The 141,621-nt window shown below is 32.0% G+C and overlaps 14 protein-coding genes across 25 annotated transcripts in view; 7 read left to right on the plus strand and 7 right to left on the minus strand.

Annotated features, from left to right (window-relative positions):
• Window positions 1-3,505, minus strand: part of LOC130947973 (serine/threonine-protein kinase STY46-like) — a 7,324-nt gene extending 3,819 nt beyond the window's left edge. For 2 of the 3 annotated variants that reach the window (XM_057876687.1, XM_057876686.1), the window contains exons 1-9: window positions 3,173-3,505; window positions 2,728-2,842; window positions 1,679-1,779; window positions 1,413-1,532; window positions 1,017-1,071; window positions 777-887; window positions 407-457; window positions 143-318; window positions 1-32 (exon numbers count right to left, since the gene is read on the minus strand). The exon at window positions 1-32 is cut by the window's left edge and continues 76 nt beyond it. In XM_057876687.1, coding sequence (XP_057732670.1) covers window positions 1-32; window positions 143-318; window positions 407-457; window positions 777-887; window positions 1,017-1,071; window positions 1,413-1,532; window positions 1,679-1,779; window positions 2,728-2,842; window positions 3,173-3,429 — 1,018 coding nt within the window. In that variant the 5' untranslated portion in view covers window positions 3,430-3,505. Of the gene's footprint in view, window positions 33-142; window positions 319-406; window positions 458-776; window positions 888-1,016; window positions 1,072-1,412; window positions 1,533-1,678; window positions 1,780-2,727; window positions 2,883-3,172 lie in introns of all 3 variants that reach the window. The other variant, XM_057876688.1, reaches the window with a different exon arrangement.
• An 11,200-nt stretch (window positions 3,506-14,705) lies between these two features.
• Window positions 14,706-17,980, minus strand: LOC130950421 (F-box/LRR-repeat protein 10). The gene is made up of 4 exons (XM_057878906.1): window positions 17,603-17,980; window positions 17,209-17,414; window positions 16,908-17,001; window positions 14,706-16,360 (listed from the first exon to the last, which is right to left on the minus strand). The coding sequence occupies exons 1-4, from the start codon at window positions 17,762-17,764 to the stop codon at window positions 14,912-14,914; spliced, it is 1,911 nt and encodes a 636-aa protein (XP_057734889.1). The 5' UTR covers window positions 17,765-17,980; the 3' UTR covers window positions 14,706-14,911.
• Window positions 17,981-28,982: 11,002 nt separating this feature from the next.
• LOC130948309 (uncharacterized) lies at window positions 28,983-30,965 on the plus strand. The gene is made up of 2 exons (XM_057877027.1): window positions 28,983-29,856; window positions 29,994-30,965. Exons 1-2 carry the CDS (start codon window positions 28,983-28,985, stop codon window positions 30,836-30,838), a joined length of 1,719 nt encoding a protein of 572 aa, XP_057733010.1. The 3' UTR covers window positions 30,839-30,965.
• Window positions 30,966-56,624: 25,659 nt separating this feature from the next.
• On the plus strand, window positions 56,625-63,335 carry LOC130950770 (lysine-specific demethylase JMJ29-like). Its single transcript, XM_057879351.1, has 13 exons — window positions 56,625-57,595; window positions 57,706-57,821; window positions 58,030-58,126; window positions 58,212-58,350; window positions 58,608-58,671; window positions 58,751-59,507; window positions 60,151-60,480; window positions 60,822-61,295; window positions 61,641-61,713; window positions 61,799-61,884; window positions 62,286-62,405; window positions 62,869-62,927; window positions 63,100-63,335. Exons 1-13 carry the CDS (start codon window positions 56,822-56,824, stop codon window positions 63,173-63,175), a joined length of 3,165 nt encoding a protein of 1,054 aa, XP_057735334.1. The 5' UTR covers window positions 56,625-56,821; the 3' UTR covers window positions 63,176-63,335.
• Window positions 63,336-65,215: 1,880 nt separating this feature from the next.
• Window positions 65,216-67,098, plus strand: LOC130947470 (WAT1-related protein At3g30340-like). The gene is made up of 6 exons (XM_057876175.1): window positions 65,216-65,432; window positions 65,633-65,689; window positions 65,993-66,109; window positions 66,233-66,635; window positions 66,745-66,896; window positions 66,978-67,098. The coding sequence occupies exons 1-6, from the start codon at window positions 65,245-65,247 to the stop codon at window positions 67,096-67,098; spliced, it is 1,038 nt and encodes a 345-aa protein (XP_057732158.1). The 5' UTR covers window positions 65,216-65,244.
• Window positions 66,319-69,619, minus strand: LOC130947469 (pentatricopeptide repeat-containing protein At5g08305). Of its 3 annotated transcripts, XM_057876173.1 has the most exons (5): window positions 69,389-69,619; window positions 67,550-69,282; window positions 67,163-67,182; window positions 66,889-67,020; window positions 66,319-66,537 (listed from the first exon to the last, which is right to left on the minus strand). In XM_057876173.1, the coding sequence occupies exons 1-2, from the start codon at window positions 69,469-69,471 to the stop codon at window positions 67,638-67,640; spliced, it is 1,728 nt and encodes a 575-aa protein (XP_057732156.1). In that variant the 5' UTR covers window positions 69,472-69,619; the 3' UTR covers window positions 66,319-66,537; window positions 66,889-67,020; window positions 67,163-67,182; window positions 67,550-67,637. The 3 variants fall into 3 exon arrangements, with proteins under 3 accessions (XP_057732156.1, XP_057732155.1, XP_057732157.1); XM_057876172.1 differs by lacking the exons at window positions 66,319-66,537; window positions 66,889-67,020 and having other exon boundaries at window positions 67,063-67,182; XM_057876174.1 differs by lacking the exons at window positions 66,319-66,537; window positions 66,889-67,020 and having other exon boundaries at window positions 67,063-67,182; window positions 67,550-69,296.
• An 8,148-nt stretch (window positions 69,620-77,767) lies between these two features.
• Window positions 77,768-81,210, plus strand: LOC130950701 (E3 ubiquitin ligase BIG BROTHER-related-like). The gene is made up of 7 exons (XM_057879261.1): window positions 77,768-78,175; window positions 78,850-79,213; window positions 79,309-79,349; window positions 79,959-80,000; window positions 80,092-80,213; window positions 80,296-80,404; window positions 80,816-81,210. The coding sequence occupies exons 1-7, from the start codon at window positions 77,855-77,857 to the stop codon at window positions 80,861-80,863; spliced, it is 1,047 nt and encodes a 348-aa protein (XP_057735244.1). The 5' UTR covers window positions 77,768-77,854; the 3' UTR covers window positions 80,864-81,210.
• Window positions 81,211-82,514: 1,304 nt separating this feature from the next.
• On the minus strand, window positions 82,515-85,448 carry LOC130950851 (putative pentatricopeptide repeat-containing protein At5g08310, mitochondrial). Its single transcript, XM_057879450.1, has one exon. The coding sequence runs from the start codon at window positions 85,251-85,253 to the stop codon at window positions 82,779-82,781; it is 2,475 nt and encodes an 824-aa protein (XP_057735433.1). The 5' UTR covers window positions 85,254-85,448; the 3' UTR covers window positions 82,515-82,778.
• A 333-nt stretch (window positions 85,449-85,781) lies between these two features.
• Window positions 85,782-87,077, minus strand: LOC130950852 (thioredoxin X, chloroplastic-like). The gene is made up of 2 exons (XM_057879451.1): window positions 86,664-87,077; window positions 85,782-86,228 (listed from the first exon to the last, which is right to left on the minus strand). The coding sequence occupies exons 1-2, from the start codon at window positions 86,985-86,987 to the stop codon at window positions 86,022-86,024; spliced, it is 531 nt and encodes a 176-aa protein (XP_057735434.1). The 5' UTR covers window positions 86,988-87,077; the 3' UTR covers window positions 85,782-86,021.
• A 194-nt stretch (window positions 87,078-87,271) lies between these two features.
• On the minus strand, window positions 87,272-90,587 carry LOC130948421 (pentatricopeptide repeat-containing protein At3g59040). Its single transcript, XM_057877140.1, has 7 exons — window positions 90,395-90,587; window positions 90,008-90,308; window positions 89,592-89,882; window positions 89,236-89,484; window positions 88,589-88,713; window positions 88,267-88,365; window positions 87,272-88,014 (listed from the first exon to the last, which is right to left on the minus strand). Exons 1-7 carry the CDS (start codon window positions 90,460-90,462, stop codon window positions 87,459-87,461), a joined length of 1,689 nt encoding a protein of 562 aa, XP_057733123.1. The 5' UTR covers window positions 90,463-90,587; the 3' UTR covers window positions 87,272-87,458.
• A 141-nt stretch (window positions 90,588-90,728) lies between these two features.
• Window positions 90,729-93,102, plus strand: LOC130948422 (E3 ubiquitin-protein ligase RING1). 2 transcript variants are annotated; one of them, XR_009073047.1, is made up of 2 exons: window positions 90,729-91,899; window positions 92,876-93,102. XR_009073047.1 is itself a non-coding variant. In XM_057877141.1 (2 exons), the coding sequence occupies exon 1, from the start codon at window positions 90,802-90,804 to the stop codon at window positions 91,798-91,800; it is 999 nt and encodes a 332-aa protein (XP_057733124.1). In that variant the 5' UTR covers window positions 90,729-90,801; the 3' UTR covers window positions 91,801-91,812; window positions 92,876-93,102. The 2 variants fall into 2 exon arrangements, 1 of the variants encoding a protein (XP_057733124.1); XM_057877141.1 differs by having other exon boundaries at window positions 90,729-91,812.
• Window positions 93,103-97,383: 4,281 nt separating this feature from the next.
• Window positions 97,384-102,157, plus strand: LOC130951953 (uncharacterized). 6 transcript variants are annotated; one of them, XM_057880710.1, is made up of 5 exons: window positions 97,384-97,681; window positions 97,807-97,870; window positions 99,735-99,938; window positions 100,930-101,100; window positions 101,616-102,157. In XM_057880710.1, the coding sequence occupies exons 1-5, from the start codon at window positions 97,555-97,557 to the stop codon at window positions 101,875-101,877; spliced, it is 828 nt and encodes a 275-aa protein (XP_057736693.1). In that variant the 5' UTR covers window positions 97,384-97,554; the 3' UTR covers window positions 101,878-102,157. The 6 variants fall into 6 exon arrangements, with proteins under 6 accessions (XP_057736693.1, XP_057736695.1, XP_057736696.1 ...); XM_057880712.1 differs by having other exon boundaries at window positions 97,390-97,681; window positions 97,807-97,925; window positions 99,884-99,938; window positions 100,935-101,100; XM_057880715.1 differs by having other exon boundaries at window positions 97,518-97,681; window positions 99,884-99,938; window positions 100,935-101,100.
• An 18,583-nt stretch (window positions 102,158-120,740) lies between these two features.
• Window positions 120,741-123,126, plus strand: LOC130950575 (transcription factor TCP7-like). Its single transcript, XM_057879107.1, has one exon. It carries the CDS (start codon window positions 121,194-121,196, stop codon window positions 121,995-121,997), a length of 804 nt encoding a protein of 267 aa, XP_057735090.1. The 5' UTR covers window positions 120,741-121,193; the 3' UTR covers window positions 121,998-123,126.
• A 3,863-nt stretch (window positions 123,127-126,989) lies between these two features.
• Window positions 126,990-128,925, minus strand: LOC130950631 (F-box/kelch-repeat protein At3g23880-like). Of its 2 annotated transcripts, none has more exons than XM_057879184.1 (2): window positions 128,707-128,925; window positions 126,990-128,538 (listed from the first exon to the last, which is right to left on the minus strand). In XM_057879184.1, exon 2 carries the CDS (start codon window positions 128,523-128,525, stop codon window positions 127,218-127,220), a length of 1,308 nt encoding a protein of 435 aa, XP_057735167.1. In that variant the 5' UTR covers window positions 128,526-128,538; window positions 128,707-128,925; the 3' UTR covers window positions 126,990-127,217. The 2 variants fall into 2 exon arrangements, with proteins under 2 accessions (XP_057735167.1, XP_057735166.1); XM_057879183.1 differs by having other exon boundaries at window positions 128,703-128,925.
• Window positions 128,926-141,621: the final 12,696 nt, after the last annotated feature.

Here is a 141,621-nt window from a genome sequence, read left to right on the forward strand (position 1 = left end):
CTACTTCCTGGCTACAATATATACCTTTAAATCTGGTTTAATAGTAGAGCTGATTAGATGAAATTGAAACCATAGCAACACCTAGTGAGAATATCTACATCTGAACTATTAAAAAAAGAAAATCCATAATTTATGTACTCACAGTTCACCATATGACCCAGACGCAATTTGAGTTCCAATTTTCAAATGCTTGGGATCTATCTCCCAAACATCTGTCCCATCGTTAGGTATATTCAACTGATCAGATTCACTTTTCATCCTTGCTTGTTCATCTTCGCCAACAGAAGATACTGATTGCCTACTCGACATTGACCTCCTCTGAAAGCAGTGATCAAAACTTCAATTAATAAAATTAGTGAAATTGACTGTAGCAGTATTTATATACATAATTACGTGCCACATTTACCTCAATCTTTATGACCTCCTTTTCCAACGCTGTTTTAAGCTTCTCTGTTTCCTATTAAAATACAAATTCATCAAGCAAAGTTGTATGAATATAAGTATATAATCTCTAGTAATCTAAACCAGTAACAACATGAATGAGTGATAGCATATAGAATCACACAATAAAGTATTAAGAGATTACAGAATATGAAAGATGCTGCTTTGAGCTACTATGGTTGCTGGAACAACGTTTAGATGAAATTGGATTGGAATATTATGCCTTTCAAAATAAATATATTGATCAACAACAATAAAGTTCAGAAAATTTTGCTCATTTTTTAATGCACAAGTTCACCCAAGAAATTGATGTAAATTATTATCTAGATACATACATCATAGGGCCATCCATCAACAACAAACACATCTAACGAGTAGCCATCAGTTGTGGAAAAGGCATGGGCCTCTTGGATGTTCAGTCCAATCTCAGCAAGCAAAGCAGTTAACTGCAGAGGGAACCAGACTTGTGAGGTACTCTCATTGTCATGCAGGTTCTAACTTTATCTTAATTAACGGAGTAGGAATTTATATGCATATATGAACGGGGATGTTTGAATAGAAAAGTTCTTATTTACCTGACTGAGAAGCTTTGGTTTGTCATCAGTTGAGAAGGTGATTTCATGCATGGGCCTACATCATTTTGGATGACACAGATGTTCAATATATCAAATAAATAAACTAATTCAAAATTCAATCTAAGGACTAGAAACTTCATAAATCATCTCAATTTTATTGATGCTCTTTTACACATCATACAATTTACCCAGGCATCTTTGGTTGATAATTCTTAAAATTGTATTGTATATGATTTCCAACGGGAAAAAAAATGCAAGCGTCATTACCAGACTAAGACACAAATTAAAATTTACCTTGAATTGTAAAGAAAAACATATTTGACCTATATTCTAAGTCATGGTTCAAATAAAATTTCCAAGCTTAGGCCTAGAAAAAAATTGCAATAGAAAGTTTACCGTGAATATTGTGCACTGGCATGTACAGAATGTTCCTCATCAATTTCTTCAGGATTACTTGCTTCAAGAGCCAGTGCTTCAAGATTAGGAGAAGAACCAAAAGCAGGAGGTGGATGTATACTAAAAACAAAATAATTAAAAAAAAATAAGGCTGCTGATCACAGGCATCAACCAAAATAAATAGAATAATCAAGAGTACTGAAGAGGATAGCAAAAAGTATAGCAAAATTTTATGAAATCCCAAAAACGAAAGGATGAAATAATACCTCTGTCCGCTAGAGTACTTTGGGGAGCTTTGATATGATTCATTTTCAATTGCATCCGACTGGACAGTATAAGCTGAGTTTGCATCAGTTACAGGAGGAACCTGCACCAAGATTCCAGTCCCCAAATGATAATACCTTATGGAATGAGATGATTGGAACAAATAATACCACTCAAAATATAAAAAAATGAGACTCGAGGCATGAACACAATTGAATAAAACGAAAAAGGTACAATATTTACAAATTCAGAGTTATGAACATTACATCTTCATAGCTTGGCAAGAAATAATCCTTAGGCAAGTCAACCTGAGAAGTAGACTAGCTTGCAGGGAAAAAAAAAACAAGAAAAAAAAACATTCAAAGGAAGAGGCTGACACATTTATGGCTTGAAACAACGGTCAATAATGCTACATGGATACATGTTGAAATTCAAAGTGAGCCAACATATAAGTGGCAATAAGCTAATGGCAACTAAAACCGTTAACCATGTATGGCCCATAAGTTAAAATTGGAAGCATTTGCAGTTTGAAGCACAAACTTATTCATGATGATGAATGGAATATTCTACATATGAAATCATCATTTCTTTTACTTTTTCTCTTCTGCTTTCAGCATTACACCCTCTGACCAGTAGGCCTAATACCGAAAGTAATCAAGTCAACTTCAAATCACATATAGATCAGAAACGCATCTGGATGTGACTATCCAAACAGTCCTTTCCTAATTTTACACAGGTTACAAGCAAGAGCTCACAGGATCAAACTCTAACAAAGCATTATAATGGGAACCTGAATATGATTTCTAAACATACATGCTTCACCCAAACTATACCAGCATCAAATCTTATAAAAGAATATAGCATGATCAAACCATGACTATATACCAAACTGTTTCGGTGCTGCATGTGAGCCAAGAAATTCATCAGACAGACAAAGGCTAAAAACTGATTCACATGCAATGCCTGACTCTAAACTAAATAACACCACTAAAGCGTGAATTCATGAGAAAAAATGAAGAACAAAGCTGAGAGTAACAGAGTTGAGCTAAACCTGTACTAAGCGAACTTCAATTGCAGGCCTATTAACAGGATCGTGAGCCAAATGCAGCAATCTCTTGTGCATAAGAACATCCGCGGCTCTCTCAACATTCACATCCAGCGCGTACCTGCATTTAACACCACGCATCTCCTCGTCAAATCGCAGACCTAATCAACAATATCACATTAACAAAACGACAAAAACACCAGAATTTAAGTAAGCCACGGGTTTATCCTCCGTACACAAGGATTTATTCAAACATAACAACAAATAAAAATCGAAATGAAATCATCAACAGTTAATTCCGCTGAAATCAATCTACTGCCAAAACCTCAGATACACAGTAAGAGCGAAATAAGATTCAGATTAAACGACGAAGAATTATGCGTATATATGAACATGAATAAACGTGACGACGTTGAGAGAGAGAGAGAGAGAGAGAGAGAGGATGGAGAACCGTGCAGGGAGGCGGTTGAAGTGGTTCCAGAGCTGATCGTCGAAGCCAGGCTGCATAGCTTCGGAGACGCCGGAATCCTTGAGGCGACGAAGGACCTCATTGTAGACTTCGAGCCTCTGGCGCTGCTGGCGGGTGTGCGCCGGCGAGGAGGAGGTGGAGGCAGTGGACGGAGCGGGAGGAACGTGGTGGTTCAATCCCGTGTCGGTGGCGGTGGCTGTGGCGCAGGTATCGTTGTCGTGCATCGCCACCATCAGCATCGAAGGCAACACAAAATGTCGATGATGCGCTTATTGGCCGTTTCACGTGAACGAGTGAATGAACGACACTCTTTCTCTCCCGACCTCGCTTTATCATTTACATTTACATTTACATTTATTTATATTTCTCTATAAATACAATTAATTCATTAATAATTGAGTGAATATTTCATCGATCTCTAATAATTGAATTTGGATCCCTTAAAATTTGAATTTTATTTTAGAGAATAAAGTGTGACTTCTACTTTAAATATTTTCTCTTTTATATTTATTTTTAGTCCCACATGTGAAATCAATAGTGAGAGATCACACTTTACTTTTTAAAGTAAAATTTAAACTTTAGAAGATTTAAATCTATGACAATTACCTCAAAAGAACATCAAGATCCAAAAAAAATATCCAACTCGTTCTTTAATATATATAATTTTTAAAATGATTAACCCTGTAAAAAAGATAACATTAAAAATCAGATTAAATTTTTTTATTAAAAATCTCATTATTTTTTAAGATAATTGTCAGAACTGTTTAGGATTTTTTTTTCTTAATAATAATAAGATTTTTATACTAATATCCTCAATAAAATTCATTAGTATTATTACATTATTACAGTTTTATAAATAGCAGTTGGCAGCACATTATGCTTATGTGATTATACGCAGATCTCAAAAGTATAACAGATTCAACTTAATAAAATAGAAAATAACATTGAAACCATTTTCTTTTTTTAAAATATCTCTTGTATTTTTGGTGTTCTTTTTTATGCATTTTATTTTTGAAAAACTTGGTAATTAAGAAAATAGTTGTGGACGGTGGCGGGACTAATCATATATCTCTTTTGAGTGAATTTTTATTCTAAAACTAAATATAACATATTTAACATAATTTAATACAATATCATATAAAAAATAAAATATTATTTGTGTTTACAATAATTTAAAAGATATTTATGGTTTTAAAATAATAGGAAATCAAAAAATAATTTTTGTCAATAATAATATATAATTGATATTGATATGTATATTTTTTATACAAGTAGTATATACGATTTTTTCACTTGAAAAAATATATACAATCTAATCCAATTGGTTTTAATTAGCACTCATTTAATCTCTATGTGCGAAATTCAAATTAGAACTGCACTATCGTTTTCTTGACCAAATAATTTATAATTTTACTTAGTGTGTAACGTTTGTTTCTCAGGTAAATTATCATGTGTGTAACTATGGATTAGTCTTTGGGAAAACTATGGATTGGATGAACTTCGTTCTTTGTGTTATTGGTAATAAACTATAATAATGAACTTTAGATCAAATTTGTCATACACATTATTGAAACTCCTTACTATATATATATATATATATATATATATATATATATATATCTCACCTATTTTCCTTCTCTATTTTGAATTTTTGATCACTATCCATAAAAATATATATACCTAACTTCCTTTTTTATTTATATATATTGTATAACATGTGCTTGAAGAATTGTACCTTGTATTTACAATATGACTAATAACTTTATTTGTTATCTATAATATTTTTTAAATTTAATAGACTAAAAATTAATATGTCGTAAATTTAAATTTTATTTAAAAATTTATTGTTAACTAATAAATTATTGGATATATAATGAGATTTAAATTCGACATTATATAACTAATGAGGTGGCAGAATGGGTAACATGAAAGGAGCTTTAATTGATAGCAGAAATCACGTATGGGGCCAGATATGGTTCATTATTCATCCCTTGACCATCTATATAGGGATATATAGCAGGTCTCCCAAAGATGTAACATAATTATTGATCCTTGTCTTCTTTCCTTTTATTACCATTGCATCACCGTAACTTGCTTATTAGGATCATTCTCGTATTCTTAATTTGGGTAAATATTGTTGATTTTTTTTATGCAATATATACAGGGACATAAAAGGATACTGCAAGTCCATGTGATGCGATGGGGTTGCACTTTTGTGGTACCTTTTTATTATTGATTGTTTAAAACTTTATGATATAGGAGATACTCTCGATATTTTTATATGAAAATGAGATTGTTATAAATTTATGTAAAATTTACATTATACAAAAAATTTATTAAAAGTTTAAAATATGTTTGAAAAATATAAATTAAATATATAGTTAAAATAATAGTGATTTTTGTTACTTATTTAAATGACCTAAAATGATTGAATATATAAGTTTGCGAATGAGAATATCAAAAGGTGAAAAAACAGTTGTATGATTGTATCAATGTAAAGTAAAAGATACCTATGTTAATTAATTAATAAATGTAACATTATTTTCCTTATACATGTTGAGTACTCCATCTGGAATAATCGGGATGCGACCCAACGAGCAAGACCACCACCCACCTGCCCAATAAAAAATTCTGGGATCCCACAATACTCAGTGCTATAAGCCTATAAACATTATTTATTTTTAACTGTGACAAACCAAGAAGGGAGGGAAGATTATAAAATTATGAGGTCTTTTGTAGTCTAATTTTAATATTATTTTTAAATTTAAAATTGTTTTAAATTTGTTTTGAATTTAATAATAGTCATTTTTTAGATTTTTTTTGTGATGGAATAATGATGTGATTGGACAAAAAGTTACGCTATACTGATAAAATATTGCCGTTTTATTTTTGACACCCAAACTGAATAGAAATTATATTTTTTAGGGTATTTTGAGGATTTTAATTCCTGCCTATTTACACTCCTCAAAATACCCTAAATAATGTCGTTTATGTTTTATTTAGGTGCAAAAAATAAAACGATGACATTTTACTAATTTAGCGTGACTTTCAGCGTGATTTCTATCAAATTACATCATCATTTCTTCGTGAGAAAGTATTTTATAGACAACTGTTATTAAGTTTAAAGACAAATTTAAAATGATTTTAAATTCAAAGACAATACTAAAATTTGAATATAAATTTATGGACGACTATTATTAAATTTAGAGACAAATTTAAAATGAATTTAAATTAAAAAATAACACTAAAATTCGACTATAAACTTAAGAACTATTTTAATTTTTAAATATTAACTCTCCAATTATTTTATCATTATTAGACACAACCATAACATATAGTTGAAAATGAAAAGGGGTGAAGTGGCATATTCTGGTGTCCATTCATTTGGATAAGTTCGCCATACGCCCATGCATGTCAACTGTATGTGTCTTGTCAATAATAACGTTTTTTTCTTTTAAGATTTTAAAATTAGTATTTTTATCTTTATAGATATTGCACATGTTACTTTATTTTCATCAATATTTATTCCCAAAAAAATGTGAGTTTGGTTCAAACATTTATTTGTTTGGATTACTGTATATAAGAATTTTATTTTATGCAGATCAAAACATTTAACAAATAGTTTATTTCAGTGTCTGGAAAAATCTATTACCCTAAAATTTCATTTTTAAATAATTAACTAATATTTGTTATAATAAACTTAATTAAGAGAAAGATTCATGAGTTATTTAATTTATTTTTGTTTTTTGTTTTTGTTTATATATTGTAAAATAAATAGTAAAAATAAGAAAGTAAACAAAGATACTCCCTCCCTTAGTCAGCACCTCTTTCACTTTCAAAATAAGAAACTAATTGATAATTATATTAGCGTTGGAGAATTAATGTGGTCAATAAAAATGTGCTTATTCTGGGAAGCTGTTTACGGAGTTTCCTAAAACGGAGTTTCCTAAAACAGATAATAGTGTGTTAATCAATGACCAACAAGGATTACGAGTTTCCACCTATAAACAATATTATCAGATATTCAGATCAGATTGACAACTAATGAGATAAGATTTTATATGGTTAAGTAGATTATTATTAAATTAGTTAGGGGATTAAGTAGAATTATTTTAGAGTAATCACATGGGATGAGGAAATTCGGCATCGCAAATGCACCGGCTAAACACGTGGATTTTTTTAATATATACTATTTTTGGTAGAAAAGATTAATGTTGCCTAATTAAAAAAATAAATAAATAGCTATTTTGGATTAGAATTTTAAAATAAATAATTAAATTCTATTAGACCGATTAAAATAGATAACCATCGTTAATTCTTTTCAAGACAGGACAAGAAGATAAAGTTCTAAAAGAAATAGAAATGGTGGTGGCCTGGTGAATGAAATAGTAAACACTCTCTTAATTTTTTCGAACGACAAAGTAATTTTTGTCTAAAAAAAATTTGATCCTTAATAAAATTATTTTGAAATAATATAACGTTTTGTTAAAAAATTATTAAATAATAATAAAAAATATAAAATTTTTATTTATAATTTATGAGAATTTTAAATTTTATAAAATTCTTTTGTACAACAGGATCAACTACTGTTATTATTATCAATGTCTTTTTTATCATCGTTAGCATTATAATTTTGAGAAAAAGATAGACTGATTTTTTAAATTTTTGACAAATACATTTTTGATAAAATTTAAATACAAACAAGTCTCTAACTTTAACAAATGGAGGACAATTTAATCCTTCCATCTATTTGCCACTCATACACCAAACGGAACTGGCTGACGTGCCTGAAACGGTGTCCAGGTGTCCCTTACGGTGCCACGCTGAAAAGGGAATAAAGTTCGAAGGACAAATAAGTCCTTGACGTTATTTTGCAAATAAAGTTCGAAGAACAAATAGGTCATTGAGAATTTAGTTCACTATGCTTCTATATGTATCATATATTACTATCTAATTTAATAATCAAATGTGTCACATGACACTCTTATTAAAATTGAGAAAAAATATTTTTTTTCAAAATTAATTAACTCATTTCCTAAATTCTCTCATATACCTCTCTCCATTTTTTATTTCTCTCTACTATTTTTACTCTCTATATAATTATATTTTATATTAGTAATTTGACAAATCAAAATATGTCATCCGATATTTTTTTACAATTAAAATATTTTAAATATAAAAGTATACACATTAAATTATTTTAAATTTTAGATAACGAATGTTAAAATTAATTATTAATAAAAAATTAGACTTTTTCATATAAAAATAATAACTAAAAATCTTATTATTTAATTTTTTATCTGCAGATATCTTGGTCTTCTTAGCCATAGACTTTTGTGAACTTACAACTTTTTTGTAAAAGTAGTTTGATTTTATAAATCTTTTGTGTCATGCATAATTTATACTGTTAGAACAAAGTGAACTATAATTTAAAAAAAAATATTCTCGTAATGTTATTATGGATAAAAATACTAGTTCTAATATAATACACAAATGCACTAATGCTAACTTAATACATGAATGATGCACAAATGAACTAAAGCTAACTTGATGCACAAATGAACTGATACTAACTAATGCCGCTGGTATGATGAAAAATAAACCAATGCAATTTAACAAATTCTAATATAATACACAAATGCACTAAAACTGAACTAATGCAATTTAAGAAAAAAAAAAGTAGAAACAGAACAAACTCAATTTCTGCAATTTTAATACAAATAATTTAAATTGTAGAATACAACAAGTTAACTAGATTTCAAAATACAAGTATAATTTTATAAACTAAATTCTCATAATAGAAGCATAATAGAAGTATAATGAACTAAATTCTCAAGGACCTATTTGTCCTTCTAACTTTATTTGCAAAATGACGTCAAGAACTTATTTGTCCCTCGAACTTTATTCTCCTTCCAGCGTGACACCGTAACGGATACCTGGACATCGTTTCAGTCACGTCAACCAATTCCGTTTGGTGTATGAGAAGCAAATAGACGAAAGGATTAAATTATTCTCCGTTTGTTAAAGTCAAAGACCTTTTTGCATTTAAATTTTGTCAAGAATGTATTTATCAAAAATTTAAAAAATCAAAGACCTATCTATCTTTTTCCCTATAATTTTTACTTTTATTATACTATTTTAATTATGTAATCATATTTCATCCTCACCATTACTTCTTCTACCACCATTAACATTGATAACAATATACCAAAACATCACCTTCTTTTTCTAATGTTTTGTGCAATGTTATTTTTTCTTTTTGAAAAATTTAGTATTGTTATTATTTTTTCTTTTTATGATATTATTTTTAATAATGATTCTTCTCCACTTAATTATCACTAATAAAAAAAATTTTTAAAAAAAATTATTAATAATTTATAAAATTTAAAACTTTTACAAAACTAATTTTTATTATTATTTAACAAATTTAAAAAAAAAATCGTATTGTCCTAAGATAAATTTATTAGGGAATGAAATGTTCCTTTTTTGGATAGAGATTGTCGTGCCCTTCAAACAATAAACGGAGACTGGACTGCATGTTTACTCTGAATAAAAAAAAATAGAGGAAAATGCCAGAGATTTATATGTTTTATTATCTTTTGAGATTTATTTGTCCTCAAATTTTTAGCTACGATCCAATTCAGTGACATTACGGACACATAAAAAATTTGGCTTCTACACGTTTTCAACTAGCAATTAGACCCCCCCAAAAAAAAATCTCTTTATACATTAAAAAAACTGAGAGATGAATTTATGTTTTTTAATTGTGAGAAACAAATTTATTTCAATAAAAAAGATCACATACATATTTTTCTTTAAATAATATTATCAGATTGACAACTAATGAGATAAGATTATATGGTCAAGTAGCTTATTATTAAGAGTTTGTTTAGGTATGATTTGATGAAAAAATATTTTTTTAAGTGATATTTTTTATTTAAAAAATAAAAATAATTTTATTTTAAATATTTTATATAATCTTTTTATTTAATAATTATATTTAAATATAACAATATAATTTATTTATTTATTTATTATATTAAAAATATATTTTTTAATTATTTTTTTAATATGTAAATTATAAATTTTTTAAATAATTTTTTTATTTTTTTAATTCTTTTATTTTTATTTTTAAAATTTTATTAAATATACTAAAAAATAAAAGATATTAAAAAAATTAATAATTTAATAACATCCAAATAAACTCTACTTTAGTTTAGGGATTAATTAGAACCGCTGTAGAGTAATCGCATGCGATGAGGAAATTCGGCATCGCAAAGACACCGGTCAAACACGTGGATTATTTTAATTTTTTATTTTGAAAAAGATTAATGTTACGTAATTTTTTTGTGACTAATGTTATCTAATTTTTTTAAAAAATAGCTATTTCTTATTTTGGATTTGATAAAATTTCATAAATAAAAAATTAAATTATATTAGACCGGTTAAAATATATCACCATAAACTCTTTTCAAGACAGTAAAAATAGATAAATTTAGAGAATTTAATCGTTAAACTTGTCATTTTTAATAACTAATAAAATTTACGATAATCATATATGCTTCATAGAATGATAAAAATTATGGACTGATTTTATTTATCAAATAAAAAAAAAGAAAATAAAAAAAAATAGACAAATGATGTTGAAAAGACCTCTGTAGAATAGTTACGAATTTCGCATAAAACTTTTATTTGAATTTTGACCCACGAATAAAAGTGGTTAATGATTTGTGCGATCTACCAACTAATCTTAGAAAGGTTAATTTGATTACTCTTTTATTTGACATTGATTAGTTTGAAGTGGGCCCCATGATAAAAAAAGATGACAAGGAAGCTATGAGGTGGCAACGTGACCCTTGGAGGTCACGAAAGGACGTATAGTTGTATAAATATACGTATAGATATATATAGTAGTATTATACACCGTATCCGGCACCTCTCCATGTGTTAGTGTTAAAGAAGAGAAAAGGATGAACTGATGAACATTGACTCATTGACAGCGAAGCGGCGAGTGGCAGCCGCTGAAGCTTACTCAGCTCCACGCACACACCACGCGCTCACGCGCGCACCCATTTTCGTGGAACTTTGAATTCGAACTTTCAAGTAGAGAGTAGAAACCTGAAATTAGGTGAATGTTACAATACTCTCTTTATGTTTGGAATTTTAAAATTGCTTTAAATTATTAATATTATAATATATGTTGGTACAATTTTTAAATAGGTATTTTATTAATAGAACTTTTATTATATATTAATAACATCATCAAACAATTAATGTCAATAAATTATATTTTTAAAAAAAATTATATTTAAGAAATTAACACTAACATAAAATTATATTTTTAAATAAAAACCATAAAATAATCATAAAATATATCTTTACCTATTAAACAACATTTTTTTTAATTAGTGTTTTATTAGTATTAATTTTTTATTGAAATAAAATAAAAAAATTATTGTTTTCCATAACAATTTTTTTATTTTTATCTTTAAGATTTATTTTATTTTAGAATTTCATAAACTCATTACAATACAATCTAAATCATATTGATGTATTTTTATCTTTTAAGATTTATTTTTATGTTTTAATTAATTAATAATTTTAAATTTTATTTATTTTAATTATTTATTTAATATTATAATTCATTTCATAAAACTTATCACGTATACTACTTTTTGTTATCTATAACAAACTATATTATAATATACCATTTAATTAGGATATATATAAATATATATTAGGAACAAAATTAATACAGTGTTATTTTAAATCAATTTTAGGTTATTATTTAAATTTAATTTTAGATTTTATAGTTAAAATTAAATTTAAAAATAATTTTAAATAAGTAGTCACAATTCAAAGAGTAGAATAATGTTAAATTATCGTCAAATTTATAACTAGAATTGTTGTTTATTATATTTAACTCATGAAGTTAGGGTGTAAATATGTTTTTGTAATTAAACCTGGACCGATCAAATCAGTTTGCATTGATTTGAATATCGAATTAGAATTAGATTTCTTTAAAAAAAAAGAAAAAAAATTGCAAAGAAAAAAATAAGAATAAAAAAATATGAATGATGGTTAAAGTTTAATCAAGGTTAGGTAAAAATTATATAAATTTATATTTTTATTTTTAATATATCGGATAATTAGTTTAGGTCGAATCCCAAACTCTAAAAAAAATATTTTGTGAAATTTAAAGTTTTTTATTTTTTCAATAAAATTAATAATAATTCCTAGATTTTTTAAAAAAGGATATTTTTGTCTCAATCTTGTATCTTGTCCTCTTTAAAAAAATTAGAGAGTTAAGTCTATTTAATTAAATTATGCATATAAATTATTTAAATTATATTAATTTTTTTTAAATTTCAATAATAAGTTTAAGAATATTTTTTGAGTGTAATGGAATGAACTAAATATAAAAAATTAAAATTAAAATACAAAATGCTTAAGATAATTAATTTTTAAAATTAAAAAGAAGAACAATAATTAAATTCATTCTCGTATACGAAGTATTTATTTTATGTTATATAGTATACATATAAATTTAAATTTTTAAAATTAAAGTTAAATTCATAAATATTTTTAAGTAACTAATGGCATAGAATTTGTTTCCCTTTTAATATGCTTACACAAAATAAATATTATTTTGGTTTTTTTTAAATATATTTAAATAATATTAATACTAAAAGAATATTTTGTCTTTTTAATTAAATAAATTTTAAATTGAAATTAAATCATTTTAATTTTAAAGGATTTCTTTTAGTCTTTTAAAATTAATATTAAAAATATGTTTTGATTTTTAAATTTTTTTATTTTTTTCAATTATAATATTATAATAATTTTTTTAAATGTTATAATAATTTAATATGAGTAATATTAATAAAAAAAAGTATAATAGTCACCAAAAAAAATAATAAAAAAGTATAATAAGCCCAACCAGACCATAAGTCCAAACGAATCCAATATAAAATTTAATGCTAGCCCAAACAAATTTTAAATAAAAAACACAAAATAATCATAAATGCTAATGTTCTTTCTAACTTCTTAAAAGAAGTTTTAGTACTCCAAAGCTTCAAGGAGTATGGAATCGTGTCCCTTGTTTCATCTATGATTTTTCAAAATCATGCAATTAGATGCTGATATGTTTCTCTATTTTTTCTTTCTCATAAAAGGACTAATTTGACTTATTTTTTATCTTTTAGGGACTAATTTGATTAAAAAAATTATTCGGTGATGAAAATGAAGATCGCGTAATCTTTCCGGAATGAATTTGAGTATTAACCCTTAACTTACCACATTGTAACCATGTGATCTTCCTTTTTTGTTTGTACTTTAGAGCATTTCAATAACAGAATATTGAGAATATTCTTTTATCCATGTACCAATTAAGCTCCATCTAACCCTGATTATTTTTTAATTTTATTGTCTGGGGGTACATATTCCTGGATATTCTATCATAAATCCATAAACTGGAATAGGTCAAAGTTAAATAACAATGTTTAATATATTGTAAAAAAAAAAGTTTGTATTTTTTTATAAGCTTTTAAATGTCAACTGGATATTTGCATGCACAACGATACTATGGTAGCAATGGTTTTATTATATAATTCTTGGGATGCAAAGTATTTAGTGATACCAATGAAAACTGTGTTCATTCCATTACATTTTCAATTACAAACGCATATATACAATTCACGTTTCAAATAATACAGCATTTATTTATTTATTTATTTTTGGGGGTGGGGGGAATACTATTTATCACTTTCTTGTGTGCCAAGTATAAAAGCCTTTCACTTCCCCTCTAATTTGAAATGGACATTATATAATCATATACAATCATGTTAGCTACTCTGGTCATTATATAATCATATTAGCACCAGAGAAATAGAATGCAGCATGCAGATATTAAATACTGTTTATGATATTTTCTTTTTCTTTTCCTTTTTTGGTCATGTTTAATTGTTTATGATATTTTCCTTTTCTATATACTAATCATTTGGGCCTAGAGACTATGTTTGGTGAAAAAAACATTGCCTGAAAACTGAAAAGTATTAGACCCAAAAAACCATTGCCAAAAAAACGAGCACTCAAAAACCATGAAACGGAGAAACAATAAGAGAGCTTTGTTAACTTTTGAAGACCAAAAGCCAAGCTGTGTATTTTTTTTTTTCAGTAGATGTGTTTCTGAAGAAATTGTTTGGATGATTATGGCATGCCTCAAAATACTGCCTAGTCTAGCAATCTGAAAAAAAGCATATTTCTCTTGGCCAAAATTATAATAGTGATGGTGTTCCTACATTTGCAGACTCATATTTCCTTATTGAAGAATTATTGAATAAAGATTAGACCATAATAAGACCTTTTTTTTTCAAAGAAAGATACAGATTGGTGAGACTCAATGATCCATACAAGTAAAAATCATTCATGATTTGAGTTTGATCACACAACAACTAAGAGTCAGAGGACCAGAAATAAAACTAAATATCCAAATAAACATCAGATCACGATTAGATTCAGACAAACCATGTAACTTTTAATCTACTTAAGATACATTAATATCATACAATAAGTATTAAGAGGCTAAAACCCTTATGGGCTAAGGCAAATAACAACTAACCAGAGAATAAGATACACACATACAAAATATAAATACAAATACAAATACAAATATAAATACAAACACACAATCATGGACACATACAACAGTTAATGAACAAATTACACAGCCAGTACTTCATTATTTTCAGCATCACCCATTTCTTCATCCTCGCTATTGACATCAGCTTCAAGAAGCCACTGCTCAAATTCGTCCACCTCATCGTAATCATGGGTGTATAAACCATCTGAGATATCATAAGGATCAGCCCCAAGCTCCTCACCATGGCATGCTACATGCAAGAAAGGTCTACTTGTAGCTAAAGCATCTACCATGTCCCTATTAACGCTTCCAGTCACTCCCAACCATTTAAGCCTTGGGAAATACGGTTTCTTTAACCACCGAAATGCTAGTGGTGTAATGCCACCACAGTTGTAAAGATCCAATAAACGCAGACTGCTTCCATGCCATCCAGCCTCATCACCCTTCATTGAAGCTAATGCCATGATTGAAGTATCGCCAATCAGAGGGCATTGTCGCATCCGGAGTTCGGAAAAGTGAATCCGACTCTTTGCCAGCAGCAAAACTCCATTATCTGATAGGCTAGGAAGATTGGATAGGTCCAGTTCTCGCAATTCCAGCATACCACAGCCATCAAATAGGACCGTGATGCATTTGTCTGTGAGTCTCTTGCACCCTCGGAGAGACAACACTAACAGCGAATTGATAACAGATGGTCTTAAGTAAGAAAGTCCAGCATCAGTTATATCAGACCCATCTAATAGTAACATTTTCAGTTTTGGAAGAGAGCCAATGGCCCGTAGAGCTTCATCCCCAAGGCTTCTACAATCTCTCAAGTCAAGAGCTTTAAGCTCCTTGTTTGATGCCAAACTATATACTGCATGGTTTGTTAACAGATTGCACCACCTTAAGCTCACGTGTGTCAAGGTAAGGGACGTTGCAGAAATATCATGAAAAACTAGATCAGTTAAATGAGTCCCATAAGTGACCTTAAACTTGCATAAGCGTGAGCATGAATGTAGGATAGTTTTGAAACCGGTATCTGTGACACGACAGAAGCCACCAAGACATATGCTCTCCATGTTTGCACACTTGTCAGCCATTAGAAGTAATCCTAGATCATTTACTCTTCGAAAGTAAGTAATCAGGAATTCTTGGCTTCGAACCAATGAAAGATGTTTCAATCTCCCAAGCTGATTAATTTGTTGAAGGCCAGCATTGGTTAGATCAAAAGTAACTCTTGGTTCAATAAGTGGTGCATCTCGAAGATCCAAATGAGTCAACAAGGGGAGACCTTTGGATATAGTACCAACCATGGCATCGGTTATATAGTCTACTGAAAGGCATAGTTTCTGAATTCTTGGCAATACTGATGATTGAACATGATTTAAGGACTGATGGGACCCCAAATTTGGGCTAAGCAGTTCAGTCACTGTAACTGCAGAAATGTAACCAATTTCAAGAGAAGTAAGTTTCTCAGAGGCAGAAGCCCAAACTCGAGCAAAGTTGTGTCGAAGAAAGAGAGAGACATCAAACATCAGGATAAGTGCCTAGCAAAACAATCAGAAATCTTATTAAATCTAATTGCATGAGAACCACAGTTCCAGCAAACATGTTAGTATATTTACAGTTGGGAAAAAGGAAGGCATAAAATATATAAAAACTTCAGGGGAGGCCAGGCCATAAGGAAAATTTTTTACCATGTTATTATGAATGAGCCATTATGATGGAGTTAGTCATTTCAATTATTCATCTGGATTCCTATTGTGAAGGAGATGATACCATTTACAAGAAACTCCAAAAGTAACAAATGTGGGAATAGGAATGGTCTTGAACAAAAAGAATATAGTGATCAGTCATGCCAGGTAAAGCTCAACATCATTGAAATGATCAGTGAAGATTAATCAAAATGCAACCACAAGATCTTATTGTTTCGATATTTTCCCATCCAAACATGATGAAAATTAAAACGAAAGTAGGCAAATCAACTAAGGCAACTTAGAAATTTCTACTTAAGAATCTGAAAAGCTTTTACTTAGGTTACATTCTTTTACTTTAGTTATATCTTGTTAGCTTGTTTTTATAGTTATTCCTTACTTCCAACTGGGAGCAGCTGCTGAGTAACTCCTCCAGATCATTAATATGAATGGCCCTCCCTCTATTTTCTGCTACCGAACCCAAGTAGAGAGACCTGATGGAAAGTAAATAACAAGATCCAATAACACCGGCACTACAAACTTGCACCGAAATATGAAACTCACGAAATTAAGCTACACACCAATCCCCAAATGAAGCTTTTCAGTATATGAAGCATGCAACATATGCAACTTGCATGTTATTCAGCATCACCACCCAGAAGAAGTAACGCATGAAAAGGACACTGCAGAACATAATCTACCTTAGATCCTTGCAACGGGTCCCAATCTCAGAAAGAAGCTTGCCACTAAAATCAGCACAGTTATGCAGGCAAAGTTCATGCAACGAGGGTTTCAGCAGAACAGGTATAGCAGAATCGTCAAGGCGACCACAATCAACCTTGAGGCTCTTCAGGCTCCGATTCGGTGGTAGCAATGGCCTCAGTAACTCCCCAGAAGGCGCAATATCCTGAAACCGAACCAAAACAAGAACCTTTCAGAGAAGGGGGTAAAAATGAATTTTTTGAAACTCCCAAATGAAAATCCACCACTTTGGCAGTTACAAACGAAGAACCCATATGAAGAAAAGAAACGAACTTGGTCGAATCGGGAACGCAATTATGAAAAGAATAGTGATAGGGTTTGTTTGATGCATACCAAGAGATGGAAAGTGGGAAGGAAAGAGAGGATGTGTTTGGCGCAGGAGCGGAAGGTGGAGGAAGTTGAAGCCAAGGAGCAGATTGAAGCGATGTCGAGCTTGGTCATTATGGTGGCCAGAAGAGCCGAAGGAAGCTCATCCAGGCTCACCTCCATTTCCATCTTCTATTGATTTTGGATCTGATCAGATCCAAAAAAGACCCACCACCTGCTTGATGTTATTCCCCACTTAGATGCGTTTAGTTAGAAGACGATTGTGATGATGATGATGATGATGACGATGGCGACGACGACGATGACAAAAATGACTACTAGAAGGAATCATCATAAATAAAAACCAACGCTTGATGATGATGATGATGATGATGTAGAGAGGAAGAAACGAAAACTGTGATAATGTTGCAATGGCATGAAGTCTTGGAGTGCGTGTGGGCTTCCAGGGGTTATTGGGCTAAACCAAGAAACTTGTAATAGCTGACGAGGCCCGTCAAGATTTATACTTTTGGGCTTTAGAAACACTTACCATTCACTTAAGCAAGTATAAATAGTTCAAATTTTACCTTATCCATTCAGTAAAACCGATTGATCAACAAAAGAATCTTAAATAAAATTCGAATCCGGCCAACTCGAATTAGTCTAGAGTTTAGATTTGTGACGAATTTGTCATTGATCTGTCATAAATATTGTGGAGAAATTTTGTTTGCCCTTCTAGAGTAATGGCGAAAATTCATGTGTAGTTGACTTTAGGCGAAGTTGATTCTTGAGAACCGTTAGATGATTTGACTAAATTTTTATTTAACTGACTCTCAAATATCAACTTCACGTGAAGTCAACTTCACCTGAGTATTCACTTTATTTCTAGGGTAATTCACATTAATAAACCAACACCCATCCAATTTTACGTAAATCACCCAAAACAAAAATCATAACGTGAATCACCCTATACATGTAACTATATAAATCAAATTAGTCTAATTCGATTTATAAGCTATAATAGTAAATCGAATTAGACTATGTCAATTTTCTAGAAAAATGGGTCTTAGGCGTAAATCGAATTGAACCATTTTGATTTAACATTGTTCTAACTAAATTGAATGAAGGCTGTTCGATTTAGATGTTATAATAATTTTCGTTTTAAATTTCCATAGTAAATCGAATAAGGGTAATTCAATTTATACAAAACGGTAGCTATTGTAAATTGAACTAGACTTTGTCGATTTACAATATATTGACCTATATAAATATTAATTTTTATTATAAGAGTACTTAAAAGTTATCAATTTTTATATGTTATTTTTAAGTTAATAAATAAATAAATATTAATTTTTATTATAATAGTAAAAAATTATATCATACAAAAATAGAGTATTAAAAACTGGTTCCAAACCCATATTACTATATTACAATTTTTAATACGCAACTGCAACTTTTACATATCTATGTAAATTTGTTACTGGTAGCAGCAAATTCTAAATTAACATAAACAGATACTGATAGTCGCAATTTACATAAATAACGCAACATAGGAAAAAATCCTATAGGCAGCAGAGGAAGAAAATGCATAAATCGCTATAGGCAATAGCGATAGACAACAATGCGGTTATAGTAGTGATTTACGTTTAAAATCCGATAAAAGTTTATATAAATAGATAAAAATTACAATCGCGTCTTTAATTTGAAAAAGTTGTAATATGATAATATATGTTTGTAATAATTCTATCTAAATAACTTATCCTTTTAAATGAAGATTGATAAGTTTAACAATGTAAAAAGTTAAAGACTAAGGGTGTGTTTGGATTTGTGTTGGAAAATAGAGAAGCGCGTTTGAGCTTCTTGAACGCTTCATCTTTGAGTTTGGCAATATTTTTATCCTCTAAACGGAGAAGTGATTTCTATGTTAAAACCACGTTTACCAGAAGCTATAAATTCTAGCTTTTCCGTTTAGCTTTTCACGTTGGATTAAAAATTATGTTGCATGTACCAATTATGTCCTTCATTATTCATATGTTTGTTTTTTTTTTATAATATTTTTTCTAATACTCTCTTATGCATATTATTGTTTTTTATAAAATTTCTGTTTTTTTTATTTATATGAGTTTTTTATTGTTATTGTTATTTCTTTTTTACATGGAATATTTTTTTACTTTGTATTATGATTCTATTAATCCTATTAGAGTATTAAAAAATATTGAAAATACTAAAAAAATATGAAAATTTATTTAAATATTTAAAATAAAATTATAAAATAACATAAAATAATTATTTAATTTCATGTCTTTTTCTGTAATTTTTCATCTAAAAATGATTTTGAATAATGTAATCCAAACAATATTTAGTTTACTATAATCCATTTTGAATAAAAATTGCCAAACATAAATCACGTTAACACTAACTCACTTTTGAACAAAATCAATTTTACAAAATCAATTTTACAAAATCAATTTTATACAAACCTCAGTTTGCAAACTGTAATCCAAACACACACTAATTTGATAATTAATGTTGAGAGTTAAATAGTTCAACTAAAATTTTTTTAAGAATGGATTTAAAACATTACTAAAAAATTAGTCTCTTTTTGTATTTTTTGTGTATGAAAATTTCGGTATAAATTTTATTAAAAATTTACATTAAAAAGAAGGAGAAGTATATTTTTTACTGTGTTTTTAAGTTGTAGGTTTGTCAATGAATGGTAAAGAAATTAATTTGTTTTTTTAACAAATATTGATATTTTTATTATAAAATTATGTTTTTAACTTTATCAAAGATTTAGGATTAAAATTTAGAATTTATGTTTTAAAATTTAAAATTTAAAATTTAATATTTAAAATAAAAAAGTAAATTAAAATTTGGTTGATATTAGAAAAAAAATTAATTCTCTACTTAAATTATCTATTAGTTACGAATGCTTAATCAAATTGCAAAAAATCAAGAGTAAATGTCCAAATTGAATTGTCTATCTACACAAAGAATAATGTAATTTTTTACAAAAAAAATAAAAAATAAAAATTAGACAATACAATCTTTTAAGAGTAAAGATTTAATTTGGTCTTTGTACATTTTTACGAAGGATAAAATAATTTCTATTCAAATAAAAGAGACATTTTGACTCTTAACTTTTTTATTTTGGGACAATACAATCCTTCTGTTAACAAATTTATTAAATAATAACAAAAATTAGTTTTGTGGGAGTTTTATTTGTATTTTGTGAGGGGTTTTAAACCTCCACAAACCATTAATAAGTTTATTTTTGAAAAAATCTTTCACCAATGGTAGTTATATAAGGAAAAACCATTGATGAAAATGATGTCGCAAAAAAAGTAATTGTAATACCTTTAAAGGAAAAAAATAACATCAAATAAAAAATAAAAGAAGAGAACTTTAATGTTGATAATATTGGTATTAATGATGATGACAGTAGAGGAGATAATGATGATGATAAAGTATGGTTATACAATAAAAATAATAGAGGTAGGAGTGATAATAACGAGGATGAAAAAGATAGTGGTAGTAGCAGTAGTAATTGGTTATATTGTTGAAAAGATTTTTGTGAGGATTTTAAACCCCCACAAAATACAAATAAAACCCTCACAAAATTAATTTTTGTTATTATTTAACAATTTTTTTAACAGAAAGATCGTATTATTCAAAAATAAAAAGGTTGAAGACTGAAATATCCCTTTTTATAGACACATTGCTTTATCCTTCGTAAAAATGGACAAGAACCAAATTGAGTCTTTACTCATTCCTTAATAATATTTTGAGACAATGTGAATCTTTCATTAAAAATTCGATCAAATACTAATGGATTAATTTTGTGACGATTTTAAATATAATACAAGGAATTTTAAACTTACCCAAAATTCTATGGAGTGTAGGGGTGACAACACTACCCGAACCTGCGGGTTGGGGCAGTTAATACCCGCTTCCATTCTTGGGCGGGACGGGACGGAGTGGAATTAGGTTTAGATTAAACCCGCCTTTACCCGCCTCCAGTGACGGATCCAGAAAATTTTAGGAGTGGGGGCAAAAAAAAAAAATATATATATATATATATATATATTAAATAGATTTTGTTAAATATTATTAATTATATGGAGATATAAAAATTAAAAAGAGTTAGCGAACACTTTTATTCTTAAAATACTATTTGTTATATATAATTTATAAAAAATATTTTTTTATTTCTAAAATTTAAAACTAAAATTTTTTAATTAAATTATAGATAACTTATTATCCTAACTAATCTTTTTATATACATTTAATAATAAAAGACTGAATTAACTGGCATATTAGCGCATAATAATACATTAGTATTTATAATTTGAAATTAGAATTATATATAAATACTAGAAAAATTAAATCTTTATATGAAAATTATGTTTATATAAAATAATAAAACATAATTTTTATAATTTTTTATTTTTTAAATAATTAAATTTGTTATATTTTTTAATTTAATTTTGATATAATATTAGATAAATATTTTATGTATCTGTTTAATTATATTATAATTAAAATATTTTTTATCATTATTTTTAAAAATAAAATATATTCTAAATTAGTAAATTAATCAGTTCATTTAAAATTTTATATGCAACATAGGTACATATTAGAACAAAAGATAAAAATAAGTAATAAGGATGAATAAATCGAGAATAAATAAATATATAAAGTCACGAAAAAAATAAAATATATTGATACACTATAATTGTTTGAATTAAAAAATGCAATTGAAAATATCAAAAAGAAAAATAATGAAATTGAAAGATACATAGAGTCATGGAGAGCTATATAAAAAAAATTGGAGAATTTAAAATTTACTTTTTGATAAAGAGAAGATGACCATTAGATAAGGAATAGAAAAAGATGGTTGAAAATATAAAAATAAGAAGAGGGTTTAAGAAAATAAAGAACTGACGGTACAATAATTAAATTTGATTAGGTTAAATAATAGTCAAAATGATAAAAAAATAAAAAAATAAATTTAAAACTTTAGCTAATTGAATTTATTTTATTTGTAGTGGGTCATTTAAAATTTGAAGTGAGGACATATTATATATAACTATATCTTTTAAAACAAAAATTAAAAAATCATGGGGGCAAGTGCCCCCTCATTTGTATGCTTGGGTCCGTCCCTGCCCGCTCCGATGTATATAATATATGTAACATATATAAAATAATTAATAATATGATATTATATTTAAATTTTTACTTTAATTTATGTTATGTATGTAGATAATGGTTATATAATTTTTAAAATTTAATTTTATTTATTGAATTTAATAATTATAGGAGCGGACGAATATCCGCAAAAATGGGTTAGAATTTAATATTTTACTAATCACGAATAAGAGTGGGACGAATTTGATGCAAATTTTTATAAGGCGGAACGGAATTGAGTAGAACAAAAACTCATTTCTATCCGCCCCTAATGGAGTGAAAAGACCAACTATCATACTTTTTTTTGTCACTATCTCTTACATCTAATATTTTTACTGTATTACCATATTTCATCAGTGTTATTATCTCACGTACCACCACTAACAATATCAACATTACCATTATCTTGTTCTATTTTTCGTCTAATGCTACCTTTTGTTGTTTGTTTTTTTTAAGTTTTCATATTGCACTTTTACTTCTTGCAACGCCATTTTTTGGCAATGTCACTCGCTACTAAATAAAATTACCATTAGCGAATAAATTTTTTAAAAGATAATCTAATTAATAATTTGTGAGATTTAAAACTTTTACACATTATAAATAAAAATTATCACAGAATTTATTTATATTAATATTTAACAGATTCAATAAAAAATTTACACCGTCTCAAATAATAAGATTAGAAATTATGTTATTCTTTTTTTTAGAGATCGTCGCATTATCTTTTATATAAATGGATAAAAATTATATTAAGTTGTGTTTGGTTGATATCTTAAAATAATAAAAATATAAATATAAATACATAAAAATATATAAACACAAAAAACACTCAAATTTTCATCTTATTTAATAAATTAGACACAAGACAATAGAATACAAAAACTCGAATTTTCACTAAAATGTCAATTTCACACTTACCAATTTCCCACCACCATCACTTTTGTCCTTCTCCCTCTAATTGACTAATGTGCCCTTTATTATCATGTATCTAATTTTGGTTTTGATTTGTCCAAATCTCAATTTACCAAAAACATTAATTTAAAAATTATAAGAATCGGTTAATTTTTTTACAATATGGGTTTATATAATATAATAACAATTAGAATAATAATAACTATCTACAACAGATTTGTAAGAAAATACTGAAGTAGTAGTAGATACATATAAATTTAAAATTTAAAATATATAGATGTAGAAACTAATCTCTATGAAAAAGATTAGATATCGAGTGAAAAACATGTACGTTCAAATTTTCTTAATTCCTTGGTCCAATTACTTTTGTATGTCCTTTGCATTATTTTCATCATAATATAATATATGTGCTACTATATAATTATAATTATAATTATTATATTATTTTTATTTATACCCATGATATAAATACACATACACGTACACATATCACATTGTGAACTCTCTAATCTCAACCTTCACCCTCTCTAGTTTTTGTACATTTTTTTCCTCTCTGTTCTTTCTTCCTGTTCTTTTTTTTTTCTGCCAGAGAGAAAAATAATTAGACAAGAGAAGAAAGAAAATTTAATTTTTTGGTTTTTGTAACTTCGAGAGTGATAAAATAATCACAGATGAAAAAACTGTTACATAAAACTTTAATTTTTTTCTTTTTTTGTTTTATTTTTTTTTAGATATCTATCTATTTTTCTTCTTTGTGTAGAGAAAAGACTTTGTTGTGGAAAGATATTTTGCAATTCGTGCACTTCACAATCACTCTGCAGTTTTTTTCGTTTGCATTTTTCTTTTTATTTTATTTTATTTTATTATGTGCTGCAAATTCTGACCACCTTACTTTATATTGAAGTAATGCAAATTATACTTTTTGATTGTGTTTTTGTTAGGATTTGTTTGGCTCTTTGTTGTGGGTGGTGATCTGTTTGAAATTCGGGTTTGGAATTGTTGCTCGTGGTTTGATGACTCTTTGAGGTTAGATCTGCTTCCTGATTGTTACTTTTGTGTTCAAATGTGCAAACACAAAACAATAATATCTGAATTCAAATTAAATTTAATATGAATAAAATCATCAAATTTTTTTTTAATCTCATGCATCACAAATAAAATAATATTCACATATTTAATTATTTAATAAAAATTTAAACAAATGTATATTGAATTTAGGATGTAGATATTTGTAAAAGAGATGACATCAAAAAATAAAGATGAGAAAAAAACTGCCTACAATAGGTTGAGGGAAATGAGACGCTCATGACGCGACACATAAGGTTGCATTTGTTTACTAAGACAAGACACTGAGACAGGAACACAAAAACACAAGATCGTGTTTAATAGATGAGATATGGACAGAGATAATGTGTCTAAAAATACTTAATTAGTATATTTTGTATATTCTAATAGGAATGACATGAAAACACTAATAAAGGACACAATTTATTTTTTATTTTTTCTTTTATTATTCTTATTAATTTTTCATAGTTATATTTTTATTATTATATTTTTCGTCTCAAATTTTTTGAATGAAAAAAAAAGAATAAATTAGATTTTTATAATTTGTTCTAATTTATCACTAAATAGAATACAAAAATACAAAATTTTGTGTTTCTGTCTTTTATGTCTTATTCTCAGTTTCTTGTCTTGTCCCATTCTTAAAAACAAACGCAGCCTAAAAATTTGCTTCTTCTTCGTCACAGATAATCATTGTAGAGGCCCTCAAAAGAAAAAAAACAACAAATATACAAAAGAAAATGTAAGACATGTTAGATGGGACGCATTTTTTGGAGAAGATGAACGACACCCCCAAAGAGAGGATGAAGGGTAATGGTGTCAAAATCTAAAGCTGACCACGGCCGATATAAGACATAAAAAGCTATACCTTATTAGAGATAAAAAAAAAACAGATATAATAAATATAGATGGAAAAGCAAAGACAACACTGCGAGTATATTTAGACAATGATGGAGCAGAGGTAAAAAATTTGGACGAATAATGGAGATTGAGAAAGGGAGGACGAAGAGAAGATGGCGCAGCAGTAGTAGTGGTGGTAGTAGCAATAGAGGAGAAAAAACAGTGGTGGGAGAAGAGAAGAATAGATCTTTTTAATTTTTTTTTTCAACTATTTAGTAAGAGTGTGATCTTTTTATTTGAACAATTTACCTAAATAAAATGGTTGAGAGAAATCTTTACTCAAATGCAACAATTGCAATTCCTTTACTTGCGTGTCTTGATTCATTATTATGTAAATCGTGGTAGGTTACCACGTTTGACTTTTTACACATAAACCGTTGTAGGTAAGCACGGTTTATGAAGTTACCAAGATGAGCATAAACCGTGGTAACTAAGCACGGTTTATGAAGAGAGAACTTTGATCATAAATACTTCCCACGGTTTATAAAGGGATATGTAAATGCAAAAACTTTTGTTACTTGCTACGGTTTATGAAGAGAAAAATTCTATATATATGAGTGAAATTCAAACTGTTGAAGAGAAGTATTTTACAATGGCAAGTGAGGAAGAGAGTTTTCTAAATAATAAGTAATAAGGGCAAATCACACTATTAAACCAGAATGGAAAAGAAATTACATGATTCAACCAAAGCAAAAAATATAACATGGATCAACTAAAAGCGTGTTTTTATGTAATTTGAATCAAACTAATTCGAATTACAAATCAATAGTTTCGAAGTTGATCAATTCGAACTATGCATCCAAAATTCGTACGTAATTCGAATTATGCATGCAGGTTGACCTAGGGTAGTTTGAATTACACTCATTCGAATTATAAGAGATGCAATTCGAATTACACTAAAAAACAAAATTATCTTGAATATTGGACCAATTCAATGTTAATAAGATTTTTTATTTCTCTTATAAAATATAAAAAAAATTAATTCTAAAAAAAATCATGTTATTATTTAGGATTTAATTTTTTTTACGACGTTTTCATAAAGTTTGCACAAAAATCACCTATCACATTAACTAAACTTATTTATTTACGTAAAGTTTGTTTATGGACTCAGCAGACTTGTTTACGGTTTAATACGATTTAAATTATATTAGTATATTTTTATTTTAAATCAATTTAATTTTATTTAAATAATTAGATTTTTAAATTATAAAATTTATATTAGTTTGTAATTTAAAATTTAAATAGATATAATTTAAATTAATAATTTATAAAATTGTATGTATTCGTATTATTGTAATTTTGTTTTTTTTTTTTGTGTAATTCGAATTGCATCCCTTATAATTTGAATGAGTGTAATTCGAACTATCCTGGGTCAACCTGCATGCATAATTCCAATCAGGTAGGTTACATACGAATTTTGGCTGCATATTTCGAGTTGATCAACTTTGAATTATTGTTGGTTTGTAATTCGAATTAGTTTGATTCGAATTACATAAAAACACGCTTCTGGTTGATCCATGTTATATTTTTTTCGATTCAAATAGAACACTTTAAATTTTAAGGATCAAAACAAAATTATGTCCAAACGTAAAGACTAATTTAATATTTTACCCAATTAAAAAATTATCTTACCAAAAAAAATTTAATATATTATAGACGTTTAAATTAATTACCATTCATAAAGTAATATAAAATAAATATCTATAATAAAATGTAGTTGGTATTTAAAAAAAAACAACGATTATTACTCATTATATGTTTTTGAATTAGTTACCATTTATTTATAAATTTATTTTTTTATTTATCTTTGAGTAATAATTTATTATTTTTAAAAAATTAATATTCAAATAAATAAATAAATAAATAATTTTTTATTATTTTAAATTTACTCGAGTAATAATTTATTGCTCTTGAAAGATTATTACTCAAATAAATTAAAAAATAAAAAAACTTTTTTATTGTAATAGATTTATTTGAGTCATAACTCAGCAAAAATAATAAATTATTGTTCAAATAAATTTATTGTAATAAATATTTTATTTATTATTTATTTGAATAATCATTTTTTAACTAAACAAATAAATTATTACTCAAATAATAAATTATTACTAAAAAATAAATAAATAAATTATGAGATTAACAAATAAATAAATAAACAGTAATTACTTAAAAATATATAATGACTAAAGTGAGTTATTTTTTGAAAAAATAATAAGTATATATTATAATAAATATTTAATGAGGTGCTAGAAAGGGTTAATATAATGGAATTTAATGTGGACAGTAGCTAAATACATGTTAAAATAAATTGAGAAGCTAAGGTTTTACTACTCAATTATAATATGATTATAAGGTTAGTAAAATGTTTAGTAATAAATTATTATTTATATTTCTGGTGTATTTGTGGTCCATACGAATAATTGTAATATGATTGTAATAATTTTTTTGGCATAACATATTACTTTTGGCCTATCCCATCAACATATCAAAAGTTCAGCCCATCAACATTCTAAACTTAATTACTTAATCATACTTAATTAACCTCCTTTTTTCAATAGAAAATGAGATATATCGCTGCGTCATAGTTGTTTCATCAATCTCATCGCTCTGGTTAAAAATTACTTATACGCGTTCAAATCACAGTTCATCATATAATATCAATTTTATACGATGATTTCTGCGATCAGCATCATAGACTTTTCCTTAAATATTTGTATTTACTTTTTATGTAAAAAAGATAGACTCATCTATAAACAAAGTCTATAGACGTAAAAAAAAAAAAAAAAAAACAGTATATAAATCTGTCTAAGAGTCTATAAAATTAATGAAGAAAAAATGTTCATTGTATTGGTAGTTTAATATCTATCTCTAACAAAAAACTTAAGTTCTCAATAAAAAATGACATATTTTGGGTAGTACAATAAATATTATATTTAATTTTTCTTTTAAATTTAAAATGATATGCTATTTTATTATTATTTTTTATTTATTGTTTTTTATTCTGCATTACATTTAAATATTTTAAATTTTTTTATTATTGTCTATCATAAATAATTTTAGTCTAAATATATTAGATTTATTATGGACAAAAACACTAGTTGAAATTACTATTTCACAAATTGACAAAAAAAACCAAACCAAACCCACAGAGAAGAGAGCGAATCGGAACTAGGGCTCTCCCACGGTTTCATCGTACTGTTTCTCTCTCTCTCTCTCTCTCTCTCTCTCTCTCTCTCTCTCTCTCACATTTATTCATCTTCATTTACACTCTACTCTCTTCTCTTCTTGTTCAATTTCTTGTTCGGTTTTTCTTCCACACAATCAAGCTTTCACATTTGAACCTTCCATGGAGCCTCCACTCCTACCGAAGAAGCCCCTTTCCGATAAAGTTCCGAACTTTGATGCCCACAAACAAGAAGGTGACTCTGCTCACCACCTCCCGGCAAGCGCGGTTGCCGAGGACCAGGTCGATGAAGGCGTGGAAGGTGTGGATGTGGACGAAAAGGAGCAGCTTTTGAAGAGTGGTGATAATGGGGCTGAAGGTTCCTGTTCCGTTCAAGAAGTTAGTGTTGTTAGAAAGAAACGCGGAAGAAAGTTTAAAAAGGACATGCTGGAGGACTTGGAGATCGAGAGGAAGAAGAAAGGTGATGATGATTCTGCTGCTATGACTGTGAAAACGCGCGTAAGAACAAGCGTTCCAAGTTGTGCTGAGAATCTCAAGGATGAGGGTCTTGGTGAGAAGAAGAGACGTGGCAGAAAACCGAAGAACCAGAAGACGGAACAACACCCTAGTAATGACAAAGATGTTCCAAATGTTGAAAATGAGTCAAAACCTGATATAGATAATGAAGGGGAAGATGCAAATGGTGATGTTCAGAAGAGGAAGCAAGTTAGAGTTTGGAGTAGAAAACGTGGTGGGAAAAGGAAGTTAGAAGATCGAAACCCCGGTGACATTCCTGGAAGGAAAAGAAAGAACATGCATGGTGAGCAAAATTGTGAAAATGGAAAGATGGAAAATGAGGAGTTGGGGTCTCAAATTGATGCTGAGACGACCTTAGATTCCTTGGAAAAAAGTGACAATCAGCGTAGTTACAGTTTAAGGAAGAGGGAAAATACCAGCATCCATAAACGAGTTGATTTGCTAAAAGGCATTGTTCCATATATAAATCAGTTGGATCAAAAACAAACAGCTCAGAAAGAGTTCCAAGCTAAAAGACAAGGTAAGATATCTTTTGTTTGACAGTGCCCTAAAATTAATGAATTTGGATCTTAGTTTTGTGTATTAACATGATTTTACATATTATTTTTCCTGCATGCACCAAAGTTTAGTATCAGTTCTATATTGGTTTCAATGCAGGGCTTTCACCCTTGGAGCTAACAATTGAAAAGAGTATCGATGATACCCCTCCCATTCATCCTGATACACATCAAGATTTCCATCAACCTGTATCGGATCAAGCATTTAGCCCACAAGAAATGGAGTTAAAAGAGCTCATCTCAGCTGTTTCCAATCTGTCTCATAAGATTGACATCACATCTCAATCTTCAACCATCGAGAAATCACCAGAATCTCATCTTCCTAAAGAGTTATCTCCTCGTGCTCTTGAAAGTTTAAAGAGACTTGTCGATTTCTCCAAGCACACCGTTGACGAGTGGCTAAATCAAGATGACCTCAACAACCTTCTTTCCGAAATCTTGAGCTCCACTCTTGAATATCATGTGCCCATCAACTTCTCCAAGCAAGTGCAGAAATTTAAAAACTTTATCAACAACTCGCTCGTCTCTCACAACAAGCTTACTGACTTGAAAAAGGGATTGTCTCAAATTGAAACAGAATCTGTACAACTTGATGTATCGTATGCATCTTCACAAAAGAATTATAAAAAATATGAAACTAATGTTGCTCATGCTGCTAAAGCCCTTGATCAACTGGTCTGTCGGGAAGAAGAACTCGAAAAAGAACTTGCTGGAGTCCGTGCGGACATAGCTTCACTGCGGGATCCTTTCCTCAAAGCTGACAAGAGAAAGAAAGACCTTAATCGAGAATTGTGCGAAATGGAAAGTACTCAAGCTGAACTTAAAAGAAAATACCAGAAATTACAGATGGAAGAACGTGAGGAAATTCTGGTATTCAATTCAATCAATGAAGAAAGAGTCCGTCTCAGGTTCGAGTTGGAAGAACTTCTAAAACCTTATCTTTGAAAGCTTGGTTTGTATTTCATTTCGATTACTTTATATAACTCTGATTTTCTGAAACTTTGTTTATATTTTGTCTTTTATGTCAAAAACTATTGGAAAGTTTTGACGTGTACCAGCCACTTTAGTGGTACTTGGGTGTATGTGAAAACTTTGCTTTGTTGGATCTCGACTTGATGGACTTCTACACAAGTGTTTTAAAACGTTCAAATAAAACATGAATGAATAACCTTCGTAACTTAATTATACAAGGCTAGCGAATAAGGAATGACCAAACAAAATGCAATGAACAATTCAAAAGTTAGGAAAATTTGGAAGTTATGTGCTTGATGCTCCAGTAGACTAATATAATCAGTCATATTAGAATTTGTTTTATTTAGTCTTGTATGCACAATGGTGAAGTAAGGTAAACTAGGATTTAAATTTTACTATAATTTTATTTGTGAGTTGAAACTTTTTTTAAAATTTAACTTTATTTTATTTGTGAGTTGAAAATAGGAGTGGCAAAATGTATCTTATCCGCGGGTATCCAACTCGACCCCATCCAGTCGGGTAGGATTTTCGTGCGGATTAAACCTCAACCTTACCTGACCAACTCGCATTCTATATATGTATATGTTATATCTATCTATCTACTTAATATACTAAAACTGGGTTTTCCCCCAACTACTAAAGGTGACGTGTCAATCTCTCGTGTCTCCGTTTTCCTTCCAAAACGAATAATTTTTTTTTTCTATTCTAAATTATTTTATTGTAATTATATTATAATTAATACTAAATGAATAATATATAACTATACTAATTTAGCAATATATCTTCATTATAATTATATCAAATCAATATTTAATGCACTATTAAACTATTTATCAAATATCAATTAAAAAATACTTTTAATAATTTTAATGATAATAATAATATCAATAATAGAATAATAATAATAAAAAATCTTTGTTACCCGATTTACGTATATCAAATAATTTTTCTAAATTATTTTATAAAAAATATTTTTAATATAATTATTTTGTATTTAATATTTATGAATAATATATAATTATATTAATTTAAAAATATATCTTCATTATAATTGTACCAAATCAAAATTTAATGCACTATTAAACTACTTATCAATTATTAATTAAAAATATTTGTATTCATTTTAATGATAATAATAATATCAATAATAATAATATCAATAATAGTAATACTAATAATAAAAAATCATTGTTACCCGTGATATGATGAAATTAATATATAATTATACTAATTTAGGAACATATATTCATTATAATTGTATCAAATTAATATTTAATACATTATTAAAAAATTATCTTAATAATAGGTAATTTACATATTTATTTTTGTTTTACTAAAGTCTATATATAGTGTTTTTCTGTAGTACATGAATCTAGATTTGAGAGTCAATTCATAATTTTATATTTAGTGTTTTTTTACTACTTCATAGAATAAGAATGTATTCTTCGTTTTTTTATTGAAGTTGATGCTTTTAAGGTAAAATTTATAATTTTTTATAATATTTTTCATATACTCATTCTATTATATTATTCTTTTGATAATTTTTTATTTGTTATTACTCTAAGTTATTCTTATCGTCTAATGTTCCAGTTCGATTGTCTTTTGTCACAATCATTTACAATGCATCACATCCATGAAATACCTCATCGAGTTGTCTTCACTGATTCGGGTTCCAACTACATGGATGTAAGCGTTCAAAGAAGAGACAATAGTCTCTACTTTACCGAATGATGGTTGGATCTACTCACCTATTATGACCAACCCAATGGAATGTGGTTAAAGTTAGATTTCTTAGGAAGAGCTCGATTTTTTATTGAGAAATTGCTTCCATGGAATTTTATAGGGCAAGTTCAAGTTCCATCTCCTCCATGCTTTTTACGTCTGCCTGAAAATCTTCGAAGTGGAGCATATAATGAAATTGAATTCCCTCAGTTTCAGTTCAGTTTTGCTAAATTCGTGACAAATTCAGATATGCAATTTCAATGATTGGTAATATATTTAAATTTTCTTAGTTTAAGCCGTTCATTATTAGACTAATTTTTTAACATATTTTGATTTTTTTTTTCAGAAATTACCAGCTTTCTTTTGCATGCATGCAATGTCATTGAGAGAAATAAGAGTTAGTTTGGTTTCTCGATGTGACAATTCTATACCTTGCTGCATTGCATGGATAGCGGATGATGAAGCTTATCTAACAAGAGGATGGTCTGATTTTGCACGAATTCTAAATATTGAAACTTACGATGTTATTTCAGTTGGTTGTCGTTACAAGAATGATTCTATACTATACGTGACTAATGACTAGAATAGGTTCAATATTATTTAGGTAATTTGTTTTTACTATTAGTATTTGATTAAATTATAATTATAGAATTTTAAATTATTGCCTCAATTTATATATTACGATTATTTTTGTGGATGTGCTATTTTTAAATAATTTAATAAAATGAAGTGTCAGATTTATTAAGTTTTTTTTTATCCTTTATTTCTTTATTTGCATTTCATTATATTGACAAAAAATGAACCACACATATATTAAATCGTGACCTAAGACAATTTATTTACCAATAAAAACAGATTTTTTTTAATTGGAATAAATTTATTTGCCAATAATCGGTGGATAAAATTAAAATTACACCCGTGTCATATAATTATAATTTATTAATTGGTATAAAATGAAATTATATCAGTGCCATGAGTAATAATATAAATAATTATATCTTAATAAAATATAATTTGAAATAATTTATAAACAATTATCTTAACAAAAATAATTATTTAATAATTGATTTAAAAATTAATGCAAAAAATAATTATTAGTAATAGTATTATTAACTGGGTAAATAATATAATTTCAATTTATTACTTGATATATAAATAATATATGAAAATTTATTGAGTAAATCAATGATTTTGCACCTTAATAATTTGACAATTTTTACTCAATTAACCAGTTAATTGAATTAGTAATAACAATTTCCAATTTGAAATTTTGTATATTAAGTAGTTATTAAAAATTGGGTAATAACGATTTATACGGGAAAATCATTGATAAATTCAATTAACCATATAGAAGATAATATACTAACAATTTTAGTATGTTATTCCTGGCAAGCAAAATTATTTCCTCAGATTTTCTATTAAAATTGAAATTAGTAATAGTTTAAAAAAAGGTTTATTAATAAAATTACTAATAGTCACATTTTTATACACATGATATATGTTTTCTATATATTATTTAAAAAATATAATGAAACATGAATAATGAATGAGTATGTTATTTCTTCGACTAGCTAATTAATACAAAATCGAGTACCATTTTTTATTCGATTGAGGTCATATTCTATTTGGTGAAAGTTTCAATCACCTTAATTAAATTCTGTCTTTGTACCTTAACTTATACAGGTAGTAATATGTTACATATTATTTGGTATATCTAAATAGTTATTTCTCATAGCGGAGATGTAAAAAATCATATTAAGGTTTATTGCCAAAAATTAGTGGATGAATAATAGTAGATTCATTTTTGGGAAAGTATTTTAATTATAATATATCAAATTAATATTAATAAAATATCTTAATTATAAATATATCATAAAATTATAATAATTACGATATTTATGTTATATATTTTAATCATTTATGTACATAAATAAAATAGAAATCAATCCAATCAAATTATCACGGTAAATAATATATTGTATATTATTACGGAAAATAAACTATAGATAAAATTGAAATTACACCCGTGGCATATAATTATAATTGATTAATTGGTATAAAACGAAATTATACCCGTGTCATGAGTAATAATCTAAATAATTATATCTTAACAAAATATAGTTTGAAATAATTTATAAATAATTACCTTAACAAAAATAATTAATTAATAATTAATTTAAAAATCAATGCAAAAAAATAATTTTTAATAATAGTATTATTACCTGGATAAATAATATAATTTTAAATTATTACTTGAAATATAAATAATATATGGAAATTTATTGAGTAAATCAATGATTTTGCACCTTAATAATTTGACAATTATTACTCAATTAACCAGTTAATTAAATTAGTAATAAAAATTTTCAATTTCAAATTTTGTATATTAAGTCATTGTTAAAAATTGGGTAATAACGATTTACACGGGAAAATCATTGATAAATTCAATTAGCCATAAAGAAGATAATATACTAACAGTTTTAGTATATTATTTATGGCAATGAAAATTATTTCCTCAAATTAAATTTTATATAATTATAGTAAGTCTTTATAATTAAAGCAATATAAAATTGTTTCATATATAGCAATAATATCATACATATTTAGGGTAAAAAACCCAAATAAGCCAAGGAGAGTTGGAAATTACCCAAATCAGCCAAATCAAAAATCCACACCTGAATCCACCAGGACGAATTATTATATAATTCGAATCAATTAGATTCGAATTATGCTAACAAGTAATTCGAATTGATATGATTCGTATTACTAGGAAGACAACAAACTAATGAAGTTCGAAACAACTCGTTTCGAATTATATCAACCTAATTCGAATTTAATTAATTCGAATTACTAGGAGAAGTGCACAATAGAGAGGTTCGAATCTAGTTGATTCGAATTAGGTGAAAATTGAGTTGCATAGTAATTCGAATCAACTTGATTCGAATTACAAGGGATTCGGCTATAAAAGGAGTTCGAGCCAAGTTCATTCGAATCACTTTCTCATCCTCCTGCATGATGGTCCAGATATCATCAAGGAAATGCGGCCCACCGAACTCGGCCACAACGCCATCACTAGCAAGGAAGTCTCCAAACATCGAGCCAGGACTCACCCATGGAGTGCTCTCTTGAAGGGTATGATCATCACCGGGAACACCTACGAAATAATCTCCAAGACCTCCATCACCAAGCCCAGCATCAGCGTGACTCGTGGGATCTCCCATACCAGATCCACGCGGCCCACCATCATGCCCGCCATGATGGGCCCTATCAACCCCGCAACATCACCTACCCCAGGCATCTGGCCACCCTCTCTAGCAGCACCCACCCTCCTCCTGCATCCACGACCACGAACTCTCCCCCCACCCCTAACTGGGTCGTCGACGTCATCCATAGCCCGATCCACCCAGTTCCACTCACGCTGGCTACGACGTGTCCCAACTCGTGCTCTCCGCTCAACACGATGTCTGTCAGGAACATCCTCGACCCGGTCCATATCTGGAAGTCGGCCTGCACCCCTCTGCGTCGCCTCATCTGGAATAGGAACACCTCTCGGATCCCCCAATAACATCTCCGGCGACAAAAACCTCTTTCCGTGCTGATACCACCATGTCAAGAACTCATGTGACGGTCCGGGGTCGGGCACGATGTCAAACTGTAGAATGTGATCAGCACGCTCCTGCCAGTGAAGATGCCACTCAGGGTACTGTGCCGGGAACCAACGGTCACCTCCTCTCCCGTCCTTCGACATCAGGAAGTCGATGTTCAGGGCGGGAGACGGTATGGGCTGAACGCCGCCAAACTGAGGTAAAACTCTATCAACCTGATGCCACTCGACAACCGCAAAATAAATCAGGGACGTCCTGCATCGCCATAACATCGTATGCCGAGGCTCCAAGACCTCAGATGGACAACCTGGATGACGTCGAGTGCGCTATAGGGCATCCATATGAATTGAAAAAATCAAAATAAAATCGTTTGTACACTTAGTTAAGAGCTATAAACTGAAACAATGACTTCAGATACACAAATGTTCTACGTAGTTACCTGCCGAGGCTGTAACAAGTCGATCTTCATGCGAGCCATCTGTCCCCGAGGTCCCTTGTTGCTAATCCCAGGATTGTAACCAGACCTCTGCGTACGAAACAGAAGAATTGGTTGCATAATTGAAAATAAAAAAAAAGAAGAATATAGTACAAAACAATAATGGTACCTCGAGGCAAGGGGCCAGCTGATCTCATCATACCCAGATGGTCTAAGAGTGGAAAACCTCCAGAAGATCCAAGACTGTAATAACTGTAACGGGCCAGCTAACTTCACCACATGTCTGTTGGCGACTCGGCACATGCACCTGTACAGCCATGCTAGTGCCGCCGACGCCCAACTGTAGCGACCCATCTCCTCAAGCCGAGCAACAAGGTAGCCATCTGATGTGTATACGATTGCCGGACTTGTCGGCAAACAGCTGCGTACCCAATAACATCATGATATAGGCCCGGGCAAAGCGCCTAACTGTCTCCTCATCTGCCCCGTCTGGACACTCTGCAAATGTCTCCTGAAACCAGGTGCAGTTGACTGCGAATTTCTCACCTGGTTTCTCGGGAGGTAAAACACCGAGCAACTCATGGAACCACTGCCAAGCAGGTCTCCCACCCTCAATGTAAAGGTGGAAGTCGGTAAGGCAACCACTAACGTAATCTCCGTCGACTGGCAACCCCAACTGGTATGCGACGTCCTGAAGCGTGATAGTGCACTCTCCGAACGGCATGTGGAAGGTGTGCGTCTCAGGCCGCCACCTCTCGACGAATGCGCTGACTAGGGGCTCGTCTAGTCGGAACCATCTGTCGTTCAGTCTCGCAAGATGGTAAAGTCCGGCCATCTGCAAGTACGGAACATACCTCTCATCAAGACGCATCCCCTGCTGCCTCCTAACGCTGAATATGCAACGACGAGGCTGGCCAGTACATAAACCGCATAATTAGAACAGATGCACAAACCACTAACATAAGCGATATATTTTATAAGGAACCAGAAAATAAATCATGATGGGTAAAAGATATATGAGACAAACGACCGACATTTCATACACAAACCGCTCACTCAAACTACGTGCCAATACCATTAACAAAAACATATGCATTTTCACATTTATCATAAACCACTACCGTTAACCGCTAAACCATCACTGAATCCACTATCCAAAACCGTTAACAAAAACCGAGTACAAAAATCGCTAACAAAAATCACTGGCCTAAACCGCTTGCTTAAATCGCTAACAATAAAATAAACCGCTAAAAAAAACCATTAACAAAAACCACTGTCCTACACCACCAACCTAAACCACGATCCCAAACCGCTAACCATCACTAAAACCACTATCCAAAACCATTAACACAAACCGCTTACAAAAAATAATTTCAAATACCACTAAAAAAAACTACTGGCCTAAACCACTTGCTTACACCGCTAACACTTAAATAAACCGCTATAAAAAATCATTAACAAAAACCACTAGCCTACACTACTTTCCTAAACCACTATCCTAAACCACTAACAGTAACATAAACCACTATAAAAAACCATTAACAAATACCGTTATCATAAACCGCCTTCATAAACCACTAACCTCGTCGTTGATCACACTGGCGATATGAGCTACTCCATCCAAACGATAAAGCCTTCCCGGATCGTCCCCCATCGACAGAAACAGCCGCTCTGGTCGCACTCGTACTGAACGTTGGTCTTCTTCTCTGGGATTTGGTGGGGTTGGAGAATGAGAAAGTGATTCGAATGAACTTGGCTCGAACTCCTTTTATAGCCGAATCCCTTGTAATTCGAATCAAGTTGATTCGAATTACTATGCAACTCAATTTTCACCTAATTCGAATCAACTAGATTCGAACCTCTCTATTGTACACTTCTCCTAGTAATTCGAATTAATTAAATTCGAATTAGGTTGATATAATTCGAAACGAGTTGTTTCGAACTTCATTAGTTTGTTGCCTTCCTAGTAATTCGAATCATATCAATTCGAATTACTTGTTAGCATAATTCGAATCTAATTGATTCGAATTATATAATAATTCGTCCTGGTGGATTCAGGTGTGAATTTTTGATTTGGCTGATTTGGGTAATTTCCAACTCTCCTTGGCTTATTTGGGTTTTTTACCCACATATTTATATATCTCTTCTTTTATCTCTTTTTTCAAAATATTGGCATATAATTAATGTAAAAAATATATAATATTAAACTGTTTTGTTATGTATATATATGAATTTATATAATAACCTGTATAATTTATACGTATGGCATAATACATATGTCAAAAAAAGATTCCATAATTTTTGAAAACCACTGTTTTGTTATATGAAATTAAAATTGAAATTAAATAATTTCTATTTATATAATTTTTTCTATTAGTATCCAGTATCTCCATTAAAAATTCATATAGTTTGTAATAAGTATATATATATATATATATATATATATATATATATATATATATAATAAGTCGTATAATTTTATTCTCTTGACAAACAATTTTATAATTACGATAATCATATAATTTTATATACAAACATTGATACAGTGTTGTTTCATGTATATATTTTGCAGGTATCAAAAGTTAGCATTGAATTATTATTCAGTAGGTTTAAATTATTTATTGTTTATTACAAAATTTTCTGCATTAGAATTCTCTTTTAATTTGTTCTTCATTTTGAGCTGATTTTGATATTTTCTTACTTCACAGTAAACCAACATATAAAACTTTGTTGGTAGATTTAAGTATTACTAGATTATTTATGGTCATATTGAGTATATATGCCTGATTTATTGAAAAAAAGTAGATTAAATAACTATTTTATAGTTAATACAATTAACACTATATTAAGAAAAGAAAAATAACGCATACAAGTAATTTTTTTATTAATTAAATTATTATAATTAAAATGAAATTTAACATAACATAAAATTATAATTTCAATCTTATCACGTGCATGGCACGGGTGATTAAATTTGTTTAATATACTAAAATTGGGTTTTACCCCAGTTAATAAAGGTGAGTGTCGATCTCTCGTGAGTCCGTTTTTCCTTCAAAATGAATGAAATTTTTTATCTATTTTAAATAATTTTATAAAAATATCTTTATTATAATTATATTATAATTAATATTTAATGAATAATATATAATTATACTAATTTAAGAACATATCTTCATTATAATTATATCAAATCAATATTTAATGCACTATTAAACTACTTTTTAATTATCAATTAAAAATACTTTTATAATAATAATAATAATAATAATAATAATAATAATAATAATAATAATAATAATAATAATAATAATGATATGATAATGACACCGATCATGGTAATCATGATAAGAATATTTGATTCTAATCATAAAATGATCAAATCTTATAATATTAATAACGCAAATTAATTTTAAATATTTTTAGTTATTTTAATTATATTAATTATAAAAATATTAATATAATTTTAATTCTTATTCATTATTCAATAATAATAATAATAATAATAATAATAATAATAATAATAATGAATTGTAATTGATAAAATTGAAATTATCACGTGGGTAAAGTAACAACTTAAAATTATAATAATTTATTACGGGTAATCGTAAAAATTATAATAGAGGTTACGTAAAATTATTTTTAGCATTAGCATATAATAATTGTACAAGTTATTTTTTTATTACTTTAACCCGTTATAATTCTATTTCTTATGATACTTATTTCAAATATTTTAAGTTATTAAACCTGTCCATGATAATATATCTCTACCTCCTTTCTATTTCAATCTGTGTATATTAGGTATAATATTCTTATTTATTGTCTGAAATTTCTTTGATCATGATAGAAGATAATAATTCTAATTATGATATGATAAAATTATATAATTTTAACAAAATTAATATATGATGCATTATATAATTTTAACAAAATTAATATATGATGCATAATTACTATATTTAATAAAAAATTACCTTAATAATAAATAATTTACATATTTATTTTTATTTTATTAAAGTCTATATATAGTATTTTTCTGTGGTACATGAATCTAAATTTGAGAGTCAACTTATAATTTTATATTTTTTTTACTACTTCATAGAATAAGAATGTATTCTTCGTTTTTCATTGAAATTGATCATTTTAAGGTACAATTTATAAATTTTTATAATGTTTTTCATATATTCATTCTATTATATTATTCTTTTGATTATTTATTAATTGTTGTTACTCTAACTTATTCTTATCGTCTAATGTTCCAGTTCGATTGTCTTTTGCCACAATCATTTACAATGTATCACATCCATAAAATACCTCATCGAGTTGTCTTCACTGATTCCGGTTCCAACTACATGGATGTAAGCGTTCAAAGAAGGGGCAATAATATCTACTTTACCGAAGGATGGTTGGATCTACTCACCTATTATGACCAACCTAATGGAATGTGGTTAAAGTTAGCTTTCTTGGGAGGAGCTCGATTTTTTATTGAAGAATTGTTTCCATGGAACTTTATAGGGCAAGTTTAAGTTCCATCCCCTCAATGCTTTTTACGTCTGCCCAAAGATCTTCGAAGTGGAGCACATAATGAGATTGAATTCCCTCAGTTTAAGTTTAATTTTACTAAATTCGTGACAAACTCGGATATGCAATTTCAGCGATCGGTAATATGTTTAAATTTTCTTATTTTAAACTTTTTGTTATTAGAATAATTTTATTAATCAGATTTTTGCACTTAATAACAAAATTGATGCATCATGCTCTTAAGGTATTTCCTGATTTATTCCATTTAATTCGTTAAAGTAAATTAGTTATAATTATTTTATTATATCAATTAATTAATTTGACTAGACATTCAAATCTCACCATTTATTATACTTTATATGAATTGATTAATTATAATTAATTATATTAATTATTTTTTTATTGGAGTAAATATCGAATTATTTAATAAATAATAAATATGATAACAAAATATATAAATTAATTTAATTAGTTTATTTTTATCAATACTATTTATTTATACCAGTTCAAATATTTTTTACTCATTCGCTTTCTTTTCTTTCTCTCCCATCCTTCCCTCTCTCCCCCTCTCTCGTGATTGGGTACAATTTTTATAATTTATTGAATTTTTGTTTCTTTTATCTTTATTTATACATTTTATTTTTTTATTTTTTTAAATTTTTTGTTTATTTTAATTGCTTATTATTAGACGCATACTTTTTTTTTATAAATTTCAACTTCTGATTAAAATTAACAAAAAAAATGTGTCATTTTTATGTTGTTTTGAAATAATTTTACTATAATTTTGTTCTGTAATATTCTATTTTATCATGTGTATTTCAATTCATATATATATATATATAGAGTCTTTTTATATGATTCACAATTAATATATACATTGTTCGTATATGTTTTTTATATGTTAATGTTTATTGATTCTCTTTATTATTTTTTTTGTGTATCTCTTTATTGCTCTTTATTTTAGTTATATATTCATTGATTTCTCTATATTGATGCTCTTTTTTATTTGAAATATCGTGACAATTTAGAGTGTATGTTGTGACCCATGTGATATTCATTAATTTGGTGTATCTTTTTAGATGGTTTATGTTATAATGTGTTTAAGGAGTTGACTTAAAATTATAATATGATATATTAATTTATAATATTATTTATAGTATACTAAAATATTAGGACATTATCATAATAAATATTTTTTTATCTGTCCGTTAGATTCAACTACATAGGATCTTGAAAATTATGCAATCATGTAATCAATTGTTTTTTCATATAATTATTGTATTGATCATTTACATTAGTGAGACTATTTTCAATATTAATATTTATAAATATACTATTATTTATATAATTGATTGAATCATTTTATTTGTTTAAATTTAATTCTATTAAATTAATTATTTAAGGTGTCATCGCTATTTCTATTTTTAAAGATTTTTTTAATATTATTTAATAAATCTAATAACATAATAACAATTAAAAAAAGTAAGACGGTACAAAATTGCAATGACGATAATAAAGTTATGTTGATAATATACACTTGGTATTACTAACAACTATGTTAGTAATTACTTAAAATAAATAACAAAATAAGTTATAGGATATTATTTTATTTAAATTATTAATAATTAAAAGAATAAAAAGTCAGTAATTATTTTTAAAAAAGACATTAAATTTAATTTTATGGTACTAATTTATTTGAGTTGTTAATAAAATTTATAATTTTCGGATTTATATCTACTCAATTTATATATTTTATTTTATTTTACTTTAACGAAAAATTGAGACTTGCATTTTTTATTTTTTATTTAAAAAGCATAGTAAAATGAGTTATATCAATTATAATTAATTATCGATAATTGATATCAATAAATTGATTGTATTAATTTATAAGATGAATAATGTGTAATAAATATTGTGAAATTAATTATAATAAAATAATAATTAATAAATAAAAAACTAAAAGGGACTTTTTTTATTGTTTTTTAATGGATATATATTTTTATAATTTTACTTTTTTTATCTCTTCCTTTCACATTTGTTTCTTTTAATTTATTGAACTAAATCAATTATATTAATTATTTATATTAACTAATTAAGTACTTTTCAATGAGTTATTATAATTGTGCCTTTAGACTATAGGGTTAAAAATATTATAAAAAATCTTTTATAAAAGTTGTTGAAAAATAAATATTTTTGAAATGTGTCCTTAAGACACAAATTAACTAAATTATTTTTCAATTTAATGTGTTTGATTCATTCAATTGTATTAATTATAACTAATCAATTATGTAATTTTATATGTTTAGGATAAATATTTCATTATTTAATATTTTATTTGATTCATTAAATTATATTAATCATAAATTCAAATATTTAATTTAATTAGAGTAAATATCAAATTATTTTAAATTTTGTTTGATTCATTAAACTAAATTAATTATAACTAATTTATTATTTAATATGATTGAGATAAATATAAAATTATTTAATAAATAATATATAAAGCAATGAAATAAATGAACTCAATTAATTCAAATTATTATCTTATTATTTTATATGTCCCTTTCCTCCTTGTCTATTTTATACTTCAGGTAAAATATTTGTAATTTTTTATTTTTATTTTTTTATCTTAATTTTGCTAATATTTTTCTATGATTTTATTTTATATTAATTCTTTTTTTTATTTATTTTTATTAATAATTTTTAAGGGTATTATTATTTTATTTAAAGATAATTTATATTTTTTGTAATATTTTTATAAAAGTTGATTAATAGGTTTTTTTAATATTTTTTTTGAAATTTTTTTAATAAGATTGTTTTTTAATTTTTCTCTTTCATCCTTTGTATTAATTAATTATATTAATCTTCTATTACAATATATTTTTTATCTACTCCACACATTATCTTTTCTATCTTCTTTAAATTTTTTAATTGCTCTTTTTAGTTTATTTTTAATTGTTTATTTTACTTTTACTTCTCATATATAGGTTTATTATAATTCATCATATGTTCTTTTTTAATTTAAGTAATTTTTTAGGTTATATATTACCATTGATACTTTTATTTTGTTTAGTGTATTTTTTTAGTCTGTGTTTAATATAATAATTTGTAAATATCTATTCTATTATGTAAAAATTAAATTTCTGCATTTAATGATAAAACTGTCGTAACATATTCTTGATGGTGTTTTTCAATTTATTTCTTTTAACTCATTAAATTTATTTTATTATAATAAATTAATTATATCAACTAATTGATTTGGTTAATTATTTAAATATCATACAATTTATTATAATTTCTATCAATCAATTAATCGTAATTCAAATTGAAAGATGATTTTGTTACAAAATTGTTATTTTCTAATCTATTTATGGACAATACATATATTAATTATAATCATAAATTAAGCTATTTTACATTAAATGACTTATATAATGGTCATCTCATTTATTATCATAAATGTTGAATTAAATAAGTCATTATTACTTTTGATTTAGAATTAAATGAAAATAAAACCAGATATACTATTTTATTTGGTCTCTCGGGTTTAATGGGTGTCACACTCAAATATAAATAGTGACTTCCGGATTTTAGTCTCTAACACATCAAAGTCATCTCCGTAACTCTTTTTTCATAAAAGGAATTTCAATTCAACTCTATCAGGGATACAGAAAGTTTTCAAAAAACAAAGGAATGGTGTGAATTTGTATGAATTCTAAATGTTCGAACTTCTGATGTTGTTTTAGTTTGTTGTCGTTACGAGAATGACTCTAATCTATACGTGTCTAAAGACTAGAATATATTAAATATTATTTAAGTAATTTATTTATAATATTGGTATTTGATTAAATTAGTTTTAGAAAAATTTAAATTATTGATTGAATTTATATATTACGACTATTCTTTTTGAATATATTATTTTTATATTTGTTAATATAATTTTTTTTTCTGATTTTTAAGTTTATTTTCTTTCTTGGATATATGTATCACCTTTTTTTCTCATTTTATATATCAGATTAGTAACGTAATTATTAAGAAAAATATATTTAAAAAAATATTAAAACATCACTATTTAAAAAAAAAAGATACGTGAAAAAAAAGAAAAATAAAAAATTAAAACATCACTATTAGAAAAAACTGTTAATATGCGTATGAATGGAGCTGGAATTGAGGAATATATATACATATAAAAAAAATTATTGCATGATTGTAGAATAAAAAAAATCATATATATATAAAACGGAATAATTATAACAAAAAATAATTAATATATGTGATTTAAATATTTTTAATAACCAGTAACATAAAGTTTAATAAAATATAATTCACATATTTTTTTATTTATGTATATGTATAGAATAATTTATGTATATGTATATATTAAGAAAAACTACCGTAAATTTATTTTAACTTTTACATTTTATTTTACCTTGTATTTACTCTTTTTAATCTTCAAGTTTTAGTTCTTAAATTTATTTGTTTATCCGTTTCAATTATGCATTTTGTTCATTTAAAAAAAAAGAAATGTTTTTTATAAAAAAATAAAATTCTCCTCCAAATTTAAATCTAAAACTTATATAAACATCAAAACATTGAAATAATTATAAAAAAAATTATTTTCACTTCCTAAATAAAATTATAAAACAAAATTGAAATTATAAATTTATTTGTTATTGATAATTTAAAAAAAAGGAGTAAAATAATTGTATAAAATGATAGTAAATTTTGTCTGTTAAAAAACTTAATAAGATTCAAACATGAATAATCTAAACCTTAGACTTTGTCGAAATTTTAAGTCTTTTATGATAAATGATTTTTTTTAGGCATGAGTAGAATAAATTAATTTTGATTAGTCTAATAATTAGTTTATTAATTTGATTAAATAAATATTAAAATTTAAATTTTGTCTTATATATATAATTATATATTAATTTATTAACCAATAATAAATTTTTAAATAAAATTTTGATTTATGATGGATTATTTCTTAACTTATGCGACGACTAGAGAATACCATTAAAAAGAAAGTAAGAGTAGAATAGGGCAATATGCTATTATTTAGGAATATGAAACTACAAAAGAATTTCTCATAACTTATAACGACGACTATTTAAAGACTTACACGCACAGGGCACAGGACACAACCATTCGTGTAGGAAAAAGTGGAATAGTAATAACTAATAACTAAATTAGTTTTTTTTTTTTAAGAGAAATGTTAAAGAATTATGATATATAGATACTAATATGAATACGAGATACGACATAATATGTATGAGATATATCGATATACGAATTTTAAAATTTTATAAGACATTAAGACATGTATATATATAAAATATAAAATATTTTTAGATAAATTATAATAATATTTTAATTTTTTATTGATATTAAAATATAAATTAATTTTTTAATTATTTTTAATATTTTATTTTAATTATATAAAATATTTAAAATATTTTATTTTAATGAACAATAATATATATTATTTTTAAATTTATTTCAAAAATACATGTTAACAATAATAAAGGATACGTTAACATGTGATGATATTTAGGTGTGTTTAAATGTGTTCAATTGTGTCTGGCGAAAATTTTTTTATTTTTTATTATGATAAAGTTAGACACAACAAACATGCGTGTTTGATAAATATTAATGAGTGTCATATCCAAAATATGTCTTTAAAATTTGATTAAGTTAGTCTTTAAATTTTTATTTTGTTAAATAAATTAGACTTCACGTAAAAATATTCATTTATACAAAATGATTGATTTCAAAATTTTAAATTTTTTTAAGAATTATTATGTCTTTATTAAATAATTACAAAAATAAATGTCTAATTTTTAACAAAATTGATACTTCTAACAACATAAAAAGTTAAAGGCTACTTTGATAATTAAAATTTTCAGACTTAAATAGATCAATTAAAATTTTTTTAAGAACGAATTTAAAATATTATTAAAAATTAGTCTTTTTTGTATTTTTTGTATACGAGAACTAAGATAGATTTTAGTATAGATTTTTATTAAAAAGTCAACTTTTATATTTTAATTTAGGATTAACTACTAAAAATATTTTCGAATTATTCAAATGCTGACAAAAATACTCCTAAATTTTATTATAAAAAAAATTTCCTTAAATCATTTAAAAATGCAACAAAAATACCTAACAACAAATATATATTTTCAAAAAATACCTTAAAAATTGAATTTTGATGTATTTTTTTGTAATAATTATTAAAAATATGCGATATTATTATTCTTAAAATTTGATAATTTTTTACAAAGTATATATTTTTTGTGATTTTTTAAAGGTATTATAAGTTGTTAACAAATAAATTATAAAAAATTATATACTTAACGAAAAATTACCAAAATTTAAGAATAATAATATCTCATTTTTTTAATCATTATTATAAAAAATTGTATAAAAATTCAATCTCTAATGTATTTTTTGAGAAATACATATTTAATGTTAGATAATCTTACAAAAAAACTAACATTAAATATGTATTTCTCAAAAAATATATTAGAGATTAAATTTTGATGCGATTTTTTGCAAAAACGATTAGAAAAATAAGATATTATTATTTTTAAAATTTAGTGATTTTTTGTTAAGTATATATTTTTTTGTGATTTTTTAAATGTATTATTGGTTGTTAACAAAAAAAATTCAAAAATATATATTTAACAAAAAATTACCAAATTTTAAAAATAAAAATATCTCATTTTTATAATCATTATTGCAAAAAATTACATGAAAATTAAATCTCTAAAAAATTTTTTTAAAAAATGTATTTACTGTTGAGTATTTTTATTATGTTTTTAAATTATTTGAATCTATTTTTGTTGATAATAAAATTTGAGGGTATTTTTGTCAGCGTTTGAATAATTTGAGAATATTTTTAGTGGTTAACTATTTAATTTGTTTTTAATATAATAAATACATTAAAAATATAAATTAATTTTTTAATGTCTTATTTTTAATCGTTTTTATTAAAAAGTCAACTTTTTATATAGCTTTCTGTTCTATTTTTGTCAAGTTCTATTCTTGATGGTGAGGGCCATTGGAGCTGCCATTGCTCCATTTTTTTTTGTTTCTCTTAGATTACAGTAAGTATTATTGGTTTGGTATTTTCGCTGTTAGTATTCTATTATTAGTTGTTAAAGATTTTGAGGTATTGATATCTTAAGGTTAGCGACGGAACTTGAAACAAAATTTTGGGGGGTTAGATAGAAGATAATTATCAAGATGCTTTTGATATGAACCCTATTTAAGATAAGTTTGTCTAACCTCATCTCTCTAATTTGGGTGATATTATCAAATTTAAAGTCTTTTTCAGGGTCTCGTTCCAAAGAATTAAGGTCAAACTCATCAGATGTAACTCTTTAAACTTTTGAAGGTTGTATCTCACTTTCTTCGTGATTCATTAAAGTAGAAGAACTATTTACAGGTGTTAATATTATAAAAGTTATATGTTCTCCTTCTTGAATATTAGCCTTCCTCTTAAAAAATGCATCAATTCTTTGATTTTTTATGATTATTTTATATAAAAATTTGAATATATATCCTGTAAAATATGTAAAAAAGAAGTTAGAAGGACAAATATTAAAATTTATAATATTTATTGAAATTTTTTTCAATTTATACAAATACAATAATATCAATACTTATTAAATATTCTAATATTTTTTATCATATAAAAAATTAAATTAAATAAACAGTAAAATATAAAATAATATTAAATTACATAAATAAAAAATACTTATTTTTTATATTTGAACTCAAATGTAAAATGAGTGTTGCTTATTGAATAGAGAGCTATGAAATGTGAATACACTGAGTTCAATCCAAATCCAACATGTTTTGAATGTTTAAAACTAAAAACTATTGTGTAATAAAAGTAAGAGATGAAGATTGAACTTTGGTATTTTAAGTCATAATAAAGTATTTGAGCCAACTAAACTATTTTTTATTTTTTAAAAAAATAATACTAATTTTTTTAATAAAAGTTTGGGGGCATGGCCCCCTTGTCTGAAGTAAGTTCTGCCCCTGCTTAGGGTTGAGTTATAGTAATCGCATGTTGCATTGTGGTTACTACTGTTACGGAGAGTCATCGGAATTGCTAATACTACTGTTGTTGTCACGTTTATGTTGTTGCCGTTAGTTCAGTGAAATTAAGTCACGATTGAGGTAAGGGATTTTCTTAAAATTTACTTTTATTTCAAAGAATTTATATAAATCAATATCGATGTGAAAAAATATATTTTTGGTGATTGTTTGAGTCTTATGAATTAATTGGACTGTTTTTTTTATGATAAATATAAGGGATAAGTACTTTTTTCGTCCCCAAGGTCTGGGGTCGAAATCAAAATCGTCCCCGATCTTTTTTTTTATTAAAATCATCCTCAACGTTTAAAAACGCTTTAAAATCATCATTTCCTGAATTTTTGGACCAAAATACCCTCATCATCATCATTCTCCTACCACCACCACCACCATTACCACCACCCTCCCTCACCGTAACCCCCTCCCACCCCTCACCCCACTCCCTCTCCACTGTAACCCCTCCTCCCACTCCTCACCGGTCTACCCTTCCCCCCTCCTCCTCCACTTCCCGCCCTCCCCTCCCCTCGCCCACCCCACCCCCTCCCCCAACCCCGGTCTCCCCTCCCCTCCTCCTCCCCCTCCCCCTCCCTTCCCTCCTCCCCTTCCCGCCTCCCCCCCCCTGCCCCCACCCCCACCCCACCCCCGGTCTCCCCTTCTCCCCTCCCCTCCCCCCACCCCCACCCCCACCCCCCCCCTGGTCTCCCCTCCCCGTCTCCCCTTCCCTCCTCCCCTTCTCCGTCTCCCTTTCCCTCCTACCGTAACCCCCCTCCCACCCCTTCATCCCTCACCCACTCCCTCTCACTGTAACCCCCTCCCACCCTTCACCCCCTTACCCCTCACCCCACTCCCTTACCGTAACCCCCAACCCCCTTCCTCATGCCCTCTCTTCATGGTCATCATCATCATCATCATCAGATTTCATCAGCAACAACAACAAATTTTATCAAAAATTCAGAAATTTAAATTTCAGCAACAACAACAAATTTAATCAAAAATTCAGTTCATAGAAGAAGAAGAAAAAGAATAAGAAGAAGCAGAAGGCAGAAAGCAAAAGCAGGGGTGGCGGCGGGCTGAACGCGGGGCAGCGCGGGCTGGACGCTGGGTGGCGGTGGCCTGGACGCGGGGCGGCTGCGGGCTGGACGCGGGGCGGCGGCGGGCTGGACCCGGGGCGGCGGCGGGTTGGGGGTGATGGAGAGAGAGACGAAGAAATTGGGGGGGGGGGGGAGGAGAGAGACGAAGAAATTGGGTGGGGTGGTTTTTTTTTAATATTATTTTTAGTTTTTATTAATAGTTAAGGGTATTTTGGTCTAAAAATTCGAGAAAGGATGATTTTAAATCGTTTTTAAACGTTGAGGATGATTTTAATAACAAAAAAAGGTCGGGGACGATTTTGATTTTGACCCTAGACCTTGGGGACGAAAAAAGTACTTATCCCTAAATATAATTATAAAGGATTATGATCTTGATTATGTTTGATTGGTATATGTTGAGAAACTATTTAATATTGAAAATGGTTTGATAAGAGTTTGAGAGATGTTTGGTTTAGATGAAACCTTTGAAGGGGATAAATATCCGAATTTTAGAGAAGGTTCTGCCAAAATTTAATATGATTCGAATGCAATTGAATAATAAAGATAATGAGGATTGATGTGTTTTTATAAAGACTAGAGACGTTGTCTTGGAGATTTATTTAATTTTCTAATTAAAAAAATTATGTCTTGAAAGAATTCTAAATTTAAAATAGAGTTAAAGTTTGTTTGAGAGTTTAGTTGGCCAAAGAATTATATGGTTATGTTAATTTATTAAGTTGATGGATAAATTAACTTGTTGAACTTAATTAACAGTGAAAAGAGTAAATAAGGTAATTAAAGTTATGAGAAAAGATTTAATGAATTAAAGATTTAACAGGCTAATTAATTATCAACTCAAAAACTGAAAAATTTGCATAAAATAAAGAAGAAAAGATTGGAATTGATAGTAGTTTGTCTCTCCCACAATGAAGATGGTGGCATAGTTTCACTTACGGATTGGAATAATTAAATTGAGATATGTGTAAAAGGTTATGATATGATTAGTGATAATTATGATTATGTTAATGATAAATTTGATGATAATTATTGTTAAATACAACATACACATTAAAAATAAGTTAAATACAAATTATGCTTAAAATACAAATTTTTAAAATACAACACACATATTAAAAATAAGTTAAATAATATATGTATTTATACATAAATTTACAATAGATAATTTGATAACTAATTTTTATGTAAATGTAATATTTTTATTATAAAAATTAATAGTATGTTATATATATTTCGCCCCCAATATCAAATTTTTTTGGATCTGTCACTGTAGACAAGTGAGGTTGGTAATTCCCTCTCTTGTGTTACTGTGGACAAGTGTGGTTGAGAATTTCCTCTCTTGTTACATCAAAAAATTGGATAAAGGGTTGAGGATTCCTTTCAATTCAATTTTTGATTGTAGTGTGAACGAGTTAGATTGAGGTTTTCTTATTGTTACATCACAGTCTTTATTTGATTGTGAAGTATGGCGGACACTATATCCCAGATAGCGCGACCTCCAAGGAGAATGTGGAGGTTGAGAATTCAGTACAGTTATACATATATATGTATGACATGTTTCTCCCGGAGATGCATGACAGAGAGTGTATCTAGGTTTGCTACCAGATGTGTCGTGTCTGGAAGTATAACCGACACATGAACTCATGGTCAGTAAGACAGACATGCATCATATGTATTTGTTTGCGATTGCTTAGGTGTGCATAATTACTTGGTTTGTCTAATTGATATTATGGTAATTACTAATTGTGCTACTTGTCGTAATTGTTCTCTATGTGTGATTATTTGCTTAACTGCTTTGTTACTTGTGATTGTGATTTATTGGTTCAGATTTACTGTGAATTATTATGGCTTGTAAGAGATTGACTAAATGGTAAATCTTGAAGAAAGTAGGAAATGAGTAATGTGCCCTGTGGTAGAAGTTAAGAAAAATAAACGACAGTAAATTTAACTTGGTTATTTATGAAAAAAGAAATGTTTAGAGAGTAAGATTCATAAGGTAAACAATGATCATTATGGTAAAATAAACTTTTTTATAAAATCTCTCTACTGAAACTTTCGAGTTAGATTCTCACCTCTTACGGCCCTATATTTTTCAGGAGACGGACAAGGAAGCCTATGAGAGTTTACTGAGCTTTTGGTCGTGCTTTCTTTGTTGTATTATCTTAGATGTTTTCTCTCGCCTTTGTTATCGTTATTTATATATTTTTAAAGAGGGATAGGAGTTGTGATTTTATATTTTGTATATTACTTGTATTTATCATTCTTATAAATGTAAAAGTGTTGTGATAATTTGTATGTATGTATATACGTATAAAAGAAAAAAATGTTTCAGATTTTTCAAAAAAAGGTAAAAAATGATTGCAGGTAAAGGCTTTTATTTATTATAGTTATATATAGAAGTTATTGTAATATCCTCGCTATCAAAGTGGCTTAGCCAAAAGCGACAAAGCGTGACGTTTAATAATGAAAGTGTTACAGCAATCGTTAACAACATCAACATTACCATTATCGTATTCTATTTTTCGTCTTATGTTACTCTTTTTTTTCTTTTTTAAAGGTTTTTATAATGCGCTTTTACTTCTTTGAACGCTATTTTTAATAATGATAATTCTCTGCCAAATAAAACTACCATTGATGAATAAATTTTTTAAAAAGTATTAAGATTAATAGTTTGTAAAAATTTAAACTTTCAGACATACAAATAAAAGTTGCCACAAAATCAATTTAAATCAATATTTAATGGACTTTTCAATAGAAAGTTTGCATTGTCTTAAAATAACAAGAGCAAAGATAATGTTGTTCTTCTCTTTTAGGAATTACTTTATATTTCATATAAATGGATAAAAAACTAGATTAAGTTATGTTTAGTTGATATCTGAAAATAATAAAGATATATGCATAAATACACAAAAGTACTTAAATACAAAATACTTAATTTTTTATCTTGTTTGATAATTCATACACAACAGACATAAAATTCAAAATTTCACAAAAATATCAATTATACACTTACCAATCTCCCACCACCATCACTTTTGTCCTTCTTTCTCTTTCAGAATTACATATTATCAGCCATCAATAGCACTACAATCTTTAACCAAACACAAATACAATAATATCCGAATTCAAATTAAATTTCATACGTATAAAATATTAAATTTTTTCAATTTCATGCATCACAAATAAAATAATATCCACATATTCAATTATTTAATAAAAATTTAAACATATACAAATTGATTATAGAATTAGAGATTTTTAAAAGTGAGGACATTAAATAACAAGGATGAGAAGAAACTCCCTATAATAGATTGAGAAATGGGAGGAGATGCTGATGACGCAATGCGTAGAGATTTATTTTCTAGTTGTCATAGAGAATTGTCATAGAGACCCTGAAAAAGAAAGAGAACAACAGATGCACAAGAGGAAGGGTAAGACCGATCAAATGAGACGTTCTCTTTGGAGACGTCGAACGATGCCACTAGAGAGAGGATGAAGGGCAATGCCGTCAAAGTCTAAAGTCGACAGTGGTATAAGATAGAAAAAGCTATACCTTATGAGAGATAAAAAAAAAAACCAGACATGATGAATTTAGATGGAAGAGCAGAGGCAACCTTGTGGCATATTAGACGACAATGGAGTAGAAGTGACAAATCTGGACGAATGGCTAAGAACAGAAGTAAGATGGCATAATGGCGGTAGTAGTAATGGCGATGAAAGAGGGAGCAATGATGGAGAGAAGAGGAGAATGAGTTCTATAATTTTTTTTCTCAGTTATTTTGGTAAAGTGTGATATTTTATTTTATATTTTTTGAGTGAGACTAAAAAAAATATGTGAGAGAAGCTATTGAATAATAAAAAATTATATTTTATTAAATAATTGAAAAAAAATTGAGATGATTCATTTTTAAAAGAAGAATAATAGTAAAAAGAAAAAAGAAGAGAGAAGAGAATAAGAGAAAAGAAAGTGATAGAAGAAGAAATTAAATGAGATTAACATTGATGAAGTTTAAAAACATTTAAACATAAAAAAAAACAAATAAAAGTTTGTGTACGGATGAGTTCCTGAGCATTTGAAAATACATTTAAATCCCCGACCTTCACAAATTTTGGACGGATGAGTCCCTCCGTCCAATTGCCTCCGTCAGACCCAACAGAAAAGTCTGACGTGGCTCCGTTCTGATGACGTGGCATGACGGATTAACATGTGGACTGCTGACTGGAAGATGTACTTTTAAAAATTGGACAAATAAGTCCCTGTACCTAAAAAAAATTCAAAGACTGGAAACGAAGCGTTTAGATTTAGAACATTGAAGAACACAGTGTGCAGATTCGTCGATCTTCCTTCGTCAATACTTCTCAACCATGAAACATATTAATCATCAAAGCCTGACATCACTCATAAGTCATAATGAAACAAATTAGGGACGAAAGTAAACAAGCAACCTGGCTGTTGAGTTGTAGTTGCATTTGACAGAGATGAAGAAACAACAGGATCCCCCTTTTGGATTGAAACAGCATTCTCTGGGTTAAGGTTAGTATCCAAAATAACCGAAATTTGTGCCTCAGCCTACATTTTTTTTCACCCTGGTATATGCTCATTCTATGGTATTCAATTGCACCAAAGATACAAGATTTAGTTCCCTGTGATCAACAACAAAAACCAATTTTTTTACTGAGAATAAAAATTATGCCTCAGCTGCAACTCACTTGAATAACTTGTGGATCATATTTTTTTTTTAATTTAGGTACACAGCCAAAATTCACAATGTAGCTTACAGGCACAAAAAAAAAATCACTAGCATCAGTCTTATTTCCATTGGCCTACTTCACCTTCTTGTAACCTAATTTCCCAATCAATGGCACATACAGTTTTTCAAGGTCCACCCCTTTGCTGAAGAATCTGTCAATCCACAAGTACCCTCCGCCTCTCAAAACCCTATCCACATCAAACAGCAAGAACTCCATCATCGTCACTGGAATCCACTGGTTCACGGCACACCCGCACCGCACAAGGTCGACCACTCCGTCGAACACCGGTAGCCGCTGCTGCAGCGGCACGTGAAGTGGCACAAGCCCCCTTAGCGCCACCGCTTCGCTGTATGGCACACCCATGCGCATAGTCGTCGTCACAACTGTCACGTTGCGGAGCTTCATCGTGGCGGCGAATGACCCAGTGCCGCCACCGACATCGAAGCCCAGCCGGATGACTGACTTTGTGGACTTGGCGATCTGGAAGAGCTGCGAGATCGGGAGATCGAGGTCGGTTTTGTAGGTTGTGAACTTAGACGAATCGAAGGAAGGGTTGAAGCCTAGGTTAGGGTTTTGGCGGTGAAAACAATTGACGGATTTGCAAGGGTAATGGTCCCAAATTACAGAGAAATCAGGGAGTGAAGAAGGGAAAGGGCTTGAGGGAGAGGGGATGAGGGTTTGTGCGGCACGATTCGGGAGAAGTAGCTAGCGGTGGCGGGAGAGGGGGTGATTTTGGCGATTGGAGAGTTGAAGAGAGGTGATAGAGTGAGAGGATGTTGGTGGCCACCATTGCCATCAGAAGAACAAGGTTTAGTGTCATTGAAGAAGGTGAGGATTAGTTAAAACGACGTCGTTTTGAACAACAGGGACTTATGTGTCCATTTTTCAAAAGCTCCATCCCACTAATGTGCCACGTGGGAAGCTGTGATGCCAGGTAACAGAGGGGAGAGCCACGTCAGCCTTTTCCGTTGGGTCTGACGGTGGCTTATGAACGGAGGGACTGATCCGTCCAACTTTTAAGAATGTCAGGGACTTAAAAGTATTTTCCAATGGTCAGGGACTAAAATGTCCGCGGGATAAAAAGTCAGGGACTAATTTGTCCTTTTCTCTTGATTTTAAAAGCATGTATTTTGTATGATATTGTGTTCATAAACATTATGTGTCTAATCGAAGTAAGCAGTAGACGTATATCACTATATCCTCGTAACTAAACACGGTTTTAGGATTCACTCCAAAAATTAATTTAGTTTTGACACACAATTGGTGTGAAAATGATGTTGGCGCCACATTTCAAAATGCTACCTCCGTTTCCCCCCAATCTCACTTGACTAGTCAGAATTATCTTTTTTATTTATTTATTATTATTATAATTATAATAATTATCTTCTCTCAATGATGAAAGAATTAGAAACGCCCATCCAATCTAAATAATCCAATGATAAAATTTACTGAATTAAATTGAAATTACTATTTAATTAATCAAAGCAGCAAAAACAACATAACAAAACCAAACCAAACCCAACCCACAGGGATGAGAGCGATTCGGAACTAGGGCTCTCCCACGCGCCCACGGTTTCATCGTACTGTTTCTTCTGTACTTTCTTGTTCTCTTCTCTCTCTCTCTCTTTCATTCATTCCTTCTCATTCACACTTCACTCTCTTCTCTTCTTGTTCAATTTCTTGTTCGGTTTTTCTTCCACACAATCAAGCTTTCACATTTGAACCTTCCATGGAGCCTCCACTCCTACCGAAGAAGCCCCTTTCCGATAAAGTTCCGAACTTTGATGCCCACAAACAAGAAGGTGACTCTGCTCACCACCTCCCGGCAAGCGCGGTTACCGAGGACCAGGTCGATGAAGGCGTGGAAGGTGTGGATGTGGACGAAAAGGAGCAGCTTTTGAAGAGTGGTGATAATGGGGCTGAAGGTTTCTCTTCCGTTCAAGAAGTTAGTGTTGTTAGAAAGAAGCGCGGAAGAAAGTTTAAAAAGGACATGCTGGAGGACTTGGAGATCGAGAGGAAGAAGAAAGGTGATGATGATTCTGCTGCTATGACTGTGAAAACGCGCGTAAGAACAAGTGTTCCAAGTTATGCTGAGGATGTCAAAGAAGAATATGATGATGATGATGAGGGTCTTGGTGAGAAGAAGAGACGTGGCAGAAAACCGAAGAACCAGAAGAAGGAAGAACGCCCTAGTAATGAAAATGACGTTCCAAATGTTGAAAATGAGTCAAAACCTGATATGGATAATGAAGGGGAAGATGCAAATGGCGATGTTCCGGAGAAGAAAACTGGAAGGAAAAGAAAGAACATGGATGGTGAGCAAAAGTGTGAAAATACAAAGATGGAAAATGAGGAGTTGGGGTCTCATTCCAATGCTCAAATTGATGCTGAGACGACTTCAGATTCCTTGGAAAAAAGTGAGAATCAGCGTAGTTACAGTTTAAGGCAGAATCGTGCGGTCAAAATGCAACAAGAGGAGCCAAAAGTCAGGAGAGACCAAAAAGTAAAAACACCTTCTCTTTACTCATTTGTTCCTTATGTGTGTATGTATAAATAAATGTTTTGTTTAGATTAAAATTTTGGTGTATGTTTCTGATGATTGTGAGTCAACAGTTCGTTGAAGAGGAGAGCTTAATGTGCCATCAATGTCAGAGGAATGATAAAGGTGATGTAGTGAGGTGCACTAATTGCAAGACGAAAAGATATTGCATGCCCTGTATAGGCAATTGGTATTGCTTTCTCTATTTTTTTTATTTCCCGTTTTGTTGGTTATTTTTGCTAAAGTTACAATTGATTACTATATCCTATTAAGGGAAAAAGGTAATTTATAGTCCATAGAAGTGCTGTGTCTAAGGAGAGCTTCACCGATTTATTGATGATAGCTGATTTTTTTTAAAAATTTGTTTATTTGTTTATTTTGTTTGGTGTCTTGTGAAGGTATCCCAATATGAAGCCAGATGAATTTACTCTCTGTCCTGTATGCCGAGGCAATTGTAATTGTAAAGCATGTTTGCGATCTACTGATCTTATTAAGGTTTGTTCTTTTTTCCATTGTATACTGATTTTCCTTTGATTTTCAGTATTTTGCTTTTTAACTGTGGCCGTTTGGTTTTATGTAGGAAATGAAGAAGAGGAAAAATACCAACAACCATAAACAAGTTGATTTCTCTTTGTATTTGCTAAAAGGCGTTCTTCCATATATAAAACAGTTGGATAAAGAACAAACAGCTGAGAAAGAGTTCGAAGCTAAAAGACAAGGTATCGTTTGTTTGATCATTCTCAACTGAGGTCATTGATGTATAGGTTGACAGTGCCCTAAAATTAATGAATTTGGATCTTAGTTTTGTGTATTAACATGATTTGGTAATTGTACTAAATTATTCTTCCTGCATGCAGCAAATCAGCATATCTAGTGTTTAGGGTTATAATCTGATTCTTAAGCCAAAGTATAGTACCGTTTCTATATCGGTTTCATTGTCTAATTTGGTTGTGGGACACTGGGATGTGGAATACAGGGCTTTCACCCTTGGAGCTAAAAATTGAAAAGGCAGATTTTCAACCAAAAGAACGTGTCTACTGGTTAGTATTTCTCTGATTCCTTCTTGTTTTTCAGTTGCCTTTCTTTCCATTTAGTTGTTGACTCAATACTTTCTTGTAGTGACAACTGCAAAACGTCAATATTTGATTACCACAGAAGCTGTGAAACGTGCTCTTTTGACCTGTGTCTCAGCTGTTGCCATGAACTTCGTAATGGGCAGCTTTTAGGTGGTCCAGATCCAATTGGGTTCGGGTTTGTCAACCGGGGAATCGGATATCTGCATGGTGAACCAAAACCAGAAGTAAAGGGAAAATCCAATGGATCACAGGTTCAGACTCAGGAATCACAGGCTATTCCTGAACCACGTGGGTGGTCAAGGGATGGGTGGCATGCAGAGAGTGATGGCAGCATACCCTGCCCAAAAGTCACTGAGGAGTGCTGTGGCAGATTTCTGGAGCTGAGAAGTGTATTTGGTCCAAATTTTATCTCTGAGTTAGTACACAAAGCAGATGAGCTAGCAGAAGCATATAAGCTTGACAATTCAGTTGAGATTCCTGATAGCTGGTGCTCATGTTCGACATTGAGAAACACTGTTGATAAAAATAAAAATACAAGGAAGGCAGCTTCCCGTGAAGATTCCAGTGACAACTTTTTATACTGCCCGTCAGCTTTAGATCTACAACAGCATGATGATGTAAAACATTTTCAATGGCACTGGAGCAAAGGAGAGCCTGTGATTGTCAGCAATGTGCTCGATTGTTCATCGGGTTTGAGCTGGGAACCACTTGTCATGTGGCGTGCATGTCGTCAGATAACTAACACCAAGCATGGTATACATTTGGATGTTAAGGCACTTGATTGCTTAGATTGGTGCGAGGTTTGTTCAATTTCTGAAACCTTTAATGCGCAGGGTTTTTCCTTTGTTTCTTTGTCTTGATTTTCATGAGGCTTATTTCTGATTTACTTGAAAGGCTAATAGTCTATACTATTGTTTTTGTTGAATCTTTTTCTAAATAGGCATGTAGAAAAAGTTGTATTGTTGCATTATTGTAGCAAGTTGGAAGGGTTTCTTTGTTATTGTAGTCAGGGTTAGTCTTAGGAATAAACTTTCAGCACATGTTTGCTTGTGGTAAATTGTTTCTTCAAACCTTCACAGCACATATCTCCTCTTCTGAATGTCTCATGTCATATCTTACCATTGCGCAAATCTGTCAGTTTGTTGCTGTCTGTTTTCCTATTTTTTCTTTCTTTTCTTGTTACCTTTGCATCTGTGGTTCATGCTTCTGGACTTGTATTTTTGCCTTATTCTTTTTTTACCTTTAGTTTTCAAATCACACTTGTGACTTCCTAGCAAATGTTAAGATGATTTTATGATTTATGGTTGAATATATTATTGTTTTCCATTTGTACTCATTCTATTCATTGTTTCAGCAATTATTTAAACTCTACTAATTTTACTTAACATTTCTATTCTCTTGCTGGTGATTTATACATGTTTGACTCGAGTTGATTAAATGCAGGGAGATATTAATATCCACCAATTCTTTACTGGGTATTCAAAAGGACGTAAAGATTGGCTTAACTGGCCTCAGATACTGAAATTAAAAGATTGGCCACCTTCTAATCTATTTGAGGAACGTTTACCACGTCACTGTGCTGAGTTTATATCATCCTTGCCCTACAAGGATTATACAGATCCTCTTATTGGTGCTCTTAATCTTGCTGTGAAGTTGCCGAAGGAAAGTATAAAGCCAGACATGGGGCCGAAGACATATATCGCTTATGGATTTCCGGAAGAGCTTGGGCGTGGGGATTCGGTGACTAAGCTCCACTGCGATATGTCTGATGCAGTATGTTTTCTCCACTTGTCGTATTAGGCATATTTTTTATTATGATTGCATTTCACAGATGTTTCATATGCATTGGTTGTAGTTTTTGTAGTCCAGGTCATATATTTTTTGGCTCACTATGTCATCTCTCCATAAACTCTCATTTGATCCTATGTTTCATGAGTGATTGATAATCTGCCAGAAGAATGTATCTATGATATGCTGATAATGTTGCAAACAAATTTCCATACCAAGGATTTATTGCTATTTTTGGCTCATTGAGTGCATACTGAATTACTTATTCATGAAGAATTATTATATATCTTTTCTTTTCTTTTTTTTCATTAAACTGGATGCTTTAGGTAAATGTGCTAACTCACATTGCTAAAGTGGAATTGGATTCTGACACACGTGAAGCGATTGAGACATACAAAGCAAAGCACCTAAAGCAGGACCAGAGGGAATTGTATGGAGTTCATGAGGGAGAAACTACTGATGACATGCATAATGATTCATGGTCAGCCATAAATGCTTCTGACAAGCAAAATGGCTCTAAAGTTGTGGAAAATGAAAGTGGACTATGTGACATGAAAGTGGATGAACAGTTTCATCAAGCTTCTGGTAATGAGAGTGCAGCTGTAAATATGGATGGTCTTTGTCGTGGGTCAGAGTTGAAAGAGGCTGAAAAAGCGCAAGAACAAGAAAAAAGTACGTCAGATGCCTCTGATGGTGCTCTCTGGGATATTTTTCGAAGAGAGGATATTCCTAAATTGCAGGAATATCTGAAAAATCATTTTAGAGAGTTTAGACATGTGTATTGCAGTCCTTTGACACAGGTAAAATAGTAAAAATAATTCTCTTTTATTTGACACTATCTTTTCTACTTGTAGTTAATCTTGCTATGAACATATTCTTATAGCTACCTTTACATTTGTAATATATGGACTGTTAACCCTGATAGCATTGATCTGATAATATCTTTCTTTTAAAATTTGTGGATGGGTGAATTATGTTCATGCGTAATGGACGCTGGACATGGGTGATTGATGTGATATGCGATACTGAGACATGCCATAAACATTCTGAACAAAGTTTGTTAATTTATTGATAATAACAATAAATTTTCCCTCAGTCCCTTTGCTTATATGTTTTTTGTTTGAATTGTATTTCTGTTGACATAGATCATTCACCCCATCCATGATCAGACCATGTATTTGACTGAGTATCATAAGAGGAAGCTTAAGGAGGAGTATGGTTAGTTATTTCCATAAACTTTCCTATTTTGTTTGATTGATAATTAAATTGTACCGGCATGTTAACAGCTCTTTATTTCTTGTAGGAATTGAGCCCTGGACTTTCGTTCAGAGGTTAGGAGAAGCTGTTTTCATTCCAGCAGGTTGTCCTCACCAAGTCAGAAATCTGAAGGTAAGAACATACATCATACATGATGCATTAGTCACATCTTTAGTGTACTGGGTTGTTTCTTTATAAAAATGTAAAGAATTTTCTTTTGTGAAGTGAGCCAGATGAAATCGCTAATCATATTCAAAATAGTTATCCCACAACCATTCTAGCCATCACACCAAATCCGGAGGATAATATTACAACTTTAAATCTAGGAGTAGAACCAGATATCGGCTTCTTGAAAGGCCTATTTCTTTGGCATTGTAATCTCTTTTGATATACAGAAAAATTTCCTTTTTGGCTTTTTCTAACAACCCTTGCAACTAGCCACTTTTTCTGACTTGATTAATTTTTTTTATTTTAAGTAGTTCCTGAAATCTATTCAATCAAAACATAATCAAGTGAATTCCTTCCTTTTGCAGTCATGCATCAAGGTTGCCCTTGATTTTGTATCTCCTGAAAATCTTGGTGAGTGCTTCCGATTGACAGAGGAATTCCGCACACTCCCAATAAATCACAGGTCTTCTGAGGACAAGTTGGAGGTATAGCAAACAATATTTTAGTTCAACGTTACTAATTACTTGTTTCTTTGTTTTTAGTTGGTAACACTATATCTTATTTCTTTATTGAATGTAGCAGATCTATTCAAATTGATTCTTGAATTGAATATAACATGATATAGCAGTTCTAATCAGATTGATCCTTGAATATTATCTTTGACATCAAAATGGGTCTTTAAAGACCATTTTGAAGTATATTTGCTATCCGATAACATTACTGACTACTGAGTATCACATTGTATGTCTAATCTTGGCATGTGTAGTTTCTGCTTATTAAGAATTTGTTTTTGTATATCAGAAGTTTATTCTCACTAACTAATTTGTTTAAATTTGATAGTTCCAGCATGAACTTTACGTGTCCTTCATATTGCGAGCTTAATAGTTTCTTGTTGGTGTATAATGTAAATGCTTTACACTTTCTGAATTGCTGTGTTATTTGCACCAGGTGAAGAAAATAACAGTATACACAATGAAAAATGTGGTTAAAAATTTGGAGGAAGCACGGTTAGTGTTTGCGATCCTTACGCCTATCTGGTTTGCATTGTGATGCATGCATTATTTGATTACAATGGTTACTTTGATAAGGCATTGTTAGACTATTGTTTCCCGGTTCATGAATCATGACTATGAATTTGAGTTTATTATTTGATTTACTAAATTGGTGATTTTTATACAGGTCTGGGAAAAGAGAGGTTCAGGATGTAAGTAAATACAACCGCAAGAGAATGAAGTCAAAAAAGATGATTTGGTAGAGTCAATGGCCTACTTGGCTGTGATGAATCTTGTGTTCCATAATTAGTATATAGTATCACTGCTCATGAATGTTTGGACTGTGTTTAGTGTTTAGGGGCATATGCTGATATGAGCATTGTACTTTTAAAACTTGATTAGTGCATTATATTTCTCTCCCCATTACTATATGGTTACTACTTTTGTGAAAATTCTCATCCAACGTCTGCAAAGCTAACAAGTGAAAAATCTGTGGACACAAGCTCAAAAATTAGGGGGACATGTGGTTAGAAAAATGTTTTTTATATTTCTAGAGTTTTATACTAAACTTCATATTGAAAATGATTTTACAATGTAAGATTTTGAATCTAAAAATGTTACATGAATCCCACATCTGATATCCTTTAAATCTGACGAAATGCACATAACGTAATTGTAAAATGAAAAGTCCAATAAGATTAATTATATTGGGTAAGTTTGTACTTCTAGGTTTTCTATGCAATTTGATTTTGATTCAATATATTAACCTAACAGTTTATCATTGATTCAGCTCATTGTTATCTTTTTTACTAAAGGGAGTAATAATGGCATAGGAACAATTGACAACAGTTAAAAGTTAATATATTACATCATGAGTTTGAATGGAATGAGAATGAGGACAAGAGTGCAACAGAATAAAATAAAATGTAGCATAATCCCTTACCTTTCTTTGTTGGATCCATTATTATATATATTTTTACAGAAAACGGAATAAAACAAATTTTCCATTTTGATTCCAGTAAAATTAAATTAATTACTTGAAAGGAAATGGGTATTCAATTTCTATAATGAAATGACCATTCCCTGTAATTATTGCTTATTCCAATTCTCATTCTGTTCCTATGGTATTCCTTTTCCTCTTACCAAATGGGGAATTAATTAAGATATCTAATATTAGTGCTCAAAACTGTGTCAAAATCGTATTCCCAGAATATCATGTACAAGGAGATTTTACTTCATAGTAAGGCAGGAAGGCTAACGTCATGAAACTATATATTATATACATTTCACAATTAACCATTTTTACACGTCAAGTTTTTCTTCACAAACTGGCCATAATGCGTTCCAGTTACAGAGCATCATTCAACAATCTCCTAGCTTCTTTCCTTTGCCAAGATTTGACATCTTGTTCTTGCATGTCACAAAAGATATAATCATATAATCTATAACAAAAATTCAATTTTGATGCTATGTCAGGATAAATTAATTTTATACGTGTATCTAATCACATAATGTCATGTCAATAACAATAACTACTTTTTACATTAACTGTATGAATAGTCATTTAAAAAAACCGATGTAATTGAACGACTATGTAAAACGTTTTTTACTGTCAGTGTATCAAAATTAAACTCAATAATAAATAAACATGTAAAAATACAAAAGAAATAAACAAAAAATAGATTCCCAGATAGCCATGAAGAAAATGGAGACAATGTCATATCATATCTGTCGCTACTTTTCTGTTGATGCTTCTAGCAAGTTAAGAGCCACTTGTAAAAAGGGTAAGGTGTTAATGGTTCTAAGATATGTACAGGTTTTTTGGGCTATGCATAAATGCATTTATATAGAAAAGAAGATAATTCTGTTGTCAAATATGTGAATGATGCATATAAATCAAACGTGTTATTTAGCACTTACTCCACCTGAAGAAAATACAATTCTGGCAAGGGAAAGTGAAGAGAATAAACGATTAAAATATGGCAAATGGACCGAAAAAGTTTTAGATGGGATAAGTATGATTTGTTCCAAATTTCGTTAGGCTGAGATCAATCAATGACGATTAACGAATATCACATGGTTTTGGGTGTTGGTCCAGCAAGATCACACGTAAATTTCCACCATGAAAAATGAAATAACAAACTAAATAGTGGAGTTTGAAATTTTGACTATGGAGTGTTTGATGTGATGAAGAATATATATTATGTTTGTTCCTCTCTTCTTGGAGGTTATTAACTCCCTATGGCCTATATATTGAAGAAAATCATAGCATCTTTCAAAGCTCAACAAACAATAAAGTCCTAAGTAAAAAGCAAAGAAAAATATTGTTAAGATGTTGATGCATTGCAGGGGTTTGTTTAAGCCAGTTATTATCTTGATTATTGTTAACTTAGCTATGGCTATTGTAAATTTACTTATGAAGAAGGTTCTTAATGGAGGAATGGACAACATGTCCATTGTAACATATAGACAAGCAGTTTCATTTATCTTCATGGCACCTATTGCCTGCTTGTATGAAAGGTTAGAATCACTTCCATCTTTTCACTTCTTTCTGCTTATTCTTAACTCTCATCCCCTGCCTCCATAGGTCTTTGATGAATAATATACTTTCCCTCACTGGTTTTGAACCTAGCATGTATAAAAGTTAGAAAACATTATTCTTTGTTTCTACAACAGAGAATTGTATTTAAAATTAGACTTAGTTTTTCTGCTGTTTACAGGAAACACAAATTGGAGGCTCACATAATATGTCTCCTTTTCCTCAGCTCTCTTGTCGGGTATGTAGTCGAAAAAAGTTGTGTATTCATTTTGTCTCGTATACTGAACTAACAAATATCTCTCCATCAATAGATGAGACTTGGAATCCATTCAATATGGCACCCCATCTAATGATGGGGAAGCATGTGTTATCTTAATGTACAAAATAAAGTGAGTAAAAATATCATAACTCTAAGTGATTTTAGAGCCAAAGATGCATGCTTCTAGTTGTCATTAACATATAAATATCCACTCAAGTTTATGATTTAATTTTTTACATCTATAAGTTTACATAATTTTAAAATTTTGTCAATGCTTTCCAGAGTAACACTCACCCAATACATATTTCTTCTTGGACTTGAATATACGTCTGCAACGTTCTCATGTGCATTCCTCAATGCTGTGCCAGTATTCACCTTCATCGTGGCACTGCCATTTGGGTAAGTCAAACAAAATGTTACCAACTTAGTATATGTTAGTTAATGATGGAAAAAAGAAATATTTAAATTAGATAGTCTTTGAATTTCAAATAATTCTAACCATCGTTGAAAATATTTTTCTAGGATAGAGAAGGTAAACATCACAAGCAAGAGTGGGAAAGCCAAAATCTTAGGGACTGTTGTGTGTATTGGTGGAACTTTGGTATTGATCCTCTATAAAGGAATGCCCTTAATCAACCCCCAAGCACAACACACAGCAAACGAAGCATCAAGTGGTCCTCCAGCCAGAAAGTTAGAAAAATGGATCATAGGTTCAATATTTCTGATTACAGGGTGCCTTCTTTGGTCTTCATGGTTTATCATACAAGCAAAGATTAGCAAAAGATATCCATGTCAATACTCTAGCACAGCTATTTTGTCCCTATTTTCTGCCATTCAATCAGCAATATTAACATTAATCATCAAGGGAAATAATGCCTCCTGGATTCTCAAAGGAAAGCTTGAAATAATGAGTGTTATATATGCTGTAAGTATAATCTTCACAACTATACATCATCTGTGATGTATCAACACTAAATCCCTGAATAAATGCACAAACTTTTGCATCAATTTTTTTTTTTTAAATGTGAACGTAGGGGTTGGTGGGATCAGGCTTGTGCTATGTGGCAATGTCATGGTGTGTCAAACAAAGGGGTCCAGTTTTTACTTCAGCATTTACCCCCCTTGTACAAATATTTGTGGCAGTGCTTGATTTCTCTATATTAAAGGAAGAAATTTACCTAGGAAGGTTGATTCTTTTGTGACCCTTCTATGATTTATATCCTTATACCTTCCAATCCCCTAACATATTCCTGCCTCTTATAATCAGTGTTGTAGGATCGGCCTTGGTTATTACTGGCTTGTATATTCTTCTGTGGGGGAAAAGTAACGAGAACGCACCATGTGTCAAGGATGCACAAGCAAGCCAACAAGATGTAGAATTGCAATAGCATTGGCATCATAGAAACATCAATAAATCTGAAACTACTCCAGATACTAGATGTGGCATCTAACCTTGGGGGGTCATGAGTTCTCTGTATATATATAAAAAAAGCAATTAGTTACAGCATTTTACATGCACTGAAAGTTGATAAGTTCAAGAGTTGGAAGCAATGCAGAAGATAAACAAATTCAGATCAAGAAATGATATGTCAATTGTTCAAATTCAATATATTATAGCCAATGCATGTTTTGTTCTCAAAGACTTAGAATTGGATTGTGCATTCGAAGTATAAGGAGATTTCTAAACTAAGTTAAAATATGAAACTGGATTCTAGCTAATTCTTCGAAAACATTGGAGTAATTCAACTGCTATGGCAAAAGTTAAAGAATTAGATTACTAAATGGTTAATTATAAATTAATTATTAACTATCTTAATTAATAATGTATCAACAACTTACTTATTGCAGCCAACTTGGATTTCCAGGAACTGTCCCAAACCTGACACTATTCAGTATCCAGTCAAGAGAAAAGGAACTCATCTTTTGTTCATGGACCATTCAACGCAATTTCTTGATCTTGGCAGCAGCCAAGTTTCATTTGATATACAACAAAATTCAGCATAGAATACGTTTCCTCTGAATTATGATGTGTTTTATCATGAGCAATGAAACTATGAATGACTCCTGATATTTCAACAGAGCTAAACCCAGGCGACTTTTTTACTCCTCTTCTCTCCATGGCTTCTCTCATGCTTCTTGCATCATCCCAGCGCTTTTCAACTGCATAAGCATTGGATAAGCCAATGTATCTTCCATCATGATATGGTTCCAGCTCAATAAGCTTCCTGCCAACTATTTCTGCAAGATCAAAATCTCTATGGTTTATGCACCCACTAAGAAGGGCACCCAACACAGATGCTGTTGGCTGCATGGGCATTTGACAGATAAATTGGTATGCAGCGGCTAATTGACCAGCACGCGCCAGCACATCCACCATGCAAGCACAGTGCTCACTTGTAGGTGTCATGCCACATTTGCTAAGACTCTCGAAGAAGTACCATGCTTCTTTAACTAACCCACCATGGGCACACGCAGCCAACAAACACAGGTATGTGATCTCATCAGGAAGGACACCAACTACTTGCATATCCTTGAACAGTTTAAGAGATTCTTGGACAAACCCATGTGTGGCAAGACCTCCAATCATTGCATTCCAAATCAATACGTCAGTTTTATTCTTTGAGACACCGTGGAATACAAGAAAAGCCTCGTCTATTGCCCCACATTTGGCATACATGTCCACTAGAGAAGTCTGCAAGACCAACGTCATTGGCAATCCATTGTCAACTACATAATTGTGCATTATTCTCCCTTTTTCAAGAGCACCAAGGTGTGCACAAGCACACAATACACTCACCATAGTTACTTCATTGGCCTTGGGACCAACAGCCCGCATCTTTTCAAAGACAGCCAATGCTTCCCTATATTCCCCAGCCTTAACATAACCATCAATCAGAGAGCTCCATGATCTAACATCCTTCTCTGACATGGAATCAAAGACTTTGCGAGCCAGAATCATTTCTCCACACTTCGCATAGCCATCCAACATGGAATTCCATGAAACCAAATTTTTACCTTCCATACAATCAAATACCTTGTGAGCCAACATAATATTACCACAAGAAGCATACATATGTATCAAAGAATTCTGGATAAACCTATCAGACTCATGCCCAGTTTTTATAATGTGAGAATGGACTGACACTCCAGCTTCCAGGTTTAAAAGGCGTGCAGACGCCTTAATGAGAAAAGGGTATGTTAAGTAATCTGGAGCAAACCCTAGTCTCAGCATCTTCAGAAATACAGAGAAAGAACCATTTGGGTTTTTGCTATTTGAGTAACCCCTTATGATTGTATTCCAACAAAGAATTGATGGACTGCATAACTGGGAGAAAACCCTGTAGGAATAACCAATGTCCCCTGAATTTGATAGGGCAGAGAAGAAAATAATCTTGGATACATATGATTCATCCTGAGATAAGCCCTTAGAGACCACAATAGCATGAAGCTGCTTCAGTTCAAGCACTGATTTACATTTATCAAGGAGGCTAATTAGGGTTTGGTTTACATTTGCAATTTTACTTGGTGACAGTGACACTCCAAGCATTTGCGTATATGTATCGTAAAATCTCCTGCAGGCTTAACACTTAAGATGCATGGCAACACCAACAAAACACAGATTAAGCAGCAGAATTTAAGGTTTATAAGCAGAAATTGGAAGATTTCATTTGAACATACCTGAAGGAAAATGCAGTAGCTGAAACTCTTGCTAGAAAACATGGCATCGATGCGATTTTTTTTTTTTTTTTTGGTTTACGCATCGATGTGACTTTGATCTGACAGTGTGGGAGGCGCCTCCATTGATGGTGGCGAAAGAGCTTTTTCTTTTTGCGTCAGCGGAAGAGCTTCTCTTGCCCAGCCGAAAGCCTAGTTAGGGACGTGTAGCGCAGCAGAGCTCCCTGGAGAGGTCGAAGTCGGCAGCAGCAGCAGCAAGGTAGGAGAAGGATCTGTTCAGAAGAGTATGGGTGGGTCGGGTTCAGGGGCGGGTTTCTGGGCGGTTGGGTTCTTTTCTTGCTGGGCTGGGCCCATGACCAAAAACAAAAATAAATTTCATATACATGTTCAACTTTATTTTGCAAGTTTAATGACGTATTATTGCATTGTCCAACATATGATATTCTATATGATTCTTAATTCATGTTATAAGAAATATTTTAGTTAGTTACTACAACTTATTTTCTAAAACAAAACTCAGTACACAATAAAATTACAGGTTATTGGAACTAAAGATGATTTAAACTAGTTGTTTGGTAAACAACTTAATTAAACTCCTTTTGAAAACATAATTTAAATAATAAATGACTATATTAAAAATAGTTTATAAATAAGTTATTTTATGTTTAAATTTTGAATTCTAAAAATGCTTATTTTTATAGAAATATGATAAAAAGTAGTAGTATTATGAGAGAAGTCATTTTTTTAACTTCTCTATAAGCTCCTAAATAGCTTTTTAGAAAATTATAATTTAATTTTAAAAATTATATCAAACATTAATACTACTACTTTTCATAAGTCAAAATAAAAAAAAATTACTTTTAAAACTTTCCAAACTAACGTTAACACGCTAATTATTAACTGATACTAAAGATTCTTTTAATGCTCTTTAAATGAGATACTGAATTTGTGCTAATTATAATTCTTTTAAAAAAACATGGATAACTTTTTATTTAGTGCATTAGATTTTCACTTCTTCCATTAAAAAAAAAATAATAAAAAGGTAATAAAGTATAAACATAATTTTTTATGTTCACTATGACCATACAAATTTTGTTTTATGCAATTCATTTAGACCTTGTTGATAATTTTTTATAATAAAATATCTCAATTAATTTAGTCATATGATTTCCTAAAAAAATAATAATTATTGTAATAAATTCAATTTAAATAATTTAAATACCACTGATTCATTTAAACCTTATAAATTTTTAATTTAAGACATTTTTTTTTACTCCAATGACGCTAAATTTTATATTCCAATTTCAATTCCTACCACAAATAATACTAACTCACATAATTAAACACCTAATAACTACACTTTAAGTACTTATAAATTTGTGGAGTGAACATATTTTTAAGATGTCTTTCGGCTGCACTCCCACTAAATTGCACTTTTCTCTTTATATTTCTAGTACTGTTAAGTGTTAGTTATGCATCCTAAATCAACAATAAATTTCAATAACGCTCTTGGATAGAGTTTCATTTTTTCGTCACAAATTCTTAAGTAAGTAATTTTATTATCAAAGTATTGCTAATTTTTGTAGTTATAGAGATCTAGGATATATTATATCTATTTATAAAAAATGGTATATTTTTTATGGATATAGAGATAATTTTTTTTTAATTAAGATTTATAAGAAAAAAGTCTAGGGGATCAGCACTTTTTTAATAATTTGGTCAGCACTTAGCTATCAAAAGAAAAGTGAATAATCTTTTACTATTGGATGTAATCTCACACCATTAAAAATACTATTAATGATCAATTGATGATTACAAAACACAAAATTTGCTGACCCCTAACACTCCTCAATTTATAAATCAAATGATCAAATTTGTTTACCACAAAAAATTTAGGGTTTGACTTATGATCAAGAAAAAAACAGAGTCTCACATTTATAGGTGAAAATAAATTTTTTTCTATGTAAAATAAATTGGGGAGCTTGATTTGCATGTTTAAAAAAAAATTAATATTATTTTTAAAAAAATAAAAACAAAAAATACGAGCCTTAAATTTGTGGTATTCATACTAAAAAACATACAAAATTTTCACATTATTAAGAATAGTGCAACTAAATATCCTTTAAAAGTTGTCCATCATTCAGTTTTTAGAAAAGAAAAAAACTAAAAAACAAATAATTTTTTATAAAATTGAGTATTTAAATTAATTAAATAATATTATTTAAATAAAAAAATTGACTAAAGACTGAAATTTTAAAGAGCAAATAGCATTTCACTTCAACTGTAATATAAAAAATAAAAATCGTTAAAATATGTCATGTGTCATTCTTCCACTGTAATTAAAAATTAAATATTTTCTTCCAAAATTAAAAAATTCTCTCATCCTTTCTCTTTTTTTATCTCTCATTCTTTTTTCTATTTTATCTTCTTATATATCATTATCAATGATTAATTACAAATTTGATAATCAATATGTACAATATCACATTTTTAATTACAAATAAAATTAAAATTAAAATATAGCTATATTATTATATTACTAATTTAACAACTAAAACGTGTCACATGACACCTTCTCATTAAAATTGAGATTAAATATTTCGCTCTAAAATTAATAAACTCACTTCCTCCATCCTCTTATCTACTTCTCTCCCTTTATTTATTTCTCTTTATCCTTCTCATTCTATATATAACTTATAATTTATATTACTAATTTGACAAATCAAAATGTGTCATCAGATATTCTTTTATTACAATTAAAATAAAATATATTACTCTAAAATTAACAAATTCTCTATTTATTTTTTTTATCTTTCTCCTTCATTATCTATCTCTCTCTACTTTTTTATTCTATAAAATTATAAAGAATACATTAAATTTATAATTAAATATAATTAAAAAATAATTTATAACATTATTCACATAAAAATTATTATTATATATATTTTTTATTTAATTTTAAATTTTACCGCTTATCTTTTTAATATTTAGTTTTAATTCTCTTTTCTTACATATTTATTATATATAATTTGGGAATAATACTAATGTGTGATTAATAATTAGAATTAAGATTCAATTATTTTAAAAAAATATTTTAAATTAATTTTATAATTATCAATATAATTTTTTATACTAATATCTAATTATATTTTTATATATAGAGAATGAAAAAATATTATTTTTAAAAAACAAACATGAAAGTTATTTTTTTGTTTATATAATAGACTTAAGCACTTAACACCTAATTAAATATATTAAATTTTTTAAACTTTTGATAATAAATATTAAAATCATTATTATTAGTAAAAGTTAAAGTTTTACATAAAAGACAACTAAAAAATTGGGCAAAACACGCATATAAACCAAGTTGAAACAGATTTTACACAATTCTACCAAAGAAAAAAACGTTATAAGGATCTACCAGGAGAACATTTGTATGTAGTTCGAATCAGACCAAGTCGAATTACACCAATCAATAGTAATTCGAATCAGATTAATTCGAATTGGAACAATTCGAATTAGGTCTGGACCAAACCATCATAGTAATTCGAATCACCCTAATTCAAATTACACACACCAACCCACACTAGTTCGAATTGGAGTGATTCGAACTAGGAACCGGTTTCAACGCCCATAGTAATTCGAAACATACTGATTCGAATTACCATCGAACAAGCTACGTACCCATGGTATTTCGAAATGCTCCAATTCGAATTACAATGGTTTTGCCTATAAATAGAGTTCGAAATAATCTCATTCGAACCACTATTCCAAATTTCTACCTCCACCAAATTCTAGAGCAAAGTCTTTCCAAACAACTCCAAGAAAGGGTTGAACAGAATATTCAGCCGATGGGGATAACCCGCACCGACTTTATCGCTTTGATGGAGTCGCCCATATAGCCGGTGTTATCAATAAGGAGGTTAGTGCGGACTTTTTCCTTTAATTTAGGATTTAATGTGATTTTTTTTTCATATTCTTGCCTTTTATTCATTAGAATAGTAGTCATTATTTAGCGTTGTTAAATTAGATAGGATTGTTATATAAGCGTTTTTTGCTAATGATCACAAATAAATAGGATAGTGTGAAAAGTAAGGACAAAATCGGGTGTAACTTTTTAGAAGTAAGATTTTTTTTAACATGAATAGTAATCAGTAATCCAAATTTTTATATCGTAATATTTTTTTTTAAAGAAGTATGATTTAAAGATATTTGCTCAATAGAGGCATAGTTTGATGGATATACGGTGTTATTTTCGATGTTACGGCGTTGTATTATTTGGTAGTGTACATTATTGAATAATGTTGTATGAATATGTTCCGAGCTAAGAGACATTCTGGTACATTCTTTATGCAGCCCCACCGATATATTGCGAGCATGTGACGGCAGCAGGGTATGCGTCTGGATGAGAGATACGTTCCGTACTTCTGGTCGGGTTATACCATCTTGTCCAGATGAACGAGAGATGGTTTAGGCTGGATGAGCCCCTAGTTAGTGCGTTCGTGGAGCGCTGGCGTCCGGAGACGCACACGTTTCATATGCCGTTCGGGGAGTGCACCATTACACTGCAGAACGTGGCATACCAATTAGGACTGCCGATCGATGGACATTATGTTAGTGGTTGCCTGACAGATTTTCAAACGTACATCGAGGGTGGTCGGCTAGCTTGAGTGTGGTTCGAGGAGCTGCTGGGTGCATTATCTCATGTGAACCAAATCTAGAAGTTTGCAGTGAATTGCACCTGGTTCCAAGAGATATTTGGAGAGCTTCATGAGGGAGCCGATGAGCCCACTGTTAGGAGGTATGCCCGAGCCTATATCATGATGCTATTAGGAACTCAACTATTTGCCGATAAGTCCGGCAATCGCATTCACATTAGGTGGCTCCCATACGTAGCTAGGCTTGAGGACATACGTGGGTACAACTGGGGATCAACTGCTCTCTCTTTGTTATAGTGCATGTGCTGCGTGGCGAACAGACACGTGGTGAAGTTAGCCGGACTGTTACAGCTACTTCATTCATAGATCTTCTGGCGGTTTCCTAGATTCAGACCCGTTGGATATGATACGTTTAGCTGGCCTTTGGCCTCGAGGTACTAGTATATTCAAAATGATTTTATTGTTACCATTATAAGGCATTAGTTTCGTCATATGCTATTATTGATTTTATTGATGCAAACAGATGAATCAACTCTCACCATCGGCATGATGAAGGCCGAGATCACATGATAATCAAGACTCATGTGATCGCTCGAGATTGACGTCGCCAGACATGTATGAGGTCCGTTGTACCGTTTTACCTCCCAAATACCATTGCGCTAGCGGAGACTAATCCTAATAAACCATGTGCACCCTGTTCCCGAATTCAGTACACTTCTCAAGATACTTGCGATAATTGGACTCCACCACTTTGTACTGTACCCCGCGTCGGATGCTATACGTCTTCATGTTTAACACAACCTCCTCTTTATCCTGAAACTACTGACCAACCTGAAACTCTATAAAACCTCCGGTACCCTGGGTAACCCTGGCACCAAATCCAATGGGTTCCATAGGAACCCCCTCCTGTCTCACGGCATCCAAGTCCAAAGATGAAAAATGCGGAGGGTACTGTTGAGTCCCAGAGTAAGAACCACCGCCAACCCCAGCTAGATTACTCGCTGCAATGTCATCACCACTATCATCAGCACTGATGTCCGGCTCCACATCATCATTGTCATCATCATCCAGCAATGCATCATCCATACCAGTCGGTACTCCACACTGTAAGAGAATCGACACCCTATCAACGATACCAACCTCTCCGCCACCACTGCGGTTGAGATCAACGGCGAACGACGGGGAGGCGACAAGCTCGTCCCGAGGTGCAATCATAGGCACGGATGAAGATGTACCAACAGGTCTCGAACTAGAACCAGCTACCGTACCTGGTGTTTGGGTATTCCGGTTCGAACCTCGTGAGCTAGAGATCATATCAACCAGCTTTGTCAACAGCTCAGGTGTCTTGACCTCGAGAAACTGCCGACGACAATGGAACAGAACCTCTAAATCCTTGTCACTCCCTATGACAAAAGAGTCGTACTTCACATCATCTCGCAGCACTGAGATCGGAATGCGATAGAATAACTTCTCCACCCGTTTCACGCCTTATAGCCCAAGTTTCTGTATTATAGAATTCAGGAAGTCATCGAAGCTCGTCGTGGGTCTCACAAAAATACTGAGGGGATCCTTATCAATGAACTTCACACCAGAGCATGTTTTTTTCTTAATAGACCCTCTATAATGCACCAATATTAAAAAACTCTCATCGCTAGCCATTGTGTTTCACTCTATTGAGAGGAATTCACGTTCACACCATACTTATACACGTATGGGGCTTCATAATTCGAAACAGCCAATTTCAAATTACATACATATAATTCGAATCAGTTAGATTCGAACTATATAACGAATAGCTCCCCTTATAATTCGAATCAGTGTGATTCGGACTACCCTGTGCACAATTCGAATCAGCTCGGTTCGAACTACGTAGAACATCATCGTCCATGCATAATTCGAATTGATTAAATTCGAATTACTACTGATTTAAGAGTTTGAAACTGTTTGATTCGAATTATATACAAACATGCTTTTAGGTGATCTATATTACGTTTTTGCATTTAGTCGAATCCTGTAATTTATCCTCCCATTTGATTTAGTTGCGTGTTTTGTCCTAAAAAATTTATTATTTAATTTTTTTATTTATAAAGATTCTGATCTTTTTAGTTAATGAATATTTGTATCTCTTATAATTTTTTATAAAAATAATTTAATTTTATATTTTTTGTTTTAATTTATAATATCAAAATAAAATTAACTTAATTTTAAAAAGAGTTATACTCTCTTAATATTACGGACAAAAAAACTAAATGTTAATATTGCCTAGGAGTGTGTGTACAACAGGATGATGATCCATAGATTCACTGGTGTTGGCAGTAGTACATTCGATATTTCGATTTCTTTTTTTGTATTGTTCACTTTTTATAAAAAAAAAAAATCAGAGATTGAATTTACCAATTTGTGTAGTGGTCGAAAAAGAATTTGCTCCTATTAAAATCGAACCTTTTAATTTTATATATTTTTTGTCCCTCAACAAATTTGATTATCTAATTTATTTAATAATAATTTAAAAAAATTAACTCTATATTAAAAATTTCCAGTAATTCCAATAACAACATATAACATAATATTTCCATCCATATAAGAAAAATTAGTCCACCATGCAAAAAAAAAAAAAAAAAATACATGACAAGTGCCATTATCTAATTTTAATATTAGGCTAACAATAATATTTTTTAGTATTATTAGAACTTGATGTATTTTATTATGATGTGAAGTCATATATCAACAAATCAGTCAAATTTTGAATATTACAAATTTGACTCGTACATTTATAGTATTAGCTTTTTTATTTTTTTTTAAATATAAATTTCACTTTTAAAATTGTGTTCTATTAAATTTTAACACAAATTTGACTCTTATATTTTACTAAATTTTAAGATTTCTATCTCCATAAAATTTGAGAGTTAAATTTTTTCAATAATTTTGCTATCCCTCAAATCTGATTATCAGATTTGTTAATTAAAATTTAAAAATTGTGAAGTATATCCCTTTTTTCTGAAACTTGACAAAAATTTATAAATTTTATTTTGTTTTAATTTTATTTAAAAATTTTTCGATTTATATCAAATATATCATTGATAGCTAAATTTTAAAAAAATATTAAGACCAATCCAACAATAATACATGACAATTATGTTTAATTTACTTGTGTTAAAGATTATTTTTTGTGAAATTATTATTGAATTTATCATAAATATTTAAAAAAATTAATCGTTAGAGATATATTTAATACAAATCAAAAATGTTAGAGAAATAAAAATAAAATAAAATAAAATAAAATTTAGAGATATTTTTAAAATTTATAATAAACTTTAAAAATAAAAAGTATATTTGATCTAATTTTTAAAAAATTAACATCTACAATTATTTTCAAATTTTAGGTTCAGCATCTAAATAAAGAATTAAATGTTTTTAGAATATTTGTTTTTATAGTTGATATAAGATAAATTAAAGAATATTTTAAAAATAAATTATTGTATCTTATCTTTCTAAAAAAAATATTAATTATTACGAACCTGACAACAATTTTTTTTATCTTATATATTGTATCCTATCTTATCTTTTTTAATAATTAGTGCAGACCGTTAATGACAATTATGAAGATGGACTAATTTCAAATTTGATTGAAGGAAAATTAGAAATATTTTTTTAGGGAGAAAAAAAAAAGATATTTAAACCTTAAATAATAACTAAGAAAGAGAGTATATATTCTGTGTGATACTTGGATTCGTTCATCTTTTCTTCTCCGTATTCACCTTTTCGTGTTTGTGTTGAGTCTGCGACTCTCTCTTCTTTGTTTCTGGCTCCGATGGAGAACGACACCGCCGCCACCAACACCAACGGCAGCGCCACCGCCACCGCCAAACTCGCAATTGCCGGTGGGAAATCAAACAGCCACAGCGAGGAAGAGGATCGCTCCAATTTCAACAACGGCGTGGAGGAGCACATGGCGGAGCAAGTGGATGAAGAAGAAGAGGAAGAAGCAGAAGCAGAAGAAGACGGTGACGGTGGCGAAGGCGGTGAAGGGGAACAAACTGGATCTGCTTCTCGGCAACCTTCGAGAACCCCTTTCACCAATCTCAGCCAGGTCGATGCTGACCTTGCCCTTGCACGAACCCTTCAGGAACAGGTTCTCCTCCTTCTCTTATCTTTGATTCGTTTTCTCGTTTTTGATCCTTCATCTTTGGTGGTGCCATTTGGTTGTGGTTGGGTGGGGAGAAATCTGGGTATGGAAAACGCAATGAAGTGAGTTTGTAAGGTTTTTACACTAATTTTTGTTGTTTTGACTCGATTCATATTAAAGTAACTAAGATGAATTTCAGATAATTGAAGTTGTTTTCTGAATTAGAATGCCTTAAACAGTTTAAACCCCAATATCCCTGAACTAGAACTAGTATTGCTTTCCACAACTGTATGTGTATTAACAGGTAGTAGATCATGAACATGCAGAACACTAAGCCTCTATATCTTTGATAAGGATTTTTTTATTTATTCTCAATTGAAATTATAGGCTTCATAGTTCATACTGTGTCATGAATATCCTTGATTCAAGTCCCACATTGATAACATGTTGGAATGTTATAGGAAGATAGTCGGAGAAAAAGATATTACATGTTTATATTGAGATGCACTAGTTTGTTTTAGAAACCTCGCGAGGGTTCAACTGAACTATAAAGTGTAGTGTATATATGCAAAGTATTAACACAATATTATCAGCATTATCCTGTGGCTGTCATGGTTCACAAATGCTCTTGATTTTATTTTCCTCTGGTTAATATGTTGTTGGATTTAATTATTTAACAGGAAAGGGCATACATGATGCTTAGAATGAATAATGAAGGAAGTGACTATGGAAGTTGGGAAGCTGGGAGTTATTTGCATGATGATGGAGATGATTTTGATGATCTGCATGATGGAACTGATCTGGATGAAGACGATGAGGACGACGACGATGATGATGATGATGATGACGAGGAGGATTATGAGAATGAAGATGAAGATGCATTTGATGTCCATGCTCATGATGATGCTGGAGAACATGATAATCCTAGCATTGAATTTGATCCAGATGTATTTTCAAGTGATGAAGCCTATGCAAGGGCATTACAAGAGGCTGAAGAGAGGGAAATGGCAGCTAGACTCCTGGCACTTGCTGGGATAAATGACCGTAAGTTTCTAGGCTTCAAATGGAAAATCTGTTGAGATTACATTATTTTTAAATCATTCAGTTGTTAAAACTGCTAATTTCAATTTCAATTACAGGCGAGGCTGGGGAAGCAGAGGATCATGGTGCTAATTCTCAGGTAAACGCCTTTGCTTTGTTTATGTGCCTTTTAGCATACTCATGATTTAATCTTTGTGTGCGGGAACTTGGACATACTCAGGACAACGTACAAAACATTTAAAAGTTGCGAAACCTCAGTACCACATAATCAAGGGAATGTCTTCCATTAAAAATGGGGTACCCCACTTGGTGGGCTTAGCCTTATATGGAATATATTAATCCAGTAGGCTCATTCCGAATGCATGTTTTCAAGTACAGATTTTAACTTTTTAGTCCAAATTCTTTCCACATTTAGATAGATTAACTTGACTTGTACTTTCTCTTACAAACACATTAGCTGTTAATCTTCCCATATATAACTTAATATTAAAACCTTGGAGATAGAAATTGACTGTCGTTTCCTTCGTTTTGGATATTTGAGAATGAAGTGATGTTATAAAATAATTGAAAATGGAAGTTTGATGACAAACTAATATCTTTGTATCAACAATATAACTAATTCCTTCCATTTCAAGTCAAAATTGCTATTCTTGAATGTTGATTGATCAAACTGGATTTATTTTCTCACCTCTTATATAGTAACATATAATCATGCAACTTATGTACGATTGAATATATGGACCTGCAGGATGCATGGGAAGATGTTGATCCAGATGAACTTTCATATGAGGTGGCTTTCTATATACCGAAATTGTGTAATGCCTACTATCCTCTGTATCCCCTTTGATTCCATTTTCTAAGACTAGCTTCAATTATTTTAGGAATTACTGGCATTGGGTGAAGTAGTTGGAACTGAGAGCAGAGGTCTTTCAACTGATACTCTTGCCGGTCTGCCATCAATCAAGTACAAGACTGGGAGCGATCAACATGGAAGCAATGATTCGTATGTGCAAATTCTGTTGTTTTTTTAACATGAGCTGTAATCAAGATATGCTGAGGCACCTGATTCTGTTGCCCTGTTTCAGGTGTGTCATCTGTCGGATGGACTATGAGGACGACGAGTCCTTGACAGTTCTTTCCTGCAAACATCTATACCATCCTGAGTGCATCAATAATTGGTTGAAAATAAACAAGGTATTGTTATTCTTCTCTCCTCATGATGTATATTCTTCTTTATATCTAGTCTGAAAGCATGCATTTAGGGTAACATGACGGAATCAAATTTAAATATGGGCTTTATGTAAATAAAACAAAGAAAAAAGATGGATTTCTTTCAGGTACAAGACCACTTCTATTTTAGTCGAGTTGAAGCATGGAAGGTATTATGAGTCAAAAATAGAGCAAATAAGTAAATTCAATGTAGTCCTTTAGCCATGTAGTTCTTCAACCCAATAGGCTAGTCTTTTGATGGAATCCTCTTTGCTGAAGTTTCATTATAAATCTAACAGCACCATATATAAACATTAATTTTCATTGCCCTGTCCTTTTCATGATAGTGTTTGTAAATTGTAATGAAGCTTTTGTTTAACGTGTCTTTGTCCGCAGGTTTGCCCTGTTTGCAGTACTGAGGTATCTGCTTCCGGGAGCAGCTAGTAGGGGATTTAATAGCTGTCCTTCAAAATGAAGAAAAACTGTGCAAGTTGAGGGCTATTATCCTTTATATTAGTACATGCCATATTGGGGAGAATAGTTTGTGGTTATCCCTCTTCTCTGCTCTGGGTTTTAATTGTAACTTTTGGAATCAGCTCTCAGATTGTCTTTAAATGGAATGACTGGCGTTTTAGCAGAGCCCATTTTAATTTTCCCTTTTTGTTTTCCACTCTACAGGATAAAGTGGCTAGTTACCGATTCTCTCTCTCTCTCTCTCTCTCTGTATTTAACTATTGTTTTAGTGCTCCCTACCAAGAATTCAATATGTCGCAGTCTTTACGTTGTTGTTTACTTTGGAGTTTGGACCAAGGGATACGTCATCTTCTTCTGAGAAGCTACGTGCAGCCGGTTGGTTACGTAGCATTGTCGGGAGATAAATGTGGTACGGTTTTATTTGAGGAAGCTATGAATTAAGGTGGTACATCATGAAGACTGAAAATCCCTAATGAAACGACTCTAAGTATTGGGAATAAAAAAAGAATCCAACTACAAACTAGAAGTAAATTTCATAATTCCACATTTTAATCTATCACATTTAAAAATTGGAAAAAAAAACTTGAGAGAAAAGAGTAATATTTTAAATAAATTTCTAAAAAAGCTAATTAAATATTCGTGTTTGATAAATTTTTAATGACTAAGTTTCTAAATTTTTATTTTGGTAGACAAATTAATTTCTATATCATTGTTTTATAAAAGAGTATTTTTTTTTTAAATTCTTAGAATCTCTTATATATTTAATAAATAATGATAAAAGTTGATTTATCTAACAAAAAAAAATTAAAATCTAATTTAGCTATTAAAATTTACGAGGATTAAAGTGCGATTAAAACTTTATTACAGGTAAAGTATTACTCAAAATTCAAAAAGTATTGCTATGTTTCGAACTTTTTATTTTTAATATGATGAAAGGAATGGTGTATACCTGAGTTATGGGGGTGTATGGTGATTTACTGGCGTATGATGGCTGTCCAAGAGAAATCGGACCGTCCGATTTGAGGTACTGAAAATCCTGGATCCGATTTGTGTACTGGCAGAAAATCCTGGGTCCGATTTGTGCCCCCTCTCTCTTTGCAATCAGATCGGACTCTCCAATTTGTGTACTTTTCACAATTTTAAAAAACACCAAAAGTTACAATATTAAGGTATATCACCACTCCTACTTCCATAACAAAAAAAATTAGCCCTATGTTTCTATACAATAAATAATTTCTCCCAGCAGAGAGACAGCTGCTTCAGTGTGACTGCCAAGAACCCCTTCCAAAGTTACCCCATTCTGTTTAGTTTCTATTTTCTCTTCATTGGAAATATCATTCATTATTTCATTCCTTCCATGCGGCTATACAACCATCCTCTTAGTTGCGTTTGTTTTTTAGAATTGGACAAAATAAGACACCGAAAACAAAACATGAAGAATAAAGACACAATTTTATATTCTTGTATTCTGTTTGGTGATAAAATAGAACAAATTATGAAAATTCAATTTATTCTCATTTTTTTATTCAAAAATTTGAGACAAAAAATATAATAATAAACAATATAATTATGAAAAATTAACAAGAATAATTAAAAAAATGAAAAATAAGTTGTATCTCTTGTTAGTGTTTCCGTGTCTTTCTTGTCAGGATGGACACAAAATATACTAATTCAATCTCTCTAGACACATTATTTCTGTCCATATCTTTTCTATCAAACATGATTTTGTATCTCTGTCCCAATATGTAAATAAACTAGCCCTAGTGCCCTCCTCCTTCTCTTTCATTCTTTTGTTCCTCTTCCAATTTGATATGTAACTTTGACTTCCTTTAGATATAGCTAAAAGTGGTTGACTAGAAAAGATCAACATTTTCATTCCAAACAGTCAAAAACCGTGTGTTGGGATCTTTCCCTCTTCCCTTAGAACCTGGATACCAGAGGATGTTTGATGATCATTAGAAAATCTGTTTATCGCATCTACGGCAATACTGTAATTTTTATCATGGGGTTCAGGAAAAGATTCTGAATCAACCATCTCTTTGAAAATCTCAAATGCTGAGATCAAATTTAGATCAGACAAGAAAGCACTCATCAATGCAATATAGATGAATGAGTCGGCTTTCATTCCTCTCTGTTCCATTTCGCGCAAACGCCGGAGGGCTGTAATTGGCCTACCGCATTTGCAAAGACCATGAATGAGTGCCATGAAAGCAATTCGATTCGGCGTACAACCCTTTTTTTCCATCTCTTTCCAAACCAATAGAGCATCATCAGGCCTGTCTTCTCTGCATAATCCATCTACCAAAGTTGTGTATGTAATGATATTTGGTTCCCTACCTTCTCCAGACATTTTGGAAAGAATCGCCATAGCCTTATCAATAGAACCATTCTTGCAACAAAAATCAATTAGCAAATTGTATGTAACAACTGAGGGAGAGAGACCCTTCAAAACAATGTCATCCAACAAATTTTCAGCCTCTGCGAATCTGTTGGCTTTGCAAAGCCCACTTATCATTATGTTGTAAGCAACCACATCAGGGCAGCGGCCACGAGAACACAAATTCCTGAATAAATTCAGAGCTTGATCCAATTCCTGCATCTTGATCAAGCCACCAATTGCTGGAGAATAGGAGACTATATCAGGAAGGAAACCTTCTTGAATCATGCTGTTAAGGAAGTTACATGCTTCTATTGCCCTCCCATGATCACATAGCTCTTTCACAATACAGGTTGAATGTTTTATCCACGGTTCATGCCCACAAGCACGCATCTCCTTCAGCATATTGATGGCTCCTGAAACATCCTTCCTTTTACACAGGCACCCATATATTGAGTTGTGAGTGAAATGAGTTGGTTCAATTCCTGATTCTTTCATCGCTGACAAAAGCTCAAAGCTTTCCTCCAATCTATTGGAATTGCATAGATCATTGATCAGATTGTTATAGATTGAAATATTTGGTCTGCCAGCTAATTGTTGCATATCATGGACGAGGCTCAGCGCAAGGTCCAGCTGACCATTTTTGAGCAGGCCATCAATAACAATGCTGAAGGATGTGATATTAGGTAAAACCAATCTCTTGACCCTGATGAAATTATTTGTATCAGCATCAGTACCAGATTTGCTTCGAATCATCGTCTGAAGAAGGTGATAAGCTTCATCCATCAACCCATCACCAACATAACTATTCAAAACAGCATTATAAATCAAAACAACAGTTTTATCATCTTCCTCTTCCGGGATTTCTTCTAGTATTCTCACAACCATAGTCTTGTCTGAAAAAGATGACAGCAAGTTCGTGAGGATTCGAACATCAGGTAGGATGCCAAGTTCCTTCATGTCCGAAATCAAGCTCAAAGCTTTGTTAGTCTCTTTATTCCTGCACAGTCCTCTAATCAGAACATCATACAAGGAAACATCAGGAGTGAAACCAGCCTTCCTCATTTTATCAAACAACTGGAGGGCCTTATCAATCCGAGACTCTTTCACAAACCCGTGAATCAGAACACAGAAAGTCTTCTCATTCATTCTCATTCTCTGCTCCTCCATTCTCTCCACCAACTCAAACGCCTTATCCACCTCACCCCACTTGCTGAAAGACAAAGCCAGCATGGTCCAAACACGTTCATCAACCCAACCCTTCTCCTGCATTGTGTTATAAACACTCAACGCCTCTTCAAACCTGCGAGAATTGCAATAGGCCTGCATGACCGGGGTCAAAGTGAACTTATCAAATTCCCAACCAAATCTGTGCATTTCGTTGAACCTCTTCTCCATCAAATCAACGGAACCAGACTTAGACAAAGCCTCCAACAAGCAATTGTAACAGTAATCATTTGGAATGCAGAGACCCTTCAGGCGCATTTCATCAAACACCTCGTTTGCTTCATCAACCAACCCAGCACTGCCCAGGCACCGAACCAAGAAACCGAGTGCCCCAGGGGGGAAAGAGCAACGAGATTGGACGATGTCTTTGAGAAGAGACTTCAAAGGAGGAATTTGGCGGGAACGGGACAAAATTGAAGCCATGGCATTGTAGGTGTAGCAAGTGTGGCGGTAGCCATGTTGGGTTGAAGCCCAATTGAAGAATGTGTGAGCGAGCTTCCAGCTGTGGAAGCGGTTGAGGACGGATTCGACGAGGTGAGAGGTGAGGAAGGGTGCGATTTGGGTGAGTTCAGGGGTGTCTGGAGTGAAGGGTCGTTTGGTGAAGATGGAGATCAGGGTATCGACGTGCGTAGAAGAAAAAGAAGAAGTGGGTGCTTGAGAAACCGAACGAGTGGTGGAATTTGAAAGTCGTAATCTTTTGGAGAATAAGATATGACAAAGAGCACAGGGATTCGGTTTGAGGATTCGCACTGCCATGAGAGAGAGAGAGAGAGAGAGTGTGTGTTACACCCTGTAAGAAAATGTTCTTAATATTAGTCCAATAGTTTCACTTAGGTTGGCTACTGTAGGATCTCTTGGTGAATCACACAGCACATGACCCGTTTAGAGGTTCCTTTTCCCTGTGAATTTGTCTATTTTTATGCTTCCTTGAGATTAAGATACTATAGCATGCCCTTTGTTCATGTCCTATAAGATCTTTATTTTAAATATTTGGGTTTTGCTCTTTTGGAACAATGATCATTGTAATGCTTCAATTACCTTTATGCCATACCATTTTTGCTTTTCAATATATTACACTGCTCTATTCAACATTGAAGTCAGTTATATATAGTTGCATTTCTAATATATTGAATTCTTTGCTACTTCCACAATTGTCTATAACTTTGTATAAACATCATTGTCATTCATGCAGAGAAGAAGCAGTGCCGGTGCTGCAGATAGAGCTCTGAATCACTAATTTACGGCTTCCAATTTTGTGGAATAAAATTTTGTAATAACATCAAATTTCACAACCCTAATTACATTAAGCCTCTTGATTCTTTAACAATGTTACCAATTACACTTCTGTCAAAGGAGAAGAAATTTATACACCTGAATCAAACAACAAAGGGAAACCCAAAAAGGGATAGAAAGTCACAAATTTACTTAAACAAAACATCCTGTATTTGCAGCTTATGTTATACAGTTGACTCAAGAATGTAGAAATCCGGCAAACCGAGACGGAAACGGAATTTCGACTCGTATCTACGAAACTGAGATTGATTCCAATAAAGCATCCACATACTCTTTGAGTTTAACTTTGGTGATTGCACCTTCTCTTCTACTTTCTGGAACTTCCTGCCCATTCTTGAAGAGGATCAATGTTGGTAGCCCATAAACTTTGTACTCTTCGATTAGCCTAGGGTTCGCGTCATGATCAATCTTCACCACTGTTAATCTGTCTTCATATTCCTGCAATTTATGATACAAAACATTTCAGTTTGAGAGAATATCCTTAAGAACATTCAGCAAAAAGTTCTGTTCATTGAACCAAAATCACCACCTCATATGTAAGATATCACCATGACCTCATATGTGTTGCATTTCTTAAAATCCTGTCCTTATTTTCATGGTTCATCAAGGTTATAAATCATCCCAAGCTTAAGTATGTGTTGCAAGCATGGCAAATATCTCTCTATTAAAAAACTCGCACAGTGGTTTTTTTACTTTCGTTTCATTCAATGAAGACATATGAAATAAGACAACACTCTAATCAACACTAAATTTTGTTATCAAAAGAAGAATTATTTATTGTTAATTAATAATAAATAAATTAACATAATCAGATAGTAAAAAAACGACACGATAAATTCTTCAGGAAAAAGGAATTTGGAGGGCGAGAGAGACCTGAGCTAGGGATTCCATAGCGGGAGAGATCAAACGGCAAGGGCCGCACCAGTTAGCGACGAACTCAACGAGAACGGGACGGTTAGCCTTCAAAACAGTGTCGTTAAACTGTGTCTCGTTGATCTCTGTGATGGCGGTGCCGCATGTAACGGTGAATTGACGGGAACAGCGGAGCTTGGGGCATGTAGTTCTTCTTTGGGAGGAATAAAAGGAAAGCCTCGCCGGAACGGAGCAGTGAAGCAAAGGAGCAGCAGAGTAGGAGGAGGCGGAGGAGGTAGATGCAAGTGTACGGAGTGGAAGCGCCGGAAATGACAGCGATGCCATTTGTGAATCGCCAATCGGAGAGGAAAGGCTCAAAGTGAAGTTCAACGATAAAATATGATATGCCAGGAACCAATGCTGTCACTCTCCCCCATTTTTCATTCTTGACCACACGTACATTATATGCCAAATATTTATATATAAATATATTTTTTTAATAAAATAATTAAATTTACCGTTACAGACTTACAGACTAATCAAATTTTTTGTTGCATGGTTTTGAATTTTTTATCATTTTTCTTTTGCTTCCTAATTTATCTCAAAAGAAAAATAAATCCTTGACAAAAGAGCTTGTTGGTATAAATGCATCAACAGTTTTTACGTATTGAAATGAACACTTTCGAAAATAATTGAAGAAAAAGAAAAGAATTGTTTGTCTATAATATAATTGCACCACAGAAGAATAAAAACATAAAGATCCTAAATTTGACAATATACAAAATTTGTCATGAGACTTCCAGAACTTCTCGGTCATCAGCTGGGAACTCTGGATTGTTCATCATAGGCCATGCTCAACTGTGCATCAAAATATTCATAATTATGTTCTTGATCGTTATCGTTATCATTATCATTCTCATTCTCATCATCATCTTCATCACCTAATTTGCTAACACCATTAACTTTAGGTAAATTGGAATGCAAGACAAGGTCATTAGCCTCTTTTCTCTCCTCCTCTGTATTTGCTAAAGATAGAAGGACGTTTTTGGCTTTCTGATCAGGAGACTTCATTTCCTTGAACCAAAGGACGGCGCTGTCAAAGTCACCGGATTTTCCATATGCATCCATGATGTTGGTCAGAATAGTCTGATTCGCCTTGATGCCGTGCTTAAGCATTTCCTCGTACTTCTGTGTTACCTTCCCAAGATCATTTATCTTAGCATAACCTTTGATTAAGGTTCCATAGGTTACAACATTGGGCTCAAAACCATCTTGTATCAATCTCTTGAAAAACTTCTCAGCACCCTCCATGTCAGATGCATTCACATAAGCTGATAACATGGTAGTGTATGAGCAAATATCCGGTGAGCATCTGCATGGAGCAAGTACAATGATATGAGCAAAATGCTTCCTCAATGCTTGACAGAAAGAGATTAAATTTTAAAGGGTCATCATAATGTAAGATGCTCATTGTTTCCTTCATTTAATTAAAACATAAACCACTGTAAAAAGCGGAACCAACATTGGCGAGCACCGAGCCTTTCATTTGGCCAGTGATTTCTTGCAGAAATGGAATCCTACTCATTAATGAATCACAGTATAAGGATTAAGAAGTACAATTTACCTATCTCTTCTCATGCTCTTAAACACTGTCCGAGCTTGTTCTACCATTCCAGATATTGAAAATGCATCTAGTAAAATATTGTAAGCCTTCTTGGTTGGTCTGTGAAACAGAAGAAAAATAATTAAAAACCTTTACTAGATAAACTATAACTAAGTTGGCAAAAAAAATAGACACCAATCAACAGCAGTAAAATATTGAGATGTTAAATTTCATCCATGAAAAAAATAGTGTTCAGTCCAGTTGATATGCCCCAGTTGACAGGTTACAGCGTTCTTTCAAGTCATGATGTAATAATAATCATATTCTTTATTCTTTAACATACCTGACACCGGCATCAAGCATTTCCTCAAATACAGCTAGTGCTTCTTCCTCCCTCCTGGCCTTCCCGTAAGCATTGATGAGTAAGGCATAGCTCACAACATCAGGTCTGAGACCAGCTCTTTGCATCTAAAATAAGGCATTGACTTCAAAATCTGATGAATTAATTATAAACAATATATTAAAGGGGGAATAAAGTAGATGAAAACTAATGGACAGTCTTGAAAATGACTCAGATCAAATAAATTTTGTATAAAATTACTAATGGTTTGGTATTTTATCAAAAATCTGACTGAAACAAACTGGTGCTCAACTGCTCATCATTCTGATACGAAGAACTAGGGATGAAAATTGAGTCTTAACCGAAAATTTACAGCCTATCTATCTCATTTGAAGAAGCATTTCTAAATAAGCAATTTTTTTCTTTATACAAGCAAGCTCAAAACTAGTTCCTTTTCCTTTGGAAATAACGAAGTAATTCAATGTTCAATGTACATGTATTAAGTTTTCAATTATAAAAAGAGAAAAGAGTAATATCGAAGATGACGCTGCCTGTAATAAGAATTCATAGAATACAAGAGCTGGAATTAGACTATCCCAAATTTACCAGAGATTTTATGAAAGATAAGTTTGACAGACAATTAATATTACCTGATCATATATGTTTGAAACTTCCTTGTAATTTGTTTCGAATGACATCAAGCTGTTATATGTAACTGTAGATTGTTCAATTCCCCGTTCAGCCATCACTGCAAATGCCTTGCGAGCCTTCTCATAACTTCCTGCCTTCTTATACATATAAATCATCATATGAAACATCTTCTGATCTGGTTTCAAAGGCGATTTTTCATCATTCAGTAGATTTTCAAATACTTCTTCAGCTTCTTTAAACTTGTTCCCCTACAAGCATATCAGTAATAAAAATGCAAAAGCCAAAGTCAATGACATTAACTCAGCAATATTTCATAAGGCAAAATTAAAGTGCATAGAACAAGATTTATGTTTACCTCAACAAACGCTTTGAGTATTATCTGATATGTTACTGCAGAAGGTTCAGGGCCTGATCTCTGCATCCTACGAAATATTGTTTCGGCGCTACTGCATCGACCTCCTTTCGCATATGCCTCCATGAGTGCAGTCTGAGCTACTACATTTGGTGGATAGCCATTCTTATTCATCAAGCTCAAGACCTTCTCAGCATTATTGAAGTCTCCCAGCTTTCCATAAGCCGTTATAAGCATAACAAAATCCATCTTACCAAAATCCCACCAACTTTGAGTCCGAAGCCATTCAAGAATCTAGAAAATTAAAAACAATCAAACATGTAGCAATTAATTAGAATCATAAACAAAGTACCAAGCAAGAATTTCATAGGGCCACAAAAAGTGTTATCTATATATATGTATAATTTTTCATTGTATACCTCAACAACAAAGTTCCACCTTTTGAGTTGTTTATACCTAACCAAGGTACCAAGGATAAGGTCTCTAGGAAGAGTGTGGTTTGCTTTCTTCTCAGAAATGAGCACGGAAACAGCAGAACCGGTCTCGTCAATTTGGTTCATGAGCCTCCTCCAATTCTTCTGATCAGCTTCATCAGCAGCATCCTTGAACACTTCCAATTTTTTCCTTCTCTGCATGAACTTTCTGGGTGCAAGCATCCCCATACACACCACCCCCATTCTCCCACTCATCTTCACCCTCCCAATTCCATACTCTCTCTTACTGCAGCAAACACTACACACTATTACACAACAAGAACAGGAAGAAAAAAAGAAAAAGAAAAAGAAACAAGCTTCAAGATTGAGTACCTAGAATGAAGTGGCTTCAATGGAAGTTGTCCTAAATGGTAGTGCGTCTTCGAAATGATGCTACACATAGCACAAAACCACCACAACGATGAAGAAAAAATGCGTTTTTCTCTGCAATAACACTTCCCAATCCTAAATCCCCTTTGTTGCAAACCCGGAGACGAAGCTGTAAATATCTATTCATCATTATCACTATCAACCGTTGCAGATTATTTGTCGGGCTAAGAAAGAATGAAGAAACTCGGTTTGGGCTGGCCCAATTATATTTCGGTCTGGCCCAATTATAGGCCCAATTTTTTGTTGTCCCTTTTTACGAACGGAAGGCGAAGAGGGAGGGAGTTGCTTCTTTCTCCTTCGTTTCGTTCGAAACGAGGTTCTTTGAATATTGGGGTTGTTAGTTAAAAACCATGTCGTCCGGCGAGGCCGTCGTCGGCGGAGCTAAGCCGTACTTCTGTCACGTTTGCACCCGGAGAATCACCGTCTCCGACGAATCCGAGCCTTTCTGTCCGATTTGCCTCCAAGGCTTCGTTGAAGAATTCACCGATCCCAACCCTAACCCTAACGAAAACATCTCCTTCAGTTTCGGCCCCGATCCTTCCTCCGATGCTCAACTCCCCTTCCATCCTTTGTCCTTCCTCCCTTTCCTGCTCTCCTCCGCCGCCGCCGCCTCCACCACCATCGACCTCCAGAACCCTCGCATCTTCTCCAGTTCCTCCGGATCCACGCCGGGACATGAATTTATTCGATCCGATATGTTCGACCCGTTTATGTTTCTCCAGAACCACCTCCAAGGCCTTCGCGCCGACGGAGCAAATGTACAATTCGAGATCAACCACCCTTCAGACCCAGGGTTTCGCCTTCCGGCGAACATCGGCGATTACTTCCTCGGTCCCGGCCTTGAGCAGTTGATTCAGCAGCTAGCCGAGAACGATCCCAACCGTTATGGTACCCCGCCGGCGTCGAAGACCGCCGTGGAGAATCTTCCTACGGTGACGGTGGACGACGAGTTGCTGAACTCCGAGCATAACCAGTGCGCGGTTTGCCAGGACGAGTTCGAGAAGGGGTCGCAGGTGAGGCAGATGCCTTGTAAACACGTCTATCACGATGATTGCTTGCTTCCGTGGCTTCAACTACACAATTCTTGCCCTGTTTGCCGGTATGAATTGCCAACCGACGACCCTGATTATGAGAATCGGAATCGCCAGGGGGACGGTGGTGGTGATGGTTCGAGGTCTGGCAGTGGCAGTGGCGGTGGCGGTGGCGGCAGCGGCAGCGGTGACGCCTCTGGGGGTAGACCTGTTCCCAGGACTTTTAGGATATCTTTGCGATACCCGTTTGGTTCGGGTGGGTCTCCGCAGGAAAGTGGCGACAGAGGATGGGAAAGTAGGCAAGAAGATTTGGATTGAACCGAAGGAGATGTGAGTTTGTTATGATTTCAGGATTGAATCTTTTTTCTGTATAGTATGATACTGCTATTGATAACTGATGCCATTTTTTGTCGTTTGGTAAGTTATTTTCTTGTTGGAGTTGTAAATTATCTAAACTGCATCTTGTGATTTTAACTAGGGATTTGTTAAACTATTAATATTCTGTGTGTATACTTCCATTATCTATCTTGTTATTTTGACTTGTGAAATGTTAAATATTCATATACAAGGTTTTCCTTCATTAAAGGTTGTGCTTGGTAGAATGAAGTGAAAATGAATTAATGAAGAGATGTGATGACAATGTAGTATTCTACAACACCTGAGATAGAAGCCTGTAGGTATTGTCGTATTGAACTAGGGAATTGGGATCCTTTTCAACTACTTTATCAAGAATGCAGATGTTTGGTAGAATATATTTACGGGCGGACGCGGTTACAAAAAGTAATAAAATTTCTCTTAGGAGGCTAGAATAAAATTTCTCTTAGGAGGCTAGTAGCAAACTAGAAAGCGAATCAGTGTGTATATCAGTATATGTTTTAACACTCTTACACCCTTCTTATACTTAAATGCAATCAATTTTATAACACCTTGGGGGGAGACAGATACTTTCTGATAGTTTAGATCGTGCACACATACATCACATGACTTTGGTAGATTTATCTTTTAGATTTTATTCAGCAGAACTAGCTGCTAGGATTTTGTTTAGGTAAGCAGTTCATATTTTAGTTTGATAAATATTCAAATTTGATGGTTGAGTTCATCTTTTGTGCACCCCGAGATTTGAAGAATTTTCTGAAATCCTTGATAGTTTGGTAGAACAAACTCAACAAATCTTAGCCTTAAGATGTCATAACCCCTCCGCATATGCAAAATTTCTGTTGAGGTTCTCCCACTTGATGCTGCTCAATTTCTCTTGGTTTACTAATTAAATGTAAATATGTGGATTCCTTGTTGGATTTTTGGATATATTTGTGCATTCAATAATGATGAAACTACGTGTTGATATCAAATATAAGTACTTACAAGAATAGTTTATCATTTGATATATCTGCAGGTATCATTTCGTGTTGGAAAATTGGAAATTATCCCCTCGCATTGCTCTATTTATGGAAGTTCTTGTGTCTCCAAACCCGCCGTTCACCCTCTTCATCTATAGAGATACTAGGCACTGTTATTTAAGTGATTAATCTTTTTTCATGTGTACAGATCATTTTGCAGTGTTGACTACACCCTTTATTTGCTCTCTCTGTGTTATCCAATATCAATACCGCCCTTTATTTACATTCTTTCTTTGCCCAACATATAAGATACTTATCAATACCATGTCATGGCTCAATCCTTCTTCACATAGTATTGGAATGTATTAGAGTGATTAGCCGACTCGCCAAATAAGTTGGTATCACCATTTAGATCAAAATTTTAGAGTAACGGTCATTTGTGGAGGGTATTTTAATTTTTTTCTAATTATTAAATTGAATGTTGGTGTTAGTTGTTATTGTTAGAGTAAATTACTAATTTCGCCACCGAATTATTAAGATGCTGACAAATATGACCTCTACATTTGTTAACTACAAAAGTACATCTCAAATATTAAAAATGCTACAAAAATGTCCAACCGTATAAAAGAGTTTGCTCTGTTAATGGAACTATTCGAGGTGTCGAACGGATTTCGTTATTCCCGTTCTCCTCCTTCTCTTTCGTTCTCCCACACTCTCCAAAGTAACTGCAACAACAACAAATAGCATCCCAATCACTCCTTCCCTCCCCCAAACCTCCTCAGAGCAGCGGCAAGAACATCTCCGTCCCTCCCCAAACTATCATTGTTTCTCTCTGAGTACAATGTTGTCTCTTCTTCTACCGCTCTCTCTGCCTTGTTCTCTCTCTGTCTTTGGTCATTTCCTTACTCAGCCACTTTTCTATTAACAAAGTAGATTTTTTGTACGCTTGAATATTTTTGAAATATTTTTTAATGTTTAAGAGATATTTTTGTAATTAACAAAAATAGAAGTCATTTTTGTTAGCGTATTGATAATTCGAGAGTAAAATTAGTAAGTTACTCTTATTTAGGGATGTCAGTGGAGTAAGACGGAAGTGGAGGATGTCTTCGTGCTCTCCATCTCTGCCCCTAGATTTTCTCTCCCTCGCTGTTTTCATTCTCCGTCATGGGGGAATATTACTTCCCATCCTCATTCTTCACTGGGTCTCATTCTCTGTGGAGATCCCATTTTTCATCTCTCTTGTAGTTCTGAATAATTATTAATTTCCATAGGAGTAAAGCTGAAAGTATTCATCCTATACAAAAATAGTAAAATTTTATACAAAAAGTCTAAACGATAAGATAGTGACTTCTTTCAAAGTGATGCAGTGGACGAGGTGGAGGACGCGACTGCAGAAAGGAGAATGGACATGATGACAGAGTTGCGAAAAGGAACGCCACAAATATAGAGAACGATGCGATGAGGGTCATGGAACGATAACGGGTGACAATATGGTGAGACGGTGGGAAATAAATTTATGAGCGCGGACGGTGGGAATCCCTGCGCTGACGGTGGGAATCCCCGCTCGGGTCTCCACGTCTGCCTCGAGGGAATTTTGCCTCCGTCCCCATCCCTGCTGAAAAAAATTTTCATAGTCGAATCTCTATTCGTGGCCGTTTCTGCAGGGATGCCCGCATCTCGAGTTTTGCCATCTATTCTTATTGTTTCTTATTAGGGTTAAGTACTTTTTTCGTCCCTAAGATCTTGGATCAAAATCAAAATCATTCCCAACCTTTTTTTCTTATTAATATCATCCTCAACGTTATAAAACATTATAAAATCGTTTTTTTCAAAAAAAAATGTCACTTTTACTCCCTAATAGCAATTAGCACTTATTTCAATTATTATATTCTATTTTATTTATTTTTAAATAATCTTAATTAATTTTATTTTTTACTAGAATTGCATCTTCTATTATCATATTCTATAATGAGATACAATTTCAAATATATAACAGCTCTTGTTATTATATTTTTTTTAAATAAACTTCTGTTTTTTTTTTTTTCATTTCAACTATCTATAAATTTTAAGTATATACTTAAAAGATACCTCTACTAATGATAATATAATGTGTATTAGTTAAGAAAATCATAACATGAATGTCATTTTCATAAATCATAATCATTTCATCTTCGATTTGCAGGATAACTTGGGTGATTGTTTTGTTTTGCGAGTTTCGCCTGCATGCCTCTGAGTAAGGGGATTATTTTCATGGATTGTTGGTGGAGAGATTAGAACAGCTGAATGTGGCATACAATGTGCTCTGAGATGTTATTCTTGTAAAAATTTCGGTACTAAATTTGAACTAATTTATTTCATCTATTGTTCCTCTAATTTTTTTAAAATACTTTCATCATCATATCTTGATGTTCCAAAAAAATAGCTTCATTATAGCAGGCTTAAAAGATGTAATTTGTTGGTAGAGCATAAAAGAAAAAAAATAATAAACAACAAAAATTACTGAGTATAACATTATATCTATTGGTGGATCAACTATCTGCAAGACCCAATTTTCAAAGACAACAAAGCTGTGAAATGAAATCGTGCCTTCCCAAAATGAAAATGAGTGAAGAGTTTGTATATCTAAGATCAAATACTGAGAGGTTTTATACAGTCAAAATACAATTATCGTGCCTTCCCAATGATTAAAATGATTTGTTCTCCTTGACAAATAAAGATAGAATTCTTAATCATGTATTCTTTTTTATGTAAAACAATTATCTTTGCGAATGGAAATGATAAAATGGTAGTTTTCAATATTGCTTTCTAAAAACTTTGGGTAATTTTTGAACGAATAGAAAAGACAGGAGGTTTTACGACTTTAAAGAATAAGATATTATCAATGTTATCATAATAACATGGAATTTATGAAAATTTAATAATGTAATTGTGTTTGAGTGCCATAAGCTAAATTGATCATTTAGAATTCACAATTTGAATAAAATTTATATTGGAATGGACAATAGAAAGATGAGTGGATGAAGATCTTCATCTTGTTTTATATCGTGGCCTCATTAAGTACATGTGTATGAGTTGTTGAAGTAGTTGCACATTCTATGTTTTGGTCTTATTTGTATGAATTTTGTATCAAGATATTTTTATTTTGAGTTTGATATTTATTTAAAATAAATAAATAAATAATCACATAGTTAGAAGCCAAACAATAACAAAATGGTTGCAATGTAAACCATGTATAAACACTTGTTTTTGGACCTAGTGTTCTTCCTCTTTTTCATTTTTAATTTTTGTCAGCTTTGGTTATTAGTATATTTTTGTTTCTTCACATATTGTTTTAACACAATTGACTACGTGCACATTAAAATTAGTTATCGAAATTAGTCATTAGTATAAAATATATATATTAAAAATAAATTAAACTATATATATTTATACATAAATATATTAATAACTAATTTTAGTATACAAATAATATTTTTGTAACACAATAGGCCTCTTGCTAAGCTTTGGGGAGGGATGCAATTTCGGTTAAACAAACAAGGTTAGTAGTTGTTATCGACCTATCGTTTGGAACCTGAATGGAAAAGTACCAAATAACATCATTATTGTTATTCACAGTTGAGTAAATAACTATAGAATAAACTATAAAAAAATGTCCATAAATTATTAAATCGCTGAATTTTGTTTTTAAATTTGTTAACAAAAATACATTCTCAAAATATTTATAACGTGATAAAAATTATTCAACAGTTAAATATATACTTTAAAAAAGATTTTAGAGATCAAAATTAGATATATTTTTTTCAAACAAAATTAGAAAAATAAAAAAATATAAATATTTTTAGAATTTGGTAATTTTATGTTAAGTAGACATTTTTTGTGATTTCTTTTGTTAAATGGCTAAAAATATTTTTAAAAAATAAAAAAATTAGAGAACGAATTTCAATTTTATTTTTTATATGCACTTTTTAAATAATAAATATCTCAAGAATTTTGCTAAATATAAAAGGCATTTGCACTTATAGAAAAAAATTGTATTTCTTGTTTATTTCTGTCAATGATCTGATAATTTGAAAGTATTTTTGGTAGTTTACTCGTAATTATACATACTGTTTCTGTTTGGCAAATAATAATAATATTCATTTTTGGCCCTTAAAACCCAAGCACAAATTCTGTTGACTGAGTGCAAGAATGTATACCAGGCGTTATTTAATTATCATCTAATATTTTTTTAACATATTCAATTATTATCTAATATTTTTTTAACAAGTATAAAAAGTGATAAAATTGTGGAAGAATAGGAAAAAAAAGATTAAAAAAATTATTAATTGTTGATTGATTGAATTATGAAGATAAAACTAAATATATATAAAATATTATTTACGAAAAATAAAAATAAAAATAAGATAAGATAAGAAGATAATATAAAGATTAGATAAGATAATAAAGACTAAATTTGTTACGCTAGTGAGACTTATTTATTGTTGTTGAAGAATGGTTTAATAAAAAGCACAGCAACAACTATATATTAATATATACAATATTAGAAATTGACTTGCTTAATAATTGAACTATTGTTCTTATGTTGACCAACAATTCCTGTGGCTTGCTGAACACTACTGTTTGAGACCTTCAAGAACTTTATTATATAAAGGAGTATCTCACATCCTTTGCCTAAAGAAAGCTGAAGCTCAGAAATCAAGCCAAGTAGTAGTGTTCAATTCAAGAAAGAAAAAACATGGACAAGGTTGTTTATATTTATGTCCTTTTGGGGCTATTTGCAGCTTCAATTTTCAGTTCATGCATTTGTGGGACTTCCACGAAGTTTGAGACACATGGTGATTGCAATCTCTTTGGAAGTATTGGTGAGTTCAGTCCTTAATTATTAATAATCACTTTGATAAACCACAATTATTTCATTTAGTAATCCAACTTAAAGAGAGTACAATTAATTGTTAGATATGTTTTGTTCTGTTTCTGGGTGATTCAGCGGAGAAATCAGTGAGCAATGCAATAGAAACCATCTACATTGGCATACTCGTTCTAGGAATCAAGTTTGTTAACAACCTTTTCTCCATCTGTTACAAGGAATCTGCATCTTATACCATGGTCATGCCATTTTGGATAGCACTTGCACTCTCATATATTTGCATGTCAAACTGAACAATTCCTTAACTTTTAGCGTTTGAAATTTGTTGGAAGGAAAGAATCACGTTTAGATTTCTTGTCAACTTTTAGTTTGGTAATTTTTTTTTATGAACGCAGAAGTGATTTTGCTATCAAAACCACATTTACAAAAAGCAACTATTTTTAACTTTTGCGTTTTTTTTAACGGACTTTTAGCCATGAAATATACTAAATATTTATTTACATTTTACCAACTTTATCCCTTATGTATATTATCATATTATTTATAAAATTTGTATTATTTCTATTTATATGAGCTCTATTTTTTCTTTTTTATTTTTTTTTATTTTTTTATCAACTGTTTGTTTGACATTATGCACTTTTATAATGGTGATTTTTGTGTATTATGTTTGTTATTATCTTTTTATACTATGATTTATTGATTCTATTAGTTAAAGTAAATTAAACAAAAAATTAACTGTAATAATAATAATAATAATAATAATAATAATAATAATAATAATAATAATAATAATAATAAATTATAACATATTAAAAAAGAATACTAAAAATATATTATATAAAAAACATCATCAATAATTTTTAGATTTGTTTCAATCACTACAAAGTGAATATTTAATTTTTTTTATTATTTTTAGTACTCTCTTTTATAATTGTAATTCTCGTATATTATATTTTAGTATAACTTTTTTTTTGTAATATAGATTATGATTCCATTAAGAAAGATAAATTAAATAAAAAATTAATCATAAATAATAAGATGATGATTCTCTTTTATATTTTTTATTTTTATTTAAAAATATATTTTGTCTATTTTTATATGTTATTTTTATTTTGGTAAATAAATATTAATTTTATTATAAAATTAACTAATAAAATTTATTTAAATATCTAAATTAAAATAATAGGATAATATAAAAAAATTATTTAAGTTAATGTTCTAATTTTTTATTTGAAAATGATTTTGAATAATATAAAATCAAATAATATTTATTTTATTATAATCTATTTTAATATAAAAATTATCAAATATAAATTATTTTAATACAAATTTATTTTTTTTAAAAATTAAATTTACAAAATTAATTTTATACCAACTTTTGTTTGTGAACTATAATTCAAACACACGCTAAACAAGAGAAGGTCAAGTACAATTTGTCTTCTATTCTATCATTCTATGCAAGCACATGTTCAATGTGGTTACTGGCAATTTGTTCTCATGACACATGGATGGATGAGAACATTTGAAGTAGAAATATCACTCGACAAACTTCAAAAGAAATTAATGACAATAAAAAAAAGAGAATGTGATATCTGGTGTTTAAACTATAATAATATATTAAAAAAATTATAACATTCTTATGTAATTTTCATAATATTATGTGTATTAATGAAAGTATCTAGTGAGAGTGTGAGACTTCTCTTCCCTTTTTTTTTATTTGTAGGTCATATAGAAATAGAAATTAGTACAACAGTCAATAGACCAATTCAATAATTTTTTTCGACGGGTCTAGATTTTTTTTGGATTGTCTATAACATTTTTCAATTCAACAAGTTAAAGATTAATCTGTCACAAATCTAAATTACATTTAAAGGTATGCCACTAACAAATGAATTGCTGCATACATAAGATGAGATTCGAATTTTCATCACTTACTTAAACTGACGAGTTAACTTACTACTTTTTTTTAAGAATGAACTAATCACTTAACCAATTCAAGTTGGTCTCAGTTAATGGTCTAGATTTTCTTCTTTTTTTTTTTTGGTTAGGTCTAAATTTTCTTTTATTGGGATATGTTCACAAATTAGTTACGCAAAAGGCCCAATTGTTAGCTTATTGGGCTTCAATACATCACCGACTCAAAAAAAAAAACATTTTCGCTACAAGCTTCGCTCATTTTCTCTCACCTGTTCCTCAGAGAGAGATGGAAGAAGGCGATGGGAAGGAATCACCCACCAATTCACAACAAACTGGTAATGAAACTTCACCATTTATTTTTTCAGTTCTTTTATTCTCTATTACTATTGTTATTACTGTGTGAAAGAAGAATTTACAGTTGCAAGGTGCAGTTTTTGTGTTGCTGAATAATTTATTTCATTTATTTGAGATCAGAGAAGTAGGTAAAACGGGTTATTATGGAGCAGCTGCAACACGATTTGAATATAGGGTGTAACACAATTTCATTGATTGAAGAAAAAAAAAGTTTGTACCTCAATTTAGGACCAGAGAATCAGTGGTTGATAGTGACTTCTAGTTTATTCTTTCTTTTTCTATGGCCAAACCTCATTTTCAAATTTCAACCAACATAATCACACAAAATTATAGAGCTTAGAGAAACTTGAACCATAAAACTCACTAACTCGAGTGTTTGGTACCATTGTTGCCTCCTTGTCTTAAAGTTTTGCAGATAATTATAGTCACAAAGTTGTGATTATGGAGTACTTTGGAAAATTTTACAATTTTATGTGGATATTTATAAACCGAAAAAGAAAGAAAGAAAGAAAATTATATTATGTGTAAAGTAGTATAAAGTATCATAAGTTGGAGTTGATGAGCTTGACTGAAAGTGCAAGCTGGATTTTATTGTGGAGGCAAAGCTTAAAAAAGAGCATATTCAAGTAGTAGTTATTTATTACAGTTTCTTGGGTCCAATGTAATATTCTTTCTTCTTGTGGTAATCTACATTTTACTTTTACTATAAATAGATAACTTTGTATCAGATGTGCAACTGCAAGTTGGCTAGTAATGGTTTTTAATGGTGACTGTTTTATGCTTTAAAGTTTCTGTCATCTCTCCCAGGATCAGTCTTTTGAATGTAGCATCTATGGGACCAGTTGCAAATTGAGACTGCAATGCTATTAAATTCTATTTTTTCTTTAAAATTACTTGTTCTTTTTCTTTTTTTTCTTACTACCAATAAGTGACCTTTAAGCCAACAATCTAATTTGTGTTTATTTGATTAAGTCCAGTTTCTGATGATGATGAGATAGACTACACAACCAAACCAGAGTTCTATGATCCAGATCTTGATGATAAGGATGAAAAATGGGTTCAAAAGAAAAGACAACAGTGTGGCTCTGATGCTGTGCTTAGCTGCCCTGCTTGCTTCACCACTCTATGCCTACAATGTCAAAGGTATATATGGTTGAATATGAATGTTTTTAAGCTTTCATATTTTGTGATATCTTCTCTGCAATCACAAAATGATTGATTATTGTTTTGGTTGCCGTATGTGTTTCTTTATATTAATTAAATAGTCGTGCGTGTAAGTGATACATCAGAACTATGAAATGCAAGACAACCCTTCGAATTAGGGAGACTTATTCTTCCTACTAGATGGGGAAGTGGAAGGATATTATTCTAATTGCTGATGGAAACTGGAAAATAATGGAATTGCTGGAGACATTGCTGGCTTTCAAAACTTTTTCTTGATAAATTTAAGAGAGAATCATTAAAACTCAGAAAACCAAATGCCATCAGTGTATCCCTTCCATTGGTGACTTCAATTTAGAACCTGTTTTCCTTTTAGCAGCTATTGCTTCGCCTCGTGCAACTTCTCCAAGTGGTAGCATTGGAGGATATTCAGAGCTCTACTACTGAAATTATTGTTGATACGCATTTTAGTCACAATAAAATTTTATCTCTTGCAGGCATGAAAAATATGTGACACGGTACAGAGCCGTATTCGCTGTAAACTGCAAGATTAATGATGATAATATTTTGATGGAAGATACTCCTAGATCAAGAAAAAGAAACAGAGGAGGGGCCGGAAGATCGGATGGGCAGGAAGCAACTTCTGCCAACAATGAAACATTCAAACAGGTTTGCTGCTCAGTTTGCTCAACGGAGGTAGGCGTGATCGACGAAGATGAGGTTTATCATTTCTTCAACGTTCTCCCAAGTGAATCCTGACTGACTCAGATTTATGGTTAAATACCGTCGGCCAAATCATGCTGCTGGTTGCTGAGTTTCACTTCCTTGCAAAATTTCAACCAAAAACCAATTGATCTCGCTGTATCTATCTGTTTTTAGATATAAGAAAACATCATTTCTTCACTTTGAATCTTTCGCCCTCATAACCAGTGCCAGGTGGTGTAGTTAGTGGAGGAATATTATGATCTATGATGCTCAATTCCTTGTGAAGGAGATCTTCTTCCTTGAAATAAAGCTTCCTTTCCAATACCTTTGTGAATTTCGTAGTCTCTTGCTTTTTTTTTTAAATCAATCTTGTTTTCTTTTTTGGTTGTCGACGGTATTTTCTAATCCGGCAGGTCAAAGACTAATTCATCGCGAATCTAAACTTTATTTGAGGGTCTGTCGCTGCTCAATAAATTGATGTATATACAAAGTAAGATTTGAACATCTTTAAGTGGACGATGATCACTTGATCAAGTCAAGTTGATTTTTTTAATCAATCTTTGATGGATATTGATTTCATTGAAACACTAAATGGCTCAAATCTCAAAAGGACTGAAAACTGGCCCATTAACTTACAATAAGCTACTCAATGGATAAAACCATGTCCAATAAAACATTTAACCGAATTAACCAACTTGGGTTGGTCGAGTGGTCAGCTCACTCGTCCGCTTAAGCAAGTATCGGGGGTTCGAATCCTGCCTTATGCATGCAGCAACTCATTGGTCAGCGACAGACCCTTAAATGGAGCTTAGATCCGCGACGTATTAGTTCTTGACCTATAAAAATATTTAACCGAATTTGATGTGTCCAATGTTTTCAAGTCACAACTTTTCACTTGTAAATATTATTTATGGTGATTATTGGCATGAAGATGTTTTTGTTAGATTATGATAATTAAAAATTACTAGATAATTTGATATATTTGATTAAATTATTTGATATAATATGTGTTTATATTTTAATATGAAAAAAATTTAAAGATAACTATAATTTATTATTTTTAGTCTTTTAATTATCAGTTCAATTTTTTTGGTCTAACAATTTAATTATTAGTCCAATAATATATTTTTAGCTTATATTTTTAGATATTAATAATTAATTATTAGTCAAAAATAAAAAATTTGGTTAGCCTTCTAGCATTCCTCTTTAATTTATCTTGACACCCGACGTGTGATTTTTTTTTCACGTATAATTTGATTACCTTAATTTAATTTTCACTTCGTCATGTTTTGTAGATTTTCTCAACAACGTTCTTGAACTACTATTTGAGTTCTATTTAAGGGTTTGTTGGCTAATGAATTGCTGCATGTAACAGATAGAATTCGAATTTTCGACACTTGTTTAAACAGACGAGTGAAGTTATCACTCGATTAACCCAAGTTGATTTTTATTTTGTTTTTTAATTCCATGCTAAATGGTTCCTCTTCCAGCCGCCAAGTTTGAACATAAACCGATAAACATGCACAAAACTAAATATCTTTTTTTTTTTTCAGTTTTCTTTTGGTTTGTGATTAAAGGCTGTTTATTTAGTTAAAAACCTAACCACTAATAAAAAGGAGGACCTCACCTCACCCATAAATCTCGGAGCATACACGTGTTTGGAAAGAGTTCCATGTATCATAAGATCGGATTAATAATCATGTTAAGTTGTTAATATAGGAATAGGACAATGATCATGATCCAATATTATAATGGGCTAGCATAGAATGTTCCATCATTTCTAGCTTAGAATTAGCAGTATGCAAATCGAGAAAAAGCGCATCAAATCCTTGGCATAATTATTAATCAGGCCCCCTTTTGAGTTGCTTTCTCTAATAAACAATTTCGTAGTGGTTAGGGAAAACATAAAGAATAATATTAATGTGCACAGATTTAGTATTAATATCAATACCAATATCTAATCCATCACCATGAGACATCCCATGAAAAAAGAGGCATCAAGATACGGAAAATATGCCCCGTATGCATCACTTAATTACATTTTTTTATTTTATTTAATCCCTGTTTTATGCTGCTATTCAAGTTGGTGATTTGTGTGTTCTTTGAACAATAAAGCGAAATCAAATTATAATCTATATATATATGATAAGGATGGGTTAGAAAATGTTTTATGTGATTATTTTACATTGATAATCATATATAAATAAAATCCTTATTACTAATCTTATTTATTTAAAACCCAAAATTGATAATACAAAAAGCATAAAATAAAATTTGAAATTTTAGTAAAGGGGGAAAATTAAAACGTTTATTTTGTTGGAAAAAGATGGGTCCAACTTTCTATTTTTCCTTTGGTTTGTTTCTGTCTTTGTTGTCAGATATGAGTATGAGGTCCCAAATTCTAGTTTGCAAATGACCCATCCCAGTATCCCACCTGCTACTTCTTACTTGTTACTTGTTTGTTTTTCCATTGATTGAAAAAAAAAATAATTTTTTTTTATTTTTAAAATAAAAAAGCTGGAAAAAGAAAGTACCTAAAAGTTACATCCATTGGGTGACGAAACTTTTCAAAATCAATGACTACTGACTAGTCTTCTTAAGTCTTAACACCTTAAATTGTTCAACATAATACAACTAAGGTAACACCACTTGTACAAAACTACAAAGTCACCTTTTTTCCCCTCTTTTTTAAAATTCCTTCAGAATTTTTTTTATTTTTTCTTTTGTAGGAAAAATGGATGCTCTTCAATCAATTTTTATATTTTTTGGGTGGTTAAAGGTGAATAATTTTCTATAGCACTCAATATTTTTCTGTGGGCCTTCAATCAGTTTTTTAAAGAATATATTTTCAATAGATTGGTATAAAATGTTACTTTATGGTAGATATGTAAATACTACAAATGAGATTTATAAGAGATGATTACTTTTGTCTTTTTAAATTCAACAATTTTAATTATTAGTTTAATATTGATAGTAATATGAATAATGTATTAATTGATAAGATGTGATAAATGAATTGTTTAGCCCATTTGGCAAATAGAGTGAGAAAGGGGTTTTTGGGTGAAGGGCTTTGAAGGTTGGCCCAAATGAGACACTTGCATGGAATGCATGGTACACGGTGAACAGTACAATATAGCAATAATTAAAGATGGAAAAAATATATAGTGTGAAAGCAACGTGGCAAAAGGTGATTGGATAGGAAAAGATACCACAACTAGCTGGAGATTACCGGAAACTTCCACTGAAACAGCGAGAGTACGGAAAGTTGGTGGGGTCCATCTCGTCGTCCTTCGGTATCCTATAGTTTACTTCTACTACAGTCTACAGCGCGTCCCATTTCTTAGAATTTAATTACAATGCTCCATTAGTATAAAGAATTTTGTGTGTTCATACAGCTAAATTTATCCATTTAGATTATTCATAAATTTAAATTTTATTTTTTTATGGGATAATATATGATTAATAATCGTGTTTATAACTTCAGTATATATAAAATAAATTGATAAAAAAAATTCTTATTTTTATTAAAATAATATTTGTATTTGTTGATACATATATTTAGATTAGTTAAATTTATTCTCGTCCAATAATATTATTAATCAACTTAAATATTTTTTGCGTAATTTAGCCCAACGAAAGAAACTTCGCTTTATTTGAACGAATAAAATGGGTTAAGCAATTCGAGTCCTATGTATGTGATAACTAATTCAACCTATTATAACTTTTCACATATAGTAGATAAAACGACTATCTATTATCATCAAAAAAATTTTATCAAAAATAGATGTTTTCAATTTTTTTTAATTAAGAATATAAAGTATAATCTCTAACCATTTAATATTTTTTTTTTATTATTTTTTTTTGTCATACCTATAAAATGTATAGTAAAAAATCACGGAAATTAGTTTAGTTATGAAGGCAAAGTAGGTGCTGGACGTCGTTATGGAGGGGAAGAGAACTTTACATGCGTATGGTGTTAGTTTACATACAAATCAGACCGAGGGACTTGCCATAAGCAATTCGGACCGAGAGACTTGTGGTAACCATGCGGACCGTCCGATTTGTACAAGAGTTCTCCACAACTCGTTAAGTGAAAATAAAAAATTTTTTATTCCTCCACAATTCGGACCTAACGAGTTGCTCACCCCAACTCCAAATTTTCGTTAACAAAGAAAACGGACTATGCGATTACCTTCAAAGAATATAAAAATAAACTTTCTGCATGTACAAGTCGCAGGGTCCGATTTCTTTCACGTTAATTTCGCCTCTTCTCTCCATGCAAAACGGACCCTCCGATTTGCTCAAGGAAAACTAAAAAAAAATCGTTGGGTCCGATTTCTTATCAACAACTCCGACCAAAAAAGCTGTCCTATATATTAGTCTAGCTCCTCCTCATCTCATAACCCAGGACAACACACCCACCACTTCCATAACCAAATTAATCAACCTAAAAAATCACATTTACACCCCACATGAAAAAAAGAATTGAGAATATCCAATTTCGATCCACTCTATTAATGACTAAATTATCATTTAACTCTATAAATACCTCAACATTTTATATATTTTTCATTCAACTCACACACATATCATACATATATCATGCTTAAAAATTTTGCTAATTTAGACATCAGAATTCTTTATATATGCTCCTACCACTATCTAAAGAGTGAACATGAACACATTCAAATGTATTTGAATTACAACACATTTGTTTTTCATCTCAATTTCAGAAAATCCTCATAAACAATACTATTATTTGTGTATTATTTGTTTGTTTTTTAAAATATAAAAAATAAATTTAATGTATTTTATTTTTTATTAATCAAATTTAATATAAAAATAAAAAAAATAATAAAAATTACGCATATAATATTTTTCGATTTTTATTATAATTTTCTATAAAATAAATAAGTAAATTATTAACTATGCGATGAAGTTTTTAGAACAAAATAATTTTGTTGACTCATATGCTTTAGAAAAGAACAAAATTCCTTTTTCTCGCCCCTATCCAACTTTTATTTTAGACAACTCATAATCTATTGATTGAAAAATGAAAATCCGACTGCTATCCTTTGTTTCTGTTAGACACATGAGCCTTTTGTCAAAGTTTTCAGTAAGTCTTGACAAAATTTGATGACATGTTACGTTAGGCTCTATAACTCGGCTTTGCTTCTTCTACATAGACTATAACTATTCGATTAGGACAATTATACTCCTGTCGAATCATCAAAATGACGTCACGTCAGAGTGTGTAATAAAAGGTCTCTCTCAACTTAAAATCCCAAAGAACCTTTACCCAAAGAACCCTAAAATTATAGAAAACCCTAACATATAGACATTTTTTCCTCTAAAATATCGGCGACAACGAGCTTCAGTGAGATAGTCGTAAGCTTTAGAATTATAGAAAACCCAACTTCGTCTTTTACTGTCTCATTCAAAACTTGTGGCTTATTCATGTTGTGGTTAAAATATATCATAAGCATATAAGTTTTTATATCCTCCATCTTTTTATCACACATTTCATTAATCTCTTTATTCCCTTTGGGAATATGCAATCCAACCTCTAAATTAGGTGAACTTAAGTCATACCAATAGATCTATTTATAACTAACATGTCCTAGTCCCTTAAACATTAGTTCCAAATATCTGAAATTGACAAGATCAATATCTAACAAATAAAATTTATGCACATTGCAATTCATGTAGCACAACACCCCACTAGGGTCCTTTTTCAAACTAACTCCTGTAAAAAAACACAGGAACAACCTCATAAGACATTTACATGCAAAAAAATTTTTAAAAAAAAAGCTAATAATTAACTTATTATTAACCTAATTATAGATTAAAATAATATTTTTTATTAAAGTGATTAAACAAACATACAAGAGACAACCAAAATGTGACTGCTGAACACAATTCAAAAATTGATTAAACAAAAGTTACCTCAACAAAAGCGATAGCTACACCACTGATACTCTATGAAAACCTCCGTTAGAAGCTTCGTTTCTCCCATACAGTGTCGTCACGACCACCTCCAAATATTTAAAAAGGTTATAAATATGCTCAATCATAGAAAATTTTCACCACCCTCACCACCACCAGCACATTCCCTGATTACCACTGTCTCCCCACCCCATTTCCACAGAATCTGCATCTCCACCTCCAACCTCCGCGTGTTGGCGTTGCAAGATGAACAACTTTTAAACCGATTGTTCTTTTCCGCAAAGATCTTGTGATTACCGCCACCGCCATAAGCAACACTTCTTACATCACTAGTAGACTGATTCTGTCGCAAATCCCTGCCAAAACCTTCATCGGTTCCCTAATCCTCCCAATAGCCGTCATTCCGCTTGTTTCCTCCTCTACCGCTGTTCATCGGAGGCTTTTCCTTTCCAGCATCGAATCCTCCGACAATATCCTCCCTTCAAACAGACAAATTGCGCATGGCTGCCCTTTGGCAATTGCGGCATTGCGATCACAGTAGATGATTTTAGTGTTGTACTTCTTAACTATATCATTTTCCTAAGGAAACAGATAAGAGGCGAGGAAGGAGTTGAGGCTATTGTTGCCGCCAGCTTCCATTTTCTTGAGTTGGATTTTGGACCATGCGTCCATAGTGACAGATCGGACAAAGAAGAAGTGGATGTTGAGTCCCAATTAGATGGTGCGGCAGTCATTGAAGGTGCGGTAAACGACGTGGAGGCTGGTGAAATAGATGATGACGCCACGGTCAAGTTCAGGAGGCAATATAGCCTGTGGTGGCGGCGGAACAGAAGCGCGTGAGCCAGCTGCTTCTTCGTACACTCTCGTGGTGGTGCTAGTGATGGTGACAGTGAGTGTGATAGTAAAGAGGAAAACGAAAAACAGTGATAATTTGGGAATGCACTAATGGTGGTGAGGGTGTTAAAAATTTGGGATTTGAAGAAGCAGATAAAAGGATTAATTTAAAAATTTTATTAAAAAGTCAACAAAAAAATTAAGATTTAGACATTTTTATCACACGAAACACATTTTTTTATAAATACAACCTTAATTTTTTTGTTTGATAAATATTTTTATCAACATTCATAAAATTCATAATTACAAATAATAGTTTATTCATCTATTATATTACATCTATCTGATTGGAAAATCATATGCATTTGCTTGTGCTTTATGATTACCATAACTCCAATTTCTTTTTTACTTAGGAGTTAAACACTTGCTACAGGACTATGAAAAATCAATATTCAGTTATTCACACGAACACTCCAAACAACAAACATGCTCTTGGCGCGTATGTGATAAATGAGAACATTGAAATTTCATTTTTTAAAATATTTCAAAGTCTAAATTATTGTTTTTGTCTTTATAAGATAAGTCTTAGAATTATTTCTAACGTTTAAATCATCCAATGTTTTAATATAGTTCTGTCATTAGTAATCTGTTAATAAAATTGACGGTGAGATAAAATTGAGACGATTTTAAAACGTTAGTAACTTAAATAAGACAAAAACATTAGGGACAAAAACGATATATTACTCTTAGAAGAATTATTAAATCAAGTAAAATGATAATGAATTTTAATGAATGAATTGCATTATTCAAAATTTTTTACGCATACTTGTAGAATGATTAGTATATAAATTTTTGAAAAAAAAAAAGCATTTACATATACAATAAAGTATAAATTATATCTTTTTGTTTCTAATATATCGAATTTTTTTAACAATTAATTTAATTAAACTTTATTTTTAACTTTTAATAAATTTTAACTTTTCTTCAATAATTTTAATTTTTTCACCAAAGATAATTATTCAATTTATTTTTTAATATTGCTCTTAATAAAAAATAAATTTACTTAGAAAAAATAATGTGATTAAGAATAAAATTAAAAACTAAATTTATTTAGAATAAAAATAATGAGATCTATAGTAATTTACTTAGATGTAATTAAAAAAATAATTGAATAATTATTTGCAGTAAAAATTGATATTGATAAAACTAAAATTTATTTCAAAATTAAAAATTAATATTAACTAAATTAAACATTAAAAAATTTTGGTGCATTAGAGATAAAAGGTATAATTTATACTTATTGCATATGTACCATGAGTTAAACCCCATTTTGGTCCCTGAGATTCACGGTTTGCACCAATTTAGTCCCTGACTTACCAATTGCACCATTTATGTCCCCGACTCTGTTAAAATTGCACCAAGGTCGTCCCTAGCCTCATTTCCGGCCAAATTAAGTGGCTCCGGCAGTGACATGGCACTGAAAAGCCAGGCTGGCGTAGATAAAGGCAAGCTGATGTGGCAATTGAAACTGTTTGCCCCAATGTGGTCCCTATACCTAATTTTAATCCCAATTTATACCATGGCATTGTCACCCCTCTTCATCTTCTTCTCTCTGCCCAGCAACGTTCTTCATTGTCTTCGTTGTTCCTACTCGTTGAACTGCAAAGAAAACCATGATTGGGTGTGCGAGCCAAGGTCAAGGAAGCTCTACACGATCAACGACGAGAACGCGGAGTAGGACCAGACCATCGCGGGTACCAGAGCGGTGTGGGTGCGGCTGCCGGCCGGTGCTTCGTTGGTCCGGAACAACTACCAACCCAGATAAGCCCTTCTTCGGTTGTCTAAATTACAATGTGAGTTTTTGGTAAAAAAAATTGATTAGTTGTTTTCTGTTCTTTCCTTCTTATGATATCTCATATTCAGACCAGGGGCAAAACATGGTGTGGATTTTTTCTCTGGGCTGATGATGTAGAAGAAGAAGAGGAACATGAAGGAAGAGTGGATACAACTGCAGTTGACAATGAGCAAGTGAGAGTGAATTTAGCATGGAGGATTGGAAAATTGGAAGCTGATATGAGGACCCAAAAATCTATGATACAATTCTTAGGCATAGTGGTGTTTTTTACTGTAGCTGCTGTATTGATTATGACTTTGAAGTTCTGACAATGTTGTATGTAATGTATTCATGGATGAATGAAAGTAAGAGGTGATTTTTTATCTTGAGATATATGCCCTGTTTTTGATTGACTAGTTATCATAAAGAGAAATAATTACAGATCATCTAACATCATAATTGCATAATGCATAATTACAAAAGTAGCAAAGATAAATATATTTGAGTAGCAAACAGTAGCCTGTTTGAGTTGCAAACATTAAAGAAACAAAAGAAGGGCCACAGCATAGTTATCAAGGCTGGCAATACAAAAGTTATGACAGTTGTCCTAAACAAAGTAACTATGTACTAACTGCCTTTAACAAAACAACAAAGAACTGTCCTAAACATCCTGATGTCAAAGTCATGGATTGTTCTTTTTCCTTGGTACTTTGAAACCGGGAGTTGGAACAAACTTCATAAAGTTGTGCAATCTGGAAGATGTAGCCACACTGGCTCCTTGCATTGGATCCACACCGATGGATTGAGGTGGTGGTGAGCTCCTCCTTTTGGTGGGCAACTTCTGTCGCCTTGGTGGTGCAGGTGCAGCAGGTCCTGCTATGTCCTACAACAGATAAAGAGTTCAAACATCAGCCCAGACAACAAAAAAATTATACTTGTGTGCTGTTGTAACGTGGAGAAGTGTATTACCTGTGATCCTTCGTAGTTTGGTTGTGATATGTCAATCTCCACAGCAGGAGGGTTATCAGCTGGTGTAGCATCAGTTTGAGGGGGAGGACCAGCCTCAGAAGCAGAAGCAGCAATATCAGTTTGAGGGGGAGGTCCAGCCTTAGAAGCAGAAGCAGCAACATTTGATTTGGCTTTATCTGCAGCAGCTTTTGCAGCTGCAATAGCAGCAGCTATTTCATCCAGTCTCTTCTTTGAGCACCCTCTCTTGGTATGCCCTTTTACCCCACAATACCTACATGTGAATGGCTTCAAATGCCTTTTCAAACCTCCACTTGGTTTGGCTTTCTTATTACCATTGTTGCCCTCATCAACATCTTTTCTCATTTTCTTTGTCAAAGCTCCAGGCCTCCTCCTAATGTTAGGGGCCTGTGGTTGAGTGTACAAGGATTTCTCCCACAATGATTGGCCAGGAAGAGGGTTAATGTGATGGGCATAAGTCTTGTTGTATGCCTCCATAGTACATAGTTGGTGACAAAAGTCTTCCGGCCTCTTGTTTACCCTTGCAAGGGCAGCACAGGCATGAACACATAGAATGCCTGCAATTAGTAACACAAATGCATAGTAATATAATCACAGTTTTCAAAGTACACAAATGTTAATGATTAAGTTAGAGAGTTTGATAAAGCTCACCGGTTAGCATCCAGAATTGGCAAGTGCATAGTCTTTTTCCAAGATCCACCACCATATTTGTTGGCTGGCCATGAACCTCAAATTTCTCATAGTCTTCATCACCGGTCCAGATAGGCATCCAGTTCTTTGATTCTTTTCTAATTTTATCTAGGCGACTTTGAATTACGGGAGGTAGTATACCATCATGATTTGCCAGTTTTACCTTATTCTTCGCAATATTTCTCATCACAAACATTCTCACCTCCTCAAGTAATGTGATGATGGGTTTGCTTCTGGCCTCTTTGATTCTTGCGTTGAAAACCTCACAGGCGTTGTTACAAATGTTGTCCAGTTTTGGCCTATGGCTGAACTGGGACTTTGTCCATGACTCTCTAGGCCATTTGTTGAGATATGCCCAAGCATCCTCGTTCACCCTCTTAATCTTATTCATATTATCGATGAAATCCTGGAATGTTGTAGATCTGGCACATTCCCAAAGTAATCCCCTCAACTCAAGGTCCTTCCATTGTTTGTTGAAGTTCCTCCAGAGGTGCCAAACACAAAAACGGTGGTAAACTCCTGGCATTACCTCCTGGACAGCTTGAATTAAACCCTGCAGGTAATTGTGCCTTCTATCTTTCAGAAACAAATAATGACGTTAAAAACTTTTATCGTGCCATAAAACAGTCCCTGAGTTTACATTAATGAACCTAATATAGTCCCTGACTTTCGAGTTTTAATACAATTTAGTCCCTTAACTTACGTGTAAAATGCACGATTGGTCCCTTGTGCTATTCGGATCTAACTAACAGTGCATATCAACAACCAACATCATGTATACAGAATTCAGAGGACATTTAAAACATACAAATTTTACATCCATTATTTCCATCCAATTCACTTACATCAAGAGAATCAAAGATTGTAAAAAGCACATGAAAGTTAACATTACCTTCTGCATATCAGAAATAAAGCACCATCCGTTAGTTTTGTAGTCTCCAAGATCAGCATGAAGCAGCTCCAGGAACCATCTCCAAGTGACTGTATTCTCTATTTCAACTACAGCCCATGCAATCACGTATATGTGATGATTGGCATCCTGTGCCACGGCAGCTAAGATCTGACCTCCAAATTGTGTCTTCAGAAATGCCCCATCAAGCCCAATCAAGGGGCGACATCCTGCCTTGAATCCCATTTTGCAACCATGCAAACAAACGTACATCTTATCAAATATGACGTCTCCATTTGGTTGAGGTTCGACACATATCTGCACCGTAGATCCAGGATTCGTCTTCAATAAAGTTTCAGCATAGTCCCTTAGTTTCGCATATTGTGCTTTCTCATCCCCATATACTACATTTCTTGCATCTGCTAGTGCCCTTGCAATAGAATTTCTATTCAGAATAAGGTCACACTTTGTCCTAAAGTACACAGCAGCCTCGCATTGCTTGAAATTGGGGTATTTTCTTACCTTTTTCACTAATTTACTAGCAACCCAAGCCCTATTAGCAGCCCTGTTGGTGTTCTCCCTCGCACAAGTATGGTCGTCGTTGAAAGTCTTTATTTGCCAACATGAGTAAAAACTGAGGTTTGGACTTCATTTTTGCTTTGCCTTTATCTTTGGCTGTGGAGCATGCCTTGGTAGTCTCTCTCAGCTTGGTTTTCAGCCTTGGGTTGGGCTTTTGATTGGGCTTCTGATTGGGCTTTTTATTCACATTGGGCCTGAAGATGGATGTTGGGTTGGGCTTTGACTTAGGCTTAGGCTTTGGATTAGAATTGGCTTTCAGATTGGCTGTCTCATGAGCATTAGCAGGCATTGGATTTGGGGTTGTGTTATCATCAATGGGGTTTGGAATAGTGACAGGGTTGGTTTCAGGGGGGATTGGAATAGGATTGTTTATAGGGCTTGGGTTTGCATTTGGGATAGGATTCGGTTCTGTAGTTGTGTTCGAGGTGTTACCATCAGCTTCGGGACCCTCACTTGTGTTCTTCTTGCTCACCAAGTGTCCCTCACAAGTATCATCAACCCATACCACAACCTCCTTCCCTGCAATCACCTCTGGTGTGGACACCCCATGCTCAAAGTACACATCAACAACTCCATCATTATTCTGTGCAGCAAAACACATCTCTCTTAATTCACCATCAGATGTAAGAGCCCTCAGCCCACCATCTAAGATCCTCCCAGGAGGCAGCCACCAACACTGAAGTATGTTGTCATACCCAAGCTCCTTGTAATAGTTCCTTACGAAGAACACATCCAACGTGTCCTCGTCTAAATCTCCTAAGCAAGTTCTGTTATCTGGTGAGTACACTAGTATTCCATCTTCATTTTTTTTAAATGTTCCCCCATGATGGAACATGATATCCATCAAAGTCTCCATCTGCATTATGCAAAAAACCAAATTCAGGAACTAAACAATCAGATTCACACATGCAAAAATAAACATTGACATTCAACCACTTATAAAACACCAGAAACACCCATCAACCAACCCAACTAAGATTGCATTCAAAACAGAGCATGGAAAAAATTTCACCACTACACACAAAAACCCTAACAAATAATAAAAAAACTTTCAACTTTCATCAACCAAAATCAAATTTTCAACAAACACAGACATTGATGCTATTCTTTTTGTTGAAAAGCATTATTTTTTTTGAATTCAAACGTACCTTCCTGTGATCGCAATGAACTGCTTCTCCTTCCTTCACCAACAACGTCCGCACAACACTGTCACAGTGGCAACAAACTCCACGGAGCCAAACGTTTTCAACTTTCAAACCCTATACAATGGCCAGCACTCAGGATTTCATGGTGCATTGTTTTGGTTTTCAGAAGACGAAGAGGAAGATGAAGTGATCATAGAACTTGGGTTATTTGGGTTTTGTTTCTAAACAAACATGAAACGACGCCGTTCCATCCATCCAGAGTTTTAGCGCCAACATTGCACTCCAGCGTGGCACCCAGCGTGGCTTCTCAGTGCCATGTCACTGCCGGAGCCACTTAATTTGGCCGGAGATGAGGCTAGGGACGACCTTGGTGCAATTTTAACAAAGTCGGGGACATAAATGGTGCAATTGGTAAGTCAGAGACTAAATTGGTGCAAACCGTGAATCTCAGGGACCAAAATGGGGTTTAACTCTATGTACCATAAAAAAATTATTTAAGAGTAAAATTTTAAAAAATAAAATTATTTAGAATGTAGATAATGTGATTAAGTGTAATTTGCTTAGACGTGATTAAAAAATAATTAAATAACTACGTACCATAAAAAATAATATTATTGAAGAATAAAATTAAAATTTATTTAAATTAAACATTAAAAAAATTTGATACATTAGAGACAAAAATGTATAATTTATACTCTATATATATATATATATATATATATATATATATATATATCATATTCATTTTTTTTTACCGGAAATTTATCTAATAGTCATTTTAGAAGTATTCTATGATGAGTAAAAAATATTAAATTCTTAATGCAATTCATTGCATTAAAATTTATTATGATTTTACTTGATTTGATAATCCTGTAAGAGTAAGGTATTGATTTTTATCCCAACATTTTCATCCTATTTAGGTTCTTAACGTTGTAAAATCGTCTCAATTTTGTCCTGCCGTCAATTCTGTTAACAGATCTCTAACATCATGACAACATTGAGACAATTTTAAAACATTAGATACTTATATAGGATGATTTAAACATTAATAATAACTTTGGAACTTACCCCGAATGTTGAGATAAAAACAATACATTACTCTATTTTAAATAACTGTTTATACTTTTTAAAATTAATTTATATTTATTAAAAATTAATATAATTTTATATATTAATAAATATTTATATTTATTTTTAATTAAATTATATTAATATTAAAATTTATTCGTGGCCAAAATTCTCTTTTTCTTTATGTTTATTATTAATCATTTTAAAATTTTAAAAATTATTTTATAAATATAATAATTATTGTTTATATTTATAAAAAATTATTTTTAATTTAATTTACTAAAAATATGTGCAAAAACTTTTAAAGAATTATCTTTTAAAACTCAACTCTAATAAACAACTTGTGAAATTTACTAATAAAATTACTATCCTTTATGTAACGACCCAACTTTTAGCACGTCATGACTAATGCTAGTCGCCAAATGTTACTACACGACTTTTCTTAGAAGCTATAGACTTTATATTATATATATACATATGAGCCTGTAGCGCTAAATTAGATCGCGTGTCAGATATATAGATATAATAAAATAGGTGATAGATAAATAGATAATATATACATAAAGCATAGAAAATATAGAAAATATAGTAATATCATACATATATGCCCGAAGGTTCATTTAATACATCATAATTCACATTAGGTTATATCGTTGCTTATTCATAAAAATATTTACAGACTCCATATTTAAACTAATAGGCCTCGACTCACAAGAGTGACTCTAATATGAGACCTGTTCTAACTTGCTTATATAGGTATTTACAAAATCACCTAACCCTCTAAAAGTCTATACAGAGTGAGGAAAAAGACTACTACTACTACTACTGCTAGTCTGCAATTATTATAACTACTGTTGATCGTCAAACCCTGGTAGCTGAAGAAACACATAAGTATTGTGTGGAAGTAAGAGAAGTAGCTTTGATTCTCCGGTAATGCTACTGCTGCTCGCTAGTCCTAAGGCTAGAAACTCAAAGAAGATCTCGCCGGTTTGCATATGCGGAATGGGGAATTAAGGAGTGAGAACCTAAAGTTCCTAGCAGGGTACTACACAAGAAAACGTAAGGGATTCCGCAACCTAAGTCTAAGACTTCGCGCAGTTAGGTCGGTAAGTCACACAAACAAGTACAAGCACAAGTATATAGTAGAATAATAACCAAGTACGAAATACAAGAAGCAGAGACAAAATACAATCATAGGTACAAGTAAGCAATCACAAACATAGAGAATGCAGCTAATAAGTATGATACATACCTGGTCCTATGCAGGCCATGAGTTCATGCGTCGGTTGACTAACCGCAACCCGACGTTACCTAGGAACTAGTCTTAGATATAGTTTCCCAATTGCGTCCGTCCGTGTATACGTGTCGATGTGGTTAAGCATACCACCAGTTCGTAACAACAGGCAATCGTCACAAAGTTTGACGCCATAATATACGCACAAAAGGGAAACATAGTTTTAGCAGTCAGTGGGTAATACCCACCTCCAAACAACCTCTAGCACCTTGGGATTTATAGCTCTTTTTCCGCGGCACATCTCAATAAACTTTATCTCTAAAGGACTTCTCTACCCTTCTTTTTAAATAAAATTTGTATCCGGTCCTTTCTTAAAATTTCTCAGCCATGTCATATATTTTACTATTTTGCCTTAGTACTTTTATATATTTTCAATTTTGTCCTTTTATACATGACTTCTCTTTTACCGCTTTCATTAGGTTTTTAGTGACATTTTCACCACTAGTGTTATTACTTTATTATTCTAGCCTCATACTTTTACTAAGGACCTTCTTACTTTCCATTAAGTTAATTAATCATTTATAATTTTGATTTTATACCTAAAATTACTAATATGTCCCTAAGTACTCTAGTTTTTACCGTTTAGCTTTATTTAACGTCAAAATTTTACCAGATTAGTTCTAATATTTTTCTATGACCAAATTATCCATAATACTTTTAATTAGTGCCAATTCTACCCTTAGAGACCTAAAATATCATTTTACCCTTTATTAATTTATTTAGTTATTCTAGTTACCACTTTTTATCATTTTACTCCTAACTTTCACTAAAATTTTTATTTAGACCCGAAACTTTATTATAATATACATTTTGACCCAAATAATTTATATAATTATTATTTACCCCTAATGATACTAAATCAGAATTTTACTTATTTTTTATTTAAATTACATTTAACTCTCTTTTTACCCAAAAATAATCATAACACCCTTTTTACTTTTACACTTTTGTTCCATAGGATTAAAATCAGTTTTCTAACATCTTTTTAACCCTTATACATGTGACTTTCATGATCTTTTAATGGATGAATTTTCAGGGATACAATTTTTCATTTTTATCCACTTTTAGTGACTTTTAAGGTTTAAAACTTAAACCCCAAGTACTCCATTAATTTTTTACTATCTCACACATTTTTCAGAGACAAATAGCTTCAAATATCACTCAAATAACAGTCCAAAATAGAGAAGCATCACTGAATTTTTAGAATTAAAAATCAAACACAAAATTACTACAAAGTGGCTCATATAAGCACTGAAAACAAGCACAACCATACTCTAACTAATCATAACCCTTACCTCTTATTGAATTAAGTTCTTAAACTTTTCACACACTAGAAAATGTACACACAAGGGTAGAAACACAGATGGTGATGGTGCAGATTCGTTTTTGGCCGAAAGTATCGCAAAAACGTCAAAATTCAACCACTGCAAGCTCGAAACTCTTTAAGTCCTTAGGCGTGCTCCATGGGTGCTTCAAGAGGAGTTCTCTATACATGGAGGAGAGTAAGGATTCATCATGGTTACTGTTTCTTTTTAAAAGAAAAAGAAAAGGAGAAAAAACAAGAGTTTACCTAGGCGAATTCGGTATAAACGCAAAGATTGGCGAAAATGGACAAGAGTTTGTGCTTGTATGATTTGAGTTCTTGAAGAACACTCGAAGAATAGTGTATGAATGGTGACATAAGGGGCTGAAAATGTAGGTATTGTATGCAGAATTTTTTTTTCTCTCTCTCAAGAATTTGGTCAAAAGAGTGTAAAAATGTGTAAAGTATTTTGTAAATTTTGTGGCAAATTCTTCCTTAAATAAAAAATCAAAGTCTTGCTGAATTTATGATGGTAAAAAGGGCTGAAATTTTCGTGGTCAAGGGTTGGAATTTAATAAAGAAGGGGCATGAAAACGAGGAAGCTTGGTCAGCGCTTGCCTGTCGAGCTTATCCACAGTTAATCGCAGTTAGTTACTCGAGATTAAAAACACAGGAGAGAGGGGTGAAAGGCTGAGATAGTCTCGGCTCAGAGGCTAAGATGGAAAGACAAGTTATTTGGGTGGCAAGTAAGAAGATTTGGGGTCTCTAGGAGTCGTTTGCGAAATACTAGTTAGAAATTCAGTTCGGAGTAAATTTTACCATGTGGTAAAATAATTAACAGCTAAGATTTATTCTTAAAGAAATAAATCATAAATGAATGACTAATAATCTTGGGACACAATTATCAAGGTAGGAATTATTTTACCACTGATTTCAAAATTTTCGTTTACAAGAGTTTTTCTTGGCGCACGCAAAACCGTCACTAAAAATAAATTTCTGACTCAAAAAGTCTCTAGTAAGAAAATAAACCAATTGTAATATAATATCTATTATTTATTAGTCAAACTTGAGTTAGGGAAAATTAATTACCCTCCTAAAATCAATTTTGACCATATTAATGGCCTTTTTTTATTTTTAATTTTTTTTCTTTCTTTTCTCCTTTTTTTCGTTATTTTTTTTACCATTAGGTCAGCCTCCCTATTTTTTATTGAACCGTTATTTGGAATTTTGCGAAATAAATTTGGAAATAGTCAAAAAATCGGTTTATCGAAAAATGAATTCTTACACTTTAAATAATCATTCTAGATATACTTGTATTTTCATAACTAAAAAATTATTATTTTGATTTTGATAAATACAAAAAAATCTGCCTTTTAAATTTGTTAAAAATGTTTAAATTTATTTGGTTTTAATTTTGTTACAAGAAATGTTTAATTTGTATTAAATATACTACTAACAACTTATTTTAAAAAAGATTTAGGACTGATTCAATGACAATTTTATAAAGACTACTTTTAATATAAATAAATTAGATATAAAGTTTTGTTATTAATTGTTAGTTATTAAATATTATTATTGGATTAATTCTAAACTTCTTGAATATTTAACTGGCAAAGATACTTTTTATGTAAAATTAAAATAAAATAAAATTTTAGAATATTTTTAAAATTTTTAATAAATTAAAAAAATATAATTTACTTTATATAAAAATATTATTCGCATATAATTTTAACCTTTAAAGATTTTGAATATTTTTAAATATACATACAAGAATATTTCTTAAAATTCAATTTATGCATTACAAATTAAAAAATATGATATATAACCTTGTATATTAAAATACAATATTACAAAATTTATTTAAAAATCTAAAAATAATTTGATTTAATAATATTATTTTAAAATTTTTATTTACAGTTTTTAAAAGTAACTTTTAGTTTGTCTTACAAAATATAAATTTACCGAATAAAAAGTATAAACTAATTTAGTATTCAAGAAAAGGTTAGACTATTTCGAATTTTCGATACTTAGTATTTAATAGATATTGAATTGGTTTATAATTTCGTAATTAATATTTAGAGGATTTTTTAGAAGCAGTAATTTTTAATATTTTTTATTTTTATTAATTTATATATAAATTTAAAAATATAAATATAAATGATATTAATTTATGTGTATAAATAAACATAAATATAAATTATATATTTTTATACTCAAAATATCTGTAAATACAAATATAAATTATTATTAATAAAATACTAAAAATAATAACAATAATAATAATATGTTTTTGTATTCCTCTAATATTTATTCTAACTCTTAAGAGTTTAGAGGGGGAGAAATAGGAAGGTAAGGGGGAGGAGGAGAAGTCAGAAGAGGAAGAAGATGGAAGCGCGTGGAGGAGTGAGGAGAAGAGAGAGAAAGAGAGAAAATGGGGTATGAGCTGTGGGGGTAAGTAGTGGAGCCCACCACCCATGTGCCCCTTCTCCTGTCTCCACCAGCTCCTGCCGCTCAATCATTAGCCCCCCCTCTCCCTCTTCCTTCCTTCCCTTCTCTCACACCCTAGTTGCCAGCACAAACACCAAACAAAACCCTTCCCTTCTCATCTCTTTTTCTCTCTCTCACTCACTCACTCACTTATACTACTCACCTCAACTCAACTCAACTCAACCCTTCACACACACACATATACAAAAAAATAATAATAAATAATAATAATAATTTCTCTCTCTTCACCACCACCACCGTTACCTTACCCAATCAACCAACCCTACTGCCCTTCACACTCACAAACCACATCCATGTCTAACACCGACGGAACCTCTAACGCCGTTACCAACATTGACACACACCGTCACCACTCACAGCAGCAACCAACTAACGGCGCCGCCCTCGTCGTCAAAAAGCCCCCATCCAAAGACCGACACAGCAAGGTCGACGGACGCGGCCGCCGTATTCGGATGCCTATCATCTGCGCCGCCCGCGTCTTCCAGCTCACCCGCGAGCTCGGCCACAAGTCCGACGGCCAGACCATCGAGTGGCTCCTCCGCCAGGCCGAGCCCTCAATCATCGCCGCCACCGGAACTGGAACCACTCCCGCCAGCTTCTCCTCCGTTTCCGTCTCCGTACGCGGCGGTGCTGGCTCTCTCTCTTCTCCTTCCTCAACCTCCGCAGCGTCTTCGCTCGACCACAAGCCGTTGCTCGCTCCCACTCCCTTCATACTCGGCAAGCGCATACGCACCGACGACGACGCTTCCGCCAAGGACGACGGCGTCTCCGTGGGGCCCGCCGTGGGGTCCTTAGTGGGCCCCGGAGCTCCCGCGGGGCTCTGGGCCCTCCCGACCAGGCCCGATTTCGGTCAAATTTGGAGTTTCGCAGCGGCTGGTCCTCCGCCGGAGATGGTTGTGCAGTCGGCGGCGGTGTCGGTGTCTCAGCAGCAGCAAGCTTCTTTGTTCGTTCACCATCAGCATCAGCAGCAGCAACAAGCCATGGGAGAAGCTTCGGCGGCGAGGCTGGGAAATTACCTTCCTGGACATCTGAATTTACTGGCTTCTTTGTCGGGAGGGCCCGGAAACTCCGGCCGGAGAGACGATGAGCCTCGCTGAATTCGCGGTGGTTTTGGTGGCTGAGATATGAACTTGGAAGATGGTGGTGTTTGTTTCGTATATATATATATAAATATATATATCTTGTTTTGTGTATGGTTATCTCTTTGTTCGTTGTGTGTGCAAAGCAGAAGATGCTGAGTAAAATTTTTAGGTTTAGGGCTCTTTTGTTTTTAGTTTTTTGAGTGGAGAAGTCCATGAATTCAATTAGGGTTTTTCCTTTTTAATTTAATCCCTTCTGGTTTGAAGAATTAATTAGGCTTTTTAGAAGTTCAAAATTGTTTAGAACTCTGGGGTTTTTGCTGGAAGAGAAGAAAAAAAGATGGGGTGAAGAGAGAGGTGATGGATGGATTTGTTTTAAGTTATTTATTATGATGATGATGAATTGCTGCAGATTGAGGCTGGAAGCGGTTTTCAGGACCTTGATCATCAGTGTTTGCTGTGTGCAAGTGCAAATGCAGCTTGGAAATTCATAATGTTGGTTGTGATTAAAAGAAAGCAAGGTTCTCCGAGTTGGAGAGACTAATAAGCTTTGTAATGATAATGGGATTGCATTATTGGTTGCTTGGTTTTTGAGTTTTTCACTTACTCTCGTCCATCATGTCCTAAATCCTTCTAATGGAGTGTACAAGTTTGGTTGTTGTTGCAGCCAGCTTAAGTGCAATTACTAGTAGATTTAGTGTTAATGGTGGTCAAGCTCAACTCAACTTTGCTCCCAATTTGTTGGAGTACACAACTCAACACAACACACCACACTACATTCCAATTCCTGTGAAAGAATTCATGTGTTGTTCTTGTTAATGATATGGGTTTTGGCACAGCTTGATGGATGGTGAGTGGTGTGGTGAGTAGTCAATGCTATCCTCTCTCTCAATCTCTCTATCTCTTTCACTTTCACAGCTAGCTCCTTTGCTGGTCTTAAGTTGTTCATCATGATGTTGTTTTCTGAGGTCACTATAGTGTGTGTGGAAGACCAGTGTTTTGATATTTATTATCTACAATTCTTAGCCATTTCTTAGATTGATGATTATCAGCGTGAGAATAATGCTTTTTTCTTGTATATGTAAGAAGTGGGATTGTTTTTTGGGTTTGCCAGTGATGTGAATAAAAACCCATCTTGTTTTTTCTATTCTTTATTATTATTGCTATCTCTACCATGTTTGATTGATTCTTATCTGTCATTTTCTATGTACTTATGCTGCAGCTAGCCAAGACTTTTTCAATAATTTTCTTTTCTTTTCTTTTTCTTCTGTGGCTATTTTGGTTCTGTTTGCTTTATGTTCTTAATTCTTATGGCCAATTTTGACCTTTTCTGAAGATGGCCTAGCTGTATTTAATAACCCAGTTGCGTCTGTTTTTGTAACGTTCGTCATCATGGTTGGTGTTGGGTTTCATGCTAGTTTGTGTCATTTCCATGGTACTCTTTTTTCTGCTAGTTTTTGTCACTTCCATGGTAGGGTACTACTATATTACTTCTTGCTCTTTTCTGGGAACTTGTAGTCTGGCTTTTCAGTATTTAAGGTAAAATAAAGTTATTGGGTATTCCCAGTCTTAAATATGTAACAAGAAATTATCAAACATTCATGCTCATGGTATGGTTACTATTTTTGACGTTTCACCTTTGGGTAAAAACCAATCCCATGTTGGTGCATTTGATTCAACAATATATATAGACACACACACACACTGGTTTTCATGCTGATATAAGAACTCAATTTTTATGGTGCCATATTAATAATGACATATTTAAAACTGGTTGTTGTTATGTTATGACTTTGGCTTTTATTGCCACACCCTTGGAAACTACCATGTGCCTCTGCTCCCTCGCTTTTCCCCCCATTACTGTCTATTATCTTCCCCACAAAACAAAACCACACAATGCTCTGAGCAAGTTAGCATTGGAAGGAAAAAATAGAAAAGGGATCACCATTGATCTTTTGTGTAACTTACACAATTGCTTTTAACCTGTGACTAATTTGGTTGGGTATTCTACTTCAATCTTCCTCCCTCCAGATTTAAATTTCACTCATAGGATGCTTGGAATCTTTTGAAGCATAACATAAAGAAAAATGCCCCCATCTTTTCTATATTGGTGAGTTGTTTTGACTTGGTATATTCAGACATTAATGTACCAAAATAATTAATGTTCTTATCCATAAGGAATTGTAATGATATATCAACCATGGCTATGCATTTATATTTTATACTTATCATATGGTCTCATATTCAAACTTGGTACATGGGAGTGAAAAACAAGAAAATAATACGCCTTTGATGATGATTCAGTAGCAGTTAGTAAAAAAAATTCTATGTAATTGGGTTGACCAGTCAGGCGTAGTTGCATTCCCGGAGTGAGTAGTAGATAAGGGTCAAGGGAGGGATAGGGAAGGGGGTTGAGTGTACCAACTCATCATTTACTTTTGTGTGTGTGGATTATTGGTGGGGTTTTCAAATTTAGCAATGCCAACATGTTTTCTTAATTATTGCTGAACAGAAAGGTCAGCTCCCAATAATTGATGGGTCCCTGGAATTTAATGTCGAGGTAAAACAAGTTAAAAACCACGTTAATGATTTGAGGCTATATTTCAAACATGGACATCTTCAACGAGCTTGCAAAACTGATTCTGGGCCCACTTCTTTTATTTTTTAAGGCCGTTGAGGTTGGGTCACCTATTTGGGCCATGCAATTTGCAACGCTATTTTTGTGGGCCGAGTCCAAATCTAAGCTACATCCCCTTCTTTTGGTTATCTCCTTGGGTAGGTTAGAGTTTTATGTCATTTTTATGGAAAGTTCGAGGTTGACCATTTTCTTCTATTTTCATTACTCAAATCTTCCTTATCTTTATGTTCTTAAACCCCTTTCCTCTCAATCAACCCTGCAAGGAAAAAGAGAGTCTAACAAAGAAAATTCTAGATGACATATTAGAAATTAATTTGGAATTGATTAAAGCATACGTACACTCCAGGGATTCCATATCTCCCTTTTTGATGACATTTTATACTTGGGTTTTTTGTTTTTTGTTTTTTTTTTTTCCAAAACAAGTTGAGAGAACAAATGCGAATGAAGGAAAATAATCACTAAAAACTGTGGATAAAGTATAAAAAGGTTAATTAATAGAAAAGGCTATTATTCAGAATGATAGTCATACAAAAGGACCAAGTTAGTGTCATTTGGAGACAAGAAAACTATCATTTTAGTTAATTAAAATATCATTCGTGTCCTATCTCCTGATACCTGATACCATACTAATCACTTGATTATCATAATTCACGTTTAAATTATGTAACTGAGAAATTCTATAATAGACATAAACCTCTAACAAAAATATAAAGTTTTTGAAAAAAATTCTAATAAACTTACATGTAAAAATTAAAATACTAAATAGAAACAATATTGGATACAATTCATCTTTATGTCAAAATCTATAAATATATCGTTGTAACTTTTCAAAAACTTATTTGATATTTTTTTTGAAAGACCTATAAATTCATCAATTATTTGACATTTTACTTTCTTTACAAATATATGAATCCATATCAAAATTCACTATTAATTTATTATTCTAATCCCCTATCTCTTGTTTAGGGATGACAATAAGATTTTATGGGATACAGAGTCTCCCACCCCCATCCTCATTTAGTTAAATATCTCTCTTCCTGTTTTATACTTGTTATGAGTCCCATTTATTTATGAAATTTTAAACTTTTTAAAAAAAGATTAACACAATCATAATAAAGTCTTATATAATTTAAATAAATATATCAAATTAAATATAATTTAAATACAAATTTAATATAATAATATACACACAAAATTTTTAATATATATACTATTTGTTTATATTAGCTAAAATCAAGCTTATCAATAAATATTTCAAACTGCGATTCAATAATAAAATATTTATATTTACAAAACCTTATAAATAATAGGTAATTGACTGACATAGTTTCAGACTTTCAGTGAGGTAAGGTATGCTTGTACAAAACATTTCCATAGACCATAGTGATAACAGATCTTAAAAATTAAATCCATGACCAGTTAAATCAATGACGCAATCTTGCAAATGTTACAACTTACAGTGTGCAACAACACCTAACTGCAAATTTCAATCTAGAAACTAGAAGGTGTATTTTAAATTGATTTAATTTAAATATTTAAATATACATTAAAAAAAATCTTAAAATTAATTTTGATAGCATCATTAATTCATTATTCTTTCCTTCTCTCTTATTTTCCTTTCATTCATGCCGAAATTAAAAATTCATCCAACTTCCATTTCCTCTTCTTTCTCTTTACTATATATTTTAATCTTTTTATGAACCAAGTCTTTTTATAAATTAAGTCTAACCAAATTAAATAATAAAATTTAAAATAATATGAATCATAAATTATTATTATTATTATGTTAGACTAATTTAATTAAACTTAATTAACAAAAAGATTTAGATATATAACATTCTTCCTGTAATGAAAGATTTTTTTATCTAGTTTTACTTTGTATTAATTATTTTTAATATTAAAAGTGAAAAACTTTGCTGCTTGGAACCATTCACTAATGGCAACTGATTTTTGCTCTGAAAAAACTTAATTCTACAAAAGATAGTCGAGAATATAAATAAATTTTTGCTAAATGAAAAACTTATATATGCTACCTAACGGAACAACTATTAGTTGAAAAATTCCTTAGAAATAGTTACAATTTCTTTTAGGATTTAAATCTGTTTTCATTCTAAATGTCTCTTAAACACTGTAGAGCACAGCATATAGACGAACGAAAACTCTTAATAAAAAATGGTCATATGAACAGGGTTTTGTTTTCACCATTTTAGCAAGGCCAAGATTGGCATACAAGATTATTATTGATTGAATCGTTCTTATATTCTAATTAATGATAACGAAAAGGTTTATTTGATAAACTAATCTCTATAGTTGACATATTCCCATGTTAAATATGGTGTTGCGTAGCACTCGCAATTTTGTCAAATCGAACCGATACAAAACATAAATTATATAGCATTTCATGATAAATACATATTCTAACTAAAGAAGACAAAGATCGATATTCATAAGGAACCTAATTAAAAAACATTAAACATGAAGACAGTTACACAGAATCTATAAAACACACAAAAGCAAGGCACAACATTGATGATAATAAAGTTATGGATTCAAGTGTAGGAAATCCTTCACCAAAAAGGTACCCAAAATGCAAACCATCTTTAAGTGATTATAGGCTTTGGCTTAATTAAGCGCATTTCAGATGAGCAACTTGGAAGACCAAGGTGGAACGGTGAAACTATGCTTTCATGATAGAGGTGAAAGCCCCTTAGACATGAGTGCTGAGTTAAAGGCCGATGTCTGGGCATGCCATCACCGGAGCTGTCAATATTAGGAAAATCTATGCTGCCATCATTGAAGTTACATAAACAAAACTTGCCACTCGGAGCCAAAGCAAGAAGAACATTTCCCAACATGTATATAGGCCATAATGCTTTGCCTCTAGGACGACGAACTAGTAGCGGGTGGTGGGGGATTATGGCCAATTTAGTCCAAGATTGAGGAACTCCATAGTCCTTCATCAACCAGACAGTCCAATGAGTTTTCTTAGTCTCATAACAAACAGCAAGACAATCCCTCAAGATACCCAATTCGGGTTCCACCTCGTGATCATCATCTGAATCCTTGCTGGGAAGGGAAAACTGACAATAAGTCTCTCTCACCAAATCAAGGGAGATAACCCACACAAAACTAAGATAGCCGTGAAGAAGCCAATTAAGAGTGCCAGTGCCACTAACAAAAAGCCCTTTAAGATGCACCATATGACCCCTGGAATCATCTTCACAAAGATTATGGGGGAAATCCTGGATTGTTCTACAGGTAGTTTTTGGACCGAATGTAAACATTCTGGTGACGGATTCGCCTGATTTCTTATCCACAACCGCGAAAAGCTTATACTTGTCATTCACATGATCATAACCGAATCCGCCAATGGAGAAGAGACCTCCAATTTCAAGCGGCTGAGAAGTGAATCCGGTGCAGGGGTTCCACAGCATGGCACGATGGGTTAATTCATCCTCACGCTCTCCATCGTGCAAGCACAGCAATCCATTGCAAGAGCCAATGATGAGGCGGTGGCGTCGTCCCTCATAGGGAACTACTTTAGTGGGTTCATGGGGAGGGTTCTCCATCACAGATCGTACGGAGAACACTCCGACTGTGGGGTATATGTAGGCTCGGCTATAATAGACCATAAGTGGGTGGGTCAAGGCTGGATCCACCGCCATTGAACGCCGAAGGTGGTCCTTGGCAAATTGGGAACTGGAAATTAGGGTTCTCCATGAACTGCAGACGCTGTTCCTCAATCGAACGAGATACCTCGCCGGTATCCTCAGCAGGACTTCCGCTATGAGCTCGTCCAGAAGGATAGGCGGTGGTTCCGGCCATCCCCCGGTGGTTGTGACAACCTTCCCCTTCCTCGGAACATCATCATCATCATCAACATCATCAGGAATGGGACCCGTCCTCATACGTACGAGGAAACTCCACAATACAGCAGGAATAAGAAATCAAAAACAATATAATTACTAACAATTCTACTCTCAGCGGTATTGCCATTTAATTTACAAGTTCTATAAGAAGAAAAACAGAGGCCTCAACGTTCTCAGTTGAAAAAGAAAAAAAAAAAAAGTAAAAGAGAGACTTACCTACAGGAAGACGGCGCCGGCGATGGTAAGAGAGGAAGGAGGCGTCAACAGGAAGAGGGCCACAAGACACGGGAAGCGAAAGATCTGTGCTGGCGTTGGAACTTCGGATCTATGCAATCTCTTCCAAACACAAATTTAATATAATAATAAGTTATCACCTGTTCCAATGTACTATATGGAACAGCAATGTTCTTAGCACTACCAGGTATGCTTGTAACTTTTGTCCTTTAACAAAGGAATGAATGACTATTTCAACCAATAATATAGTTCTGAAATGACCATATTGGTCAGCTGTACCGGGGAGATTATATTTTATTGGTTTGTCTAGATTTGTGCCATGTGATAAAGCCGGTTCCATTGAGAAATTAAAACCGTCCTGGCACTTCATTCGTATCCAATTGGGGTCAGATCACTAGAGTTGGAAAGCATGGAAAAATAAAAGTTACGGACTATTATTAATACGAATTTATTATTATTATTAGTGGAAAAATGAAAAATGAATGCTGTTCTCTCTTATTATTTTTTAGCATTATTATTATTAATACGAATTTTATTATTTTTTTAACAATTTTGTAATATGAATTTTACTTTTCATTATTATTAATATTTTTATTATTTTTTTTAATTTTTTTATAATAATTCTTTGATAAAATATTTTTTTGGTCTAATAATTTTTTTTTATTTTTTGTCAAAAATAATTTATATTAAAAAAATATAAATTAAATTTTAAAATTTAAATTTAAATAAAATGTGCAAAAGGTAACTATTAATTTCATTTAGTAGATTTAAACTCTTTGTATTATAAAATTTTAGATATTTTTTATCTTAATATTCTTAAATTATACATTATACTGTGTATTTGAAGAGCTTCATTTTTTTTGAAATAAGTGTGACATTATATACTTTTTTTAATACAAAGAAATAATGAAGTTGAGGTGAGTAACAAAATTGATTATATAATAAGATATAAATTTTTAGAATTTCTAGAATAATTGATAAATTTTTACTCTATTTCTTATCTTTTATTTGATTTTTTTATAATTTTTTTCTTAATTAATTATAATTGTAATAATTCATCATAAATTTATATTTTGTAGAGAAAATTTATTAATCATAAAATACAGAAGACTTAATAAAAAAATTTAAAAAATATTGATTAACCACAAAATAAAAAAATATGAATTATGTTTTAATTATGGTATAAAATATAAATTGGGGCTATTTAAAATTAGTTTTTTACCATTAATGTTAACTTAAATTATAATAAGGTAAAAAGTAAAAATTGTATATAATAATTTAATTTAATTATTTATACTACCAAAATTATTCTTTATTATATTCCATTCATTTTTATTAATTAGTGATCTTTGATTATCTATTTTAAATAAAAATTTGAATGGATTGAATTGATTTTTTTTTAAATTAGTAATATAATTATTGGGGCATTTGTTTTGCTTAGTAATATTTTTTAATATATTTAATCTGATTAATCATGTCTTTTTTATTTTATGTTAATTTAACTAATTAAATTTAATGAATTTCAGTTATTTTAATTCTTGCAACTTTTTATTCTAATAATATATTTCAATTAATGCATTAATACAATTTTAATATTTATATGTCATTAGTAATAATCTCATTTTAAAGTGATGTTTAATCTCCAATATATATATATATATATATATATATATATATATATATATATATATATATAATGTTTAATTGTAGAAAAATCTACTATTTTTTTATACGAATAGATTAGACATATTTATATTCAATTTATTTGATTACTTATTAGAATCAATTATATTAAAAGATTAGATTAAGATTATGGTAGAATAATTATATTGTTATTAATTAATTATATTAAAATATTAAGATTATGATAGATTATCATTATTTTATTACTTTTTATTTTGATATTAATTCAGATATTTAGTTTTTTTATTATTATTTTTATTCTTTTATTCTATGTGTTTATTTTGATAAATCTTACTAAATTAAACAAGGTATTGTATATTTTCTTTTATACACACATAAAATTTATTAAATTATTTCTCTTCTGTCTAATAATTTTGTTTCTCTTCTATTTATATTTCTTTCGTTTAATACTTTATTGATTTTTATTTTTCTAAATTTTACTTTATCTTATATATTTGTTCTTATTACACCGAACATGTTTTATTTATGTTTAATATACATTCTTATATATGTTATAGAAATATGATTTTATTCTATTAACTTGTCAAATTTTTTAAAAAATCTAAAGCTAAAGCACAAAAATATATTTATAGATATTTTATTTTTTGACTAAAAAATGTAATATTTTTTGTCATATTTGTTGAAATCCTAAATTAAATATGAATAATAATTTTTGAAATAGAATAAATATATTTTAAATTTTTTGCATCTAAAAGCAATATTCTATCAATGTTATAATTATTTAGATAGATAAATAATAGTGAATATAAAATTATTTAGGATTGATAGAACTAAGTATATCTTTTTATTGAAAATATAAATTTAAAAATATAGGCAAAACGCCGAAATAAGTCAATAGCATACACTAATTTCACAATTCAGCCAAAATGAAAAACGTTACAAGGTTCCACCAAAAGCACATTTCTATACACACACTATTACACACACTATTATAGAATTCACGAAGTCATTGAATCTCGTCGTAGGTCTTATACAAATATTAAGAGGATCCTTATCAATAAACTTCACACCAGATCGTGTTTTTCTCTTAATTGTCCCTTTGTAATGTACCAACACTACAAACTCTTCTCACTAGCCATTTAGTCTCACTCAAATGAACTCAATTCACGTTCACACCATATTTATAAATGTCTGGGGCTTCTTAATTCGAATCAGATACATTCGAACTGTAATCAGAATTCCTCACCATGTAATTCGAATCGAGGTGATTCGAACTTCACCTTGCATGGTTCGAATAAGTGTGATTCGAACTATTCACACTGCAAACTCCCTCACTAATTCGAACGTGTTTGATTCGAATTACTAAACTTTTTAGTTCGAAAGGGTTTGATTCGAATTATATATAGATATGCTTTTGGTTGATCTATGTCTCATTTTTTTGTTTGGCTTAATCACGTAAATTCTCATGCAAGCTGGCTTAATATTGCCATTTGCCCTAAAACCATTATATTCAATTCTCAATACTCAACCTCTCATTGAACCATTGTATGTTTAAAAGATTTTTAAAGAAATAAAATAATTTTAGGATATAAATTTTTTTAAAAAGTAATTAATTCAAGAGCTATGAAGTTTTTTGTGGAGAAGCCGAGAAGAAGAAGATTTTGGATGAGGATGACTAAGTTTCTCTTGCATGGCTATAAAGTATGGACTGAATATGTGAATCATTGAATATGTGATATGAGGCAAATCCTAATTTCTAAAAAGTATTTATATGTATATATTCGGGACAGGTACATCCTAAACTCGACCATGCATTGTCCTAAGCAAAATCTGCCCTGACTCGGGTCAAGTTATTACTCTCCCCAACCGGGTATGGACGGCTCGGGTATCCGCGTATTTGGATACTCCTGCCAAGTCTAACCACGTATTGATGCTCCATTGATTAAGGGTTTACTGCTAGTCAATAGATTGCTATACACACAAAGCGAGATTCTAACTCCTAATAATTGTTTAAGCGGACGAGTGAGATGATCACTCAACAAACTCAAATTGATTAAGACAAATACTAATTATTTTTAATATTTTAATATTAAAAATTTTAAAAATTTAATTTTAATTATAACTTTATAAAATATTTATAATAATAATTACTATATATATTTTATTTAATTTTTTAATAAATTTTTTTATATAATTTTATTTATTATCCCATACGATCTACCAAAATATATACTAATAATAAATAACAAGCTTATTTTAGTAGAATGGACTAAATAGTCCAACAAATTCTCAGCTCGGCTCACCTTTATAGGCCAACATAAAGTTACATTATAGCCGACAGGGACAAAAAGAAAATGTTGGATCATTATCCACCGATGCAAGAGTCAAACGGTTGCTTGACCACTATGAAGCTCTTTTAATTGCTGTCCACACCAAATTATTTCCACTAAATCAGGACCGGTTTCATTTTTAACATTAAATCTTGATGGTAAAATTGATTGGAACAGAAAAATTCCAAAGTCGTACTGTGGAATACGTGAACATCTTCCTATAATAATATACACATAAAACTTTTAATATATATATTAAAATAAAATAAATTATGATACGGCCGTTATACGTCGGTTACGAGTTATAACTCGGCGACGTCTTGATAACCGACAAATCCCTTACGCCGAGTTTATGCCATTAAATAACCTTATGATCAGTTACATCGGTTACGCCTTAAACGGTAAGTTAAGGAATATGACTGTTACGATATCTCGGTTATAAAAGGCAATCAGAAAGAATTGGTAAAGGTAGACCTTTTTTGACCCATTACTTTCTAAAAATAAACTCTTCAAAACTGACTTGAGCGTCGGAGTACTTTTGCAGGTACTTTCCCCCTCTTCTTTTTGGCTCTGCTGGCTGGTGGTGGAACACTACAACTCAAGGACAAGCTCGGCCTTCCATTGCTCGGGAACGATCTATAGTTCGGCTATAATCAGGCAAGAACATTTGGCGCCCACCGTGGGGCCCGAAGCTTGAAGTCCCTTTCTCTCAGGTCCCAAATACCTCGACGATGGCTGACGCACCTCCTCCCACCCCATCGGAGCTCCTTCGTATGGTGACTGAACTTCAACAGGCAAATTAGTGCATGGCTGAGGCTAACGAGCATATGAGAAACGAGAATCAACGGATGCAACAACAAATCGAGCAATTAATCAACGCCCGCATTGAACATGGTAACAATCATGATGAGCGGAATAATGACGAGGAACGCCACACACATGTGTCGGAGACACCTCAGGATGAGGAAGGCGGCGGTCCGCACGACAGCGAAAAAAGAGCCGAAACCGATAAAGACGAGCTTGACAATTCCACAGGACCATTCACGGCGGACATCATGAATTTCCAGCTACCTAGGCAGTTTACTCTACCAACAACATTAACTCCTTATGATGGATTGGGAGACCCAAAACAACACATCAAGAAATTCCGATCAATTATGATCGTTAACGGTGCATCTGATCCTATTCTATGCCATTGTTTTCCTTCTTTTTTAGATGGTCCTGCACTTGACTGGTTTTGCTCTTTGCCTGCAGATTCTATTTCCCGATTTCAAGAACTGGCAAAGCAGTTTGAGGACCATTTTGCAGCGTCCGCTATTTATCTACATGACTCGGACTATTTGACAACTGTTAAACAAGGCCCTCAAGAAAGCCTAAAGGACTACATCACCCGTTTCACGAAGATAGCGATGAGGATCCCCGACCTCCATCCTGAAGTCCACCTACATGCTATTAAGAGTGGGCTCCGTCCAGGAAAATTCCAGGAAGCTATCGCGGTAGCTAAACCAAGAACCCTGGCCGAGTTCCGCGAGAAGGCCAAAGGACAAATAGACATCGAAGAACTCCGTCAAGCTCGGAAATCAGAAAAGTCGGCAACCACCAAAAACGACGAGAAGCCCCGCGAAACTAGAAAAAACTTCAAGCCAGTACCCCGATACGAGTCATACACACAGTTCAACACCAAGCGAGACGACATTATCAAGGAGATATTAAACTCTAAGCTGATCAAACCTCCACGGAAAGCCGGGAGTTACCCAGAACCAAAAAATGTTGATAAATCCAAGTATTGTACATTCCATCAGAAGTTCGGTCATACAACCGATGAATGTGTGATCGCCAAAGATCTTCTTGAACGTTTGGCGAGACAGGGACACCTTGACAAATTCATTGCAGGTCACATGCAAAAGAGATCCACTTCTGCCACGGAACCATCCTCGGTAGCAATTCCATCAAAGGACAAAGAGAAAGTTCCTGCCCAACCCAGGGGTATAATCAATTGCATTTCGGGGGGCTATGCCGGGGGAGGATGTACAAGCTCTGCACGTAAACGCACATACAGAGCAATGCTCGCCCTGACGGATACGGCCAACACTACTCAGCCGACACAAAAAGCACCTGAGATAACGTTCTCCCAGACTGATTATCATGTTCATGACACGAATCTCGATGACCCTGTTGTCATCTCTATTCAGCTGGGCGATTTAATAGTTCGGAAAGTACTGCTGGATCCAGGCAGCAGTGCCGACGTTTTATTCTTCACTACATTTGAAAAAATGAAATTAAGTACTAACATTCTGCAACCATCTGTAGGAGACCTGGTCGGTTTCTCAGGAGAGCGAGTCCCGGTCATGGGATCAGTATGGTTACAAACCACATTGGGAGAACAACCTGCATCTAGAACACAAGACATTCAATATTTGGTGGTCGACAGTTTCAGCCCTTACAACCTTATTTTAGGGCGACCCTTTTTAAACAGGTTTGCCGCAATTGTATCTACTGTTCATCTTTGTATCAAGTTTCCTCTGCAGGATAATACCGTGGCCATAGTCCATGGCGACCTACAAGATGCTCGGCACTGTTACAACACCAGCCTAAAGCCCATAAAGAGAAATAGTGATAGACGTGTAAACTCTATAGGCGCAGAGCAACCGATGCTTACCGAGCTGGATCTTCGAGCCGACCTTCAAGATCGCCCTCTACCAAATGAAGAACTGATCAAGCTTACCCTGACGGATGACCCAACCAAATTTACCTTTATCGGCGCATCCATGAAAGGCGAAGAGAAAAACAAGCTCATCAACTTCCTACGACAGAATGCCGACCTATTCGCCTGGACGTCAGGAGACATGCCAGGAATTAGCCCTTCTGTCATTACGCATAAGCTCGCCATTAACCCGGCAGCCCGACCAGTAGCCCAGAAAAAAAGAAACCTCGGCACAGAAAAAAGACTGGCATCCATGGACGAGGCTAAAAAGCTAATCGATGCAAACTTCATACGAGAAATCAGATTCACGACCTGGCTAGCCAACATCGTAATGGTAAAGAAACATAACGGTAAATGGCGTATGTGCGTTGATTTCACTGACTTAAATAAAGCATGTCCAAAGGACGCATATCCCCTACCTTCAATTGATACTTTAGTAGATAACTCTTGCGGTTATGGTTCATTGAGCTTCATGGATGCATACTCTGGATACAACCAGATCTTTATGCATCCATCAGATCAAGAAAAAACTGCTTTTATCACTGAATACGGTAACTACTGCTATAACGTCATGTCCTTTGGCTTAAAGAATGCAGGAGCAACATACCAACGGCTGATGAACAAAGTCTTCAACCAACAGATCGGCAGAAACCTGGAGGTCTATGTTGATGACATGGTGGCCAAGACAAAGATCGGGGAGAGCCATGTCGGCAATCTTACAGAGATATTCGGTCAGATCCGAGTTTACAACATGAGACTTAATCCAGAAAAATGTGCTTTTGGTGTCAAAGGTGGGAAATTTCTCGGCTTTATTCTGACCAGCCGAGGAATCGAGGCCAACCCAGAGAAATGTCAGGCCATTCTAGATATGAGCAGTCCCACAAACATAAAGGAAGTGCAGAGATTAACAGGACGACTAGCAGCACTGTCCAGATTCTTACCATGTTTAGCATCTAAATCAGCGAGTTTTTTCCACTGTTTACGAAAAAACATAGCTTTTCACTGGGATGAAAACTGTGAACTGGCATTTCAAAGTTTTAAACAATTCCTTTCTAAACCACCTGTTTTACAAAAGCCCAAAGTCGGTGAACCCTTATATTTGTATTTGTCTATCACTGATATATCAGTTAGTGCTGTCCTTGTTGCAGAAAACGATAAGACTCAACAGCCAGTCTACTTTGTGAGCAAATCACTCCAGAACGCCGAGCTTCGGTACCCGAAGTTGGAGAAACTGGCTTACGCCCTTGTTTTTTCAGCAAGAAGGCTTCGTCCCTATTTTCAGAGTCACACGATCAATGTTAGGACGTCTCAACCATTACGCCAAATACTCGCCAGACCCGAGCTTGCCGGACGGTTGATCAAATGGTCCATCGAACTCTCGGAGTTCGATATCTGTTACCAACCTAGGACATCTATAAAGTCACAGTATTTAGCTGATTTTCTTGCTGAATTTACAGGACCCACCCAGAATGAGGATGGCGAAAAATGGGTGCTATTCGTTGATGGAGCATCAAACCCACAAGGAGCTGGTGCAGGAATACTCTTGGAAAACCCCGAGGGAGTTATATTTGAACATTCTCTCCGATTTTCCTTCAAAGCCAGTAACAATCAGGCCGAATACGAAGCCCTCATTGCAGGGCTCAGGTTAGCAATTGAATTGCAAGTCAATAACTTACACGTTTATTGTGATTCTTTGTTAGTAGTTCAACAAGTAAATCAGCATTTTCAAACAAAAGACCCTATTCTACTAAGATATCTTGAAATTGTTAATAAACTGATTACTCATTTTTCGAAAGTCGAAATTACCCACATAGAAAGAGATCAAAATCACAGGGCAGATATATTATCTAAATTAGCTACTAGTCAGTCACATAATGCTTCACTTTTGCAGTCAACTTTACAGGAGCCGAGCATAAATATGATCGGCAACCTGCAACCCGAGGATTCTTGGCAAAAGCCATACATACAATATCTCAAAAATGCAAAACTTCCGCTAGAAATAAAAGACATTAAAAAGTTTAAACGACAAGCATCATTTTTTACATTGTTGAATGACGAATTATACAGGCGAGGCTATTCTCGACCATTATTAAAATGCTTAGACAGAGCCGAGGCCGAAATAGCCCTAGCCGAAGTTCACGAGGGCATCTGTGGAATACATTCAGGCGCCAGAAGTTTAGCACGCAAAATTCTCCGTGCAGGTTTTTACTGGCCGACCATATGGGAAGACAGCCAGAAAAAAGTTCGGACTTGTGAACACTGCCAGAAGCACGCCCCAATACTTAACATTCCAGCCGAAGAATTACACCAGTCAACGGTAAGCTGGCCATTTCATAAATGGGGAATTGATATCCTCGGACCTTTCCCCACGGCACCCAAACAGGTAAAATTTTTAGTTGTCGCAATCGATTACTTTTCTAAATGGATTGAAGCTCAACCTCTAGCCAGAATTACATCGGTACAAATGATATCATTTGTGTGGCAACATATAATCTGCAGATTTGGTATACCACAACATATTGTGACTGACAATGGTCGGCAGTTCATAGACCATAATTTTCATACTTTTTTGCAGAATTTAAAAGTGAAACAACATTTTTCCTCAGTAGAACATCCTCAATCAAATGGTTTAGCAGAAGCTGCCAACAAGGTCCTTCTCCAAGCTCTAAGGAAGAAACTCGACAACGCTAAAGGCCTTTGGGCCGAGCTTGTTCCAGAGATCTTATGGGGATACAACACTTCGGTGCATTCAACAACAAAGGAAACACCATTTCGTTTGGTGTATGGTTCGGATGCAATGATTCCGGTTGAGATATCACAAAACTCCTTAAGAACACAACATGAAGCCCATGATGAAGCCCGCCGAGCCGAGCTGGACTTGGTTGAAGAAATCCGAGCAATAGCAACAATTCGGCAAAAAGCATTGCAGCAACGAATAGCTCAACGTCACAACAAGACGGTCAGACCAAGATCATTTCGCCAAGGCGATTTGGTATTACGTAAAACTGAAACAGCCCGCAAGCCACCTACCCACGGTAAGCTCGCCGCAACATGGGACGGACCTTATAGAATACGTCAAGTAATCGGTAGAGGCGCCTACCAGCTAGAGGAACTAGACGGAACAACACTTCCTAGCACCTGGAATGTTACCTCATTAAAGAAATACTACAGCTAACAAGGTGCAGCACGCTAGTACTCTTTTTCCTAACTTGAGATTTTTCCATATATGGTTTTGCTCAAGAAGGTTTTAACGAGGCTGGCTTACCTATCTCAATTGTAAAGGTACTGCACTAAATAAAATTCGTTTTAGCATATCTATATACAATTCTATATGTCTCATATATATTGTTTTTCATTACAATCTGGCAATACTCACATCTATATATCATCGGCCAAACGTTAAGTCGCATTGATAACTCATGCGCAAAGCGCCGCTGATAAAACTTCAATCAGCGTGACAAATTAATCAGACCCTCAGACGGGAACAAATAAAATTAGGATTAACCACATCCTAATCCAACAGATATATCAGATAACAAATTAAGTAACGCCAAAACCATAGTAGCCAAAGCAACCGTACGTCAGTCATCAAACAAAAAACAAACAGTTCTTATAGGAATAACATAATTCTTGTTTAAAACAAACAAAAAGATAACCCAAAATACAGCCTAATATCTTAGTCAGCCAAATTATCGTCACCATCTTCAGCTTCATCTTCATCGTCAACTAGCTCATCATTCCGAACTACTTTACTCGGATCCATGGCAGTAAAATCGCTGCCAGGAAACAAAAACTTAGCCTGAATCACCGCACGTTCAAAACCTTCTGCAAAAGCATCTAAGACATCAGACTGCCGACTAGATTCCATTTGCTTCAATTTCATCGTAACCTCAACGATTTTTTCACTCATAGAACTCAATTCACCCTTCTTCTTCTCTAAAGCCTCGGAAACACTTTGATGTTTCTCCTTCTCAACTTTCAATTTCTCTTTCACAGCAGCTAACTCCTTCTCATGCTCGGCAAGCATATTCTCTTTCGTCTCAAGCTGACCTTTTAACTCGGTGCTCTCAGATGCACATTGTAACATTTTTCTATGTCTCTTTTCTTGGCTCCGACCAATGCTGGCCAGCCGAAAGCCCAAAACCTGCGTTATTTCAAAACCAATTAATTGCCTAAAAAAAAAAAAGAAAAAAGAAGAAGAATATATATACTTTACAACACAACAGACCTGCATGAACTGGTCTATTCCAAGATCTCCTACTTCATCAATCCGAGTAACATCAGAAGCAGACTGCACAACTTCGTCTGCCACCACATTAAAAGGAAAATTCCTGTCCCACAGTGACGAACCATCACCTTCTTCCTCAAACGAGTGGAGCTTCTCTTGCTTCACGATAAAATTCGCCAATTCGTCAAGCTCAACCATCTTCTTCCCCTCCTCCAAGTTTTCAGACTTCCTCTTCTTAAACACGATACCTTTCTTTCTCGGAATCGGTTGATTCACCTCAACCTCCCCCTCCACTTTCTCCGGGTTAGAGGAAGAACCTTCAAAATTTTTCAACTTAAAACGAGCCCTCATACTCGACGCTGAAACCCCCGGATATCTGCCACCTGAAAACAACAAAACAAAACTCTTAGAAATCAGAATGTACCACAGAAGATATGATCAACAAACCCTTACCCAAATATTCCACCACCGAAGCCCTATTTTCTTCCCAAGGCAACAAGTTAGAGACAGATATCAAGCCGCCCAAATCAACCATTTCCATTAAAAAATTGATAATACACTCATTCCTCGGCGAAATTAATTCAGGGCCCAAAATATGATTAGGATGACAACACCAGAAAAGAGGAAACTGTTCGCCAAGATTCTCGTCCAAATAGAACGGGAACTCCTTCTCCACAGATCTCACCTTAAAGAACATTTCTTTAAAGTCCTTGAAAGAGGATTTGTATAATTTAAAAACAGCAAATCCGGGTGTACTGTTCAAATTTACCCAGACACCTTTCCAAACACCTTTTGCTTGAAAAAGTGAGAAAAAAAGCTCTACCTCAGGTTCAATACCCAGGAACTCCATTAATACCTCAAAACACTTTATAAAAGCCCATCCGTTAGGATGAACCTGAGACGGAGCACAGTTCATCTGTTTCAATATACTACATTCAAACTTTGAAAACGGTAATTTCACAAACAACTCCTCAAGGATACAACTATACAAATAAAAACTTTCAAAATCCTTTCCTCTGTGATAAACCCTATCCATACGGTTACACAGAATCAGTTCGATGTGAAAACCAGGCCTCGTTACTTTCTCTAAAGATATTGCTCTAACACTTTCTTCATCAAAGAACAAAGAAGCCCTAATTTTCACATCCTCACCGACCCAACCATATGACCCATCATCTTCTACCTTAGGCAGTAGCTTTACTTTCGAATCACCCATTTTACTTATCAGACGGAGAAGAAGAAGAAGTGAAGAGAAGAGAGAAAACAGAAGTTCTAACCTCTTTTGCTCATAGTTTAAAACCGCCTTCAGAAGACAAAGAGACTAAAGCTCTCACACGTAAGTAACTCAACATCACTTCATAGCCATTGATTTAAGAAAACGTTTTCATTTCCAAAGTTTAAATCTTAACCGTCCGTTCAAACCCACTTTCAATGGCATAAATGTGACTTTGGAACTTGCACCTGCATTGAAAAGACAGGCATCATCATTAACTGTTCAGGAAACCTTTCCTATGCTATAATAAATGCACCCCACTCGATACGTCAAGTTGAACTGGGGGCTCCTTACGCCGAGCTATAACTCGGTCAAATCAAATCTCAAAGCTCAACCTGCCCTATCTACGTCCAGGCTAAGCTTGGGGGCTGTGATACGGCCGTTATACGTCGGTTACGAGTTATAATTCGGCGACGTCTTGATAACCGACAAATCCCTTACGCCGAGTTTATGGCATTAAATAACCTTATGATCAGTTACATCGGTTACGCCTTAAACGGTAAGTTAAGGAATATGACTGTTACGATATCTCGGTTATAAAAGGCAATCAGAAAGAATCGGTAAAGGTAGACCTTTTTTGACCCATTACTTTCTAAAAATAAACTCTTCAAAACTGACTTGAGCGTCGGAGTACTTTTGCAGGTACTTCCCCCCTCTTCTTTTTGGCTCTGCTGGCTGGTGGTGGAACACTACAACTCAAGGACAAGCTCGGCCTTCCATTG

This window comes from Arachis stenosperma, chromosome 9 (assembly GCF_014773155.1).
Source record: "Arachis stenosperma cultivar V10309 chromosome 9, arast.V10309.gnm1.PFL2, whole genome shotgun sequence".
Taxonomy (NCBI): domain Eukaryota; kingdom Viridiplantae; phylum Streptophyta; class Magnoliopsida; order Fabales; family Fabaceae; genus Arachis; species Arachis stenosperma.

What these genes read in the sequence shown, in the direction of transcription:
- LOC130950421 (XM_057878906.1), bottom strand. Translation starts at nt 17,764, where the DNA reads ATGGAAATGGAGGTGAGCCTGGATGAGCTTCCTTCGGCTCTTCTGGCC. An exon ending in TTCCCACTTTCCATCTCTTG is followed by an intron (nt 17,415 to 17,602) that starts GTATGCATCAAA and finishes GTTCGGTTTCAG; the next exon opens with GATATTGCGCCTTCTGGGGA. An exon ending in GCAGCTGCTCCCAGTTGGAA is followed by an intron (nt 16,361 to 16,907) that starts GTAAGGAATAAC and finishes TTGTTTTGCTAG; the next exon opens with GCACTTATCCTGATGTTTGA.
- LOC130948309 (XM_057877027.1), top strand. Translation starts at nt 28,983, where the DNA reads ATGGAGCCTCCACTCCTACCGAAGAAGCCCCTTTCCGATAAAGTTCCG. An exon ending in GTTCCAAGCTAAAAGACAAG is followed by an intron (nt 29,857 to 29,993) that starts GTAAGATATCTT and finishes GTTTCAATGCAG; the next exon opens with GGCTTTCACCCTTGGAGCTA.
- LOC130950770 (XM_057879351.1), top strand. Translation starts at nt 56,822, where the DNA reads ATGGAGCCTCCACTCCTACCGAAGAAGCCCCTTTCCGATAAAGTTCCG. An exon ending in GTTCGAAGCTAAAAGACAAG is followed by an intron (nt 58,351 to 58,607) that starts GTATCGTTTGTT and finishes TGTGGAATACAG; the next exon opens with GGCTTTCACCCTTGGAGCTA. An exon ending in CCAAAAGAACGTGTCTACTG is followed by an intron (nt 58,672 to 58,750) that starts GTTAGTATTTCT and finishes ACTTTCTTGTAG; the next exon opens with TGACAACTGCAAAACGTCAA.
- LOC130947470 (XM_057876175.1), top strand. Translation starts at nt 65,245, where the DNA reads ATGTTGATGCATTGCAGGGGTTTGTTTAAGCCAGTTATTATCTTGATT. An exon ending in ATTGCCTGCTTGTATGAAAG is followed by an intron (nt 65,433 to 65,632) that starts GTTAGAATCACT and finishes TGCTGTTTACAG; the next exon opens with GAAACACAAATTGGAGGCTC. An exon ending in ATCGTGGCACTGCCATTTGG is followed by an intron (nt 66,110 to 66,232) that starts GTAAGTCAAACA and finishes ATATTTTTCTAG; the next exon opens with GATAGAGAAGGTAAACATCA.
- LOC130947469 (XM_057876173.1), bottom strand. Translation starts at nt 69,471, where the DNA reads ATGCGTAAACCAAAAAAAAAAAAAAAAATCGCATCGATGCCATGTTTT. An exon ending in GCTACTGCATTTTCCTTCAG is followed by an intron (nt 69,283 to 69,388) that starts GTATGTTCAAAT and finishes TTAAGCCTGCAG; the next exon opens with GAGATTTTACGATACATATA.
- LOC130950701 (XM_057879261.1), top strand. Translation starts at nt 77,855, where the DNA reads ATGGAGAACGACACCGCCGCCACCAACACCAACGGCAGCGCCACCGCC. An exon ending in CACGAACCCTTCAGGAACAG is followed by an intron (nt 78,176 to 78,849) that starts GTTCTCCTCCTT and finishes ATTATTTAACAG; the next exon opens with GAAAGGGCATACATGATGCT. An exon ending in ATCATGGTGCTAATTCTCAG is followed by an intron (nt 79,350 to 79,958) that starts GTAAACGCCTTT and finishes ATGGACCTGCAG; the next exon opens with GATGCATGGGAAGATGTTGA.
- LOC130950851 (XM_057879450.1), bottom strand. Translation starts at nt 85,253, where the DNA reads ATGGCAGTGCGAATCCTCAAACCGAATCCCTGTGCTCTTTGTCATATC.
- LOC130950852 (XM_057879451.1), bottom strand. Translation starts at nt 86,987, where the DNA reads ATGGCATCGCTGTCATTTCCGGCGCTTCCACTCCGTACACTTGCATCT. An exon ending in CTATGGAATCCCTAGCTCAG is followed by an intron (nt 86,229 to 86,663) that starts GTCTCTCTCGCC and finishes CATAAATTGCAG; the next exon opens with GAATATGAAGACAGATTAAC.
- LOC130948421 (XM_057877140.1), bottom strand. Translation starts at nt 90,462, where the DNA reads ATGTGTAGCATCATTTCGAAGACGCACTACCATTTAGGACAACTTCCA. An exon ending in TACTCAAAGCGTTTGTTGAG is followed by an intron (nt 89,485 to 89,591) that starts GTAAACATAAAT and finishes ATATGCTTGTAG; the next exon opens with GGGAACAAGTTTAAAGAAGC. An exon ending in AAGAGCATGAGAAGAGATAG is followed by an intron (nt 88,015 to 88,266) that starts GTAAATTGTACT and finishes TGCTCCATGCAG; the next exon opens with ATGCTCACCGGATATTTGCT.
- LOC130948422 (XM_057877141.1), top strand. Translation starts at nt 90,802, where the DNA reads ATGTCGTCCGGCGAGGCCGTCGTCGGCGGAGCTAAGCCGTACTTCTGT.
- LOC130951953 (XM_057880710.1), top strand. Translation starts at nt 97,555, where the DNA reads ATGGACAAGGTTGTTTATATTTATGTCCTTTTGGGGCTATTTGCAGCT. An exon ending in CACCAATTCACAACAAACTG is followed by an intron (nt 99,939 to 100,929) that starts GTAATGAAACTT and finishes TATTTGATTAAG; the next exon opens with TCCAGTTTCTGATGATGATG. An exon ending in CTATGCCTACAATGTCAAAG is followed by an intron (nt 101,101 to 101,615) that starts GTATATATGGTT and finishes TATCTCTTGCAG; the next exon opens with GCATGAAAAATATGTGACAC.
- LOC130950575 (XM_057879107.1), top strand. Translation starts at nt 121,194, where the DNA reads ATGTCTAACACCGACGGAACCTCTAACGCCGTTACCAACATTGACACA.
- LOC130950631 (XM_057879184.1), bottom strand. Translation starts at nt 128,525, where the DNA reads ATGAGGACGGGTCCCATTCCTGATGATGTTGATGATGATGATGATGTT.